This window comes from Rattus rattus, chromosome 5 (genome assembly GCF_011064425.1).
Source record: "Rattus rattus isolate New Zealand chromosome 5, Rrattus_CSIRO_v1, whole genome shotgun sequence".
Lineage (NCBI taxonomy): Eukaryota > Metazoa > Chordata > Mammalia > Rodentia > Muridae > Rattus > Rattus rattus.
The window spans coordinates 135,361,894-135,481,919 of record NC_046158.1 but is presented as its reverse complement, the minus strand read 5'-3'; the positions used below and the strand labels follow the sequence as shown (position 1 = coordinate 135,481,919).

The 120,026-nt window shown below is 48.0% G+C and overlaps 6 protein-coding genes across 7 annotated transcripts; 4 read left to right on the top strand and 2 right to left on the bottom strand.

Moving 5' to 3' along the window:
* The first annotated feature begins 7,118 nt into the window (after positions 1-7,118).
* Rbm12 (RNA binding motif protein 12) lies at positions 7,119-24,488 on the top strand. The gene is made up of 3 exons (XM_032904561.1): positions 7,119-7,260; positions 15,656-15,705; positions 20,619-24,488. Exon 3 carries the CDS (start codon positions 20,641-20,643, stop codon positions 23,737-23,739), a length of 3,099 nt encoding a protein of 1,032 aa, XP_032760452.1. The 5' UTR covers positions 7,119-7,260; positions 15,656-15,705; positions 20,619-20,640; the 3' UTR covers positions 23,740-24,488.
* On the top strand, positions 15,632-47,671 carry Cpne1 (copine 1). The gene is made up of 16 exons (XM_032904562.1): positions 15,632-15,705; positions 39,923-40,048; positions 40,145-40,324; positions 40,439-40,513; positions 40,591-40,662; positions 40,770-40,850; positions 41,000-41,089; positions 41,190-41,276; positions 41,406-41,492; positions 41,609-41,668; positions 41,752-41,885; positions 41,986-42,040; positions 43,118-43,169; positions 46,322-46,455; positions 46,907-47,143; positions 47,297-47,671. Exons 2-16 carry the CDS (start codon positions 39,923-39,925, stop codon positions 47,435-47,437), a joined length of 1,611 nt encoding a protein of 536 aa, XP_032760453.1. The 5' UTR covers positions 15,632-15,705; the 3' UTR covers positions 47,438-47,671.
* A 3,190-nt stretch (positions 47,672-50,861) lies between these two features.
* On the bottom strand, positions 50,862-55,486 carry Spag4 (sperm associated antigen 4). Of its 2 annotated transcripts, none has more exons than XM_032904558.1 (12): positions 55,004-55,486; positions 54,461-54,565; positions 54,066-54,132; positions 53,840-53,901; positions 53,596-53,639; positions 53,396-53,421; positions 53,168-53,276; positions 52,873-52,948; positions 52,663-52,778; positions 51,938-52,105; positions 51,143-51,235; positions 50,862-51,043 (listed from the first exon to the last, which is right to left on the bottom strand). In XM_032904558.1, exons 1-12 carry the CDS (start codon positions 55,311-55,313, stop codon positions 50,885-50,887), a joined length of 1,335 nt encoding a protein of 444 aa, XP_032760449.1. In that variant the 5' UTR covers positions 55,314-55,486; the 3' UTR covers positions 50,862-50,884. The 2 variants fall into 2 exon arrangements, with proteins under 2 accessions (XP_032760449.1, XP_032760450.1); XM_032904559.1 differs by having other exon boundaries at positions 55,023-55,200.
* An 8,869-nt stretch (positions 55,487-64,355) lies between these two features.
* On the top strand, positions 64,356-101,378 carry LOC116900726 (fer-1-like protein 4). The gene is made up of 45 exons (XM_032902432.1): positions 64,356-64,434; positions 64,689-64,744; positions 65,069-65,157; positions 65,239-65,338; positions 67,921-68,012; positions 68,167-68,208; positions 68,796-68,957; positions 69,335-69,395; positions 69,503-69,634; positions 69,946-70,008; positions 70,182-70,266; positions 70,522-70,681; positions 70,792-70,975; positions 71,777-71,963; positions 72,435-72,805; positions 73,070-73,178; positions 73,362-73,539; positions 73,622-73,742; positions 74,040-74,140; positions 79,599-79,686; positions 79,763-79,879; positions 81,437-81,589; positions 82,174-82,327; positions 82,445-82,569; positions 82,907-83,041; positions 83,294-83,467; positions 83,878-83,994; positions 84,084-84,245; positions 88,535-88,733; positions 88,874-88,920; positions 89,006-89,134; positions 89,967-90,009; positions 90,093-90,193; positions 90,270-90,404; positions 90,921-91,037; positions 95,372-95,499; positions 95,652-95,822; positions 96,469-96,623; positions 97,327-97,487; positions 97,982-98,067; positions 99,700-99,798; positions 99,947-100,188; positions 100,547-100,827; positions 100,898-100,998; positions 101,073-101,378. The coding sequence occupies exons 1-45, from the start codon at positions 64,356-64,358 to the stop codon at positions 101,263-101,265; spliced, it is 5,985 nt and encodes a 1,994-aa protein (XP_032758323.1). The 3' UTR covers positions 101,266-101,378.
* Positions 101,379-102,620: 1,242 nt separating this feature from the next.
* Ergic3 (ERGIC and golgi 3) lies at positions 102,621-112,367 on the bottom strand. The gene is made up of 13 exons (XM_032904557.1): positions 112,203-112,367; positions 111,997-112,067; positions 111,792-111,879; positions 111,490-111,609; positions 110,135-110,228; positions 109,335-109,500; positions 109,200-109,257; positions 104,761-104,792; positions 103,995-104,091; positions 103,851-103,915; positions 103,244-103,380; positions 103,072-103,127; positions 102,621-102,838 (listed from the first exon to the last, which is right to left on the bottom strand). Exons 1-13 carry the CDS (start codon positions 112,288-112,290, stop codon positions 102,759-102,761), a joined length of 1,152 nt encoding a protein of 383 aa, XP_032760448.1. The 5' UTR covers positions 112,291-112,367; the 3' UTR covers positions 102,621-102,758.
* A 3,811-nt stretch (positions 112,368-116,178) lies between these two features.
* On the top strand, positions 116,179-117,219 carry C5H20orf173 (chromosome 5 C20orf173 homolog). Its single transcript, XM_032904556.1, has 4 exons — positions 116,179-116,230; positions 116,326-116,633; positions 116,835-116,995; positions 117,066-117,219. Exons 2-4 carry the CDS (start codon positions 116,376-116,378, stop codon positions 117,217-117,219), a joined length of 573 nt encoding a protein of 190 aa, XP_032760447.1. The 5' UTR covers positions 116,179-116,230; positions 116,326-116,375.
* The last annotated feature ends 2,807 nt before the right edge of the window (positions 117,220-120,026 follow it).

Below are 120,026 nucleotides of genomic sequence, written 5' to 3'. Positions count from 1 at the left end.
TCATTGTCGTACCAGGAAATGAGCTTTATAGAGTTGTCATTGAGAGCAATACCAGCCCCAGCATCAAAGGTGGAAGAGTGGGAGTTGCTGTTGAAGTCGCAGGAGACGACTTGGTCCTCAGTGTAGCCCAGGATGCCCTTTAGTGAGCCCTCAGATACCTGCTTCACCGCCTTCTTTTTTTTTTTTTTTTTTTTTTTTTTTTTTTTTTCTTTTTTTTTCGGAGCTGGGGACCGAACCCAGGACCTTGCGCCTGCTAGGCAAGCGCTCCACCGCTGAGCTAAATCCCCAACCCCACTTCACCGCCTTCTTGATGTCATCATACTTGGCAGGTTTCTCCAGGTGGCATGTCAAATCCACAACAGATACATTGGGGGTAGGAACATGGAAGGCCATGCCAGTGAGCTTCCCATTCAGCTCAGGGATGACCTTGCCCATAGCCTTGGCAGCACCAGTGGATGCAGGGATGATGTTCTAGGCTGCCCCACGGCCATGAGGTCACAGCTTTCCAGAGGTGCCATCCACAGTCTTCTGAGTGGCACTGATGGCATGGACTGTGGTCGTGAGCCCTTCCATGATGCCATAGTTGTCATGGATGACCTTGGCCAGGGGGCTAAGCAGTTAGTGGTGCAGTATGCATTGCTGACAATCTTGAGGGAGTTGTCATATTTCTCGTGGTTCACACATATCACAAACGTGGGGGCATCAGCCAAAGGGGCGGAGATGATGACCCTTTTGGCCCCACCCTTCAAGTGAGCCCCAGCCTTCTCCATGGTGGTGAAGACGCCAGTAGACTCCATGACATACTCAGCACCAGCATCACCCCATTTGATGTTAGCGGGATCTCGCTCCTGGAAGGTGGTGATGGGCTTCCCGTTGATGACAAGCTTCCCATTCTCAGCCTTCACTGTGTTGTTGAACTTGCCATGGGTAGAGTCACACTGGAACATGTAGACCATGTAGTAGAGGTCAATGAAGGGGTCGTTGATGGCAACAATGTCCACTTTGCCAAATACAGAGCAGAAGGCAGTCCTGGTAACCAGGCGCCCAGTACGGCCAAATCTGTTCACACTGACCTTCGCCATCTTGTCTATGAGACAAGGCTAGCACTGCACGAGAAGATGCGGCTGTCTCTGGAACAGGGAGGAGAAGATAGCCATTCTGTAAGTTTTTAATCGTCTGAGGGAGAACTGCACCCCAGAACTGTGGAGACTTCCTCCCACCTGCCTTTTGTAGACAACTCAGTTCACTTCCATATCTTTTCATCCAACAATTGAAAGGATTTCCAAGACGCACATTTTTTTTCTGGGTACTGGGATGCACCAGTTAATAGGACCAGGAAGGGCACACTGTCCTCAGTGAGCTTTTATACTAGAGGAGAGATAGAAACTCAGAAATAGACACTTTCATATGTGGGACAGTGCTGTGAAAAATGGGAGTGTTTCAAGGAAATAGTGCCTTACAGGGAACTGTGATGATGGGTGCTCTTGAGGAGCTGTTCAGGGCACGTGTGAAGGAACTGTGGACAGCCACTGCTAGCTGAGCTAGAGAGAAAGGAGCAGAAAGAGCCTGAGATAGAAAACCCAGAAAAGCCAATTGGCTGCATGGCACACGCCTTTAATCCCAGCACAGTGTACTCATATACATAAATAAATTGTTAAAAAAAAAAACAAAAGAAACAACTTTTTATTTTAATATACACTTCATATTTTAAAAAGCTGTTGGCGGATCTCTTTGATTTCATTTTTCAATTATCTTTTTTCTTGCTTTTTCTTACACTATGCACGTGTGTCTGTGCCTGTGAATGCAGGTGCTCCCAGGACCCAGAGGCATTGGCTCCTCTGGAGCTGGCAGTGCCTTGTGAGTTGGTCAATGTGGGTGGGTACTAGAAATCAAACTTATGTTCTCTGGAAGGGCAGCAAGTGCTTTTAGGTGTTCACCCATTTTTAAAAATGTATGTTACAAGGGTTGGGGAATTAGCTCAGTGGTAGAGCGCTTGCCTAGCAAGCGCAAGGCCCTGGGTTTGATCCCCAGCTCCGAAAAAAAGAAAAGAAAAAAAATGTATGTTACAGAGTCATTTCATGTGTGTTAGTGTTCTGTCTGTATATATCTATATATGTGCACCTTGTGTGCACCATGTGCTCTCAGACGTCAGAAGAGAGCTTTGGATCCCCTGCAGTTGGAGTTGGATGGTTGAGAGCCTCCATGATAGTACTGGAAAAGCAACAAGTCCTCTTACTATGGAACCATCTTGCTGTGGTCGGCCCCTAAAAATACAAACAAATTAAACTCTTTAAGGTTAGGCACTCTGAGTTCAGTGCCAACCTAGTCAACATCGCAAATTCCATTTCCGGGATTAAAGGTGTGTACCACCATGTCTGGTCCCGGTTCACTTCCTTTTGAGTGTAGTTGCTTCAGAGATTATTTGCATAGAATTCACCTCATGATTTCATGCTTGCAGCCTTCCACCTTAACGCTAGGGAGGAGGAAATACTCAGCCCCTGCAGCTTGCTGACCAGCCAACAAAGCCAAACTGGCAAGCTCCTTCAGTGAACTTCACTGAGAGACCTTGTATTAAAAAATAAGGTGGAAAAGGACCAAGGACCTGACATTGACTTCTGGCCTCCGAACACATGAACACAACAGATACACACACACTTGCACATATCCTTGCACACACAGCTACATACACAAGAGATGTGGTGGGGTAACTTAGTGGTAAAGACCAGCTGAGGGCTGGAGAGATGGCTCAGCGGTTAAGAGCACCGAATGCTCTTCCAGAGGTCCTGAGTTCAATTCCCAGCAACCACATGGTGGCTCACAACCATCTGTAAAGAGATCTGATTCCCTCTTCTGGCGTATCTGAAGACAGCTACAGTATACTTATATAATATAATAAATGAATAAATCTTTAAAAAAAAAGACCATCTGATACATGCCTAAGCATGCCTGAAATGCTAGGCTGAATCCTTATTTGTTTGTTTGTTTTTTTGTTTTTTTGTTTTTCTTTTTCTTTTTTTTTTCGGAGCTGGGGACCAAACCCAGGGCCTTGTGCTTGCTAGGCAAGTGCTCTACCACTGAGCCAAATCCCCAACCCCTTGTTTTTGTTTTTGTTTTTGTTTTTAATATTTATTTTTTTATTATGTGTACATTGTACAGCTTTCTGCCTGCATGTAGACCTGCAGGCCAGAAGCATCGGATCCCATTACAGATGGTTGTGAGCCACCATGTGGTTGCTGGGAATTGAACTCAAGACCTCTGGAAGAGCAGTCAGTGCTCCTAACCACTGAGCCATCTCTCCAGTCCTGACCTTGTTTTTTTTTTTTGTTTTTTTTTTTTTTTTTTTTTTTTGGAGCTGGGGACCGAACCCAGGGCCTTGCGCTTGCTAGGGCAAGCACTCTACCACTGAGCTAAATCCCCAACCCCGACACACACACTTTTAATCCAGATCTTGAGGCATACCTTTAATCTGGGACACTACCTCATTTCTGTTTGATCTGTATAAGCATACAAGTTCTTAAACAATGAAAGGAAGGCTACATTGGATCATGGCAAAAGGCAATCTCGGCCAATGAATCAATTTCCAGACTTGAGCCAGTTTGCAGTCCCAGAATCCCTTGAATGAACCCTTTGAATGAAGTGGTGGCCAGGCTCCCCTGAGGAGCAACCTTGATAAGATACCTGGCAGTTTTACTGTTAGCCTTTCTCCAGTTCCTCCCCAGAGGGACCTACGGCCTTTTACAAGGGCAACTGTACACTGGGGGAAAGGAAACAGTCAGACTTTCCAGTATCTATTGGTTACTGGTTCTGAACTGACACTGATCCCAAGAGATCCCAAGCATCATTTTTGCCCATCAGTTAAAGTGAGAACTTATGGGGACCAGATGATTAATGGAGTTTTGACTGATGTCTAACTCACGGTAGGTCCAGTAGGTCCCAGAAAACATCCTGCGGGTCATATCCCCAGTTCCAGAATGTATAAATGGGATAGATATACTTAGAAGTTGGCAGAATTCTTACATTGGTCCTCTGACCTGTGGAGTGAGGGCTATTATGGTTGGAAAGGCTAAATGGGAGTTTTTAGAGTTGCTTCTGCCAAAGAAAATAGTGAATCAAAAAACAGTATCGTATTCCTGGAGGAAATGCAGAAATTACTGCCACCATCAAGGACTTGAAAGATGCAGGGGTGGTGGTTTCCACCACACATCTGCCTCTAACTCTCCTATTTGGCCAGTGCAGAAGACAGGTGGATTGTGGAGAATGACGGTTGACTATCGAAAACTAAACCAAGTAGTAACTCCCATTGCAGCTGCTGTGCCAGATGTAGTTTCGTGACTTGAGCAAACTAACACATCTCCCTGTACCTGGTATGCAGCTATTGACCTAGCAAATGCCTTCTTCTCAGTACCTGTCCATCAGGACCACCAGCAGCAATTTGCTTTCAGTTGGCAAGGCCAGCAGTATACATTTACAGTTTTACCTCAAGGATATATTAACTCTCATGCCCTGTGTCATAAACTTAGTTAGAAGGGATCTTGTCTCCTCCACAAAATATCCAATTGGTGTTCTATATTGATGACATTATGCTGCTGGGACCATGTGAGCAGGAGGTTGCAACCACTTTGTACTCATTTGTAACACATATGTGTATCAGAGGATGGAAAATAAATCCAACCAAAAGTCAAGGACCATCTATCTACCTCATTGAAATTCTTAGGAGTCCAGTGGCGTGGGGCACGCGGAGGTAATGTTTCTAAGGTGAAGGATAACTTATTGTACCTGGCCTTTGTCACCACCAAGAAAGAAGTACAAAGTTTAGTAGATCTATTTGGATTCTGGAGATAGCACATTCCTCACTTGGGTGTGCTACTGAGGCTCATATACTAAATGACTCAGAAAGCTACTAGCTTTGTGAGGGGCCTGGGACAGGAGAAGGCTCTTCAACAGGTTCAGGCTGCTATGCAGGCTGCTCTACCACTTGGACCATGTGGTGATTTGTGTATGCTTGGCCCAGGGAATGGCACTATTTGGAGGTGTGGCCTTGTTGTAGTAGGTGTGACCCTGTTGGAAGAAGTGTGTCACTGTCGGGGTTGGGGGAGCTTGAAGCTCCGCCCATGTGGAAATGTCAGTCTTCTGGTTCTCATCAGAACAAGGTGTAGAACACTCAGCTCTTTCTACAGCACCGTGTCTGCCTAGATGCTGCCATGCTTCCTTCCATTATGTTAATGGATTGACTTCTGAAAATGTAAGTTAGCCACAATTAAATGCTGTCCTCATAAGAGTTGCCTTGGTCGTGGTGTCTGTTCACAGCAGGAAAACCCTAATTAATGCAGAAGTTGGTATTTTGCACGGAGTGTTGCTGTGATAGGCCTGATCATGCTTTTGTTGGGAGGAATTGGATTTGGGAAAAGCATGGTTTGGTTTACGTGGTGCTTAATGGGCCATCCTAGCAGTAACATGGAAGACATTGGTGCTGAGGGTGGTAGACCTGGCCCAAGAGGTTTCAGTGGAGAAGAATTTCAATATGTGGCCTAGAGATTGTTCTTGTGATATTTTAGTGAAGAATATGGTGCTTTTTGCCCTTGTCCGAAGAATCTGCCTGAGGCTAAGGTAAAAGAGATTTATATTAATTACATTGACAAAAAAGTCCAACAGAGACTTTGTTCTCTGGGTAAGACTCATGAAGAGGCTTTTGAACAAGCATAGCAAGCTTAGAAAGGAAAAAATATAAAATGTATGGTTAGAGTTATAAAGGAGCACCAGGTAGTGAAATGGGGCTGAATCCTGTGCTCAAGGAGATAAAGAGATTAAGGGAGTGGTGACTTTGCAGCAAGATCCCACCCAGCCTAAGCTTAATGTTTATTCGTTTGCCATTGAACAAAGAATATTAGGCATTATTATTATTATTATTATTATTATTATTATTATTGGGTTATTTATTTCACTTGGACTTTTTAAAAAAGATTTATTTATTTTATTTATATGTTAGTACACTGTAGTTCTCTTCAGACACTTCAGAAGAGAGCATCCCATTACAGATGGTTGTGAGCCACCATGTGGTTTCTGGGAATTGAACTCAGGATCTCTGGAAGAGCAGTCAGTGCTCTTAACCGCTGAGCCATCTCTCTAGCCCTCACTTGGACTTTTAATCTGGAATGGAAGACATAGGCTTTTGATCCCGATCTTAGGGAATAGTGGCTATGATAAGCTTAGACCCAGGAAAGGAGATCTTTTTCTCTCTGTCTCCCCCCAACCTCCCCAATCACCCCCTTCCTCCCGCACAGGCGGCATAGTCTGGGGCAGCCTAGGACTTCAGGTATAATCAGATACCAGGGATTATATGGGCGGCCAGGAGAGATTAAAAGACATTTTCCGGGCTGGAGAGATGGCTCAGCGGTTAAGAGCACCCGACTACTCTTCCAGAGGTCCTGAGTTCAATTCCCAGCAACCACATGGTGGCTCACAACCATCTGTAAAGAGATCCGATGCCCTCTTCTGGTGTATCTGAAGACAGCTACAGTGTACTTATATATAATAAATGAATAAATCTTTAAAAAAAAGACAATTTCCTTTTTATATTTGTTCTTTATATTTATATCTATTTTCATTTTAATTTTATTAATGTCTCTGTGTAAGAGTTTGTGCACATGAGTGAAGATGTCTTCAGAGGCCAGAGGAGGGCGTCAGATTTGAGGCCCGAGTTACTTGAGGTTGTGAGCAATTCAAGACTTCGGGAAGAGCAGTATGAGCTTTTATCCTTTGAGCCTTTTCTCCACCCCAAGGCAAAATATTTTCAATAGCCAAAAACAAAACAAAACAAAACAGGACCTTTTGCTTGGTGGTGCGTTTAATCCTGAAGACAGTTCTGCAGTGTAGGTACACTTTCACGGGGGCTCTAAAAGCCAAAGGAACCTGTACAAAAGCTCTGCAGCGAACCTTGGACAATAGCTTCAGGCCGGACTCTGCAAACAGCAATTAAAAAGCCGGGTTTAGCCAAATACCTGCAACTTCCAAAGTTTCCCCCTCCCCACTCCAAAACCTCAGCGCGCCTGCGTCTCCCACCAGGTGACGTCGGTAGCGGCGCTCCGCCCACTCTGGGAACGCGGAGCGGGCGGGCGGCCATTTTGTGAAGCGGCAGCGGAGGTGTTGGCTGCAGTGGGCTCCGGGAAAGCCGTTCGGGCTGGGGCTGTCGGCCGCAGGGCTGAGGCACTCGCGCGGGGGGTAACTCGGGTCTGGGTTCTGGTGCCGCGCAAGCTCTCCCCGGTAAGACTCCCGCAGCCCCGGAACGGGCGGGGCTGTGCGGGGCTCGAGCCGCCTCCTTGGTGCCTCGGGGCGGGGCCTTCCCAGGCCTCGGAGCCCGCGGCCGCGAGCGCCCTACACAAAGGGTCGCGGCGGGGCCGCGGGAGTCCTGGGGCGCTGTTCACGCTCCGCGGCTTCCGAGGATGCGAGAGGTGGAGTCTGCGTGCCGAAGTGGGAGTGGGGCCTTAGCGGGGACATCCCGGTGGTCCTGAGAGGGGAAGCGGCCAGCACTTGGTGGCCTCGCGGCCTGCGAACTACGGGGTTGGGGGATTGCGGTGTAAACGCCTGCACGCAGAATGGGGAAGACATCGTTGGCTTTAAGCGGGAACGAGGTTTTAACTCACCTCTGCCCCGAAGTGAAGAGGTCCCAGTGGCCTATGACCTGCAAAAGGGGACTACCTAGAGACACACCTAGGGGAAGGAAGGTCTCTTGGGAGGCCGGGAACTGGTCGCCTGAAGGTGCAAGGGGTTGTAGCGAAGTGTTTCCTAGGTCCACCGCTGAGGAGGAGTTTCCTAAGGAGTCTAGGTAATTGGAGCCGCCCTGTAGGTAGGAGAGGGATGAAGTCTTGGAGAATTATAGATAGGATGGCTGGTCCTTGTTTCCCAAATAGGGAAGGGCCATTGTCTGCAGCACCTTTACCGCACCTTTGGGAGTTACAGGGAGGAAGGAGGGTAGATGCCTTAGATAGTTTACTGTCTTGAGGTTGGCGGCGCTACATTGCAGCCGCGTAAAATAGAAGAGAAGGCATTTAAGGATCTACAGGTTAGTATTGCAGTATGGACTAATGTAGCGGGTTGGGGTGCCCGTGAACCAAGCGCGCGTGTGTGTGTTTTATAGTGAAAGTTATAAGGAGTCTCATGTGATCTCTTTAGGGTTAATCCAAGTGCTAAAGATTCATTCATTCTGGTAGATAAAGTAGAGAATTACAGGCTGTGTTGCAGAAGTATTCTGGGTCCTAAAGCCTTCTTGGCTCCTAAATTCAGAGATGACCGAATGTGTGCAGTTGGCAGAAACCATTTTATTGGGTGCTTTTAAGATTTAAGTTGATGCCAATCTATTCTATAACCTGGTGGGGAAATGCTAGGATGGCAGCTGAGCTTTTTGGATAGTTTAAGGTGGAGTTTCTGGAGAGCTTCAGTCTTAGAAACAAAAATTGTCTGGGATCTTGTTAACCCTTGTGTACTGTTAAAGTGTTAAAGAGTGTTTGCAGTTGGAAAAAAAATCCTACAAAAATATTAAGAAATAGATAAATAAGACTGATATACCTGTTTTTGAAACTTGCTGCTTTTAATGAGATGGAGACTTTTGGATTAGTAGAAAGTGGTTGTATAGAATGTTCACATAACTTCGAATATAATTTTTGAAGGAAATGAAATGTTTGTGTTTAGGTGAGTTCACAAGGCTGTGCGTAGTGTGTACTGGGTAGTTTATCAAAACGTGTTACATTTTTATATCATCTTATGCTTGATTAAATGTCGGTCACTGTGGATTGTAATGTATAATTTTATGTTCAGATCTGTGAACATCAAACCGATGTGGTTACTGCTCTAGACTACTAGCAATAGACTTTAGGCTTCTTTTACTTTTTGTGACATGTTGAATGTTTTGATTGACTGAATATTGAAAGTTTGGGACTTCTTGGTACAGTTTTTAGGTATAAAACTTCATTATACTTCTGTTTTATACTGTGGGCCAGATGTTAGACATTATTTCCAGTCGTGAAAGCCCCACCTAAGTTTGCAGAGAGATGCTGCACGGCTTGATTCTTGGAGGTTTGGTTGTTTGTTCCTCATTGACCATAGGATCTTGTAGCTTAGGCTGACATCGAACTCTTAAACTGATGGAGTCACTGGTAACAGTTGGCTTTTGATATTTAGTTTGAATAAGTGATTGTTTTTTCTGAAAATGTTGTTAGTAATTAGTTGCACATTGTATACTAATTTCTAAGTCTCCCCCTAAAATGCATGGTCCACTGGAAAATCTAAAACCTAGCCTACAGTTTTTTTAAGTGTGTGGGTATTTTTCCTGTATTCATGCCTGGTGTCATCAGAGCCAGAAGAGGGTGTCAGATCCCTGCAACTGGAGTTAAAGAAGGTTGTGAGCTGCCATGTGGGTGCTGGGAGTCGACATGAATCCTCTGAATAGCACTGATCTCAACCACTGAGCAGATTCTCCAGCCCTCTATTCTACATATTCTTAATGAATACTCAAAAAAAGAATGCTCACTAAAAATTCTGTTTTAGGCAAAAAAGAAAAACAATTTCACTTGTAGTTCTAGCAGCTTCACTACCAACTACCTGTGTGCCTTTGGTTTGCAGAGTTTTAAGTTTAAAGCCAGCTTTTAATATTGAAAACTAGTGAAAGTAGATGTGATTAGTTAGGCTAGAAGTAATATTTTTATTTTGAAGTATAAATGAATAAAAAGGATATTTTTGTTGGTATCAATGATAACAATATTAAAATTCTTTGGCAGGAGGAACATCTTATTTACAAATGTCTTGATTTGCTGCCTGAGTACTAAATGAGAAGTTAACGTGATATCAGTGTCAGAAAAATGTATTCATAAGGGTAGTCCCAGGATCGGAAGTGTGTTTTACCTGGTGATGGGGACAAATTCAAGGGGATGAAGCTGTGGTTTCATGATTTCTTGGTGATGGGATTACACTGCTGATAACATTGTGCCTATTGTAATAGAGGCTTTGTTGCTTGTCTCTGAGGTGAACATTTAAGGGGTTGTTGGGATTTTTGTTTCTGCTTACCCTGATTCCTGTCAAGTAAAGGTTGATGACTCTACAAAATGAGAGTTTACTTTCTCAGTGTTTACTGCCAGGTAAAGAGTGGAAATGCTGGGGTTTTAGCTTATGCCTTCTCTTTGTGACTAAAAGGTTTGTTGATGGACATTTTACTTGGAAGTTTCAAATAATTGGAATGGCTAGTAAAATAAGTTTATCTTGTTAATATGCAAATACTTAATGTTTGTATCTGATTTCTGCTGTGCTGAAGCAATATCTTTTTTAGGAAATGAAGTGGAAAATATGCTAAATGAGCAAGCTTGTTTTAGGTCTTCTGAATTATATCTGTGGATTAGTGGCCAGTTTTCTCCTTGCTTATATTTTATATGTAGATTAAAATGTTTATAAGACTCTGTTGTAGTCCAGACCAACCTCAAACTCCTACTCTTTGTCCCTCTGCCTCTTTAAGTGCTAGCATTACACATGCAGTGTCTAGCCACAGTACCTATTTTTATTTTTATTTTACATTTATTTATTTATTATGTATACATCATACAGCTTTCTGTCTGCATGTATGCACTTGCAGGCCAGAAGAGGGCACCAGACCTGATTATAGATGGTTGTGAGCCACCATGTGGTTGCTGGGAATTGAACACCGAACCTCTGGAAGAGCAGACAGTGCTCTTAACCACTGAGCCATCTCTCCAGCCCCTATTTTTATTTTTTATTTTCTTTTGAGACAGGGTCTCATTGCCTGCTCCTGGCTATCCTGGAACAAGGCTGGCTTCAAACCCCAGAGATCTACCTGCCCCTGCCTCCATTGCTTTGGACTTAAAGACATACAGCCACATTTGGGTCAATACTTTGTGTTTTTGTTTTTTGAGATAGCGTTTCTCTGGGTAGCCCTCGATGTCCTGGTATTCTGTAGATCAAGCTGGCCTTAAATTCCTCTGCCTCCTTGAGTGCTGGGGTTAAAGGTGTGTAGGCTTCCCCTGTCAACTTTTTTTTTTTTTTAAAGATTTATTTATTATATATAAGTACACAGTAGTTGTCTTCAGACACACCAGAAGAGGGCATGAGATCTTATTACAAGTGGTTGTGAGCCACCATGTGGTTGTTGGGATTTGAACTCAGGACCTCTGGAAGAGCACTTGGTACTCTTAACCACTGAGCCATCTCTCCAGCTTTTTTTTTTTTTTTTAATTCTTTTTATTTATGTGAGTACACTGCAGCTGTCTTCAGACATACACCAGAAGAGTGTATTGGATCCCCTTCTAGATGGTCGTGAGCTACCATGTGGTTGCTGGAAGAGCAGTCAGTGCTCTTAACTGCTGAACCAACTCTCCAGTACCGCATTTTTTTTTTAAATAGAATTTTTTTAGTCATGTCCTTCCAAAGTTTGCCAGAAATTCAGGTGAGCAGGATAGATTTTTTTTTATTTTAAAGATTTTATTTATTTATTTATTTATTTATTTAATGTATGTAGGTAAGGACACTATCACTGTCTTCAGACACATCAGAAGAGGGCATCAGATCTCATTACAGATGGTTGTGAGCCACCATGTGGTTGTGGGAATTGAACTCAGGACCTCTGGAAGAGCAGTCAGTGCTCTTAACCGCTGAGCCATCTCTCCAGCCCCAGCAGGATAGATTTTTAAATTTGGGATCTTGCGTTCAATTAGATTTTAGCTCACATTTTAACACGTAAGAATAAGCAGACTCTAGGAAAACAGTATTGCTTCTGTTAGTTTGTGCTTTGGGGGCTAGAGAAATGTCTCAGCAATTAAGAACACTGATGTCTTCCAAACCACCAGGGTTCAATCCCAGAACTTAAATGGCAGCCCACAGCCATCTGTAACACCAGTTCCAGATGATGTGATACCCTCCTTCTGGCCTCTACCAGTGTTGTGTGCGTGTGATGCACAGATATACAGCATCTAGGCAGAACATCCAAACATAATAATACATAATTTTTTGAGCTAATAAAAAAATTATTGGTCTTTACAGAGTATGATTTGAAACAAAAATGCTGTAGATTTAAGTCTCCATCTGTCTTATTTTGAAGGAAGAACTGTGGTTAAAAACAACGCTGGTCTGTAGCCTTGATGCGCACATCTTTCCTTGGTGTGGGTGCTGATGGTGTTTCTTGTCTGCAGATTGAGTCTGTACTGTAAGTTGAACACGAAAATTAAACTACACGGTGGCCGAGATCAGCTGGGCTTTCAACATTTCTTAATGTAATAAGAATTTTCCTTACTGTTCTTGTTTGGAACCTTGAGTATAATTAAATTTGTCTTTTTTAGTGTCTGAAAGGGAAAAAAGAGTTAGGAAACTCAGTTCTCTAATATGTGGGAGACATGCTCAGGCTCATACCTTGTGTTTTGTTTCTACTTGGTTTTTCTGCTCTCATTATATTACATCCTGGCTAGACTTGAATTCACTATGTAGTCCATTTTGACTTTGAACCCAGTATCTTCCTGCCTCTTGCCTCCTGAAGCAATGAGGTTAGGGGAATATAGTACTACATCCTGCTATGCCAGACCTTTCAAATTAGAATCTCCAATAGGTGCCAGATGTTTAGCACAAAAATTAACTAGAAACTTACCCTGGTTCTTAGCTCCTAGTGCTGACCTTTTATGCAGTTAGAGATAAGTATTGCAATAATTATTTTTGTTACTTTATTTGAAGCAAACTTTCTGTTTTGTATTTCCCTTTGTGACTAGTTATAGAAACTGCTAGATACAGGTTTTGTTTCTGTTTGTTTTGAAACAGTTTCTCTCTGTAGTTGTCTTGGAACTCATTATAGACCCGCTGGCCTCAGACTCAGACCTGCCTGCCTCTGCCTGAGTGCTGGGATTGAAGGTGAGCAGACCACTCCTGGCAAAAAGAATCAAGAGTTTGGTTAGGCTGTGAGATGCTCTGTGGGAGTGAAGGTACTGCCATCAAGCTTGACCATCCTGTGTCAATCTCTAGGACCCACATGGGGAAGGAGAGGACTGAGTCTCCAAGATGTCCTCTGCCTTCCACACACACATATGCTATGCTTCTGTGGCACACAAATATACTAACTAGATAAATGTAATTAAATGGAGAGTTCAGGAAACAGCTGGCTAGGTTGTTCAGAAGGTAAAGGCTCTTGCACATATGAGTCTGGATGACTTGAGCTTGGTCCCTGGATCCCACATAAAGGAAGAAAGAAATTGAACTCCACAGAGTTGTTCTCTTACCTCCACACTGTGCTGAATGGCACATGTGCATAGACATACACATCATATACATGTACACAGTGATAGTTGGTAAAAATTTGTATTAGGATAGATTTGTATATAACATGGCAAGGGATTAATGTGTGCTCTGGCCTTTTAAAAGCTTGGATTTTTGTTGCAAAACTCACTTTTGTGTAATACTTTTAAGATTTTGGAATTTTTGCTTTGTTCATTAGACAAGTTTAGAATAAAACAGGATTTTTTTAAAATTTGTTTTACTTTTTAGTGATAAAAATTATTACTGTGGCTTACTTGATCTCAAAGAATAGTAACAAAGTGAGAATCATTCAGATAAGTAGTTCTGTTACTAATCTAAGTACCAGAGAGTGGCAGGTTTTTTTCTCATTTTCTGAATTTAGAAATGACTGTCTGAGGCAGTGGTTTAATGGGACATGAGGATCCCCAGAATCTATGTAAAGAAGAAGGAAGTGCACATCTGCAAGCCTCGTGTTCCTCTGGGGAGCTGGGTGATAGACACAGAAGCCTGAGACGTTCATGGGCCAGCTGACCTGATGTGCTGCAGCCAAAAAGACAAGAAAGAAGCCTTTCTTAAGGTGGACGATGGCAAGTGTTGAGAGTCCCCTCTGATTTCCCGAAGCTCACAGATTTTTTTTAAGTCACTATTTTTAAAAATGGTAGCACATGCCTGTAATGCCAGCATGGGCTACAATGTGAGCAAGACCTTCCCTCAAAACAGTTCATACCTTTCAGTGGATCATGCTGACACAAACCTGTACCCTATAGCACTTGAGGGATAGAGATAGGAGGGTCAATAAAGGCCAGCCTTAGCTACTTACTGAGTTTGAAGCTAGGTTGGGCTGCCTGAGACTTGTCTCTGAAACAAAAACAAATAAGTTAGTGTATTTGAGCCAGGAGGATCACCTGCCTGATTTAAAAAGTAGAATAGGATGACAATATGACTCTACTTGGTGCCAGTCGTAATGGTCTGAGTTCTAACCCCAGGACCCATGTGGTAGAGGGTGAGAACCAACTTTTCAGAATTGTCTTCGGACCTCCACATGCACATCTGCACATAGTATACTTAGCGTATATAAAGCGTATATACAATAAATTTAAAATATTGAGCTGAGCGTAGAGCTCAGTAGTAGAAGATTTGCTTAAAATGTGTTAGGTTTACATTCAGTCTGGGACTGCTGTATTACTCCCGCCCCCCAAAATGTTAAAAATTAAAAATGCATTTTAAAATGGCCTTTTAAGTATAATTATGGGTCTAGAGAGAGGGCTCAGCAGTTAGAGCATTGGCTCCTCTTCCAGAGGGGCTGAGTTTGTTTCTCAGCACACACATGGTGGCCTAACATTGTCTGTAATAGCAGTCTGAGGAATCTGAAGCTCTCTCTTGGCCTCTGGGCGCCAGGTGTGGACATGGTGCACAGAGATAAATACAGGCAGAAACCTCTACACATAGAGATTACGGTTAAAGGATAAATACGGCTAATTGTTTGGTATATATTTTGCTTGTTAATTGTTAATAACTTAACTAGTTTGGAAAAAAATTACCCTGAAAGATTAGTACCCTGTTACCTGTGTGTGCTTTGGAAAGTATCGTTATATACTAAGACATTTGCTGGAAAAGTACTTTGTTTTTGAGGCAGGGATTTGTTGTTGGCCTAGGTTGGACTTAGAACTTAGTATGTAGCCCAGGCTAGTCCTAGACTTGGTAGTATTTCAGCTTGTGCTTCTGGAGTGCTTGGTTGCAGTTGTGCTTTAGATACTTTGTATTAAACAAGTTCTTTTGGGAGTTAAATTCAGAGAAATTTCCCTTAATGTGTTGAAGACCAGTGGGATTAGTGCTTAAGAGTTTAAACTTGCATTTCAGATGTGTTTTGTGATCTATCATATGGTGCAGAGGTAATCTGTTTGAAAGAGCATTGCAGTGTTGTCTGTGACGGTCCATGTTGATGGCAATTGTCCAGGAATTGTTATTGTGCTTCTTCAGAAGTTTGGTGAGAACTTGTTGATAGTCTTAAGGAATTTTCTGGATTGTGTAAATGTTAAATGATAAAGCAATGACCATTTGAAGCTGAGCTTTAGAACTGTTTTTAAATTTAGGTTTTGGCTATTTTATGGTATATTCTTGATAAAACTACTTGACGTTTTCTTGATAGAATGGTTTTCAGACTTGAAAGCAACATCAAATTAATATGTTTGGAATTTTGGTGTCTCTTTCCTTAAAAAACAAAACAAAACTATACATTCTTATGAAATACTCTGCTGGTTTCAGACTCTTCTTCGTAATGTACAGTTCAGTGTGGCCTCTGCCTGTTGTTTCCTGCATTGATTTTTGCCTCCATTTATTCTCTATTGCAGTCTAAAAGTTGGTTTTAATTGGTTGCCCACAGGATTGACTTGGCCTCTACTTCTTAAGAAAATACATCTCTTGTTTTACAAGGTAAGAGATTTTGAATAGGTTCATTTTTATACAAAATAAAATGCGAGACCTTAAGCAGTATGGAAATAGGTGTAGTAGTAAACTGTGTGCGCGTGTGTATGTGCGTGTGTTTGCTGAGGGATGAGAATGGGATGAATAGTTGTTTCCTGAGAGTCTGTTTCATTTATGTATACATTTATTGCTAGGTAGTAAGCCGGTGCGCCATCCTCCATAGCATTATGATGCATGATAGATTCCAGTGCTTGGCATGGTTACTTGTAGTCCTAAGAAATACAGGGGTAGATGTTAGGGAATAGTTTGTGCAGCACAAACTATTTTAGAGCTTAGCCATTGAATTTAACCTTTTGTTGGAGGGACCAAGCTAGACTCAAGATAGGTTAAGATTTGCTTTCAACTAAGTACTTGGTAGCAGAATAACAGATAGTTCTTTATATTTTTCAGAACCTAATAACTGTTTCTTCTTAAGATGGGTTTAGGGAGTAGATCCTGTACTCTGCTTGATTTATTAATCCTCCAACCCTTTCCTAGTTGGCAATCTTAGGCAGATTATTAATAATTGGGATGTTTTCATTGGGTTCATTGTACCGACTTTGAGTAAATCTCTTAGCAATATGGTTTAGAAAGTTACACGGATGTAATTTAGGCTTGTGTTCTTGGGACCATTTTAAGTTCTTATCTTATTCTTAGTTACAAACTAAAGCATGTTTTCCTTAAGTGTTGAATACCTTGCTTACTTACCTATGATGTTACCCCCATAGAAAGTGATGAAACATTTTTTGAAGTTGACCATAGTGCAATCATGATTTGCACATAAAGATAATTCAGATTCAGTGAGGAATGTGAGTTTGACTCGGTTATTTGGAAATGTGCTGATATACTTCCATATTGCAATGCTAAATAGAAAATAGAGGTCTATTGGTGATGATCTTTATTGTGTTTTTTTTAAATAGTTGTGTGTGTGTGTGTGTGTGTGTGTGTGTGTGTGTGTGTGTGTGTGTGTATTTGTATGAAAAGGCACTTGCAGTGACACACTCGTGGAGGTCATAGGGAGGGTTGCAGAAGCCAGTTGTTTGTTTCTCCCTGGTGGACTTCAGGGATCAAACTCAGGTTACTGGAGCCTTCTTACCAGCCCTCTTGTTGACTCTAAACAGACCATACCTAAAAAAGCTTCACTCACCCACCCCCACCTCCGTTTCTAGTGTTAGTCCATCATTCTTGGTTACATGTGTACATAATTGTAAGAGTATGCTTAACAAGCACAAAGCTCTGGTTCAATCTGCAGTATAACATAAATTGGATATGGGATAGCACATCCCAACTCTAGGAGGTAGGAAGGAAGAGTCTAGATATATAATTTGGCTGTGTTTGATTTATGAAATGTTTTCAGATGTACTAAACAGTGAGATGAGCTTCGTTGTTTTAGGCTGCCAAGAGTAGAGGTACACACATTTTAATTCCAGCACTCAAGAGGCAGAGGCAGAGGCAGGCATGTAGATCTTTGTGAGTCCAGGGCTACATATTAAGAACATATTTCAAAATAAACAAAAGATAAGGGGAATATGTGTTGAGAAACAAAGAAAAAAGAAAACCAAAACAACTATCAACTAAACAATATATTCCTATTTTTTATATAGTAATTATAATATTGTTGATACAATTAGATTTTATTACATTAAATTGGAGTTCATGCAGTATTTGACATTGAAGAATTTCTTCCATTTGTGTAAGTCTTAGAGCTTGAAAAATTATTAAACCCAGATCTCAAGTAATTAAAATTTCCCTGAGCACTCAGAACCAGCTTAATAGGTTTATATTTAAAACTTGATTGATCACATTGGTTTCAAATGATCATTTTTCCAATCCCCAAATTTTGGTTCCCATTCTTTTACAAAAGTTGTAGAAGCAATTGAGATGGTGATGCTGCCAGGTACTACAATGGCAGTAGGAGCAACAAACAAACAAATAAATGGAAATCTTAAAATCAAATTCACACCTGGGAGATGTAATATGAGTGTTCGCGTGTCTTTGTGTGAGTATATGCACATGAATGTAGGTACTTATGCAAACCAGAGGAGTTAGAGCTCCTGGAGCTTGAGTTAGAAAGCAGCTTTAAGCCTTCTGACATGGTGCTTGGAACTGAACTCAGATTCCCTGAAAGAGCAGTTTGAGCTCTTAACTGCTGAGCTATTTCTTCATTTCATGTGGTTGCCCACATGTATGTGTATGTGTGTCTGGCAAGGCCAGAAGAAGGTGTTGGAGCCCCTGGAAGTGGAATAATAATGGGTGGTTGTAAGCCACTACATGGGTGTTGGAAACGTAACCTGGGTCCACTGTAGAAACAAGTGATCATAACCACCGAAACATTGCTCCATTCCCCCTTCTATTTTTGAAACAGTCCTGTGTATCTCAGGCTGGCCTTAAATTGGTTAGGTAGCCAAGTACGACTTTGAACTGATCCTCCTGTAACTAAATTTCCAATGATAGGATTACAAGTATATGCCTCCATGCCCGGTTTATGAGGTGCTAGGATTGAACTCAAAGCCTCATGGATGCCAAGCAAGCACCAACTGCATTTCCAGCCCATGTTGTTACTACTTTTTGTGTTTTGAGACAATATCTCACTGTATAGCTCTACTGGCCTGGAGTTCACTGTAGACCATACTGTCTTCAGACTCAGACATCTGCTCGCCTCTGCCTCCTGGGTGCTAGGATCAAAGATGAGTGTCACCACAGACAGATTTGTCTACTTCTGCCTCCCAAGTGCTGCTGCTGCTATTATCTTCATCATCATTATTTTTTTTAATATATATGAGTATTTTGCTATATATGTATGTGTGTACTGTATGTGCGTTGGTGCCAATAGAGGACAGGAAAGGACATTAGATCTCTTAGAAGTGTTTGTGAGCTGCTATGAGGGTGCTTGGCCTCAAACTGATGCACTCTTAACTGCTCAGTTGTTTTTTTCTAGCTGAACCTTATAATTATTATCATCATCATTATGATTATTTATATGGCGTGTGTGTAGAATTTTCTTCAGTGTATGAGTCCTAGGAATGGAACTCTTCAGCATTTACTAGCAAGTTAAGCCATCTCACTGAGGCCCACTTCCTTTCCCCCTTTTATTTATTTTTTTGAGAAGATTTTGCTATATAAATAGAGATTCAACAGGAGTTAAGTTGGGTTGGAGGCCCTAATAGTGCATTATACATTAATCTGTATACTTTGTGGTCTTGTTCTTGAATTCAAGATCCTCCCCTCAACTTCTCAAATACTGGGGTAATTGGTATTCGCTGCCATTCTGAGCATCTGTGGTATTGGGGATAGATTCTTGAGCCTTATGAGTGCTAGGCAAACATTCTGCCAACTGATCTATATTCCCAAATCCTATTTTGTTCATTTGTTTCTTTGAGACTGAATCTCACTATGAAGCCCTCACTGACCTGGAGCTCTATAGAGCAGAATGGCTACAAACTCAGAGAAATTGGCCTCCTAAGTATTGGAATTAAAGGTTATTCCACCATGCCTGGCTCTAGTTGTCTTTTTTTAAAGCAAGATTTAATAGAGTCATTGGACTAGAGTTTTGATCTAATAGCCATGACGAATAGTGGTGTAATAGGTTCTACTTTAGGGTGATAAATACAGGTTAACTTAGATTTTTTTTTTTTGGTTCTTTTTTTCGGAGCTGGGGACCGAACCCAGGGCCTTGCGCTTCCTAGGCAAGCGCTCTACCACTGAGCTAAATCCCCAACCCCTAGATTTTTTGTAATTCTATTTAGTGTTTCTTTGGAATCTTAGTATGTGTTAACTTTGTTTATAGTAAATCTAGCCCTAGAGAAGTGGAGTGTTTGTGTGTGTGTGTGTGTGTGTGTCTGTCTGTCTGTCTGTGTGTGTGTCTGTCTGTGTGTGTCTGCCTGCATGTTTGTACGTGGTCAAATATGAGTCTGTGTATACAGGCAAAGACTGGAAGAGGATGTCAGGTCGTCTATCATTCATTCTGTGCCTTATTATCTTGAGTACCTTTTAGTATACTTGGAACTAGGCTTCCGCTAGGTTTTCAGACATAGGTAGTCATGCTCGTGTGGATACTGGGAATAGAGCTCATGTTCTTGTGATTGTACTTACAGCAAGTTCTTACCAGAGAATCATCTGTGCAGCCTCATATAGTTCTTTCTTCTTTTTTTTTTTTTTTCCCCCGGAGCTGGGGACCAAACCCAGGGCCTTGCGCTTGCTAGGCAAGTGCTCTACCACTGAGCTAAATTCCCAAGCCCCATATAGTTCTTTCTTTTAATAAAACTATAGAACATAGTGAAAAGTTGCACTATGAAATATGGGATCTGTTATCATTTGAGATTTCTTGTGCTAAGGATTGAATTGGGGACCAGTGTTTGAATGCTAGTCAAACACCACCAGTCTTCATTTGAGATGACCCTACTTTATCATTAGGTATTTGTAATCCAGGAACATTACAGTTTTCTGTTTCTTGTGGCTTTTGAGATTGAGCCTTAAAAGGTATCACTCTGATAACTATGAAGTTATAAAGTTTATGTAAAAGATGCTAAATCAGCTTTAAATACTAATTTTGATGTATCATTTGCATAATTCCCTGTAGATTTTTGCGCATTTACTTTGTCTTACTGGAGGCTTAGTGATCTAAATGATTTTTATTGTGACTTTACTGTCCTTAGTTTTTCCTGGATCTTTTGAATATTAGACTGAACCTCTTCTAACTGTTGCCAAAATGAAAGTCTTTGGAAGTTGAAATTGTTGAGATCTTTGAATTATCTAAATTAAAGACCTTGTGATAGCTTGAGGGAATGTTTGTGGGATAATGTGGTAGCCGGTCGTTCTTGCAACTAAAAACTTGGTATAATAATGAGGAGTCTGACATGGCCGTTGCCTTTTCTCATCTGCAGGTGTGTGTGGTTTCAGCGCAGCATGGCTGTGGTCATCCGTTTGCAAGGTCTCCCAATTGTGGCGGGGACCATGGACATTCGCCACTTCTTCTCTGGATTGACCATCCCCGATGGGGGCGTGCATATTGTAGGGGGTGAACTGGGTGAGGCTTTCATCGTTTTTGCCACTGATGAAGATGCAAGGCTTGGTATGATGCGCACAGGTGGTACAATTAAAGGGTCGAAAGTAACACTGTTGTTGAGTAGTAAAACAGAAATGCAGAATATGATTGAACTGAGTCGTAGGCGTTTTGAAACTGCCAACTTAGATATACCACCAGCAAATGCTAGTAGATCAGGACCGCCACCTAGCTCAGGGATGAGCAGCAGGGTAAACTTGCCAGCAACAGTACCCAGCTTTAATAATCCTTCGCCAAGTGTAGTAACTGCTACCACTTCTGTTCATGAGAGCAACAAAAGCATACAAACGTTTTCCACAGCCAGCGTAGGAACTGCTCCTCCAAGTATGGGGACTTCTTTTGGGAGTCCAACGTTCAGCTCAACCATTCCAAGTACAGCTTCTCCAATGAACACAGTCCCACCACCACCAATTCCTCCAATCCCATCGATGCCATCTTTGCCACCGCTGCCATCCATTCCCCCAATTCCAGTTCCTCCTCCGGTACCAACGTTGCCTCCTGTGCCACCTGTTCCTCCCATTCCCCCAGTCCCTTCTGTGCCACCTATGACCACATTGCCTCCCATATCAGGCATGCCACCCTTGAATCCACCACCTGTGGCACCTCTACCTGCTGGAATGAATGGCTCTGGAGCACCTATAAGTCTGAACAATAATCTGAACCCTGTGTTTCTGGGTCCATTAAATCCTGTTAACCCTATACAGATGAACTCTCAAAGCAGTGTGAAGTCTCTTCCCATCAACCCTGATGATCTATATGTGAGTGTTCATGGAATGCCCTTTTCTGCAATGGAAAATGATGTCAGAGAGTTTTTCCATGGGCTTCGAGTTGATGCAGTGCATTTGTTAAAAGATCATGTAGGGCGAAATAATGGGAATGGATTGGTTAAGTTTCTCTCCCCTCAAGATACATTTGAAGCTTTGAAACGGAACAGAATGCTGATGATTCAACGCTATGTGGAAGTCAGTCCTGCCACAGAGAGACAGTGGGTAGCTGCTGGAGGTCATATCACTTTTAAGCAAAGTATGGGGCCTTCTGGACAAGCCCACCCTCCTCCACAGACACTTCCAAGGTCAAAATCGCCCAGTGGGCAGAAAAGGTCAAGATCAAGATCACCTCATGAGGCTGGTTTTTGTGTTTACTTAAAAGGGCTACCCTTTGAAGCAGAAAACAAACATGTCATTGATTTTTTTAAGAAGTTGGATATTGTGGAAGATAGTATTTATATAGCTTATGGACCCAATGGGAAAGCAACTGGTGAAGGCTTTGTAGAGTTCAGGAATGATGCTGACTATAAGGCTGCTCTCTGTCGTCATAAACAGTACATGGGCAATCGCTTTATTCAAGTTCATCCAATAACTAAGAAAGGTATGCTAGAAAAGATAGATATGATTCGAAAACGACTTCAGAACTTCAGCTATGACCAGAGGGAAATGGTGTTAAATCCGGAGGGGGAAGTCAGTTCTGCCAAAGTCTGTGCCCATATAACAAACATTCCATTCAGCATTACCAAGATGGATGTTCTTCAGTTCCTAGAAGGAATCCCAGTGGATGAGAATGCTGTACATGTTCTTGTTGATAACAATGGGCAAGGTCTAGGGCAAGCATTGGTTCAGTTTAAAACTGAAGACGATGCACATAAATCTGAACACTTACACCGTAAAAAACTGAATGGGAGAGAAGCTTTTGTTCATATAGTTACCCTAGAAGATATGAGAGAGATTGAGAAAAACCCCCCAGCCCAAGGGAAAAAGGGCTTAAAGATACCTGTTCCAGGTAATCCTGCAGTACCAGTGATACCCAGTGCAGGGATGCCCGCTGCTGGGATACCCAATGCTGGGATACCCAGTGCAGGGATACCCAGTGCTGGAATGCCTAGTGCAGGGTTGCCTGCTGCTGGGTTGCCTGCTGCTGGGTTGCCTGGCTCTGGAATGCCTGGCTCTGGAATGCCTGGCTCTGGAATACCCGGTCCCGGAATACCCGGTCCCGGAATACCCGGACCCGGAATACCCGGTCCTGGAATACCCGGTCCTGGAATACCTGGTCCCGGAATACCCGGTCCTGGAATACCTGGTGCCGGAATACCTGGTCCCCCAATGCCTGGTCCCGCAATGCCTGGTCCCGCAATGCCTGGTCCCGCAATGCCTGGTCCTGCAATGCCTGGTCCCGCAATGCCTGGTCCCACAATGCCTGGACCAGCAATACCCGGTCCCGCAATGCCTGGACCAGCAATACCTGGTCCTGGCATCCCCAGTGCAGGAGGAGAAGAGCATGTCTTCTTGACTGTAGGATCAAAGGAGGCCAATAATGGGCCACCATTTAACTTCCCTGGTAATTTTGGTGGGCCCAATGCTTTTGGGCCACCACTCCCCCCTCCAGGATTAGGGGGCGCCTTTGGTGATGTTAGGCCTGTTATGCCTTCGGTTGGAAATAGTGGTTTGCCTGGCCTAGGACTGGAAGTTCCAGGTTTTGGAGGTGCACCAAATAATATAAGTGGGCCATCAGGATTTGGGGGAATTCCTCAGAACTTTGGAAATGGCCCAGGTAGTTTAAATGCTCCTCCTGGTTTTGGAAATGGACCCCCTGGTCTTGGAAGTGTTCCTGGTCATTTAAGTGGGCCTCCAGCCTTTGGGCCTGGGCCTGGGCCTGGCCCGATCCATATTGGGGGTCCTCCTGGCTTTGGAGCCAGCTCTGGAAAACCAGGACCTACAATAATTAAGGTGCAGAACATGCCTTTTACTGTATCTATTGATGAAATTTTAGATTTCTTTTATGGTTATCAAGTAATTCCAGGTTCAGTATGTTTAAAATACAATGAAAAAGGTATGCCTACAGGTGAAGCCATGGTGGCCTTTGAATCTCGGGATGAAGCCACAGCTGCTGTCATTGACTTAAATGATAGGCCTATAGGTTCAAGAAAGGTAAAACTCGTTCTAGGGTAGCCGTTCACATCAGTTCTTTATTGGGTATATCTTTTTTTTTTTTTTTGCTGCGATTAATGCATCCAGATTGTTTTCCTAGTAGTCCAGTTAGAACCTGTGGGTTGTTTCAATTGCAGATAGATTGGTTTCTCTAACACAGAGCATTGGTTGGCTGTTTACAACTCACAGAATACACATTGCAATTTGTTACAGTAAAGCTGTCTGGAGAGAACACAAAAACGATTTTGGCGTACAGTAGAGACCGTTTGTAATACTCGATCATATAAAGCTTATCAAGGAATCTAGATTGGTTTTCTTTTATACCACATGGGATGAAGAAAATAGAGACGTGAGTAGAGCTCGAGGAGGGTGCTCGTGCCAGTGCTGACAAGTAGAAGTTGGCCACTTTTGCAATTTGATTTAAAGTTGGACATGTTTGCTTTGTTATAGGGTCAAAGCTTTGTCTGAAACCTTTATTTTCTTTTAAAATTGAATAAAGTCTCTGTATCTGGATTCATTGTATGTACCTTTATTGCTTCTCGAGGGTTCCTGCTGTACAGGCGGTCCTGCTTCAGTGTTGCCGCTTACGTGCCTAATTGACTCACTTGTAATAAGTACAACTGTTTTGTTAGCTTTAAATTAATTTCTAATATAAAAACTCCACACTTGTGGTTTGTGCTAAATAACCCTGAACTTTGATTTCTAATGTCACACTTAGGATTGTGTGAAATGACTTTTACCATAAATAAACTACGGAGTCCTCTACTGACCTTATTGGGTTTGACCGCCAAGTTTTATTTAGTTTAGTAAGTTAAAATTTGTTCATATTGTTTGGATGACAATGAAAAATCAGAAACCATTTAGTAATCAGTGTTTAGGTGTTTGATTTGAACTTTACTGTGATGGACTAATTTAGCAAATTGTTTTTGTCCCAATTTATGTGAATTTTGGAACAAAGGAATTCTAGGAAAGAACATTCTATCTTGGAATATAAAACTGAAATTGAAAGTGGTAGTTTTGTTAGCAGTATTGTAGAATGAAAAATCCCTCCGGTGGATCATAGGCTGACGTGCGGTTAATTCTGTTCATTTGGAGTCTTTTGGAGTAGTTGTTTGATCATGAGTCTGTTCACAAAAATTCTTTATGCCGAGTCTAAGTGCAGCTGCCAGAAGAGAGACTTGAGGTCACTGTGCACTTTCATAGTCTTTCCTTCTGGCAGTCAGGACACTCAGATGCGCAAGTCTTTGGTTGGCTAAATGTCCTTTCCCTTAAAAGCATTTGGTTTATCACATCTTGTTCACTGACACTTAAGGCTCTTTTTTAAATTTAAAATGCTTGAAAGCTGTTTCACATTTCACATAACATACAGAATTGGAGGTTGATGAATAATAATGGGAAGTAAATAGTATCTTTCACATAATGTAGCTTTGGTTTGAAGCACCAGCATTGAGAAGTCTGCATTTAAGCATTTCTCACATACATTATATATATATTTTACATATATATGTATATATACATGTTTCTATGCATGTATACACACATATACATATGCACACACAAATGTATGTATGTTTATATGTAGTGCCTTTTTTGCGTTCTAAGGGAGTGGTACACTGAAGTGAAGTTTCGTCGTGTAATTTTAGAGTTAAGAGTGGCAACAGTCTCTTGTGTGGAAAGTTTGGAATGCCTGTTCACTACTCTAGTGTTTGAGGAGAGAGAGTATGGGGCTTTTGTTCAGGGATAGGATTGTGCAGACTTTGAGAAGTGGCTGCATTGTGAATCACTTGATAACTCATAAACATAATTTGCCTGACAGATAGCTACTGCCTCAAAAAGCAATATGTTTTTATGTGAGGTTCAGTTTTAGTAATCATTTCTCGTTCCAAAGACATAGTATACACACTTCAGAACTATTTTTGGGCATCTTATTTCAACTGCAGGTTATTTTCTCCATTGGAAACTATCTTTATTTTAGAAAAAAAAAGATTGTTGGAAGGTGAAAATCTTTTATCCTTTCTCACAATTTATTTTGGTTGTATCTTCATACATGCTTATTAAATATTTCATACACTCACTTGCAACCATTGTTATTTCTACATCTTAGATAAATGCTTAAAAAAAAAAACCCTGGTTCTCACTGTTCATTAAATAAAGAAAAATAGTGTTGGTGTAGAAATCAGAGAGAATTGTGTTCTGCATTTCTTTTAATCATAGCAGAGCTTGTGGGATGTAATTAAATGCTCTGCCCTCTGGAACCTGAGCTTGTATGTTTGAGGCAGACCCAATTCCTAAGTATATATTGTTTTATCTTGTTTGGGCATTGAAGTTTCAGGTTTTTTGTTTTAATAACCATGAAAATGTGTTCTATCAAACTATTCATACCTCTTAGACAAATTTTCTCCAGAACTAGACTTGGTATAGATTTGAATTTACGTAATTTTTTCATTTGTATGGTATGGAGGCTTTGTAAAGCTTTGCTCAAAGTGTGTTTGTAAACACTGTCAAGGTATTCTCAACTTCATGTGTAAATTTTATTGTCTTTTTGGTGACTTTGACATTTATGGAAAAGAATATTTTATTTAGGTTTAATTTGTTTCTCCTAAGTTTTTATTAGTGTTTATTTTTCTTTTGGTTTTATAGGATTAGAGAAACCTACAAATGTATTGTATAAATAAGCAAATTTGTAAATTTTTAAAACTCCAGTGCCAGATTTAGCTCATAAGCATAACTTGGAGGTGTTTCTGTGTCTATGCTAGTCTGGATGTACAATTATTAGTGGCTGTGTAGGTTTTGTTTTAATGCAAACAGTGTTAAGTGAAATGTAGTTCCTGACTTGTTATTTTAAGTTGTCAAAGCATTGACAATTAAAGCTGCATTAGGAAATGTCAAACTTACAGAGAGTAATACTCAGTGTAGCTAAGGTCAGTCTTGATCTGCTTGATGAGAATCAAGGAGTGCGTACCTATATGGAAGTAAGCAAGCACACATGGTTCTAGGTGGAAATGCTCACCTGCACAAACATAAGGAAACAAAAGCTAACTCAAATTCCTTTTTGCTCAATTCTGTGATTGATGAAGTGTGTAAAAATAAAATGCACTCAGTTTGAAAGCGCTGGAAAAATGAGTGAAGAACATGTACAATGACTCCTAGTTCGTGTTTTGGGGACGTTTCTGGTGGTGATCACTGAGTACTTTTCCCACTCACACAATTGCCATGTGTAAGTTAATTTACCTCGGCGGTTTTATTGGCAGTTCTGTAGTCCAAAATTTTGAACTCAAGCACAGCCAAAGGGCTGTTGACAGTGACCACAGCTTTGCCAGCACATCCTACTTTGGCATTATTTAGCAATTTTTGTTTATAAAGAAGAAGTCTTGGATACTGTTCAATAAACTTGTCACAAAATAAAGGCTGATGCTCTACTGCTCTAACTGCACAGTACTTCTTTGAGCTGTAATACCACATTCGAGTTCTTGTTTCTAACTCAAGAACATATTGTGTGCCTTTGGAAGTGTGGATTGGTGATCTTTGAGGTAACCATTGTTGCTTATTCTCGTCTTCTAATGCTGAAGTGTGGAAAGAAGAGGATGCCTGGGACGGCAGGGAGACTTGATTCTAGGTCAAATCTGTGGTATCTTCGTTTTCAGAATTTCATTTTATTGTGTGTGCTTTGTTAGCTAATGGCTTCGTTATGTGGATTTGGAAAAACTTGCGGACCAGATACTCCTCCTCACCAGGAGTCTCCAAGGGTCTCAAATACTGGTTGCAGTGGAGAAGGGGAAAGAAATGCTTGGAGTGGTTCTTAATTTCACTCTCTTCCACTTGTGTTTTTATTCCTATTGATGGGCTTGAGGTGGGGAGGAAAAGGTAGCTAAAACAACCGCTGCTTTGTGACATTGGTGTTTTCACATTTGTACAACTTAATGAAATTAGTAAACGAAGTTGCCATAGACTTCTGGTTTTAAAGAATGGGTTAGAGTTGCTAGAATTAGTGGGCCGTTTCTTACAACCAAAGTTCTCGGGAAATGCTTGTAATTTCTATCTTTTTCATGTAAGAGTTTAGCTCGTATTTGAATATCCTATTGCGTGTTAGAGTCTGAGCAGGCAGTCTGCCACTGAGCTGCATGCCCAGCTGTAGAAGAGCTCGGGCTAATTAATACATAATTCCACAGAGCAACTGAGTGATGTTATTGATTGTATTGCCCAGGCTACTTAGAACTGAATTCAAGCATTCTTCCCACCTTGGTTTGTGGAATAACTGGACAACAGACACAAGCTGCGCTGTCTCAGTCTTTTTAAAACTGACCAATGTTGAGTGGGCATTTGTAGAATGATGAAGTGGTATCAGTGCCCCCCCCCAACACACAGACGGGTGGGCTTGAGAGAGGTCACTTCTGCCATTAGATGGTTTCTGCTTTCTAGCATTTTACACAAGAAAGCATCACCGTCCTCCCCAGAGTATATTTTTTTCTTAAGGGGATATAGTAGGACCTAAACTTAAAGCTTTGCCTTTTCATGTAAAAGATGTTATTTTTAGTATAAAATCTGATAGGGCATGAAAGCTTCCTGTACAGTAGTTTGAAAAGTACTGTGGTAGCACATTTGCAGTGGAAACGGTTTGCAGAAAAGCCTTGTGTTCAGCAACATAAGCAGGTTCGTCTCCTGTTAAATGCTAATGCTTAGTATCCTCTGCTGGACTTAATTGTCATGGTTTGAGCTACATTGTATGTCTTTGAGAGTTGCAAGCATCCTTTAGTTAAGTATGGTTCCTTTTCTGGATTAACATGTAACAATAAGCAGCCAATGCAGCATATCATGCTTTCTACATACCATTCCCCTACTGAAGAGTCCAGGAAAAATGACCCTAATGTAAACATTGCAGCTCCAGGTACAGGAGAACACTTCAAAAGCACTGGGGCAGTATATTAGGGGAGATCTCATTAACCAATGGGCTTTGATTTCTTTTTTTTTTTTTTTAAAGATTTATTTACTTATTATATATGAGTACACCGTAGTTGCCTTCAGACACACCAGAAGAGGGCATCGGATCTCTTTACAGGTGGTTGTGAGCCACCATGTGGTTGCTGGGATTTGAACTCAGGACCTCTGGAAGAGCAGTCGGTGCTCTTAACCACTGAGCCATCTCTCCAGCCCCCGGGCTTTGATTTCTGTTGAGCCTCAGGGGCCTTCCCCTAACGAAATGTTAGAGGTTAGGACACGAAACTCAGCAAATAGTTGCAGAGTAGTAGTGAATGAAATAGAGTATTAATATTGGCATCCCCATGTCAGACATCTAGACTCTGGCCTAGAGAACATTATTTTTAAATTCTTTTCAATAATCTGACAACCTCCCATTATGGAAAGAGGAAAAACATAAATACAGATGTTGGCAGTAGCCTGACTCATCCCAGGAAGTCTCTACCAGCTCCTTGGTGTTTCAGCCTCTGCTGCTACCACCAGTTTTCTCCTTTTGCCTTCTCACATGTAAATAAATCTGCTGGAAACCAGGGTGATTAGTGTCAGTGAACTGTAGCCGCCTGACAGGAGAGATCATTTACTTCAGAGGTTTTGATTACAAAGGATAGTTAAATGATTCATAGCAGACAGTAATAAACACATTGTGCTGCCACACACTGGCTGTGCTACATCCTAATTCCAGCACTCTGGATCAGCCTGGGCTACATGGTGCCTTCCAGGCCAGCCAGGGCTACATGGTGCCTTCCAGGCAAGCCAGGGCCACATAGTGAGACCTTGTCTCAAGAGGGAAAAAGAAAGGCGAAAGGAGACAAGCAGTAGTAGTCAAACATACCAGCCTGTGCTGCTGCTGAGTTTCTCATGCTTGCTGAACTCTGAGTTAGGCCTCTGTCCCCTACTCCTCATGGTAGGTTGCAAATGGAGACACTGCGTCTGTAATTCCCTTTGGCCTTGTGATCTGTCTGTGAGACCACCAATGACCCTTGACTATAAACTTGGAGTGGCTGTTTACTGCAGTAGACAGACCACTTTGCTGCTTCGATGGTGGAACTCATCTTTGTTGGTCTTCAGACACTTACGTTTTCATCTAGATACAGCTGACCATAGCTCTATGCCATGCTAACGGTCTTAGGTGCGGAGCTCAACAGGACTTAATGATGGGAAGGCAAATGCCACAGGATGAGTAAAGCCTTCCTGCCAGTTGACGGTCAGGCAGTTAACTCGTGTGAAATCAAGTTTGTGGCTGTACTGTAATTTCCCTGTTGAAGTTTTACTAGTTTGCCAGACAGAACTTTTGGAGGCTAATACTTAAGATCCTCTACATATCCCAGCGAAGTGAGGTACTATACCAGTGAGTAGGGAAAACATGCATTATGAACAAAGGCTCTGGTCCACTGTGCTGCATGCACACTGGAGAGGCAATGGCTTTTGACAATGTTCTTTCCCTGGTGATGCTCAGGAAGGTGGTCTGGTATTTCCTCCCATTCTCCATGTATAGCAAGCACCGGATATGTATCTCATAACGGGGTAGGATGCAAGCAGAAGTGAATACCCTTGAAGCTCGCTGCTGTAAGTCACTTTCTTGGATGAATTTTACCATACATGAGCTACTTGTACGTGTTGTTTAAAAATTATCCCTTTGAAGAAATCCTGTGAGTTTGGAGTCCTGCAAGTCCTCTATTGCAGTTTCAGTGATAAGATTGTGATGGATGTAGACTTCTTTGCATCTGTGTTCAAGGCTAGTTAGTATATGTAGGCCATGAGAGAAGACATATACAGTAGGGGACCATTTTAAGGAGCTACCTGGCTTTAAGACTGGCCTGAACTATAAAATGGGAGCAAGTGACAGAATGGGACAGAATAATTTCTTTTGATTCCATTAGTTCTTGTGACCCATGGCTAAATGTGTCCTTTGGGCTTTGTTCAGTAAAAGAGGATTCACATTATTCAGTTCTAAGTGTCTATGGTTTTGTGACTCCAGTTTTTCCATTTCTTTTGGAAATTGGTATGAGTTTGGCTCTGAAGAGAAATTTAAGTGTGTTTGACTTGGCTGCTTTGGTGACCTCCCCTCCCTATTGAGTGCAGTAAAATAGAAGCCCCACATTGCTACTTGGAAGAGAGATGAGTCACTTTTCTATCATAGCCTGTCCCTATCCTGCCATTTAAGTCCTGTGTCCTACAAGCATAAGGATCAGTGGTGCTACCCCAACACTGAAAGGCACATTTACTTACCCGTGAGGACAGTCAGTATATACTAGGCATCCTGCTAGCCAAGGGACCCTGTTGATCACTTAGTGTGTGTAACCGTAGCCCCTAGAGATGCCTTCACCACTCCCATTTTATTGATAGGGAAATCTAAGCAAAATAAATTAAAAATAACTTGTCTGAGGTCCTATTGGTAGCATTAATTGGATAGAGGTTTTTAAATTCCTTTATGGCCCAGGCTGACCTTGAAAACTGATTTTTCCCCCCTCAGAGTTGGCATTTCAGGTATGAGCTATGAAACTACAAACAATTTCCATGGATGTTCTCATGCTTCATAGGTAGCAAGTGTCTCCTGCTTCTCCCTCATTGAGGGCCATCAGGTGGGGCTGAATTCACTGTATGATCCCCAGTCTATTAGGGAAGAGTCTCCCTCAATGCTCCATGATTTTAGTTCCCCCAGCTAAAATAAACCTGAAGTAACAAGCATTACCCACTAATGTGGTACTGATCAGACTAGGACTTGAGTGGGCAGATGTAGTTTGATATACAGTATGTTCAGAGTCTCTGGTTGGAGAGGAACTTCATATCCAGTTCTCTCTGGCTAGGTTTTCTACTATGGGTCAGGGACAAATGAAATATGTTTGGTTTTGGGAAGATCTTTGGAGATGCTGGAATCAAATGAGTGGCTTTCACATTTTTCTAACCTTTTTTACAAGTTGGGAACCTGCTGCATTTTCCCACTTATGTTCTTATGTGCACACTTTAGGCTTTGAAGTATTGCCAGATTCTGTCTGACTCAGGCTTAGACATGGGTCTAAATAAGTTTCATTGTTTAAAATTGTAATTCATGAGCATACCTTTTATTAGACTTGAGTCATGTGCGAATAAATGTAACTACAGTAAGAACGTGGACTTGGTCATGCTGTAGCAATACCTTTAATAACAGCTCTTGAGAGATTGAGGCAAGGACTACTTGAATAGTAGGCCTCCTGCTTTACAGACTGTCTGAAAAGAAAACAGTTTGGGTCAGAAATGTCTTTGGAAATGCTGATTTAAATCAGAACCCTCAAGTTAGGCGGGGATGCAGGGGTAAGAAGAGCAGCTGCCTTCTCCAGGCCCCTTGCAGAAATGAGAAGGAAGAAAAGTGGTCCTGCTGGTGGGCATGGGCTGCTCCAATTTTATGGGGGGAAGGGCTATTCAGTGGGTGGCTGTGCTTCAATTGGGAGCCTCTGGAGGATTTCCTGATTGGCCTCCAAGACTTGTTCCAGCATCTGTGAGCTGCTCCATTTTGCCAAGGTAGGCAACAGCAGGTGTGAGCATGACTGAGTTGTCTGAAGATGCTGCTACACAGAGACTGACCTACTCATGGCCTCTGCCACTTCTGTACCATGAGTCTGAATAGATAAAGGGGAAGTAGGGGTTGTAGGGTTGCCTGATTAAGCTCTTGAGTATGAAGAGGCTCATGTAATTCATGAGCTTGAAGGACCAATAAGTGAATTTCAGGCCATTTGGCACTGAGCTAGATGCAACTGAACCCAGGAGGGGGGAAAAAACCTGTCCTTGGGTTTATGAAGAGCAGTTAGAGCCTGCTAATGCTGAGAAAAGAACATAAAAAATGAAGGGCACATATTTTCTCTATTACTGAAGAAGGTTCCTATCAACAGCAGTATGCTGGAAACCTCTTCCAGGGAAAGGCAGCATTTAATCTTTCCTCATTCTTAAATATACCAAGGTCACCTGCTCACACAATCCTTTAGATTCCTTTAAGTCTGGTGCGGTACAGTGCTGCTAGCTTTCCTGAAGTTTTTGTTGTATGTAGGTCTGTGGTGTATGCATAGGTCCGTGGTATGTGGCTAGGCATGTGTTGGCAGAGTTTGTGACCCACAATCAATAATTTGGGAGGTAGAGGAAGAAAGATAAGGACCAACTTTGGTGTTCTTGAAAGTTGGAGGGCATTGTGTGCTCTATGAGACCCTGCTACAAAGAGTTTCTCAATAGGCAAGGTGGTTGAGGAACATGGAAAGAGTACAATTGTCCATTGTAGGTAAAATGCGGTGCCTCCAAGGTTGAGTGCTGCTGTGAGGGAACGTGTATGAGGCTTGAAAGGATGGTGATGGCTAGCATGCTGGTAATTCCAGCACAGGCCTAAATACCTCAGACCTTGCACATAGTATTTACATGAATCTTCAGAGCTAATCATATCCCCCTTATAGCCAAGGAATCTGATACAGTTATTTTGCCCAAATTTAATAGGCAGGACACCCCCTGGTACAGTAGCATCTGGTGACGGGGAAGAAGTAGGAGCAGTACTGAGTGCCTTCACTGTCCGTTCTTTTGTGCTCTTCAGAGTAATAGTGAATATAAAAAAGTCATTTTTTTTTCCAGGAGAGATGAGTTTATAATTCAGAAAGCTCTGGGCCAGGCATGAAGACACATGCCTTTAATCCCTGCCCTTGGGAGGCAGAGGTAGGTGAGTCTCTAAGTTTTTGACCAGTCTCTTCCAGATAGCAAGTTCTAGGCCAGCCAGCGCTATGTGGTGAGGTGTCTCAAAAACCAAAGTTCTAAGGACTTAGGAGTCCAGATATTTGAGTTCTCACCTGCATTTTACTTACCATATGGCCACATTCCAAGACCTGCGTCTCCTGTGTGGGGTCACAGATTGTGGTCTAGACAATCACTCAATGCCATTTTATGTATGATATTACAAACTAAAAGTGAGAAGGGGTTTTTCATTTAAGACACATTTTCATTCTGTAAACTTACAGTTAAACCTTCAGTCCTCCTGACTCCACTGGGATTGGAGACGTTGCACTCCATGCCCAGCTGTGAGGCTGCTTTGAGAGACGATATAACTGTGTTCTGACATAGTATGGGGCTTAAAAAGCTCTGAGGTTGGCTTTTGGAGGTGAAGCAAAAAGATAGGAAAATGAAGGGGAGTGAGCCTCCTAATCCCATGTGATCATGAGCAAGACAGAAAAGGTTAGAACTCAACTTCCAGATATTTCCATCTGAAACTGTACTAGTCCCAGGGAGAAAGAAGATAACTGAATATGCCAAAGCTCACCTTTCCCACGGTGGATTAGTCATTTCTGAAGGGCCTTGGCTCATCCTGCAGTTGGTTGAACAGGAAGTATAAGCCAGACCTCTTAAATGAGAAAGCTTGTTTTTCCTTACGGAGTCAAATTACTGTGATAGCCAAGGACTTTAAATGGAAGCCTCATGGTGATAATAGCACTATATGACAGTGAGTCTGGGTAAAGGCTATAGCTAGCGACAGTGCGTGGTGGGCACAGGCTGTAATCTCAGTACTCTGAAGCCTGAGACAAGAAGACAGTGGATTTGAGGTCAACCTAACTAAGCCATCTGGAGAGGTGTCTCAAAACAAGTGGCTGCTTAGGAGAAGTAAGTGCACCAGGTGTTTTCATCAGGGATAAGCTTAGAAGTAGATTTTAAAGAAGGCTTGGAAAATTAATAATTCCACCGGTTATTGGTAACTTAAAGGAAACTTGGCTCAAAAAGTAGAACACTAGCTTTATAGGTAGCCTGACAGTTTTTCAGCTGCAACCCCAGCACTTGAGATGAAGCTGAATTGGTCGTTCAGGCCCGCTAGGGCTGCTCCATGAATCATGTCAGGGTGGAGACTAGGGAGGGAGCTTAGAGGTAGAACACTTAGATCGCATGCACCAGGCTCCAGATCTGATGCTTAGCATCACAGTAAAGGAAACTGCAGGTTCATTTTGTTGTATCCTTGAGTCAGGGTCTTGTGGCTCAAGCTGGCCATGAGCTCCTCTGGCTTCGACTCCCCAAATGCTGGACTTGTAGACCTGGTTCCTAGTGACCAGTGAAACTGCAAATTATCAAGGTGTTTCTTTCCCACACAGTAATGTTCCGATAAGGAAAGGGGGAAATCTGTGAGAAGAAAACAAACCAACAGGAACCTTTTAGCACAGAAAACTGCAACATTTCGACTAGAAGCAGGCCACCTTCATAATATCTCTGAGAGTTGAGCCCTGCATACTACTTTGCACACAGTGGGCCCGCAGGCTGTATGGTTAGACCATGTGAGGCAAAGTCCTACCATGGCATGGTATCTGGCCATCTTACCCTAGAGTTCTGGCCTTCCTCAGTCTTAGGGGAGAGGACACCAGAGATTGGATTTTTATCTTTAATATGCACCTGGATTTCAGGTATCAATCTTTTTCGTTGCTAGTTGATTTTCTGTAAGCATAACTGTCCATTCTATTGGTGAACTCTAGGAACGTTTTGGGCTATAGTGAGTGAAGCTGCCGTGTACATTGTGTAAGAAGCTTGGGCAGGGGGTTGGGGATTTAGCTCAGTGGTACAGCGCTTGCCTAGGAAGCGCAAGGCCCTGGGTTTGGTCCCCAGCCCCGAAAAAAGAACCAAAAAAAAAAAAAAAAAAAAAAAGAAGCTTGGGCAGGATAATGCTTCCGCTTAGACTCTGCTGGGGAACTACACCTGGCTTTGTATGTATTTGGCTTCCTGACAACTCGGCCAGGCGGCTTACCAAGGTGGCACCTTTAGTGCTTTACAAATTCTTAGGATTCTTATATCCTTAGCCAAAATTTGGCCTTGGTGGTCTTATATTTCATTTTATTTTGCCTTTCTCTGGTCAGGTTTGCCGTGGATCGTTTCATTAGCTTATTTCTTACACATGTCTTATGGGGTGTCCTTGAATCTTTTGCCTACTTATTTAAATTGGTTCTCATTGATATAGAATTATAGGAGTCTTGCATTGAAATTTTATGGTTTGGCTTTTGTTTCATTTACTTTGTGTTGAGGGTTGAACGCAGGGCTGTGTGTGTACTAGGCAAACACTCTACATCTTAGCCCTCCAGATTAAAATTTGTCACTGCAGTTGTTAAAGGAGCAAGACAGGGAAGGTTTATTGGTTTGCATTCATTCAAATGAAAAGGGCCTGACGTAATTCATTCCACAAGTTCATCAAATAACTGAGCACCAGCTTCCCACACTGAGTACTAGTACTGCGTGTGCATTTAGAGAAGATTTAGTGCGAGTTCTAAGGAACCACATTTAAGTGGAAGAGGAGGAGGGAGACAGTTGTGATTTCAGTATTAACTCAGTTACTGAGTATTAACTGAGGGTCTATTATAAGTAGGTACCAGAGATACAGACAAACTAGACAGGGTTACTGTTCTTAACATAGCTTGCTATCCGTCAGAGAAGATATGGTACAAACACCCTGAGCTGGATGGACTTGATACCATGGTGTGAATCAGAAGGAACAGCCCAGCGGGAACACACGTGGGTGGCTACATAGCTCCTTACACATGGGTTAGATTTGGTAGACCATTGTAAGAGCTATGGATTGGATTCAATTTTTAAATTTTTAGGATGATATTTAGTGTTGGGGGCATTGAGGAGATACGGAGTTCATGTTAACAATCAGAAGATAATTTCCACTGTGTAAGTCCCAGGGATCAAGCTCTGGTGTGATGGCAGGTAACTGTACCCACTAAGCCATCTTGCCTGCCACAGAACTTAGGGGGTGTTCATTTGGTGGGGAGGGTTAGGGTGTGTGTGTGTATGTGTGTGTGTGTGTTTACTTTTTTGTGCTTGTGTGTATCTGTACGTGAGTCTGCATGTGTCTACAGTGCCTATGGATACCAGAAAAGAAAGAACATTGAATTCCTTGGAGCTGGAGTTGCCTAATGTGGGTGCTGGAAGCTGAACTCTGGTCCCCTGCTACCTCTCCAGCTCTCAGATTGGGGACTTCACACAGAATGTACTGGAAAGCTTTCCCAGGGTTTTAAGCAGAGAAATGACATGATCTGTCTTCATTTAGTTAATAAACACAGAAATGGCCATGTAGTTACCGAAGAGTGACAGGAAAACCACTGCAGTTATCCAAAGGCAATGAGTGAAATCCTACTGGGCAAGGACTCCTAGGGGAACCCTGTCAGACCTGAGCTGTAGGTGACAAGATAGTCACTAGGTAGGATGTTAGTTCTAACATTCTGCCCTTCCTAACTGCAGGAGCTAAGGAAGGGCTTACACTTTCAGCTAGAAAATACAGGTTTAACCACAACGTACCACTACTCACTTCTGTAGAAACTATCCCTTGGGGAGAACAAAGTAGTTTGCTAGAGAGTTTGGTGTTAAATCTGAGGGTGACTGGGCAATTACATAGGATTTTAAATCAGAGACTGGAAATTGGCAAGGTGATGGCGTACTGAGAAGAAACCCATAAGGGCCAGAAATGCTACAACTTGATCATTCCTGAACTTAATAGTCGATGCCTAAATGTGGGGACTAGCGTTGAGTGAGAAGCTGACAAGACCCGCAAGTGTTTAATACTGAGAACAGTGCAGAAGTGTATAGACTGTGATAACCTGGTCATGGTGCGACATAGCTGTAACTCCAGTGCTTAGTAGGGATAGAGGACAGAGGATCCAGAATCTAAGGTCAAATCTTCAATGTGAGGATACAAAGTCTCGAAATACAAAAGGGGCAATATAGAACATTAAGAAATTCTTTCTCATTTCCACAACATCCCTAAAAGCAACATTGACATGCTTCTGTTTCCCCATACTCTGTGTGTGTGTGTGTGTGTGTGTGTGTGTGTGTGTGTTCACATCTGTTGCATATATATTACCTAAGTAGCATGTTTAAAACTGGGTTACACTCTTGCTGACACATGGTTCTACCGTTGAGCCGATGCTCAGTAATTCCTTCCTGTTTGGTAGGGAGCCCAGCCCCACCTAGCTGATGTACCTTTGAGTTGCCTTGGGTCTTGTGGGTCTCTCTGTTGTTTTCAATAGTGAAAAGAGTCACAAACACTGCCCCAGAGAACATGAGGGGATGACTGGCATCAAATTCGGGTTATGATGGAGCAAGAGCTGTGGTCTGTTGAACCGCTAAGGGAACCAGGCATCTGGAAGGTTCCAAGTCTGCGTGCCTCGTGTAGGCTCACCTTAGACCACTGGGTCCGCCAATCACAGTTTACTTGGGGTTGTTGACTGCCTCCAGAGCATGACCTCTCATGCCCAGATGGAACTGGATTCTGGGGAAACAGGAGGATTCCTGGGTAGGAGTGAGAATACACACCATCTGGCTTAGTTGGGTTCAGACTCTCGGATGGAGAGTAGCGAGGTTGTCCTTATTCATTTGTGCAGGGGGCCCAAGTGCTGAGGGTGACTCTAGAAATAATGTGGGTACTGATCTTGGTGGGAGACTAGAACTGAGGATGAAGTTCAGTGACAGACGGTTGCCTGGTGTGCACAAGGCTCTAGGTTCAATTCCAATGCCATAGAGACACCAACCAACAAGAAACTTAGGGACCAGAGTGAGGCAGCGTAGGCTGGAAGGAGAAGGGGTTGACGGGGACCGTGAGGCTGGGAGACAGCCCAGGAGTACTGCTGGGCAGCTGGGCAGCTGAGGCACATCAGCAAGAATCTCTGTACACTGATGTGGATGGTCATGTCGCCTGCAGGTCATTATGGACTGTAGGAGGAACTACATTGTAGCACTCTGGTGACTCATACAAGGTGATGATGTTCCTGACAGAGGAGGCAGGTGGGTTGGAGAGGCTTGTTGCTGTTTGAATTTGGAGACGAGGCCAGTCTGTCTGAGAGTTTGGGCTAGAGATGGCCTTTTGGATTTCGTGTAACATGCATATCTGGATGCTTGTGAGAGAACGGTGCACAGACACATTCTTCATACGGGAGTTTCCATCCTAGTGCTAGAGACTGTAACCAACATATGTGTAGTAAGTTAGATACTGCTGTGAGAGCCACAGTCAGGACTGCCATGTGTCAGTGGTGGGCGCCAGGGTTTGCATTTCAGAGTGGCAGGCAAGACTTAGCTTGTGTAACATGTGATGACGAATGAACTTTACGAGAGAGGAGACAGCCCTGTGGGTGATAAAAACAAGAGTCCCTGATGCTGCAGGCCTTTGTAATAGGAATCCGGTGGGCTTGAGGGATAGTGAAGAAGGCCAGACTGAATGCACAAGGGGACGACAGGAGATGCTGTTAGAAGGACCTGGGAAGTCCAGCCACACATCAGAACACTGTGGCTCCTGCATTTTCTCCAGCTGATGGTCCAGAGTGGGATAGCAGGGAGATTCTGTTGTTTTAATTATTGTCTATGTGTCTGTGGACTAAAGCCGTGAGCCGGAGGCGTCAGATCCCCTGGATCCTGAGCTGTAGGCTGTTGTAAGCCACCCCGCATAGGTGCTGGGATTGTGCTCAGGTCTGCAAGGGCAAACCATTCTCCTAACGGCCGAGCTAGTTCTCAAGCCCTTTTCTTTGTTTTTGAGTTGGGATCTCATGTAACTCAGGCTGGCCCTGAATTCTTGTTCTACCTTTTGTTTCCCCAGAGCTAGAATCACAGGTGTGAGCACAGTGTATTTTCTATTTGGTGTTTTAGGCAGGGTTTCGCTTTGTGGCCATGGGTGCCTTGCATTTTCAGCAGTCCTGCTTCTGCTTCCCGTGTGCTGTGGTTCCCGTGTGCGCCACCATGTCTGACGTGTATTTTGCCATTGGTTGCTATATTAATAGCCTGTTGGGGGCGGGAGGTGGGAAATGGAGGCAGGGATGGCTCAGGTTAGGACACCAGCTAGAAAGACCGTTGCTGTTGCAACATAGGTAGTGGCTTGGACTGACCATGACATGGAAGTGGTGAGGAGCGCGCTGGAGCAGCAGGGTAGAGATTAGAAGACTCAGCGGATGGGGTGGAGCCCCAGCGTTTGGAGGGGATTGTTATCAGCTGTTGGGGAGCAGTGCCTGAAATACAGGCAGTGAGTGATCAGAGTGAGATCGATTACCCTTCTCAGTGGCTAAGGGCTAGAGAGCCCCAGGTCAGGACAGCATTGCTAAGGCCACTTTCAGAGTAAGAATTGATTTGGAGCCAGAGTTTGGTGTCACAACTGTGTCCTGTGCTAGTGAGCTTAGGGGTGTGAAGTGTGTGGCTTTCCCAGGCCTGGGATTACAATTGGTGAAAGACGGTGGAGAGGCCCTGATGCTTGACCCAGCTCTTTTCCCCACAGATGGCCCATTGTGTGACCTTGGTTCAGCTGTCCGTTTCCTGTGACCACCTCATTGACAAGGACATCGGCTCCAAGTCTGACCCACTCTGCGTCCTTTTACAGGATGTGGGAGGGGCCTGGGCTGAGGTGAGATGGATCATAAAGGTTAAGGTCATCAAGGGAGGTAGCATTACGTTTGGGAAGGAAGGTTTGTCACTGATCCTTAGTTACCTGTCGCCATAGCTTTGTCGGACTGAACGTGTTCGCAACTGCTCGAGCCCTGCATTCTCCAAGACTCTGCAGATAGAATATCACTTTGAGACTGTCCAGAAGTTACGCTTTGGAATCTATGACATAGACAACAAGACACCTGAGCTGGGGGATGATGACTTCCTAGGGGGAGCTGAATGCTCCCTAGGCCAGGTAAGTAGTATCAGGGATTCACAGAGTGATCCCCTGGAGCTTGGGTGTCCCTACAAGCGGGACCCAACCCTGCCTGAGATAGATGCCGACAGCTCTCTTACCTCACTTTCCCAGATTGTGTCCAGCCAGACACTGACTCTACCCTTGATGTTGAAGCCTGGGAAACCTGCTGGACGGGGAACCATTACAGTAAGGAATGGACCCTGGGTGGGGAAGCTGTAGGTTTGATAAATAATTCATGAGTTGATACATTCTTCTCTACCTAGGTTTCAGCTCAGGAGTTAAAGGACAGCCGTGTAGTAACCATGGAGGTGGAAGCTAGAAACCTAGATAAGAAGGTATGTCTGGAAGGAGACCTTGAGGGTCCAGGAATTAAGGAGAGAGAGGGCTGATGCCATGGCCGTCTCCCTTAGTCTTATAACACGGGTCTCTTTGGCATTTGCAGGACTTCCTAGGAAAATCTGATCCATTCTTGGAGTTCTTCCGGCAAGGTGATGGGAAGTGGCACCTGGCATATAGAACTGAGGTAACTCCTGGCGTTGGTTGGATTGGCACAGAGAAACTGCAGGGGTTGTGATTAGCAAGTTTGGGAACTAAGAGAAAAAGACTGTTGGTGGGTAGGAGACAGTGAGAACTCTTCATGGGCCCAACCAGAGCTCTCTACTCTCCCCGTAGGTAGTCAAGAACAACCTGAACCCTGCGTGGAAGCGCTTCTCAGTGTCTCTTCAGCATTTCTGTGGTGGGGACCTCAACACACCCATCCAGGTGAAGAGCTTACTCCTTAGTAGACGGATCAAGGGCAGGGGTCATGGGAAGAGACTTTGTCTGTGGTGCATCTCCTTTATACATACACACGCCCTCTCAGGTGCGCTGCTCAGACTATGACAGTGATGGGTCACATGATCTCATCGGTACCTTCCACACTACCTTGGCCCAACTGCAAGCAGTCCCGGTAAGCGTTGACTGTTTATAGTGTTTCGGTGGCCCACAAGGCTGCCACCCAGAGGAGTCTGGAGAGTGTGGCTTAGGTCCTCGGCTAATGCTGTGATGGGTTTCTTTCTTTAATTTCTCCCTCCACCAGGCTGAGTTTGAATGTATCCACCCTGAGAAGCAGCAGAGAAAGAAAAGCTACAAGAACTCTGGAACTGTCTGTGTCAAGACTTGCCGGGTAACATGCTAACTCAGGTGACCCGGGCTCCCCGAGATCCAGGCTCTGAGGTCCGAGCTCTGGGCTTTGTGATGCCTGCCCCATTAGCCCTGTCCTAACCCTGGTTTATTCTGCAGGTAGAGACAGAGTATTCCTTCCTGGACTATGTGATGGGAGGCTGCCAAATTAACTTTACTGTAAGTAAATGGAGTGCCTCCTGGGCCAAGGGAACAGGCCTTAGACTAAACAGACGTCACCTCCATTCTTGCTCTCTTCCCAGGTGGGTGTGGACTTTACTGGCTCCAATGGTGACCCATCCTCACCTGACTCCCTGCACTATCTGAGCCCTACAGGAGTCAATGAGTACCTGACCGCCCTGTGGAGTGTGGGCAGCGTGGTTCAAGACTATGACTCGTGAGTTCTGAGTTTAGGTCACTCCACTCCATACACACTTCAGCTTCTAGACTTGATCCTCCCTCCCACTGCTGCTTTTACAATTCATTGTCCCCCACAGAGACAAGCTGTTTCCAGCATTTGGATTTGGAGCCCAAGTACCCCCTGATTGGCAGGTAAGCATTCATCTTCCTTCCCTCTATTCTCTTTTTCATTATCCGGATCCTAAGTTCAGAGTCTGTGGTAAATTTACTTATTAATTGGCACCCACCAGCTTCAAAGAGAGACACAGGGGCCCATTCTTGCAAGCATGTATACCAGGGCCAAGTAGCTCCTGTTGGGATCCTGGTGTGTTTTGGAATGCCCATGTTTTGATCTTGCAAGTTTTGGAGCTTGAACCCAGGGCCCTCAGCATGCTAAACATGCACTCTGCTGAGCTACACACGAATCCTGAGAGTGCCCTTTATCTTGGCCTGGAAAGGGCTAGAGGTGTCCTACGCAGATATCTCAGTAGTTGAGAGAATTGGCAGGTGCTGCTTTCTAAACAACCGAAGTTCAGTTCCCAGCACCCACAGAGGAAGGTTAGCTACCTCTAACTGCTGCTGTAAAGGGAGCCCAGTGCGTTCTTCCGGTCTCTTTGGGCGTGTATACGCACAGACATCAACATAGGTAAGATTAAAATCTTAGCACGTAGAATAAACCTAACACTCAGGAGGCACAGGCAGACCGATGTCTATGAGTTTGAGCCCAGCCTGGTCTATGTAGTGAGTTCCAGGACAGCCAGAGCTACAGAATGAGACCCTTTCTCAAAACAACAAAGCAGACAGACAGACAGACAAACCTAAGCTCTTTGCTGAGTGCGGTGGCTCATGTCTTTATCTCAGCACTTGGGAAGCAGCAGCAACTGGATCTCTGAGGTCAAGATCAACTTGGTCTACAAAGACCATGTTTGGGGGGTTGTGGAGGCAGAAGGTGCGTGTTGGGGGGGTTGGTAGGTAAAAGGGGTAGGTAAAAGAATCTCATTTTTCCTTTTTCTGGTTTTCTTTGTTGAGGCTGGCTAGGTGTACACCGATCCTCATCCACTCTGTGCTGGGATTGAAAATGTGTGCTGCTCTGCCCAGCCATGTTTGTGTCACTGTGTAACTCAGGCTAGGCTTACACTCAGTCTTCCACACTCTCCAGTCCTGGTCCCTGTGTGCTAACACGAGCGGGCTGCACCCAGCGTGGTTCACTCCTTTTCATCTTGCCCTCAGGTCTCGCATGAGTTTGCCTTGAACTTCAACCCCAGTAACCCGTACTGTGCAGGTAAATCCCTCTCTCTCCAGTGCGCAACACTGAGGAGTGAGCTTTCGTGGGTACGGACCACTGGGAGGGAGGATCCCGCCCCTTTATAGAGAAGAATGGAGGTTAGAGCTAGTGTCGTGAAGATAAATTCATTTAATTACTGAAATGACTTAGTGCAAGTTGCTACCCCTGTGTGCTTTGGTTTCAAAATAAAGCTAAAATTTCCTGGGCCTAGTGGCAAGGCTACTTGGCAGGTTGAGGCAAGAGAATCCAAAGTTCATGGCCTATCGGGGCAACCTGGTCTCAAAATAAAAACAGGGGAGAAGGCTGGGTGGGCGACCCTTGTGCTAAGCATCCAATCCAGAGCCTGCATGGTGAGTAAGCCACACTCACTGAGCCACATCCCCGCAGCGGGCGCTCTGTGCGAGCCGCCCATGCTCCTTTGTAAAGTCGTGGCTTCCTAGACTTTCACACCATGCCAAGGCAAAGTGTAAACTTTGAGCTGATGTCATCTGATCTTACTCTTTATTCTTTCTCATTTGTATATGTGCCTGTCTGTGTGCATGAGAACAGATGCACACAGAGGCCAGAGGTATCAGATCTCCTGGGACTGAAGTCACAGATGGTTGTGAGCCATCTGATAGGAGTGCTGGGAGTCAACCTCAGGTCCTCTGGAACAGTTCAGCCTCTTAGCCACTTTTCCTATCTCCTTTCAGTTTTAGACAAGATCTCACTCTTGCTCAGACTATTCTAGAACTCACTATTTAACCAGAGCTGGCCTTGGACAACAAGTAATCCTTCTTGTCTAAGCCACAGGAATGCTGAGTACAGCTGGTGGGTTACACTGGGAATTTGGCCTTCATTTTAAAACTTTTTTTTTAATAAATATTTTTTCATTTATATTTCCAATGTTATTCCCTTTCCCGATTTCCCATACATAAGCCCCCTTCCCATCCCCCTCCTTTCTTCTATAAGGGTGTTCCCTCCCCCAACCACCCCCCCCAGCGAGCCCCCCCACATTCCCTATACTGGGGATCCAGCCTTGGCAGGACCAAGGGCTTCTCTTTCCATTGGTGGCCAGTAAGACCATCCTCTGCAGCTGGAGCCATGGGTCTGTCCATGTGTAGTCTTTGGGTAGTGGTTTAGTCCCTGGGAGCTCTGGTTGGTTGGCATTGTTATTCTTATGGGGTTGCAAACTCCTTCAGCTCTTTCAGTCCTTTCTCTAATTCCTCTAACAGGGACCCCATTCTCAGTTCAGTGGTTGGCTGTGAGCATCCACCTCTGTGTTTGTCATGCTCTGGCTGAGCCTCTCATTTTAAAACTTTCTTTTCATTTTGTGGTAAAATTATATTTAGATGCCTGTGTAATCCTGGTAGAGAAAGAAAAATTAAGGCTAGCCTAGGCTACATAGAATGAGTGAGTCTCAAAACAAAACATCAGACAGAGAAAGTTAACAGCAATCATAGGAAATTCTAGAATCATTGGAACTGCATGGTCAGGGTATTTGTGTGTGTGGGGAGAGGGAGTTACGTTTTTTAAAATATATATTGCATATGTGTTTGAGCATTATGGCATGACTTTCTGGAAGAGCTCTCTTTCTACCATGTGGTATCCAGGAATGGAACTCAGGTAGTCAGGCTTTGTGGCAATTGCCGTGGCTATAGAGCTGTCACTGGCTCTGATTGTCTTTGTAAGTCCTTTTTCCTGAAGTATTTGGTCCTATCATAGAGAATAAGTCGGCTTCCCTCAGCGTCGTTCCCCATGTCACTCCCATTGCCTCTCACCCTAAATACTTTAGATGTGTTTCCTAATACCAGGACATCCTCTTCTTTTAAATAATTCTATTTTACTGGGGATTGAGTTTATTAGGCCCGTGTGTATACAACGCACTATACTTTACCACAGAGCTATGCCTCAGCCCCTTATTAACTTGTGGTTGGCATAATGATTTTATTACGACTTTTTTTGCATATAGTTTAAGTCAGGTTTTTGTAGCTCATGATAGTCTCACACTGCTGTCCCCAGCTCCCATCTATTGAGGTTGTAGGCCTGTTCTGTCTGCATACACAGATATCACTGCACTCTCTGCTTATTTCACCTCTAGCCTCTCATCATACACCTTGTGGCTGGTCCTCTTGCCCAATAGTACCCCAGTCAACTTCATATCACATGTTCCATTAACTTACCTGTGGGACCCGCTCTTTAAGACCCTTTCTGCCCCCCCCCATAGTCCCCTTTCTGTTACAACCTCCACATACATATGTGTGTGTGCATATATCTATCTATCTATCTATCTATCTATCTATCTATCTATCTATCTATCTATATATATATATACATACACACACACACACACACACAAATTCTGTGTCCTTAGTCTGCCAAATCTATTGTTCCCTTCTTTTTTTTTTTTTTTTTTTTTTTTTTTTTTTTTTTTTTTTTTTTTGGGGTTGGGGCCCAACCCAGGGCCTTTTGGTTTTTTGGGAAGGGGAATTTTTTCCCTTGGTGGTTTTTTTTTTGTTCCCTTCTTTTTTTTTTTTTTTTCCTCTTTTTTTCGGAGCTGGGGACCGAACCCAGGGCCTTGTGCTTGCTAGGCAAGTGCTCTACCACTGAGCTAAATCCCCAACCCCTATTGTTCCCTTCTTGAGACAGTCTTTCTATGTACCCTAGCTCGGATGGCCTAGAACTTTGTGGGCTAGCCTTAAACTTGTGGCCCAGGCCAAGCATGGTGGTTCAGTCTTTTAATCCCAGCATTCGGGAGGTCAAGGCAGGTGGATCTTTGGGGTCAGTTCTCTCCCTCCATCATTACGAGGTCTGTGGATGGAGCTCAGGTCTCTGACCTTGTGAGCAAGCGCCCTCCCTGCTGAGCCATCTCCTGGCCCTGTTTGCTCTGAAAGATTGTCCTGTACACCAGGCTCTCTTGACACTCACAGCCATCTTCTTCAGCTTCCAGAGTACTGAGATAACCAGGCTCAATACTCCCCAGCCAGCAGCTAACTCTAATTCAAGATGTTATTTATAGGAAGTCCTATCTGGTCCACTCCTTAGTTTCAATTTGTTGGGTAGAGTTGTATCCTAAGTGACAGAATGAGATACTCCAAGTTCTAAAATTTCTGGGTCTAACTTACTCCCATGAGGGCTAAGGTCTAACTATTTTCTGCTTGTCTCTGTAGGCATCCAGGGTATCGTAGACGCCTACCGTCAAGCACTTCCCCAAGTTCGTCTCTATGGCCCCACCAACTTTGCACCCATCATCAACCACGTGGCCAGGTTTGCAGCTCAGGCTGCACAACAGAGGACTGCCTCGGTAAGCGCTGTGGGCGGCAGTGGTGCTGAGGAGCATCTCGGCAGTAGGAGCGAGCACCTGGTTGTTGAGAGGGTGGGGAAGACAGTCTACCTCACTGTATGAATGGACTTGTCTGGTTGTTGAGAGGGTGGGGAAGACAGTCTACCTCACTGTATGAATGGACTTGTCTGGTTGTTGAGAGGGTGGGGGAGACAGTCGACCTCACTGTATGAATGGAGGACTTGTCTGGTTGTTGAGAGGGTTGGGAAGACAGTCTACCTCACTGTATGAATGGACTTGTCTGGTTGTTGAGAGGGTGGGGAAGACAGTCTACCTCACTGTATGAATGGACTTGTCTGGTTGTTGAGAGGGTGGGGAAGACAGTCTACCTCACTGTATGAATGGACTTGTCTGGTTGTTGAGAGGGTAGGGAAGACAGTCTACCTCACTGTATGAATGGACTTGTCTTCAGCAATACTTCGTACTGCTGCTCTTGACTGACGGCGCTGTGACCGATGTGGAGGCCACGTGTAAGGCTGTGGTGGAAGCCTCAAAGCTGCCCATGTCGGTGATCATCGTGGGTGTGGGTGGTGCTGACTTTGAGGTCATGGAACAGCTGGATGCTGATGGCGGCCCACTTCGTACACGCTCTGGAGAAGCAGCTGCCCGAGACATAGTGCAGTTTGTGCCTTATCGACGATTTCAGAATGTGAGTGGGGAAGAGTTTGCAGGGTGGTTATGGGGTTGGGGGCCAGTACATAAAGCCTTTTTATCAGTGTCTGGGAAAGGTTGAGTTTTGGGTAAGATGTAGACCCTGGGAAACTTACAGGCCTCACTGAACTTGGCTTTCTTCTCCTGGCAGGCTCCACGGGAGACACTTGCAATGACCGTACTTGCAGAAGTGCCCACTCAGTTGGTTTCCTACTTCAAAGCCCAAGGTTGGGCCCCATTAAAGGCACCCCCAGCCCCAGCCAAGGGCCCTGCACAGGCCCCACAGGTGTAGGTTCCTTGGAAGAGCAGGCTACAATCAATCTTCAGCCTGCACCGTCCTCTGGGCGTGGACCAACCTGCACTCTTTCACTTGATGACTTTATATGTGCTTCTGCTATTGCTGCTCTTTGACCTGCCTGCCTGCCTGCCTGGCACCCTCACATTCAGGAAAGACAGATTAGTAATTGTAAAGATCTATTCATTCCAGTCACATACTTTGAAAAGACAGAGTTTGAATATAAAGCAAGCATGTGGTTGTCCTTTTCTTGGGGCGAGCTAAGCTGGGACCGTGAATGAGATGGAAAGTGCTACCTCATAGGAGATAGCAAAGGTGAGGGGGAGAAAGATGTTTTAGAGCAGGCTAAGGACTGCTCCTTAGACTTCCTATGCTAGCTCTGTCCCTCTGTTTCTTGGGAACATTTGTGTAGCCCAGGCTGGCCTGCAATTTAGCATCCTGCCACAACCTCTTAGACGCTAGAATTGCAGGCATGTACTATCATGCCTGGTTTACAGTCCTGATTTTTCATTTGCTTTTTGACATATGATCTTATATGTCCTAGGCTGGCCCTACATTGTGTAGCCAAGGATAACCTGAATTCCTGCTCTTCCTACTCCAGCTTCCCAAGTGCTAGCATTATAAGCAGGCCTCAAGAGTGCTTCACTTTTAATAGCTCAACAATTTAATAGCTTTTTTATATTAAAGATTTAATAAGCATATTCATTTTGGGAAAACTTTATAGGATACATCCTAACCCACTTTAGAGTCTTTGGACTCAAGGTCCTGGAGTAGCTGGACTACAATTCCCTCAGTGCCTGGATGAGAAAACAGGTGTTGTTTGCAGGGTTATGGGAGGGAGGCTCCTAAATGCAGAATTAAAATTTCCCACAACCTGTGGCTCGATCATGGTAAGGGGACCACATTGTGAATCACAGATCCCAGGAGACAGGTGTTTTAAATTTTGTTTTCTAATCTAATGAAACATTGTTTCAGATATCAGTATTATATAAAAATAGAAAATGGGAACAAAGATTGGTGGCTCATGGTTGTAATCCCAACACTCAGAAGTCTGAGGCAGAAGAATTGCTGTCTGTGTGTTGTGGACTTAAGGTACACTGAGTTTCAGATCAGATAGAACAACTTTAAAAAGCTAGCACATGTGCTGTTTGTATCTGGTTTGCATTTATTTTGGATGCCTTCTCCACCAGAACTTACTGTCTCCTCTCCTTTTCATGGCTGTTATTCTTTTGTAAGAATATACCAGAGTTTAGCAATTCCCTTCCTTAGAGATTCGTTTTATTGTGCTTACACACGCTTTTGAGAAATTGGTTTTTCATGTGGAAACGGTAGACCGCAGGAGATATTTAGAATGTTAGCAGTTATTACAGAGAAGTGTGGTCATCTCATGTTAGCCCGTGCTCACCTTCCTTCCCCAGACCTAGTTTCCATTTTCTTCCATTATTTCACACATTTCCTTGTTTCTCAGTCACCTGTTCTCGAGCTGTTAGCGCTTTTATTCTGATGTTCTTACATGATGAAAATATTTTCCCCTCAGCTGTTACCATTTCATGTTTTTATACTCGATATGCAAATTTATTTTTTATATGCTAATCTTTTAAAAAATGTATCTGTATATGAATAATAATATATACATTCCTCAGTGACTGCTTTGTTTTGTTTGGTGCTGGGGTTGTTCTCGGGCCTAAAGCATGCCGGAGTCATGCTTACCATGTAGAGGACAGCCAGAGCCACAGAAGACCGTTTCAGAAGCATGAAAAGGACACTGCGAGATTGCTCACTCCTGGGTAGTGTTTGCCACATGAGCCTAACCACCTGAATTCTGCTCAGAGGAGCCCTGTGAAGGCAGGAGGAGAGAATTAACTCCACAAAGCTGTCCTTGATGTCCATTCTAGCAATGGTGTGCACAGTCATACATGTATTAGAAGTGTGAGCAGAAGCCAAGCAAGGTGGTTCATGTCTGCAGTCCTAGCACTGCAGTGGCTGAGGCAGGAAGACTACCTTGATCTTTCCTAGCCTAGGCTACATAGTGAGTTCTAGGCCAGCCTAAGAAGGGGGCGGAAAACAAGTATGAAAAATCTTAAAAGATTTTGCTTCTATGGCTAAGCTGCCCTCTGTATATGTGTACTGAAACCTCGACCATGGACTTGTAATGGTTTACTTGTATTTTCTGGGCATTGGTGTTTTGCTTGCTTGCATGTACTGTGTGAGGGCGTCAGATCCCTTGGAACTGGAGTTACAGTGTGAGCTGCCACGTGGGTGCTGGGAATTGTATCCTGGTCCTCTGAAAGAGAAGCCAGTGTTCTTAACCACTGAGTCATCTCTATTTCTTTCATCTTTTCTTGGAGTCAGGGTCCATGTAGTACTGACTCTCCTGGCTTCAACCTCGCAGAAATCCCACCTCTGCCTCCTGAGTGCTAGAAGTACAGGCGTCTCGGCATCACTATGCCAGACTCTAGTTCTGTCTAATTTTTCTCAACATTTTATATGTGTACACGTGTGTGCTCCACTGTATACATGGAGGTCAAAGGACAACCTGTGGGAGTTAGCTATCTGTTAGAAGAGCCCCAGAGATTGTACTCAGGTCATTAAGACTTGGCAGCAAGCCCCTTAATTTGTTTTAGAAAGTTTCAGTTATTTTGTGTAAGTGCCATGGTGTGTGGACGTCAGAGAACAATTTATGGAATTGGTTCTCTTCTCCCACCATGCGGGTCCCAGGGGTTAAGTTCTGATTGTCAGGCTTGGTGGCCTTTCCCTGCTGAGGGAGGCAGGGCATCCCCCCAGCCCAGACCTTAGGTCTTGTTAGATTTTCATGTGTTCAGATGTTTTGCCTTTGTTTATGCACCACATGTATGCCTAGTGCTAGAGAAGGCTCAAGGGAGAATCAAATTCCCTAGAACTGGAGTTACAGGTGGTTGTGAGCCACCATGTGAGTGCTGTGAAGCAAACGCAGGTCCTCTGGAAGAGCAGCCAGTGCTCCTAACCTCTGAGCTACCTGCTCCCGCTCGGTCCCTCCTTTCTATCCTTAAGAACTCTGTACCTAGCAGGAATGGAGGGCATTTCCAGGAACTGGGGGGAAGAAGTGAGCACAGGTATGTGTTCCGCTGCCTGGTGGCTCTCCAGCTGAAGGGGAAGGCCCATGGCCGTGCTTTTGACTGAAGCAAGTTGTCTGCCTGAGCAGTCTCCTCAGTGTTGAGGATCGAGTTGTGTCATTTACAGTGTAGACTGTCCACAGCACCTTCTCTTGCCTACAGTAGACGCTGTAAACCATAACTGCTACTACACGACTCTGGGCTTTTCCAGGCAAAGGGGATGTGTTGAGGGGCGTCTCCCCTCGCACTGCTATACACAGGCAAGCAGGGGCTTTCCCCCAAAAGATGAGCTCCCAGCACCAATGCCCTCTCTTTAGCACAAACATCGATTCTACTCCAACCATCAGCATTTTTAATGGGGTCCCCCTGTGACCCCCGTGGCATTATCCTCTGCCGACTCTGAGATCCGCACACCATGGGCACGGACTCGATATAAGCATGTGAAGCGTGGGTGGCCCCAGTTGCTTAGAATCTGAATCTTCACCTTGGGGAAGGCAGATGGAGGGTCATTCTGGGGAGACAAATGGGTCATGCCAGCAACTGCTGTCAAGATTGTCCTCCTCCCCATCCTGCCCAGTCTTAGCCCTGTCACCCCCAGAGATAAACGCACCTGGAGGTGGAAAGTCTGAATTTCAGATTTCTGCACTTCAAAGATGAATTTTCCCAAGAACACTTCAGTCTCATCATCATCAGCTTGGAGCCCCTGGTGGGTGAAGTGTGTGGAGGAAGAGTGAGGCACAGAGGGAGCGGAGAGGGAACAACTGCTCAGTAGTTATACACGCTCTGGCTCGTGGTAGGTGTGTAGTGTGAAACATAGGCTTCGAGGAACCGGTAATAGCAAGGATGTCCTAGAACCAGTGATGCTAAGCCAAGATGGTTAAGTTGTCAACCTGAGCTACACGGGGCGAGCTTGTCTTAAGCAAACCAACCAGGCTATTAGAAAGTTGTTAGCAGGGCTGGACACAGCTCTCGCAGAGGACCCTGCTTGGATTCCCAGCACCCACACAGTGGCTCACAACTATTCTCAACTCCAGTTCCGCAGTATCCAACACCTGACTTCCTAGGGCACTGGGCATGCATGTGGTGCACATACAGGCAAAAACGTACACTTTAGAAAATACATATCTTTCAAGTTGTGTGACTGAGCTGTAATCACTTGTCTTAGAGCACTACTGTCCCTCTTGGGAATGGGGGAAACAACAGCACTCCACAGGTCTGGCAGTTGCAATGAAATAGTATGTATAGAGTTTGGCGAGGCCATACCTAACATCTGGATGTGGTTACACTCACTTACAAACCTAGAACAGCCGGTGAGGCAGATGGAAGGACGTCCAGTTTACAGATGAGCAAACAAGGACAAACCCCTAATCAGAATTCCCCACCTCCAGGCCTCAGCCCCACTCACAAAGACTTCGAAGTCCCGGGGCGCACTGCTGGCTCCTCCGGTGTGTGCCACAGTGGGTGGAGGGTGCTGCAGGGTGATGTCGCTTAACTGCACATGACCTGGCAGTCGGATCACCACCTGGCCTTGCTCACCTTCAAAAGCCCAGCAATTTCCAGGGAACACATCTGGCTGCAGGGGTTCGGACAAAGCGTCGGAACGTAAGACAAACCCAGAAGAGCAGACAGTATCGGGCAGCCCGAGCTGCACAGCAAGACCTGCCCGAGGACTGCTGCTCTGCCCAGAGCTCTGCCTTCTGCCCTGGTGCCTGCCTAGCCAGAGGAGGCAGTGCTGGCTGCCCAGCACTTACAGTTCTCAGTTTAACGCTGTCCTCAGCCTGGCTGCAGCCCTACCACACTATGCTGACCTCAGCTCCAGTCCTCCCTGCTCCAAGCTGATTTTTTTTTTTTCTTTTCTTTTTTTTCGGAGCTGGGGATCGAACCCAGGGCCTTGCGCCTGCTAGGCAAGCGCTCTACCGCTGAGCTAAATCCCCAACCCCTCCAAGCTGATTCTTTTTTTTTTTTTTTGGTTCTTTTTTTCGGAGCTGGGGACCGAACCCAGGGCCTTGCGCTTCCTAGGTAAGCGCTCTACCACTGAGCTAAATCCCCAGCCCCTCCAAGCTGATTCTTGTTCTAACTCCAGCTCTGTCCCCTTGGGACCATCCCCAAGCACTCTGGCTTCAGGCCCACCTCCAATATGACAGAGGGTGGGCGGGCGTAGTTCCAGAAGCTCAATCGGTTCCAGAAGTAGGCAGTATTCCGGTCCTCGTAGTCACTGGATGTCTTCTCCAGGTCGATGGAGGCTCCTGGAACAGGCACAAGTCACTTTCAGGGGCTCCGACTAGGACCTATCATCAGTGCAGTAGAATGGCTGGCTGTCACCCTCCCTCCAGCTCTTACCCACAGAGCTCAATGCATAGTCAGGCTTGCGCACGAAGTCCTCATTCAGCCTCTGGAACACGAGCTTGGCCACTCTCTGAGAGAGGCAGAGGGCGTACCAGGAGGATTGTGAGCCAGTTTACAGGTAGGCTTGCTTCTCAGTAACTCAACGCTCTGAGGTAGGAACTTAAGGGCCTTGAAAAAGATTCCCCACCCTGGGACCCAGGATGACGTAGTTCCAAAGCAGCCTTCAAGTGAACACAGCTTGGCCCCTGAGCCTCTCAGCTGGGCCCGAGGCCCTGGGCATGGGACTCACCTCGCTGTGGGCTGCACGAACACTGGTCACCTCCTTGTGGAGTTTACTCAGTTCTGCCTGGAGCTGCTGCAGTTGCTGGCCCTGGGAGTGCACGCGGTGGTGGTATTGGCTGTAGTTGGGAGGTAGGTACCATGTGGTTAGCTACCTGTCCCTGTGCATTCCTCTCAAAAAGCACCCACAGGTGCATGGTCAGTGTTGCCCGGTCCCGCCCCAGCCGCCCTCTTTCACCTTAGAGTCAGCATCTCCTTAGGCTCCTGTGGAGGAAGGGATCAATGAGCACCCTTCTCCCCGGGCAGTATTTCCCTACCATTCTTGGTTGGCCTCAGGATTTTGCTCAGTGCTTTTACACTGCCCCCTCCCAGCAGCCCAGGGATCCCCTACACACACAACCTCCACCCCTCCTGGGAACATGGGTCTCCCCAACTCACATTCTCCAAAGGAGGGATCAGGTACAGGAGCCCCCACCAGAGTGCTGGAGAAAGAAAAGGGGGAAAGGTGTCCTCTGATATAAAACAAGGAAGAAAGCGAGGAGTTGGGGTGAAAGCTACGGCTGCAGGAGTACGTGGGAGACCAAGTGGGGGGAGTCACTAGAGTGGGCTGAAGGCCACCGAGGGAGCTGGACTTGGCTGCCAACGTCCAGAGCTGGGGTCCCAGGCAACTGCTGCTCCTCACCTGCCAGAAAAATGCTCAGGAGCGACACAGCGGTGAACAGGAAGCGGATGGAGCAGATTTCCCTGAAGAGCCAAGGTGGAAGCTGATGCCTAGGGGCCCTAATCCACTGAAGCCTCAGGGTCCCAGCCCAGCCCAGTTTCTGGGAACAGGACTCCACCGGATCCGCTCTAGCCTTGGTGGGGCCTAGCCCTGCTGCCCTCCCTTCAGCCCTGCCGCTACCTCTGACCTGTACACACAGACCAGCCCGTCGGCTACCAAGGATAAAAACACGCTGAGCACCTGAAAGAAGAGGCCTAGGGACGGTGACAGGAGAAGTAGGTCAGAGAGGGTGATCCATGAAGGTGAGGTGGTGCAGGTTCAGAAAGGCTCAAGAGAAGCTGGGGTAGGGGTCGGGGGTTGGGGGTGGTGTGGAGGACAAGGCCTGGGACTCACAGGGCAAGGTTAGGTTGGGGAAAGGAGCTGAGGCCAGTTTTCCCACTCGGTCAGGAGAACTGGGGACGGGGAGGGGGTCCGAGAGCAGAGGTCAAAGGGGATCTGGGCTGGATTCTCGGACCCATGCTCGAGCAGAACTGGGGTTCCGAGTGCCGAAGTCAAGGGGGATGAGGTTGGCCTGGCTCATACTCAGGAAGCTCTTGGACACCGGCGGGGGAGGCATCTCCTGCCTCAGATCCAGGATCGGGAGAAGGTTGAGTTGTTCCTCCAAGACTGCAGGAGACCCAGACGGTTCTGCGAGAGCCCAGGGCTCCATTGAGGTTTTGTGCACCACAGGCCCGCTCTTCCCCTCGGGGCCCCGGCGCAGGCTCCCTAGTGCCAAACAGCTGGGCAGCCTCTCAAACAGGCCTTTGGTCCTGCCTCACCCCCAGACCCGGAGCTGGAGAGGCTCAGTCAGTAGAAACCCGCCCCAGTCTGAGTCCCCGTGCGGCCCGACCAGGGTCCAAAGCTTGCCACTCACGCCAGCCCTGCGGCACCTCCTCAGCCATGCCCAGGCACAGGATTTCCTCCGCCCCCTCCCGGGAATGGCCATGACACCGAGCTCGCCCCTCAGGGACACGTGTTGAGCACGACCCCTCAGGCGCCAGGTCGGTTCTGCATCCAGGTCCGCGCCGGGCCCCGCCCCGCGAGCCCGCCCCGCCCTCTCGCCCCCGGGTTCGACCCCGCCCGCACCCGAGGCCCCGCCCCTCACGGTTGCCGCGCCACAGGCGGTCTGCCCATTGTGGCTCCGAGGCGCCAGCTTCGGCCGAGAGCTTCCTGCCCATGTGTCTCCTCCGGGCACTCCTGAGCTTAAGGCGGGCTCACCACAGCTGGAGCCCCGGGCCCTTCTGCCCTCCGGCTCCCCGAGCTCCGGCCCAGCGGACCGGCGCCCATTGCTGTCCCCCGAAGTCGCGCTGTGGGAACTATTGCTGTTCTCGCTGTAGAAGTTGGGTGTGTGATTGTGAGAGGATGCGGCCGAGCCTGGGCGGGGGCTCCGCCGCATCCTGACCTGGGCTACCCCTCAGGGAAGCCGAAGTCGCAGCAGCCAAAGCCCTCGGCCCTCCCTCAGCTGCCTCGCGCCGCCGGGTAGGACCCTGCGTGAGCCCCGGACGGCGCGGCAGACTCAGCCCTGGAGTGTTCGACCCTCCCGCTGCTGTGCTGTTGCCACCGTCACAGAGGAGCTGCGTCACAGAACACCCGTGAAGCCACTCGTGATGCCACTGGGAGCCAAGCAGCCCACCCCCCTTTTCTGATTTTTTTTTTTTTTTTTTTTTTTTGGTTCATGGCTTCTTGTGTGTGAGTGCGTGTGAGTGTGCGCGCGCGCGCGTGTGTGTACTTGTAATACAGTTCCTCATGGTGGGTGACCCCCAACCATAAAATTATTCTCATTGCCATCTCATAACTATAATTTTGTTGGGCTGGAGAGACTTAAGGGCACTGACTGTTCTTCGAGTTCAATTCCCAGCAATCTCATGGTGGCTCACAACCATCTGTAATGGAATCCTATGCTCTCTTCTGGTGTGTCCGAAGAGAGCAACTGTGTACTTAATACATTAAATAAATCTTTTTAAAGAAAATGTTGTTACTGTCATGAATCATAAGTACTTTTGGAGATATTTGCCAAAGGGGGTCACGACCCACAGTTTGAGAACCATTGAACTAGGGCCTGGAAGATTCCATAGTTCCACTTGTCTCTGCTTCCACAGAGCTTTGATTACAGGCATACACCATGGCACCCTTCGTTTATGTGGATTCGGGGATTAACAACCAGGTCGCAGGCTTAGGCAGCAAGCATGAGGTTTATCCCTTACGCCATCTCAACCCCTTCACTTTATTTTGAGTTTCTTACAGGCTTGACTAGAGACCCGACCAATGAGTCCTAGGGATTCTGCTGTCCGTACCTCTTCAGAGATGGGATCACAGTCGCCTGAGCTCTGGCCTATAGCTCGTTACCTATAGTGCTGGGTCCTCAGGCTTCCACAGCAGACATTTATTGATTGTGCCATTGCTCTAGTCTCTGTATTTTAGACAGGAGGTTTTTGCTATGTGTGTCTTGCTTGCCTGGTACTGGATGGTCCCAAGTCAGGACAATACTTTTGACCCAGTCCCGCAAGTGCTGGGACTCCAGGCATTTAAGTACCTTGACTCCTAACCTGTACCTTACTTGAAAAGAGAGCAACCTGGGTTGGTGAGATGGCTCAGTGGTTAAGAGCACTGCCCTGAGGACTGAGTCCAATTCCCAGCATACACATGGAAATTCACAATCATCTGTAACTCCAGTTCCTGAGGATCTGGCGCCCTCTCACAGACTTGCAGGCAGAGCACCAATGCACATAAAAAGAAATAAATCGGGCTGGAGGGATGGCTCAGGGGTTAAGAGCACCGGCTGCTCTTCCAGAGGGTGGGAGTTCAATTCCCAGCAACCACATGGTGGCTCACAACCATCTGTAATGGGATCCGATGCCCTCTTCTGATGTGTCTGAAGACAGCCACAGTGTACTCACATACATAAAACAAATCTTTAAAAAAATAAATAAATCTTTCAAAAAAGCAACCTTGGACCTCCTTGGCCAACAATACAAAGAGAGGTTTTCCATGCTCGGTACTAGAGATTTTGGTAGTTTTTGGCTCTTGAGAGGAATATTATCACCTCTCTCTCTCTCTCTTTCTCTCTCTCTCTCTCTCTCTCTCTCTCTCTCTCACGCACACACACACACACGCATGCACATGCACACACGAATCACACACACACACACACACACACACACACACATATATGACACTTCGTTTGGGGGGGGGCAGGTGATTCAAGACCATGTTTTCTCTGTATAGGTCTGGCTGGCCAGAAACCTGCTATGTAGAGCAGGCTGGCCTTGAGCTCAGAAAGATCCACCTGCTTCTGCTTCCCAAATGCTGGAAAGTATATGTGTTATTAAGTATTAAGTTTCCCTGTGACTTTTTCAAGCTTTGTGAGTGTAATTTCTCCCTTTCCTCCTTCTGTATTACTCTTGTCCCCAAGTTAGAAACCTCTCCAGTTTTTCTCCTTTTCCACATTAGAGAATCCACATCCCATTGTCTCTCTCTAGAGCCCTCCCCCCTTCTACCGTCCTGCTTTGTGGGATTTCATGCTATATACCCAATATAGACTCATTTGTTACTTTTTGTTGCTGCGATAAGACAGCATGGTCAAGGGTACTTACAGAAAATGATTTGGTCTATGGTTCCAGAGAGATAAGAGGCATCATGGCAAGGAGGCGTGATTGACAGCAAACAACAGTACTGCAGCTGGGAGAGCGCACTGAAAGCTCTTACTGTGAACAACAGCCAACACAAAGTTGAACAAACTGGAAATCACTCTTCCAACAAGGCCACACCTCCTAAACCTTCCCAAACAGTGCTACCCACTGGGTACCAATTGTTTAAAACCGGAGAATGGGAACTGGAGAAGGGGAACATTTCTCATTCAAGTCACTGCAGTAAGCTATTGCCCTTGTCCTAGGCTGCCTCCCAGAACTTGAAGGTAAGAACCTATTGCTGGAGACACCATATGCTTAGGTCACAGAACTTGGAGGAATCAAGCTACAACGTTCCCAGAAGCCTCCTCCCCAAGGAGAAGCTCTCATCACAACTACTATACAAGGCAAGGGGGAAGGCAGTCAATAGTTCTATCCAGCTATCCAGCCTATGAACCACAAGAGTGACCGGCCTGGCAAGATGTCCCAGTGGTACAATGTGACATTATTATCCCAAGGGTTACCAGCAGTTGTCTAATTGGACTGAAGACCTGCTCGATAGGAAATTCCTGCCTGGTGTGGTAATCCTGGCCAAGTATCTGTTGCTGAAGTGGCCCTAGACCTTAGAGGAGAATCTACTGTTATCATTTTCATAAATCAATATAATTTCTAAATGTATTCTAAATACTTATCCTTGTGTGCACAGGGAAGTGTAGTTCTCTTCTTCTTCTTCTTCTTCTTCTTCTTCTTCTTCTTCTTCTTCTTCTTCTTCTTCTTCTTCTTCTTTTTCTTCTTCTTTTTCTTTTTTTTCGGAGCTGGGGACCAAACCCAGGGCCTTGTGCTTTCTAGGCAAGCGCTCTACCACTGAGCTAAATCCCCAACCCCGGGAAGTGTAGTTCTCATCCCTCATCAAAGGAGCTTCTTTGGTCAGCACACAAAGGCTACTACAAAGATCCCAGTCTGGCTAAACTGCAGAGAATAAATGACAGTTGTCACCCCCATTTGGCAAGTTTGTGTAGAGGGCCTGAGGTCCTTGTGCTCACAGCTCAGCGCCAAGCAAAGCAGGAATGTACGCAGTGTCGTCTTTCAGAGAAAGGATGTATAACCTGTTTTCCACCCAGGAGGCTGGGAAAGGATGTAGTTTACACCCTGGTGACCTCTTCACTCCATGCGGCCAGACCACACCTGACTCCCGCAGACTCATATTTACCTCAGTCACTCTCCCTAGACCCTACTGAGCGCTGTTTCCCAGTCAATAGACCAATCTTTATGGAAGAGGCGACATGTACTTCCCAGTGACCTTTGCACTATCTGTATGACCAAGAACATACTAGATCTCTCCTCAGACCCTTACCTTGACACACGTAGTCAATCTATAGGGCCCATCTTTATGAAAGAGGTCACACATGTACTTTTCAAGAAGTTTCAATGTAGTCATGACTTAAGCTTTATTGTATGCATGGGATTGAGTTAATTATCACCAGGAGTATTATTTTCCAAAGTTATGCTATACTTAAACACACCTAATATAAACTTCCCTGTATCAGATTCAGATTGAACCAACATTGGCTACTGAGTGGTGTTGAACCAGACTTCCTTCTTGCCTCCTTCGGATCCACGCTGTGCTGGCTCTGATGGTCACAGAGACCTCCATATATGTACTATGCAGCTCCCGATGACTTTGGAAACATTGGGAAGGAGCAGGAAGATGAGACGAGCTAGAGACGCTTCATCCATGCCTTCATAATAACCCAGAGGGGGGATTTCATAAGGCTCCACCTCCAGATGAAGAGCTACTGACCAACAGTGGCCGCTGAGGGAGGGAGCATCAGTCCTCTCCAGAGACAAATGTGCCAATAGGGTCTACTGTAAGCCCATACACGTAAGAGCAACACTAAATGGGATTGGTAGGGTGTGTGAGTGTGCGTGTGTGCGTGTGTGCGTGTGTGTGCGTGTGTGTGTGTTGCAGTAATAATTCCAGAAGAGGTCATGAATTTGAGAGGGAGTAGGTGAACATGGAAGGAGTTGGATGGGGAGGGGTACTAGAAATAATAAAAATAGCACCTATAAATTCCATTTATAAACACCACCTATATAGGCTGGAGAGATGGCTCAGCGGTTAAAAGCACTGACTGCTCTTCCAGAGGTCCTGAGTTCAATTCCCAGCAACCACATGGTGGCTCACAACCATCTGTAATGGGATCCGATGCCCTCTTCTGGTGTGTCTGAAGACAGGGACAGTGTACGCATATGTAGGAAATAAATAAATCTTTAAAAACATAAATACATACATACATACATACATACATACATACATACATACATACATCATGTGTGCTGGAGACTAAACCTGTTGCCTCCCACATGCTAGGCATGTATTCTACAAACTGATTTACATCTCCAGGTCAGCCTGGTGCCAGTATTGAGATGGAAAAACTGACACAAGGAATGACCACGTTCTACAGCTTGAAACGAGACCCAGTTCTTCTGAAGCTCCAGTCTTATGTGAGGGCCGCCCTGAACATGCCTTGTATTCCAGCCAAGCTGAACAAATTTCAAGTCCCAGCACACATGAGTGTCCCTGTCCTAGGACATATTCCTAGTGTCGGAATGATGGTTTCTGGTCCCAGTTTCTATCTTCCAATCCTATTTTGAAGACTTCCTCTTCAGCCAAGTTCTCTGTCCTTCTTCCTCGGTGAGTCCCAGGTTTGACCCTTCCCAACTCTGAAAGCTACTGTGCTGTGTTGGATTTGGTTCTGTTGTCACTGGCATCTAAGTCACTTCTGAGAGGTAGAGAACACATCTGTTTCCCTTCTTGTTGGCTGCATCTCTTTGTTTATGAGAGCACACCCTTGACCCCAGCACTTGCAAGGCAGAAGCAGATGGATCTCTGTGAGGTCAAGGCCAACCTGGTCTACAGAGCTAGTTCCAGGACACTTGTCTTGAGAAACAAAAACGAAAACAAAAAAACAAAACACAAAACAAAATGAAAAAAACCTCGCTGCCCTGACTTTGATTCCCAGAACCCACTTGATGGAAAAAGAGAAGTCACTCCAGAAAAGCTGTCTTCCGATCTCCGTATGTGTGCTGCGACGTGTGCACACACTCTCCAAAACAAACAAGTGCATACGTGTAATCCCAAAATAAAAACTAACCTAGGGGGCTGGAGAAACGTCTTAGGGGTGAGGAGTGCCGCTCTTCCAGAGGACCGAAATTTGGTTCTCAGTGTTCCCATCTGGACAGTTCACAAGTGCTTATAATCCAGCTCCAGGGGTTCTGAGCCCACATACACACATATATAATCAATAAAAATAATGAAAAACTTTAACAACTAGGTAGGACATTTATATGCAGAAAGATGCACACATAGTTAAGTGTTAGCTTAATTCCAAGGTTTGCAGACTCCCCGCAGCCCATTCACAGCTTCACTAGAGTCCTCGTACTGAGTAGAGTCCTCTAGTGAACTGAGCTAAGGATCGCTGGCTTCTGGCTAAGAAGCACTAAGTTCAGCTACTGTACGTAGGCTAGGGATGCATTCAACCACTCCTCAGTTGAGCAAACTAACCCTGGGGGGAGGGGGTTCATCTTTCACCCCATCTATTTATCCAGACTATTTTTGTTGTTGTTTTGAGACTAGGACTCACTTTATAGTTCACGCTGACCTTGAACTAGAGATGCTACTGTCTCAGCCTCCCAACTATTGGGATTACAGCGATACGCCACTCTGCTTAGCCCCAGCCAACGCTTTCAGGGTCCACTGTGTGTGGTACCCTTGGAAGTGGGCCCTGAGAACTCAGAACGAGAAAGGGTAGAGATAGGAGTGTTGGCACATACTTTAATTCTATTACTAGGGAGGCAGGAGCAGGTGGATCTCCATGTTTGAGGCTAGCCTGATCCACACAATGAGTTCCAAGACAGCTGCGACTACACAGAGAACCCCGTCGCGAAAACCAAGGAAAATTATTATCATTGTGTCAACCCGACACAAACTAGGATCCTCTCAGAAGAAGGAACCTCAATTGACAAAATGCCCCAAACAGCTTGGGCTGTAAGCAAGCCTGTGGGGCATTTTCCTAATTAAGGGTTGATTTGGAATCTTCTGTGGGCAGAGCCTTCTCTGGGCAGGTGGTCTGGAGGTATATGAGAAAGTGAGCTGAGACGTAGCCAGAAGTAGCAAGCCAGCACGCAGTGGTCCTCCATGATGCCTGCAAGCCAGCAGCACACGGTGGTCCTCCATGATGTCTGTTTTGGTTCCTGTCTTAGCTTCCCTTGATGATGAACTGTTACCAGTAAGCCAAATAAACCCTTCCCTCCTGTCCTGCCTAGCTATATGTCAATTTGACCCCAGCTAAAGTCATACGATAGTCTTCAACACCGAAAATAAGATCTGGTATAGGGGCTGGAGAGATGGCTCAGCAGTTAGGAACACCGACTGCTCTTCCCGAGGTATTAAGTTCAAATCCCAGCAACCACATGGTGGCTCACAACCATCTGTAATGTGATCCAATGCCCTCTTCTAGTGTGTCTGAAGAGAGCGACAATGTACTCACACACATAAAATAAATACATATTAAAAAAAAAAAAGATCTGGTATAGGCAGGCAAGTCTATAGGTTATCTTTTTAATGAGTGATTGATGATGACAGAGGAAGGAAGGATGCCCCTTGCTAGCAGTCCTACGTTCTATTAAAGGGAAAAAAGAAAGTTCAGGCTGAGCAATCTAGTAAGCAGCACTCCTCCATGGACTTCACATCAGCTCCTGCCTCCAGGTTCCCACCCATTTGTGTTCCTGCCTTGGCTTCCTCTGATGGACTGTGTGTGGCTAAGGACATGGTAGCCAAATTAACCCTTTCCTCCCCAAGTTGCTTTTGGTCAAGGTGTTTCAGAACAGCAGTAGTTAATCTTAACTACGGCAGAAATTGGTTCCTGGGACAGGGATCTTACTGTGGCAGACCTGACCACGTGTTTTTGGAGGACGATAGAAGAACTTTGGAACTTCGGACTAGAAAAGCCATTGGGTGCTCAAAGCTTGGTGAGCAGTTCTGTGGGAGCTTGGAACATAAGAATGTAGAGAGCAGTGCAGTCGTTGGAGGCCTGGCTTGTGACGTTCCAGAGAGAAGCTTGAGAGTTAAGTTAACTCTATCGGGCCTGTTGCATATTTGAATTAAGTCTGTGGTGGCTGGTGAGCTAGTGCTGAATAATTGACTGTGATTAACAAGATACCAAAAGCTTTAATGTGAAAACTTTTCTTTCTTGTGATTATTGACACTGGTCAACCAAAGTTAAGAAATTAGTGATGATTAGGTAGAGTTCAATGTCCCTGGGGTAGTGTTTCCCTAGGGTTAACACATACAAGCTGTTTTCTAGAGGAGCCTACATTGTATCTCATGCTTTCAGCTGAACTTGGTTATTTCTAAGAGTCGCTCAGGTAGTACTGCTTTTGAAGGTATGAAGGTGTGAGAGGTCTGGAAAGATCATGATCAAGATGTAGCCTGAGTAGCAGTTGAAGGCGCAAGATTGAGCGGGTCGTGAAGAGAAGCTGAGGCTTGGCACCATAAAGGAGAGGCTATTGGTGAAAGTGCAGCCTAATTGCCTCAGGAGACCCTGCATTTTGGAGATGTCAGTACCATGGGTTGGCCACCAAAGACAGAAACAGCCATGGTGTAGAGCTGGCCTGAGCCTCTGAGACAAGCTTTGTGTGCTGTGGCAAGGCCTTCCCATTGGAGGAGCCCAGAAGATTGTGAGTGAGTCCATGAAGTCTGCTCTTCCTTTGTTCAGGTCATGATTGTGCCCTTGCTCTCCCTTCTTGGAGTGAGAAAGTATCCATTGTATTTTTGATTTTACAGGACCCCTCAATTAAGAGATTTTGAAACTTTAAAGAGATTTGGGGATTTTATAAAGACTGATGTTTTAGAAGAGACTGAATTTTTAAGTGTTTGAATTTATAAAGACTGTGAGACTTTAACATTTCCAATATGATTCATATTGAGTTATTTATTAATATGAGATATTGGGGATGAACAAAAAAAGTAGAGGTTATTGTTAAATACTGTTGTCTTGGTGTGTCAAGTTAACAAGGGGTCAATTGTTCTGGGTAGTTTTATGTCATCTTGAAACAAGCTGATGTCATCTGAGAGGAGGAACCTCATTTGAAAAAAAAAAAACAATGGGGCATCTTCCTAACTAGTGATTGATAGGTTCTATAAAAAAAAAAAAAAAAAAAAAAAAAAAGGCTGAGAAAAGCCATGAGGAGCAAGCCAGTAAACATAACGCCATTGCCTCTGCCACAGCTCTGCCTTGAGGATTCTGCACTGCATGAATTACTGCTCTTTAATTTGGAACTGTGAGTGAAGTAAGTCCTTTCCTCCCAAGTTGCTTTTGACCATGGTGTTTCATCACAGCAACAGTAACCCTAAGAACACTCTCTAAGTTACTTCCGGTCATGGTGTTTTATCACTGTGATAGAAAGAAAGCCAAGGCACTGCCCTGGAGGCCTCTTAGGCTAGCACAGACAGGACTGAGATCTTGTCTTCTCCATTCCTACCTATCCCAGCTCCCATCCTATTGAGCTTCTTGGCATCCTACAGATGGTACAGGCAGAATTCTGTGCTGACAACAGGGACCTTACCCCCACACCTCTCAGCCAAGATCCTTCTCCAACCATGACCTCCAGGCCTGCCCCCACTCCCACCCCTGTGTGTTTGACTAAAGGGAAGGGATTGCTGAACCTGCTGGGTGAGCCCAGTGAGTCATGGACAACACAGATGGGCAGAAGGGCAAGCAGGCAGCCGGAGAGCCAGTGGCACTGTGACCATGGCTCTGACTGTGTGTGTGAGGCACCTAACAGGGCTGCCGGGCATCCATGACCGACAAGTGAGGCTCTGCTTCCGAGGTGAGACTGCGTGGAGATCTAAGTCTTTTTAGAATTGGGAAGTTCTGCAGTCTTCATTCCTTAGACCTCCAACTTACATCCTGGTCGGCTCTCTCTAACCTCTCTCCCTTCGCCCCAGGTTCTGCTTCTTTTCCATCTTCTACTTCTTCAAGTGTGAGAGGAGAACTAGACAGTGGGGCAAGGGTCGGGGAAGCAAATGATTGACTGTATCTGTGTAGGGGCTGATAAATGACTAGTTTCATTTTTTTGAGCAGGCTTTACTCAGAAAACAAGGAAAATTCACTGTGGCCGAGAAGCAGACGTTGGTGAGGTCAGTAGAACTGGTTCTTTTTTGGATCCATCCTGGGGCAGAAGGGCTCATTCCTGGGTTTGGAAGGTGTGAATCTCAGGTTGGAGAGTTCAGACCTTTTTTGAGATGTCACTCTCAAAACTAGGGGGATTGGTTCTTGATTGGCAATCAGTCCCATATCAGCCTTAGATTGACATCAACTCATGTTGGAGGGATTTGTTCCTTCGATTCGAGATCAGTCCTAGAGGTAGCCTCGTGTTTGAACTGTTGGGGATAGGCTCTGGCTTATGGTGGGAGGGCCAGTCAGTCTGGCACCCGGTATCACGAGCATCTTTCTGTTCCTAGCTGTTCCGTTGGCCCCACTATGGATCTCCACTGGCTGGGGAGAGTCTGTCTGTGCAGGTGGTCAACTGTAGCCGAGTGTTCAGCCCCAGGTGAGGAGAACTGAAGGAAGCCAGATGATGACTTGATGCCATCCGCCTGGCTTAGTCTTTTGCTCCATGCCATTCTCCTAGGCCCCTGGGAACCCTGGTGATTTCTCTGCAGCGGCTGCAAAGCACTGGACATTTGGTGCTGAGGGAAGCCCTGGTGGATGAGAGACTCCAGGTATCCCCGGTAAGTGCCACCAGCCTACCTTCAGCAACCCAGCAATGCCTCCAGTCAGAGGTTCAAATTAACAGAGAGGAAAACCGAAGCTAGATGGGCGGGGGGGGGGGTGCGGGGGCGGGGGGGCGGACCAAACACCCCGCCCAGCTTAGGCTCCGTTGCAGCCCCTGCCTGAGTCCTACATGGGCCAGGAACTGACTCATTTCTGAGTCCCAAGGGTGTGGTGTGTGTACCGTTGCTCCTTGGGTCTGGGTGGGTTCCCTTCTTTTCTTCTGGGAGACAATGGTGAACCTGATAGGGTTTTCCCTGGTATTTCATTTCTATCATATGTATCCTTAGAAGAGGTGGACCTGGCTTCAAATCATAGCTCTGCCACTTGCCATTGGTGTACTCGAGTTATTAGCATCTCTAAGCTGCCTCCTCATTTACATAACGACAAGTCGGACTTCTGCTTGACTTTCTTTTCATTCGCTCATTGGTTAAGTTGAAGGATGATGTTGAGCGATGGGGACTCGGCGGTAAGCAAAACCGGAGAAAGATTTGCTTTGTCGAAGCCCACTAGCTGCATGAGGGGGCCAAACGTTAAGCAAGCATCCACACAAGACAGCGTAAGTTTGCCACCATGAGTGTTACAAAAGAGCCAGTACGCCAGTCGGTGACCCTGATGGGGAGGCCTGAAGATTCTCCCTGAAGAAACTAGGCCTATGTTCAGAACTGAGGGTGATGGGCACTAAGTAGAACGGAGAACGTTCAGACAGAGGAGCCCAAACATGTAAAATCCAGTGTGGGAAGCAGGGGTGCAGAGTAGGTCAGAAACCTAGGATCTGGAACTGGAAAAGCTATTGAAGTGCAGGCCGTGAGGGCCAAGAGCTGTGAAAGAACAGGATCAAGGGGCTGGAGAAATGGCTCAGTGGTTAAGAGTATCAACTGCTCTTCCTGAGGTCCTGAGTTCAAATCTCAGCAACCACATGGTGGTTCACAACCATCTATAATGAGATCCGATGCCTTCTTCTGGTGTCTGAAGATGGCAATAGTGTACTTATATATAATAAATAAACAAATCTTAAAAAAAAAAAAAAGAACAGGATCAGGAGGTGACGCGCACATTGAGATCGAGCCTTGTTGTACAAGTGTTTGTTTTTGTATATTCCATGTCTAGGTTTGATTGTTTTCAAACCTGAGTGTGGGCTCCAGCCTTCCTGAAAGCCGGCCACTCTGCCAGCTGAGCTGTACCCCCAGCCTCGAGTCCTTTTGTCTGTCTCCATTTTGTGTATAGCTGAGTGTGGTAGGTAGCACATGTCTTTAACCATGCCTTTAATCCAGGCAGGGAGGCAGCGAGGCAGAGAGGCAGAGAGAGAGGCAGAGAGGCAGAGAGAGAAGCAGAGAGGGAGAGGCAGAGAGGCAGAGAGAGAGGCAGAGAGACAAAGGCAGAGAGAGAGAGGGGCAGAGAGGCAGAGAGGCAGAGAGACAGAGAGGCAGAGAGAGAGAGAGGCAGAGAGGCAGAGAGAGGCAGAGAGGCAGACAGAGAGGCAGAGAGAGAGGCAGAGAGAGAGAGAGAGGCAGAGAGGCAGAGAGAGAGAGGCAGAGAGAGAGGCAGAGAGAGAGAGAGAGGCAGAGAGAGAGAAAGGCAGAGAGAGAGGCAGAGAGGCAGAGAGAGAGGCAGAGAGAGAGAGAGAGAGGCAGAGAGAGAGAAAGTGGGGGCAGAGGCAGGTGGACCTCTGTAACTTCAAGGCTAGCTAGGGCTACATAGTAAAACCCTTTCTCAAAAAGATTATTTTAAACATTTATTATTTTATTTTTTCTTAAAATTTGTTTATTCTTGTATTTTATGGCCATGTGTGTGCCCTGCCTGCATGGACACCTGCATGCCAGGAGAGGGAATCAATCCCATTACAGAGAGTCATCACGTGGTTGCTGGGAGTTGAACCCGGGTCCTCTGGAAAAGCAGCCAGTGCTCTTAACACCTGAGGCATCTCTCCAGTCCTTTAAACATTTATTTCTTATGTGTCCATGAGCCTTTGTGTGGAAGTTGGAGGACACCTTCTGGGAATTGGTTCTCTTCCTCCGTTGAGTAGTTTCTGGGCATCGAACTCACGTTGTCAGGCTTGGCAGCAAACATCCTCTAAGCTCCTCAGCCTGTTGCCATTCGCTCTGAGGAAGGTCATGAACATCTAAAACATGACATTCTTTAATAATCCAACAAGAAGGTAATAGGATATGTTTGATCATATTCACCCTCAACTCTTCCCGGGTCTCTTCTCCATTTCCCTACCCACCAGACTGAGTTCTCTTAATTTTTTCAGTCCTTGACAAGCGTTCGGTTTGTGTTGTCCAGCTGCTCTTGGGAATAGGGCCTACCTTGGAGTACAGTCAGCCTACCAGGGGTCATGTCATTAAAGAAAGTCACCTCTGCTTCTTCTAGCAGGAATTCAGAAGGTTGTAAATGTTAACATTATTATAATGGGAGAGGAACACACCACTGCAGACGTAAACTGAGAGGCTCTCTCTTTACAGATGGCATGTAAGGTGCTGGTACTCTCTTAGCTCCATGTCAGTTTGAGGGCACCGATGGGTGCTGTGTTTGGTTTCAGATCCAAGTGGAGCTTGACCTAAAGTATCAGCCCCCTGAGGGAGCTGCTGGAACCTGGGCAGAGGAGGACTTTGGGGCACCCATTCGAGACAGGTAATTCTCTAGTAACCTATGCAAGGCCCCCTGTCCCCAGATGAAACTCACCCAGAAGAGAGAGAGGTAGCGTTCATGTCCACCCTGGGTCTGCTGGCTGCTGTGATCTCACCACTCTACAGTCGGGTCTTACCCTCTTTATTTTCCCTCTCAGCTTAGAGTTGATCATCCCCAATGTGGGCTTCCAGGATGTGGAGTAAGTATGTGGGCGTGATAGGGAACAGCCAGGCTCAGTTTTGGGGGGAAGAGCCTGTGACATGATTTAGTTCTAGAGTCTGAGACTCCAGTGATTGAACTATAAGGTCAGAGGTCAATCCTTGCATCAAGACCAGGTTCTGAAATCAGACTGATCTCAGGACTAAGAGTTAGTCCAAAACTGGGTGTGGTGGCGCACAGCTTTAATCCCAGCACCTGGAGGGCAGAGGTGGGCAGATGGCTGTAAGTTTGAGGCCAGTGTGGTTTACAAATTGGCTTCCCAGACAGCCTGGGCTGCACAGTGAAACCCTGTCTCAAAACACCAAACCAGGGGTTGGGGATTTAGCTCAGTGGTAGAGCGCTTGCCTAGCAAGCACAAGGCCTTGGGTTTGGTCCTCAGCTCCAGAAAAAAAAACAAAAACAAAAACAAAAACAAAACAAAACAAAACAAAACAAAAAAGTGTTAGTCCCAGGATAAGTGGGGTCAAGCTTAAAGGTTAAAGGTCAATTCTAAGATAAGCAAAGAACAAGGGATGCCCAGCGCACGTGACAGGTCCTGTGCATGACCTTTGGGGTCTTTCTTCTCAGGCCTGGGGAGGCCCAGCTGGAGCGACGGGCAGTGGCTATGGGCCGCAGGCTAGCCCAAAGCCTAGGGACACAGGATGACGAAGAGAATGAGCTGGAGCTGGACCTGGACCTGGAGGAACCTGACGTGGAGATTTCTGGGGTGGTGTTCAGCCCCCTCAAAAGGTAATGTACTCACACGCTCCTGGTCTCACACCCTGTCGCTGAGTCAGTTTTCCTCACATAAGCCACACCCATCCACACCAGGGTACCGGGAAGGCTACCCTGGAGTCAAAGGTCATTCACTTACAGTACAGACACAGACAAAGTCACTTATAGAGGCTCCCACTAATTTGTAAAGGAATTTGATGAGGACAGGTTGTGTCTGCTGCACTGTTGCCACGGAGCAGGTCTCAACCAGCTCCTGTTCAGAGCTCTAAGAGTGAGTCGAATTCTGCATGTAGTCTATAAGATGGAGGAGATATGGCATGGCACTCTGACTGGCATCTGTGTGTGGGTTGGAGAGGAAGGAAGACCGGAGTTGACCCTATATTTCTTTACAGCCGCGCCCTGGGTTTACCTCGAGGGGATCCCTTCAAAGCGTGCAAAGCCCAGGACTTCCAGGTATGACTCTCAGGCCACATTCTAACCCTCGTGGAATCTCACAGGCCTCTCTCTTTCCCCAGGCAGCTCTGGCTTTTTTCCCTTCCTTTGTTTCATTCCTTACCTAGGTAGGGGTCACAGTGCTTGAGGCCCAGAAACTGGTGGGAGTCAATATTAACCCCTACGTGACTGTTCGCGTGGGGGATCAGCGCCGAGTGACTGCAACACAACGTGGAACCAATTGCCCCTTCTACAATGAGGTGAGGCGCCACCAAGGAAGAGGGCGGGCTTGAGAGAATGGGAGGGGTCCAGAGAGACCTGTCCCTGGAGAGGGCGGGGCCAGGATGCAAAAAACAAAACAAAACAAAAAAAAACGTTGGTTCAGGGTTTTGAGCCAGGATAGGCCAATCATGGGGAGTCGGGGAAGGGGCGGGAAGGGAAGGGAAGAGTGTGTAGCCCTTTTGGGAAAGAGAGCACATTCTCTATGCAAGAATTCCGGGTGAGCTGAATGAGCTTTTCATGGCTAACCTCTTTCTCGCTGCTTTAACCTTTCTCATCCCACCCAACCCAGTACTTCCTGTTCGAATTTCATGAAACTCGGCTTCATCTCCAAGACTTGCTGCTGGAAATAACTGTGAGTGGGAAAGTGGATTCATGTCTGGAAAGGGAGTTGCCCAGCTGGGCATTTGGGTGACTGAGGCAGGAAAGTCACCATGAGTTCAAGGCCCAGCCAGGGCTACAGATTGAGATTCAAAAGGTGGGCAGGACGAACATCCTAGAGCACCAGGATTAACCCTTTCTCCCCAGGCTTTCCACTCGCAGACTCTCCCATTTATGGCCACCAGAATAGGAACCTTCAGGATGGACTTAGGGATGGCCTTGGACCAGCCAGGTATTGAATCCCCTGCTCCCTTATTGAAAGGTATGTGTATGATCAAATTAACTGAGCTCTCGGACTCACCTGCTTTATGCCCAGAGTACTAACTTCAAAGACAGCCATCTCTTGTGAATGCTGACCTTTCTTGTAAGGTGGTTGGTTCTTCTTTCTGTATGAGACACGATGTGTTGCCCCAACCCCAGCCATTGTCCAATGTCCTGAATCTGTGTCCCTTAGATGTCCCCTCACGCCGTCTTCTTCTATCCTTAGATGGCCACTTCCACCAAAAGTGGGCTCCTTTACATGACCCCCGTGACACCCGTGCGGGAACCAAGGGCTTCGTCAAGATCACCTTGTCTGTGAGGGCACGTGGGGACCTTCCCCTTCCACCGCCACCCTCAACCCCAGGGACCAGTGCAGACATAGAGAAGTGAGCTGGGGTATGGTGGGAGTAAAATATTGGATGAAGCTTGACTTTGGGAGAGCAGAGAAGCAGAGGGGCTCAGACTCCAGCTTACTCCTTACATTCGCTCTACCTAGGAATCTACTCCTGCCACGTGGGGTGCAGGCTGAGAGGCCATGGGCAAGGCTGCGAGTCCGAGTGTACCGTGCAGAGGGGCTTCCTACAGTGCGCACGGGGCTGCTGGGCAGTCTAGCCCGTGCCCTGCACGACCAACATGTCCTCCTGGACCCATACGTGCGGGTGAGCTTCCTGGGGCAGCAGGTAAGTCACTCCTATCCCCCATGCTGCAGCTCGAGTCTTTTATAAAGTATTTATCTGTTAACGATAATCATTATTTATTCATTTAGTGACAAGGTAGCCCTGATACTCAGAGATCCGTTTGGTAGGATTACAGGCATGTGCCCCAATGACTGGCTTTTTGTCGTTGTTTGTTTTTCTTTTCTTTTCTTTTTTTTTTTTCCCGGAGCTGGGGACCGAACCCAGGGCCTTGCGGTTGCTAGGCAAGTGTTCTACCACTGAGCTAAATCCCCAACCCCTGTTTGTTTTTCAAGATAGGGTTTCTTTGTGTGTGGCTTCTGCTGTCCTGGAACTCACTTTGTATACCAGGCTGGCTTCAAACTCACAGATCCGCCTGCTTCTGCCTCCCAAGACTATTTTTATTCTTAATCATGGATGCATGAATAACTCTGTGGAGTAGGGAGCACATGAGGACAGGTGTTCATGGAGGCCTGAAGAGGGTGTCAGATCTCCCCTACAGCTGGAGTCATAAGTGTTTGTGGGCTGCTGGATGTGTGGAGGGGAAACCACGCTTGTGGAAGAGTAGAACTCACGCTTGACCTTAACCACTGAGTCATCTCTCCAGCCTTTATTTCTTTTGTGTATGTGTGTGGTGGGCTGAGGGCCACAGCACAAGTGTGGAAGTCAGAGGACAACCAGTAAGAGGAACAAGAGTACAGGACCTAGGGCTCAAACTCAGGCCATCAGGTTGATATCAAGCACCGTCACCTGCTGAGCCATCTTTAAGGACCCTCATTGACCCCTTCCTCCTGACTTGGCCTTCAGGGTGAGACTTCGGTTCGGGGAGAGGAGACAGCGCCCGAGTGGAACGAGCAGTTGAGCTTCGTGGAACTCTTCCCGCCACTAACGCGCAGCCTTCGCCTGCAGCTGCGGGACGACGCACCTCTTGCAGATGTGGCACTCGCTACACACGTGCTAGACCTGAGGCAGATCTCGAACTCGGGTCGTGCAGGTGAGCACCTCTGGTCAGCGTGCGTGGGCCCGTCTGCCGTGGCTCACATCAGCTCTTCAGAGCAAAGTTCATCCTTAGAACAGGTGGCCCAGGGAGGACCATCACCCCACAAAACAAACTGTTCTAGACCAGGCTCCGCCTTCCGACCATGATCCCGCCCTCAGTTTTCCAAACTCTTAAGCACAATGGCCAGTCCAGTCAAGCCTTGCAGGGAAGTGACCACTCTGAAGTATCCACCTACTCCCTCTGACCTTTACCATAACACGAGTATTTCCACCCCAACCTTGCCTCCTCCCTAAAGCCCAGAGAGGTCCTCTGCCCGATACTGTTATCACTTCCTCCCTTCAGAAAGAACCCAACCCTGCCTTCTCTTCCCCACCCTAGTACCTGGAGGATACAAGGCTATACAGTTCAGCACAGTACCCATTTATTCGGTCCTCCCCTTCAAGACCTGCTTTTGTCCCCCTACAGCGGGGTTTAACCCCACTTTCGGTCCAGCCTGGGTGCCCCTCTATGGCTCACTCCCCAGTGGCAGGCTCCGGGATGGTCTTCAAGGTCTCAATGAAGGCCTCGGGGAAGGCATTTGGTTCCGGGGTCGACTTCTGGTAGCTGTGTCCATGGAAGTATCTGAAGGCAGAGTTGAACCTAAATCCTCCCAGACCACACAAGGGTCCGGATTGTCCCGGCTCACTGGAAAGAAGAAAAAGAAGAAGGAGAAGACCAAGCAGGGCCAGACCCCAGCTGGCGCTTTGCAGCCTGCCAACGCCAGCGCGGGCGTGGGTGTGCCCGAGATTCCGAGCGCAATGGAGGTGGACGTGGAAGAGCTGTTGCCTCTGCCTGAGGTAGGGGCTGGGGTCGCCCTCAGCATCAGACATTGTGATGCTGTTTCCAATTGGGGGACTTGGATGAAGAATCCTGTGTATGCGCGCACATGTGCTGTTGTATCTAAACATGGTAGATAGTGAGGGGGTCAGTTCCCTGGGAGGTAAGAAAGGGAGCCTCCTGGACCTTGTTTTTGATGTCTTTCTGTAGGCGCTGTGACCAAGTAGAACAGACAGCTCCTCGGGAGGGTGGGAGCTGACCCCGGCCTTACTTATCTTTCCTAGAATGCTCTGGCACCCTGTGAAGATTTCCTGCTTTTCGGGGTGCTCTTTGAGGCCACCATGATTGACCCTTCCCTGGCCAAGAAACCCATCAGCCTGGAGATTTCCATTGGTGCGTAGCCCGGATGAGCTCAGGAAGCCACGGGATTGAGAACGGTCCCTTGTGTCAGACTTTAGGCCACAGGAAGGGGTGTTCACTTCAAGGAAAGTGGTGGGTTCTGCTCTACTGAGGGAGGGGCTGTAGTGGGACGTACCTGACCTTCAGTCGGATGCTCTGATCCTCAATGGGGCGCAGGTCATGCAGGCCGCCGGGAAGAGCAATTGGGCCCAGGATCAAGGGCTGATGGGGGATCTGAAGGCAGCACACTGGAAGCTCAGCCTCTTCTGGAATCTGAGGACAGAGGGGCAGGACAGGAGGAGCAAGAGTTGCTGGGGACACCTGCTCAGTGGCCTGAACCTGTGGAGGGCAATGGGTAAGTGACCCGGGTCACTTGAGGAGGGGATAAAGAGGTCCTGGAACAATCAAGATGCCCCCAAGCCCCTCTCTTCCCTCAGGCCGTATCTCTGCTTGCCTCTGCGTCACCGAAAGCCCTGCTTACATGTATGGAGCCGCTGGGAGGATTATACTTGGCGCCTGCATAGCAGTAACAGTGTGTGCAAAGTAGCTGAGAGACTGGTGAGGGCAAGATGACACCCAAAGGGAGAGGCCCAGCCACAGGACGCAGGAGACCGAGGCTAATGGAGTGGAGCGGATAACCCTGTAGGGCAGGGAAATGGCGGACAAAGCTCGAAGTTTCTAGGCAAACTGAGGGGAACCAAGTTGTGGGAGCCATAGAGCTATTGATGGAGTAGAGACAGAAGGGGGCTAGAGAATCAGAGCCGGAATCCAACGAGGGGCCATAAGGAGAGTAGTATTCATGGTGGGGTATGGGCCAGGGACTCTCAAGACTGACTTCTCTTGGATCCCACTCAGGACCATGGCCTGCAGGAGGTTGAGAAGATGCAGCGCAGGTCAGCGCTGGGTGCCTGTACACGACTCAAGCAGACTCTGGAAGAGCTAGTGGCTGGCAGCAGGTGAGCTGAGAGTCAACCTGTAGAGCTTCCTACCTGTGGCCAGTTTTAGGATGGGAGAGAGACTCGTGGTGACTGCCACGACCAAGGGTAGTTTAAGCTGTGTTGGTCCAGCACCTGCAGAAAAATGAGGAGAGATGCCTATACAAGGAGATCACAGGATGTTGAACTCCTTGAGGCTTATGGTTTTTAAAGATGTATTTATTCTATTTACATGAGTACACACTCGCTGTCTTCAGACACACCAGAAGAGGGCATCAGATCCCATTACAGATGGCTGTGAGCCACCATGTGGTTGCTGGGATTTGAACTCAGGACCTCTGGAAGAGCAGTCAGTGCTCTTAACCGCTGAGCCATCTCTCCAGCCCTCGAGGCTTATAAGGTTTCTATTTCACAAGGGAAGTAAAACTTTGCTTAGTTAAGGTTTCTACTGCTGCAACAAAACTGGATGATCAAAAAGCTGAAACGGAAAGGGTTCATTGGCTTACACCTTCACACTGCTGTTCATCATTGAAGGACGTCAGGACAGGAACCCAACCACGTCAGGATCCTGGAAGCAGGAGCTACTGCAGAGGCCACGGAGTGCTGCTTACTGGCTTACTGCCCCTGGCTTGCTCAGCTTGCTTCTCTATAGAACCCAGGACCAGCAACCCAGGGATGGCACTACCCACAGTGGGTTGGGCCCTCCTCCACTGGTCACTGATTGAGAAAATGCCTTACAGCTGGATCTCATGGAGGCCTTCCCTCCCTCCTTTCTAGCTTGTGTCAAGTTGCCAAAAACCAACCAGTAAACCTGCCCGTCTCCATCCACTCTGTACCTAGCCAGCTTCGGCATCCACGCGATGGCCCTACGTGCTAATACAGGGAGGATGTCCTGCTTCCTCAGCAGCGCCTCTGTGGTACTGATTTAACCCTTCACCTCCTGCCTAACTAGCTGGCATCTGTCGCTCTTGCATCCTTACCTGATCCTTTCTCGGCCACCACATGAACAAGTCCTAGTCGCTCCCGTCTTTCATCCACACATCCGTGAATTTGACCACCTGCTCCAGACACTCAAGTCTCTGACACTTTTCTCAAGAGCTTCCTCTGTATTCCGCAGACACTGGTGGCACCTGCTAGGTCATTGTGATGGCCATGGTTTCTTCTCTGAGTGGCCGAGGAGAGCCACTGCAGGTCTTGAAATTCTCATGTATAATTTTTGAAAGGATGGGGTGGGAGGAAGGGGGTGTGAGGGAGAAGGCAGGACGACTAACGAAGGCCTTGAAGTGGTTGAGGTGATAGGAGATGAACGGAGCCACGCCGTGGAGGCGGGGTGAATGGGTTCGAGAGCTGTGAATGCGGATCACTTGACAGACTGATTGCCCAGTGTGCACAGATCCCTGGGTTCAGTCTCCAGCATGGCGGTGCATGCTTGTAATCCCAGCACTTGGGAGGTAGAGGCAGGAGGATCACAAGTTCAAGTACAAGGTCAGCCTCAGCTTGAGACCAGTGTGGCATACATGAGATTGTTGTCATTCAATCAATCAATCAATAATCAATCAATAAGCAAGCCTGGGCAATGTTGGCACATGTCTTTAATGCCAACACTTAGGGGGCAGAGGCAAATGGATTTCTATGAGTTCGAGGCCAGCCTGGTCTACAGAATGAGTTCCAGGACAGCCACGAGCTAAACAGAGAAACCCTGCCTCAAAAACCAAACCTAACCAACAGTAAAAAGGCCAGGGAGTGAATTCAAGAGAAAATTTGTAGTTGGATATACAGTGCAGCACAGCGTGGCACAGGATGGCATAGCACGGCGTGGCTAGGTGATAAAAAGGAGGAAAATGTGTGACGTCACAAAGGACCTCCAAGACTATAGATGTGTGTCTGTTGCTTTTCTTATTGCTGTGAAAAGATACCTCTCAAAATACAATTTAAGGAAGGAGGAGCTTTTTTTGGTTTTCAATTTTAGGGTTGCAGTCCATCACAGCAGGGAAAGCACTCCAGCAAGAGCTGGACGCAGACGGTCACACCGCCCCTATAGTCAGGAAGCAGGAAGGACCAACGCTTGGGGCTCAGCGCACTCTCTCTGTTCTTTTCAATGCAGAGCCTCAGCCCGTGAGATGGGGCCATCCACAGTGCTGGTGGATCTTCCCAATTAAATTAACCCAACTAGAAAACCTCTCACAGGGGCTCGTTTCCTTGGCAACCGTAGAACCCGTTCAGGTGTTGGTCAACATTAACCATCCCAGCTTGCCTGGCTGTGCAGACCGTGCTGTTAGCTAAGCTGTGATAAGAAGGTGTGAAGGCAGGAAGGGTGTTGGAAGCTTATTTCTGGAGATGCTAGCTAGCCTCGAAAGTAGACATGGATGGAGTAGGCAGGCAGCAAGATGAACTGAATTCTGAGGATAATTATTTGCAGGAAATGCAAATTTGCATTACGTTGACGAGATTGGACATTTCTGGAGCATGGAGAAAGAGATCTTAAAAATCTGCAGAGACTCAGCCATGACCCCAGGACAGAAGCATCAAAGTCATAGACTCAGGGTGCTCACTTCTCCTTATCTGTGCCAGGGGACACAGGCGAGCCCTCTCCTTCTAGAAACACTGCTGTTGGTGCTGTTGATGTCTACAACACTCCGAGCTTTTTACCCGAATGCCTGCTTGCTCCTTTCGCCACGCCTCTCACCCCCCAACAAGACAGGGCCTCACTTTATAGCTGTGGTGGGTGATGTATGTGGTATAAATTTATAGAAGTTCCCTGCCTGCAGAGACCCATGAAAAGACAAGAATGAAACCTGAGATTCCCATGATTTTTGGACACTGGTGCTGGGCCAGGACCTTTTTTTTTTTTTTTTTTTTTTTGTTCTTTTTTTTTCGAGCTGGGGACCAACCCAGGGCCTTGCGCTTCCTAGGCAAGCGCTCTACCACTGAGCTAAATCCCCAACCCTTTTTTTTTTTTTTTTAAGATTTATTTATTATATACAAGTACACTGTAGCTGTCTTCAGACACACCAGAAGAGGGCATCAGATCTCATTACAGATGGTTGTGAACCACCATGTGGTTGCTGGGAATTGAACTCAGGACCTCTGGAAGAACAGTCAGCACTCTTAACCACTGAGCCCTCTCTCCAGCCCTGGCCAGGACTTTTGTATTCTGACCAAGATCATTTACTTTAGCCATTTTTGAGTACAGCACAACTTTGGGGGAAAGGGTTTTCTGATAACTCAGTCCCAGGTGGACAACAAACTTAAAACCTGTTTACCACTGAGAATTTTTGCAAAGTACATCTGGCTTCTTTCACAAAGATGGGTATTGTTGACTCAGATAGATAACCATAAGGCCTGTGGGCGTGAGTATTGTCCTGGGCTTAAGACAGGACAGCAGTCACTAAGGCTGTTGTAGAGGGCACGTGGCCCACTCATTAGGATGGGTTTCATGGCCTAGAAGCAATGCTCAAGGTTTTAGGGGAAAGGACCTGGGATAAGTAAAACAGAAACTCTGGGAGACATGGGCAGAGCCTCGCTCATCAGGCATCAAATGGCCACCTGGTTGTTAACCACATCCATCCCTGGCCTTCCAGGAGGGGCAGCTAAGCGGCTCATTCCAGGAAAGAGGCTGTGTGCTTGACTTTCCTGGCGTCTCCAGGGCTTCTCTGTGTGCACAAGGATGTTCGCTCTCTACGTAATTTACAGAGGAGCGAAGAGGCTGGTGTGACACAAGGTTGTCCTTGATGGGACAGGTCCATTTGATGAGGGTAGAGGGAATGGATCAGATGTGCAGAGCCTTTTAGTCCATTTTTTTTTCGGAGCTGGGAACCGAACCTAGGGCCTTGCGCTTGCTAGGCAAGTGCTCTACCACTGAGCTAAATCCCCAACCCCCTTTTAGTCCATTTTTAGAGTTTTATATTTTACCCTTAGATAGGCAACTGCAGTGAGCACAATAGATGGGAAAGGGTTGAGAGCCTTCTCGGTTCTTGTGAGAATGTTCTATGCAGCACAGGTGAGAGCAGCAGCCAGTGTGGTGAGGCGGTGTCTGCCATGATCCTGTGTGAGAAAGAAACTTAGACTGGCTGATCCTGGGGGAAGATGGGAGAAGGGGCTGGATGCTGAATGCATGTGTATGCATGCATGTGCTGGACATTAAAGTCAGCCTCAAGTGCGGGAAGCATGCGCTCTGTGGCTGAGTCTTGTACCCATTCTGGTTCTGGATTTTAAAGAAGGAATATAAATTTGGTGAAAGATTCAGGTAATAATTGAAATTTTGACTTCTATGCGGGTTTTCGTTTGTTTGTTTGGTTGGTTTTTGTTTTTGTTTTTCAAGACAGGGTTTCTCTCTATGCAGCCCCAGCTGACCTAGGACTTGCTCTGTAGACCAGGCTAGCCTTAAACTGACAAGCCTCTGGGTCCTGAGTGCTGGGATGAAAGGTGTGCTACCACCAGCCAGCTTGACTTCTAGGTGTTTGAAAACCATTCCTTAATTACATTTAAAAACCTTTTCAGGGGTTGGGGATTTAGCTCAGTGGTAGAGCACTTGCCTAGGAGCGCAAGGCCCTGGGTTCGGTCCCCAGCTCGAAAAAAGAACCAAAAAAAAAAAAAAAAAAAACAAAAAACCTTTTCAATTGTGTGTATACGCATGCATTCGTATACAAGGGGAATGGGGAAGTTAGAAGACAATTCTCAGGAATTGATTCTCCTCTATGTGGGCTCTCTTATCGTTAGGCATCCAGTATCCTTCCTCTGAGGCCGTCTCAGCAGCTCAGTTTTGATGTGCATTGGTTGGAAGTGGTCACTGGGAATCATGCATTTGATTTGGCTGTGTTATATTCCAGCTCTCTGTCTCCGTCTCTGTCTCTCTGTCTCTCTGTCTCTCTGTTTCTCTGTCTGTCTCTGTCTCCATCTCTGTCTCTCTGTCTCTCTGTCTCTCTGTCCTTCTGTCTCTCTCTCTCTCTCTCTCTCTCTCTCTCTCTCTCTCTCTCTCTCTCTCTCTTTCTCTTTGAGACAGAGTCTCACTTTATTGCCTTGGCTGTCTTAGAACTCCCTGTGTAGAGCAGGCTGACCTCAGACCCACAGAGCTCCACCTTCCTCTTCCTCCCAAGTGCTGAGATTAAAGGCATCATGCACCACCTCCCCTGGAAGTCTAGCTATCTTTAGTACAGCAGGCGCAGACTAAAGCAGGCGTTCCTTTCTGATTAATGTGGGTGCCGGACTCTCCCAGAGTACAAACAAGTAGGCCTCGATGCTGTAGGCCTTGGGTGGAGCTGGCATATCTAACTAGCAAGCGGAAGGTAGTCAGGCTGTTGGTCTGCGGACCTGTACCTGAAGTAGCTGGAGCAGGAGATGTTAAATATTGGTGGCTGCTGGGCTTGTTGTATTTGGGCATGGGGCCCTCTGAGGAAGGACTGTCAGAGTCAGGAAGTAGAGGCCTTCCTGAAGGAGGAGGTTTCAGGGTCCTGATCTCACCCTTGACTTCTTTCTGCAGACAATTTTGCCACGGCGCTGAGCGTAGGACGATGACTCGACCCAATGCCCTGGATCGTTGCCGAGCGAAACTCCTGACACACAGCCTGGTACAGGCCAGGGAGGGGAGGAAGCAGGGATGCCTGGCAGAGCCCTTCTACTCATGTTCTCTGCCTGCCCTTCTAGAACCTGATGGCAAGGCAAGGATTGCGGCTTTTACGGAGCCTGAGGCAGAACAACATTCAGAGGACTGTGGCACTGGCGAAGAAGCTCCTGGCAAAGCTGCACTTCCTGGCTCAGGAGGTGATGGCTTTCCTACCAGTTTTCTACTCCACATACCTCACCCCCTAAGTTCTGGACCCTTCCAGAGACCTTTGGGCAGATGTAACTGCTGTCCTTGGCTGCTGCATGCTTCCTTTGGTGTAGTTAAGGATTCCTGGGTTCGGCAGGGATCGGTTTGGAAGGACAGGTGAATGATATGCCTTGGGCATGGCCTCCTTTGACTGGAATGTGTGAGGAGAACTTGTGCACACAACGGACGCTGACAGTCTAGCCATCGTGGTTGGTCCTCCTGAAGCAGCAGCTGTAATTCCAAGCACATTTGGTAGCTAGAGTTTGGTGTGCGAGAGAAGATGGATGCCTGCCTGGCGTGTATGAAAGCCTAGAATTGGGAGGCTCGAGTGGGTGGAAGTCAGCATTGGAAGGAGGAGCAGGATAGGAATGGCATTGAATTAAATCTTAGAGCAAATTTAATAATCTTCCTTCCTCTTTCCCTCTTCCTCTCTCTCCCTCCCTCCCTCACTCACTCTCTCCCTTCCTTTCTTACCTTGCCCATGATAAACATGTGTTTTACCATTGAGTTATAACCCTAGTTTGTCTTAAAATGTTTAATGAAATCCTCCCTTTGTCAAAGGCTATTTCATGACCCTATCTAGTTTCATTGTTGTTGTTGTTGTTGTTCATTTGTTTTTAAATATTATTTATTTAATGTATATGAGTACACCATCGCTGTCTTTAGACACACCAGAAGAGGGCATCGAATCTCATTACAGATGGTTGTGGGCCACCATGTGGTTGCTGGGATTTGAACTCAGGACCTCTGGAAGAGCAGTCAGTGCTCCTAACTGCTGAGCCATCTCTCCAGCCCTGTTTGTTTTTGAGACAGGGTTTCTCTGTGCAGCCTTGGAACTCACTCTGTAGACCAGGCTGACCTTTAATCCAAGTGCTGGGATTAAAGGCATAACTTACGATGCCTGACTTCATCATTTTGTGTGTTTTTTTTTTTTTAAAGGCCTGTTTAGTTTGCCTGCATAGATTCTGTGCCTGCATGCATATTTTTGCACCATGCTCGTGCCTGGTGTCTGTAGTCAGAAGAGGCCTCAGTTCCCCTGGAACTGGAGTTACAGACAGTGAGCCGCCATGTGGGTGCCAAGAACCACACCCAGGTCCTCTGGAGGAGCCGAGAATGCTTTTAAGCACCGAGCCAGCTCTCTGCTCCTAGTTTTGTTCTTACGAGTTACATTATTTTGCCTTTTTGTGTTACTGGGACCTGGACCCTCAGTTGGAGACAAGGAGCCCATGCTTAGCGGTGTTCTGTAAGATGCTAAGAGTCATGGGCATGCATGGCCACCAGTACAACTGTGAACGTGCTCAGCACCACTGACCTTTAGATGTAAAATGACAAGGACAGGATGCTGTACGCCAGGCAAAGACTTCAAGTTGGACTTCGAGTCTGAGATGCCCTATGGTGCATCCAGGAGAGGTCAGGGAGCAGTGGCCAGCGGTTGGCATTTGAAGTATACCTCAGGATCAGGTAGTCTCAGCTCCAACCTCCCTAAGCAACCCTGTCCTCACTCGCAGCCACAGCCACCCCTCCCTGATGTGCTGGTCTGGATGTTCAGTGGCCAGCGCCGTGTGGCCTATGCCCGGGTCCCTGCCCAGGATGTGCTGTTCTCCGTGGTTGAGGAGGAGCGAGGCCAAGACTGTGGGAAGATCCAGAGCCTGCTACTCACAGTGAGCGGGGACTGGGATGGAGGTGCTGGGGAGAGTGGGGTGAGGCTCACAGACAGGGCAGGGCATCAGAGCTGGTGGCCTGTGGTTCCCAACCGGAAACTCCCTGACTGTTTTCAACTGTCCAGAAAGGCGGAAGGGAGTTGTGACCTCTGTCCAGGTCAGCCTGGGAGTGAAGACAAGAACAAACTTGTCTGTCCTGGGCCTACAGTGGTCCTGACATACATACAGGCAAGGTGACGAGGAAGGAGAGTGATCTTTCTTGCAAGCAGAGCTGGTTTCCAGGTAGAAAATTTCCAAATAAGCTGTCTCTGGAAGAGACACCAAGGCAAATTCTTAATGGTGAGAAGCTGTGACCCTTGGGGTAAAGGGCAGAAAATAAAAGGGTGCTGAGGCCGGAGGGGACAAAGAAGAGAAGGCAGGTTATGCATTTAGGCTGTGGATATAGCAGGGGCATTGTAAGGCATGGGGTGGGACGGAGGGCACAAGGAAGGATGCAGAAGTGGGAGCAGGCCTCCTATACTGGGGAACTTGGGTACCAGAGAGATTTGGGGCATGGGGCTCCAGCATTCCTCCTTCCCACACAGGCACCTGGGGCAGCCCCTGGGGAGGTCTGTGCCAAGTTGGAGCTCTTCCTGTGGCTGGGGCTGGGTAAGCAATCGAAGGCTTGCCCGTCTGAGCTGCCCCCAGATCTTCTGCCTGAACCCTCACGTGGGCTGCCCTACAGCCTATACCGGGATGGTGAGTTCGGGGCCAGGGTCAGCCCACCTTGCTCTTGGCCCTAGGCAGGGGTTCATGAGTCATGGAACCACAGTGTCCCTCTGAGAAAACATGACTCCTTCTTTCCCCTCATCTCAGACTTCAGCTACTTCCAGCTGCGGGCTCACCTGTACCAGGCCCGAGGTGTGTTGGCAGCAGATGACAGTGGCCTCTCGGACCCCTTTGCCCGTGTCCTCATTTCTACCCAGTGCAAGACCACACGGGTGAGAGCCAGGCTGGGACAAAGACAGAGGGGAGCAGGGAACAGTCTTGTCCAAGCCCCTACATTCCTCTTCCCTCTGGATTTTCAGGACAGAGTCCTAGATAGGACTCTGGCCTGACTCGGGCCCTGGTGTAGAACAGACAGCCATTGTTTCTTGGGGTTGACTTTAGGGTTAGGACAAGAGAATGGCAGATGGTCATAGAGAGACACCAGAACAGGACAGCCACACCTTTAGTGACAAGCATCTAGTTAAAGCATCATGTGGACTGCCCGCCTGACAGAGGAAAGGGCTCCCTTCTGACATCTGTCTTTGCCCCTTTGTCTTCATGATTCCCAAGGTCCTGGAGCAGACACTGAGCCCGCTGTGGGATGAACTCTTGGTATTTGACCAGCTGATCGTGGACGGGAGGCGGGAGCATTTGCGGGAGGAGCCTCCTCTAGTGGTCATCAATGTCTTTGACCACAATAAGTTCGTAAGTGTGTCCCCTCTTTCACCATCTCCAGCTACCTCTTCCCCACTGTCTTGATGCCTCCCCTTTAGCTTCTGAATATTCTTCCCCTGCCCCTGTATTTTTGGGGTTGGGGGCAGAATACCTTACTATGTAGACCAAGCTAGCCTGGAACACATGGAGGCAACCACCTGTTTCGTAGGTGCTGGGATTAAAGATGTAGCCACCACAACCGGCTGTATCTTTCTTATTTCCTTACTGCTTTGCCTCCCACAGGGCCCTGCTGTGTTCCTGGGCAGGGCATTCGCAGCCCCAAGGGTAAAGTTGATAGAGGACTCCTATCAGCGCCCTGAGCTGCAGTTCTTCCCCCTGAGGAAGGGGCCTCAGGCTGCTGGAGAAGTCATTGCTACCTTTGAACTTATCGAGCTGGATTACAGTGGCCATCTTGAGGTTGGGTACCCCGGGATGACAGGCAGACTGTATCTCCATTCTTATTTACCACGCCATCCTATCTCAGGGTGTCCCAAGGATAACCGTCTAGTCCCTTCCCCAAGAGAATGCTAGCTGCACGGCCTTATTGGATCCTCTGACCCCAGGATTACTGACGGATATATCCACGGTTCATCTTGGCAGCTCTCCACCTGTACTGCTGTTCATCCTGGGCCTATCCCATCCTGAATGCCTCAGGCTCCCATTCCACTTTTCATACACACGTCTGCATCTGCTTTCGGGGACGTCCTTCCCGAGAGTCCAGCCCTGTCTGGTTCCCCTGCACTGGCACGACCCAGAAACCCACAGCCCTTCCCCAAGCCTAGACTTTCCATGGTTTGCTGTGAATTCTGATTTGTTTTTTCTTGTAGCCCTCAGTGCCCAGTGATGTGGAGCCCCAGGATCTGGCCTCACTGGTCCAACCCACCTCTGGACACCTGTCTCTGCCTGCCAGTGTGCGCCCTGTGCTCAGAGAGTTCCGTGTTGAGGTAGCAACAAGCACTGGAGCCTCTTCACTTCCCCCAAGCTGGTGGCCTCCTGTCAGCCATAGCCCTTACCTCCCTCTTCCTGATCTCAGGTGCTGTTCTGGGGCCTGCGAGGACTGGGCCGTGTACACCTGTTTGAAGTGGAAAAGCCTCAGGTTGTTCTAGAAGTGGCTGGGAGACGTGTGGAGTCCGAAGTTCTGGCCAACTACTGCGAGAACCCTAACTTCACAGAGCTCGTCCAGCATGTCACAGTGGTGAGGCGGGCACAGAGCGTGCCCTGTGTGTGACGGTGGTGAGGGCGGGCACAGAGCGTGTCCTGCGTGTGACAGTGGTGAGGGCGGGCACAGAGCGTGTCCTGCGTGTGACAGTGGTGAGGGCGGGCACAGAGCGTGTCCTGCGTGTGACAGTGGTGAGGGCGGGCACAGAGCGTGTCCTGCGTGTGACAGTGGTGAGGGCGGGCACAGAGCGTGTCCTGTGTGTGACAGTGGTGAGGGCGGGCACAGAGCGTGAGGGTGGGCACAGAGCGTGCCCTGCGTGTGACAGTGGTGAGGGCGGGCACAGAGCGTGTCCTGCGTGTGACAGTGGTGAGGGCGGGCACAGAGCGTGTCCTGCGTGTGACGGTGGTGAGGGCGGGCACAGAGCGTGCCCTGCGTGTGACAGTGGTGAGGGCGGGCACAGAGCGTGTCCTGTGTGTCACAGTGGTGAGGGCGGGCACAGAGCGTGTCCTGCGTGTGACAGTGGTGAGGGCGGGCACAGAGCGTGTCCTCTGTGTGACAGTGGTGAGGGCGGGCACAGAGCGTGTCCTGCGTGTGACAGTGGTGAGGGCGGGCACAGAGCGTGTCCTGCGTGAGGCAGGCACAGAGCGTGCCCTGCATGTGACAGCGGTGAGGGCGGACACAGAGCGTGCCCTGCATGTGACAGTGGTGAGGCAGGCACAGAGTGTGACCTCTGTTCCAGTGGCGCCGGCAGGCAGAGATGCGGTCCCCGGCTTGGAAGGTGGTGAGGGGGGGCACAGGGGGGGCCCTGGGTGGGACAGTGGTGAGGGCGGGCACAGAGCGTGTCCTGCGTGTGACGGTGGTGAGGCGGGCACAGAGCGTGCCCTGCATGTGACAGCGGTGAGGGCGGACACAGAGCGTGTCCTGTGTGTCACAGTGGTGAGGGCGGGCACAGAGCGTGTCCTGCGTGTGACAGTGGTGAGGCGGGCACAGAGTGTGTCCTGCGTGTGACGGTGGTGAGGCGGGCACAGAGTGTGTCCTGTGTGTCACAGTGGTGAGGGCGGGCACAGAGCGTGTCCTGCGTGTGACAGTGGTGAGGGCAGGCACAGAGCGTGTCCTGCATGTGACAGTGGTGAGGGCAGGCACAGAGCGTGTCCTGCGTGTGACAGTGGTGAGGGCGGGCACAGAGCGTGTCCTGCGTGTGACGGTGGTGAGGGCCGGCACAGAGCGTGTCCTGCGTGTGACGGTGGTGAGGCAGGCACAGAGCGTGCCCTGCATGTGACAGCGGTGAGGGCGGACACAGAGCGTGTCCTGTGTGTCACAGTGGTGAGGGCGGGCACAGAGCGTGTCCTGCATGTGACAGTGGTGAGGGCGGGCACAGAGCGTGTCCTGCATGTGACAGTGGTGAGGCGGGCACAGAGTGTGTCCTGCGTGTGACGGTGGTGAGGGCGGGCACAGAGCGTGTCCTGTGTGTCACTGTGTGTGACAGTGGTGAGGGCAGGCACAGAGCGTGTCCTGCTTGTGACAGTGGTGAGGGCTGGCACAGAGCGTGTCCTGCGTGTGACAGTGGTGAGGGCAGGCACAGAGCGTGTCCTGTGTGTCACAGTGGTGAGGGCGGGCACAGAGCGTGTCCTGCGTGTGACAGTGGTGAGGGTGGGCACAGAGCGTGTCCTGCGTGTGACAGTGGTGAGGGCGGGCACAGAGCGTGTCCTGTGTGTCACAGTGGTGAGGGCGGGCACAGAGCGTGTCCTGCGTGTGACAGTGGTGAGGGCGGGCACAGAGCGTGTCCTGCGTGTGACGGTGGTGAGGGCGGGCACAGAGCGTGTCCTGTGTGCCATAGTGGTGAGGGCGGGCACAGAGCGTGTCCTGCATGTGACAGTGGTGAGGCGGGCACAGAGTGTGTCCTGTGTGTGACGGTGGTGAGGGCGGGCACAGAGCGTGTCCTGCGTGTGACAGTGGTGAAAAGGCAGTGACTTAGAGCCATGTTACGATGATTCAGGAGCAGCATCCCCATTAAAGGCCAAATACTAAATATTTTAGGCTCTCATCTGCAACTCTTCAACTTTGCTACTTGTACATGAAAACAGCAAAAGACAATGTAGAAACTAATATGGCGGTCTTATAAAACTTTACTTATAAAAACTGCCAGTGGGTGGGACATGAATCTTGGCTGCAGTTCCATGACCTCTGGATTAAGCTCTAGATCAGTGGCATTCTCTTGGTGATATTGAACGAAGGTGTTAGCCAGAGTCCTGAAGAGTAAACGTCAGAGACTCTATCCAGTCTCTGAAACACAGGGGAGGAGAAGAAAAATACACTACAGTGGCTTCAGAGATGGCTCAGCCATTAAGAGCCAGCCCCTACTTCTAGAGGCAGAGAGATCCTCCCCCCTCCTCCATCATCTCCCTCCCCTTTCCCCTCCCTCTTCCCTCCTCTCCCCTTTTCTCCTCCTTCCTTCTCCCCTCCTCTCCTCTACTCCCCACCCCTCTCCTCTCTTCTCCTCCCCTCCCCTCCTCTTCTCCTCTCCTCCCCTTTCCTCTCCCTTCCTCCTGTCCTCCCCTCTTCTCCCTCCCAGCGTTGAGGAGTCAGTTTTCCACCTTACATTTGTTTCAAGGATCAATTCAGGGCCATCAGGCTGGGCAGCCAGTGCTTTACCCACTGAGCAAGCTTGCCGACACTTTCACTTTCACTGTTTCGACAGTACACTGTCACTGTCTTCAGACACACCAGAAGAGGGCATCAGATCCCATTACAGATGGTTGTGAGCCACCATGTGGTTGCTGGGATTTGAACTCAGGACCTCTGGAAGAGCAGTCAGTGCTCTTAACCACTGAGCCATCTCTCCAGCCCCCTTCTCAGTCTATTTTAACTAATGGTGTATGTTCTCTGGCTTTCAATTACTGTTTGCCCAATTATTTCCCAGTTCTTCCAATGTATGTATGCATATCTTTTTAATTTGTTATTTATTTTTATGATACTGAGTGTCGAGCTTTGGGCCTCGACCATGCTATGCTACGCAATCCATCTACAACAAAGTCGCGTCCTCAGACTTCAACCTGTGTTGTCTCTGACTCTGACGACTCTTTCTTCTGGATGTGGTGGTGTTTGCTTTTGATCTCAGCACTTCTAAGGCAGGTGGTTCTCCATGAGTTCAAGGCCTGGGGGTTTCAGGGAAGTTACAGCAATAGGAACCTGAGATAGCCTGTCATGTCACATCCCACGGTCGAGAGAGGGAATCCACGCATACATGCTTACCTGTGCTCAGCATCTCCTTTATGCCTACACAGTCCTTTATACACGCACACTTCTGTAGTCCAGGATGTCCTGCCTAGGGGATGGTGCCTCCCAAGGTACTCTGTGTCTTCCCAATTTGCAATGAACATAATTGGGAAGAGCCCTCTTGCAACCTGATATAGACAATCCCACCCTGAGACTCTCTTCCTAGACACTTCTGGGTTGTAGCCAATTGACAACACATCAAAAATATGATGCTGATTCTTCCCAGCTCACTTCAGATTATTACTCATTTTTGTTTGGTCAAGGTTTTCTGTGTTTTTGTTTTTGTTTTGTTTTGTTTTGAGAGAGGATCTCACTATGTAATTCTGGCTATCCTGGAATCACTATGTAGACCAGGCTGGCCTCAAACTCACAGAGATCCAGGGATTACCTGCCTCTGCCTCCCAAGCTGGGAATAAAGGCGTGCATCACCGTGCCCAGTTACGACTCTTGCTCCTTTCCAGGACAGCAACTTCCAGGCCAGCCAGAGCCATATAGCGTTTTGTTTTTGTCTTTGTTTTTTGGAGACAGGGTTTCTCTATGTAGCGTTGGCTGTCCAGAAACCTGCTCATTCGACCAGGCTGGCTTCGAACTCACAGAGCCACCTGCTTCTGCTTCCTGAGTGCTGGGGTTAAAGACATATGCCACAACTGCTTGCTACATAGCATCTTACTAAAAGCCTTTAAAAACAGACAATAATTTAACCCCTGTTGGGTGCCAGGGATACTTAGGGAAGCCCCTGGTTAAAGTCCATAATATTTTATGGTTTGGATTCTATATTTGCATGGTGAGCATTGTGTTCTACCTAAGAGCAACACTAACCTGTGTTCCTGGGAGCACAAAGTCCCCAGGTGTCAGCCATGTCACCATATTTAGGACAGTCTGTTAGTCCAGGCTGGGTTACTGGGCAGAGTCAGAAGGCCATGATGTCTTATGGGGCTGACAGTATGGCAGCTATGGGCATAGAAACAATTGCTTGTTTCCCCTCCTGCTCCCTGCTCCTTCCTTCCTTCCCCAGAGCTTGGACTCACTTCCTGTTTCCCTGTTTCCAGGACTTGCCAGAACAGCCATATCTGCAGCCCCCGCTGAGCATCCTGGTGATTGAGCGCCGGGCCTTTGGCCGAACCGTTCTTGTGGGTTCCCATATTGTCCCTCACATGCTTAGATTCACACTCCAGGGTCAGGAGGATCCCCGAGAGGAGGAAGGAACAGAGGAGGAGACAAGGGACCTGGTGCCACAAGGGCTTCAAGGTTAGGAATGTTCTCCACAGGGGCCACCAGGTAGAAGCCCCTCTGGACCCTGGTAGAGATGGCTCCAGTGGACCGTCTAATGGGGTCCGGAGTCTGGTCTCTACTGGCCTAATCTCATGGCATCACTTCCCTCCTCGCAGGAGAGAAGTCTCTGGCTGAAGCAGGAATATCCAGACAGCTTCTGAAGGTGATGGGATGTTCCATACACTGAGGAGGGATGTCAGGGTTTACAGTGGTACTGGCTGACAACCACAAGGTCCTCTCTGCCTCAGGCCCCTCTAAAGAAGCTCACCTTAGGGCTCCTGGGTCAAGGCCCTGAGCTGGAGGAAGACATCCCAGATCCGGACGAGATGGACTGGTGGTCCAAGTACTATGCCTCCCTGCAGGAGCTCCAGGGGCAGGTATGAGGAGCAGGACCCAGGGCCAGAACTGGGGGACTAAAGACAAGGAGGGGTCTCATGCGACAGACCTGTGTTCCAGAGCTCTTTGTCCCAGCCATCTTTTCTCTTCAGCGCAATTTTAGAGAATGGACATCAATACTTCGTTGGCCAGTACTCGGTTGTCTAATAAAAATAGAACATGAGCCCATTAAACGCAGCCCTCCAACCCTGTGAGTTCGAGGCCAGCATGGTCTACATAAGCAGTTACAGGCCAGCCAGGGGATGCACACTCTGTAGACCAGGCTGGACTCAAACTCAGGGATCTGCCTGCCTCTGCCTCCCAAGTGCTGGGATAAAAGGCATTTGCTGCCACTGCCCGGATCAATTTTTTTATTTTAATTTTTATTTAAAAAGTAAAAGGTATGGTGGGGTATACTTTTAATCCTAGCACTCAGGAGGCAGAGGCAGGTGGGTCTCTGTAAGTTCGAGGTCAGCCTAGTCTACAAAGCAAATTCCAGGACAGAGAAACTGTAACTTGAAAAGCAAGCAAAAGAGAACAAATGAGATTAATTTTAATAATGTCTTACTAATCTATAAAGCATTGTTTCAAATAGTAATTATCATAATAGTAATAAGCTGTTTTGCATTCTCATAGTAAGTCTGGTGTGTGCTCGAATTCACAGCACCCCTCAGTGCAGACTAACCTCATATCAAGGACTCGGCAACCATATGTGGGTGGTGAACCAGACAATAAAGGAAACTTCTGAAAAAGGAGTGGCTGTGTGGCTGGAAAGGGGGTGGGCCATGGCGGGGCGTGGCCAGGAGGGCTTTCTGACCTGCCTTTCGATTTCAGTCCAGCTCCGATGATGACGAGATGGACGACGCCGGAGATCCAGGTGAGAGTCCTGGCCTTTTGCTCTTCTTCCTTTTGTCCACCCACCCCCATAGTTCTCACCCGGGGCAACTTTGCTGTTTCCAGATGGGACGCACCTCATTTCTGGGGAGAGAGAAGCCCAGGAGCAGGGGGAGACTGATATCAAAGTCTCTGTGCCTCGGAAGAAAGCAATCGCCACCCTGAAGGTGACGGGGTGTTGGGAGGAAGGGAGTCCCAGGGATCTGGGGTACAGAGTTGTTACCGAAGCCCCTCGCCTTTCAGATCTACCACAGCTCCCTAGAGGATGAGTTTAACCACTTTGAAGACTGGCTGAGTGTGTTCCCCCTGTACAGAGGACAAGGCGGCCAGGACGGGGATGGAGAGGAAGCATCTGGACACTTTGTGGGCAAGTTCAAGGTATATGTGGGGGAAGAAAGGGAGACAGAAAAGGACCAGTAAAGCTTTCTCTTTTTTTAAGATTTATTTGTTTATTGTATGTATGTGAGTACACTGTTGCTCTCTTCAGACACACCAGAAGAGGGCATCGGATCCCATTACAAATGGTTGTGAGCCACCATGTGGTTGCTGTGAACTCAGGACCTCTGGAAGAGCAGTCAGTGCTCTAACCGCTGAGCCATCTCTCCAGCCCCCTAGTAAAGCTTTCTTACATGCTGGAGAGATGCTCAGAGGTCACTCTGGCTGCTCTTGCAAAGGCCCTAGATTGCATTTTCAGCACCATAGTGTGGTTCCCAACCACCCTTAAATCTAATCCCAGGGGATCTGATGCCCTCCTCTGACCTCTGGAACCACACCCACCCATCATCACAGACATGCAAGGAAAACACACAAAACAAAATAAGTAAATCTAATTAACTGATTTTTCAGAACTTACCTTTCTTCTTACCAAGCCTTCTTCTGTCTCCTCCACCTCAGGGCTCCTTCCTAATTTACCCTGAGTCAGAGGCCAAATCCTTCTCTGAGCCTCAGATCTCCAGGGGGATCCCCCAGAACCGGCCCATCAAGCTTCTGGTCAGAGTGTATATAGTGAAGGTGAGTAGTGGTTAGTTCATCCCCATGGCAGCAAAGACAATAGTGTGAAGTCTACAGAACAAAGGCTCTCAAAGTGTCCTCAGAGATCACAGAGGCTCCTTCCTTCAGGATTTAGGTAGAAAACCTGGGTGTGGTTAGATTTCCCCTCCCTCACAAAGTCCTGGTATCAGGACTTATTCACATTCTGGTCTTGGGTGTGGGAAGCCGAAGACTGGAGTGCTGAATCAGCAGTTCCAGAACACCCCAAAGTTCCTCCCATTGCTATGTCTGACATGCGGGACTAGTGGGATCCCAGAATTTCCTTAAACCAGAATTTCCTTAAAGGAGTCTTGGGGAGCAACAGGGAAAGTTGTTTTGCTGGTTGCTGTGTCCCCACTCCCCTGTCTCAGTCACCAGAGCAGACATTATGTTTCAGTCTGACTTAGGGATCTAAGACATCATTGGAGGAGACATTCTGTCACCACCTGTCCCCCCTAGGGAGCTCCTGGGTAGTAGAACTCGTCCTTATCGTCCCTTTTAGCAACAGGGCAGACTGGATCATCTGAGATAAATTACTTTGTAATACACCTAGACGTGCTAGATAAAATTCTTTTTAATGAACACAGAGTTCTAAAGAACCCAACCCAACCCAACCAACCCACCCAACCCAACCCAACCAACCCACCCAACCCCAACCAAACCCAACCAACCCACCCAACCCAAACCCACCCAACCCAACCAAACCCAACCCACCACCCAACCCAACCCAACCCAACCCAACCCAAACCCAACCAAACCCAACCCAACCCAACCCAACCAAACCAAACCCAACCAAACCAAACCAAGCCCAACCCAACCAAACCAAACCAAACCCAACCCAACCAAACCAAACCAAACCAAACCCAACCCAACCCAACCAAACCCAAACCAACCAAACCAAACCAAACCCAACCCAACCCAACCCAAACCAACCCAACCCAACCAAACCAAACCAAACCCAACCCAACCCAACCCAACCAAACCCAACCCAACCAACCAAAACCAAACCCAAACAACCAACCCAACCCAACCAACCAACCCACCCAACCCAACCCAACCAACCCACCCAACCCACCCAACAAACTCAACCCAACCAACCCAAACCAACCCAGCCAACTCCACCAACTCAACCCAACCAACCCAAACCAACCCAATGCAGTCAACCCAACCAACCCAACCAACTCAACCCACCCGACTCAACCAACCCAAACCAAACAACCCAACACAACCCAACCTAGCCAACTTTACCAACTCAACCAACTCAACCCAAACCAACCCAACCCACCTAACCCAACCCAACCAACCCAACCCAACAAAACCAACCCAAACCACCCACCCCACCACACACACAAAAAAACCCCAAACCCAACCCCCGAACCATAACTAGGTATGGTCATGTAGATCAGCAATCTCAGCATTTGTGGAAGCAGAAGAATCAAAATACCAAAGCAGGGCCTGAGTGGTAGCTCGGCAGTTAAGAGCACTGGCTGCTCCTCAAAGGACCTGGGTAGGATTCCCGGCACCCACGAGGCAGCTCACTAACTAGCATCTGTAACTCCAGTTCTGGGGAATCTGACACTCTCTCCTGGCCACTGTCTGAGGCATTCACCTGGTGGGTACTTAGACATGCAGGCAGGCAAAATACCCACACACATAAAACAAAACGGAAGTGAAACAAAAACCCTCACCAAACCAAAGAGGCCACCTAACCAAAGCCAAGTGAGCAAGCAAAGAAACAAAAGCCACACGCGCTAGTTGTGTCCTCTCATGTCTACAATCCCAGAAGCAGTGGGGGCAAGAGGATCAGAAACTCAAGGCCAGCCTCAGCTACATGCTAAGCTTTAGGCTAGCCTGCTCCACCAGAGACCTTGCCTCATAAAACAGAAACGCACAAACCAGCAAACAAAACCAAGCAAGAGATTGTTCAAAGTGACCGTAAAGCCAGACTCAGTTTCCACAGGGTTAAAAACAAATGAGGGCTCACAACACAGAATTATAGACTATGTAAGAAAACAGTATCAGGGAAAAATGACAAGGACAATTAGACAGCATACTGTTCCGGATGTTAGAACTGTAAGTCATCAGACTGAAAATAGCGGCTTACGTTGTGTTTTTGTAAGCAGAGAGAGCTCAGCTGTCAGAAGTGACCTGAGAAGATGGCGGGGTTGTAAAGGGTTTGCTGTATCAGCATGAGGACTTCAGTTTGATCCCATAACTCACTGAGGGGAAAGAAAAATCCCAAACGTGATGTTTTACACTTGTAACCTTAGCACTGAGGTGGGCCCCTGGCCAGTCAGTTGAGGTTCATTGCTGATTTCAGGCCAATGCACACACACACACACACACACACACACACACACACACACACACACACACACAGAGAAATGACCCAGGACGGCAGGAAGTTAACTTAGTAGGAAAAGTGTTTTCCTCAGAAGCACAAAGACCTGGGTTTGATCCCAAGAACCCATGCAAAACCAAGCCAGACTGTGCCACATACTTGTAATCCTGGAGGTAGAGACAGGTGGCTCAGTGGGCACTCACTCTAGCTTACGTGGCCACTTCCGGTCCGGTGGGAAATGCTGCCTCAACAAACAGAAGTGTAGACACTGAGGAACAGCCCCTGAGGAGGTGCTTTGACCCTGCATGCATATACACACGTGTCCTCATGAACACACAAAAGCAACTCAAGAGCTGGGCCTGCCAGCACAGACCTGTGATCCCAGCTACTCAGGAGGCCGGGGTAGACAGAGTGGAAATTTAAGACCCTGAGGACTGGAGCCGTAACTCAGAGTTACAATGCTTTCTCCGCATACAGAGTCCTGGATTTCATCCCCAGAATCACACACTCCATGTGCACATGCCTGGACTCCTAGCACTCAGGAGGTGAGGGCAAAGGGGTCAGGAGTTCAAGGTCATCCTCAGCCACAAAGCAAGTTTGAGGGCACCCTGGGCTATGTGAGCCCTTGTCTCAAGCTTGAATAGGGGCTGTGAGATGGCTTGGTAGGAAAAGTGCTTGCTGTCTAAGCAAGCCTCTGGATCCCTAGTGCCCGTGTGAAAGGTTGGGGTGGGCTAAAGTGGTGAGTTCCAAGTTCAGTGAGAGACCATATCTTAAAAAATGCGAGAGGGACTGAGGAAGACCCCAGTGTTGATGTTAGGCCCTCACAGGCATGCACACATTCATGAAGGCACATACGCCATACTACATACACACAGAAAGACTTAGGAGGTGGCTGACGACTTAGCTGGGGGTGGTGGAAAATTTGTCTACCAAAAAGGAGGTCCTGGGTTCGACCACCAATTCTGAAAAAGGCTGGCAGAACGGTTGGGAAAAATGCCCCAGGGGTTGGGGATTTGGCTCAGTGGTAGAGCGCTTGCCTAGCAAGCACAAGGCCCTGGGTTCAGTCCCCAGCTCCGAAAAAAAGAAAAAGAAAAAAAAATGCCCCACATATTTCTAAAAATGAAAAGTCACTGTAAAGACAAGTGTCCAGGCATATAAGAATGGCAAAAGAGAATATTATAGAACAGTTTAAAATGAGTGAGGATGTGCTCTGTGTCCATAAACCAAGTAATTTCCAGGAGCTTGCATAATGTGAAAATAGGAAAGTGCAAAGGACTGTGGGTAGTGTATTTTTTTTTCTTTTTTTTTCCGGAGCTGGGGACCGAACCCAGGGCCTTGTGCTTGCTAGGCAAGCGCTCTACCACTGAGCTAAATCCCCAACCCCTTGTATTCTTTACATATGTGAGAAACACTGATCCTCATTTCATAATAAAAGTCCTGGAGACTCAGTGTAACAAAAGCAGGACAGATTTATTTTCAATGCAGAAGCCAGAGGCCGACCTGGACGAAAGGCAGAAAAGACCGGTATACTAGTTTGGTACAAAATAGTAAGTTTTAGATTTCCCACTGCCCAACCCCCAAGCAAATTCTTCAGAGAAGTCTGACCTTCCTAGTGTTTAGTATTGTCCCCTCTCCTAACCTCAGCCTATGGGCTCATCCTGTAGCTGAGCTGTTAACATAAGAAAGGCACCAATTGCTATAGACCCGTGGCCTTGTGTCTCCAGTTTACCTGCCATTCTCCAATGGGTTCTAAACACACCTACTGCAAATGGGCTGTAGGGATTTATTTCTTACAAGGTAATGAAGAAGAGCAGGGGCTGTGACGTGGCAGATGACAGAGTCCTTGGCTAGCATGGAGGAAGCCCTTGGTGTGACCTCCAGCACCTCCTAGAATCCCAACGTTAGGTCAACAAGGGTTTGGGCTTCCAGGATGTTTTACCTCCTGACTCCACTGGGTTTGGACTCCACTCTCTAGGCTACCAACCTGGCTCCTGCAGACCCCAATGGCAAGGCAGACCCCTATGTGGTGGTGAGCGCCGGCAAGGAGCAGCAGGACACTAAGGAGCGCTATATCCCCAAGCAACTGAATCCCATCTTTGGAGAGTGAGCTGGGCCCTGGGCTTGGGAACGGGGGTGTGTGAGCCCTGGCTCCATGGCTTCTTACCTGGGCAGCTGTGGTGAGGGCTGGACACTGCCACCCCAGGTCTCCTTGGAGGGCATGGAGCTGTCCTTAGCCACTTTTCCTTCCTGGCCAGGGTCCTGGAACTGAGTGTCTCTCTCCCAGCTGAGCCAGAGCTGACTGTGGCCATATTTGACCATGACCTCGTGGGTTCTGATGACCTCATCGGGGAGACCCACATTGACCTGGAAAACAGATTCTATAGCCACCACAGAGCCAACTGTGGGCTGGCCTCCCAGTATGATGTGTGAGTCCAGCAGGGCCCTAAGAAGCCATTCCCAAAACAAACACACGCAAAGCCCACAATCCCACTGAAAATGTTTTACTCTTATATTTTGAATGTGCTGTGTTTGTGGAGTACACTCGTGTGAGAGTATGGGCACAAGTGTTCCGTAACGTGACATGAATGTCTGAGGACAGACTTGGGTGTTGAACTCCTTCCGTCCTGTTTTGAGGCAGGGTCTCCTCACTGTTGTGTGCCAGGTTACCTGGCTCCTAAGACGCCAGTCTCCTGTCTCCACCTCCATCTCTCATAGGAGTGCTGGGATTACAGACACTTGCACTGTGTATAGATCTTTATGTGGGCTCTGGGGATTTGAATTCAGGGCCTCACCGTGAATGTCGCAAGCCCTTTGATACATCTGCAAATAGATACAGCTCCCAGTCCTCACAGCCCCATTGCTGTCTCCAAAACGGGAGCTTCTCTCACTCCCTAGCAAGACATCCTGGTTCAGTGTCCAGGACTTGAGCTTGGGTCCTAGGGTTTCGGTACTAAGTCATTTGTCCTCTTTGATCTCATTCCCTCCTCAGTGTCTTTGTGTCACACACAGCCCTAGCGGATACATTGTTCCACACACAGCCCTAGCGGATACATTGTTCCCTTCTGCCCACAGGAATGGGTACAATGCCTGGCGAGATGCATTCCGGCCTTCACAGATCCTGGCTGGGTTGTGCCAGCGCTGTGGCCTTCCTGTCCCTGAATACCGAGCTGGGGCTGTCAAAGTGGGCAGCAGAGTCTTTCTGACACCATCTGAGGCCCTGCCTCCAGGTACCAGACCCCGTCTGTTGGACAGGCCACAGCAGGTCCGAGGGAGGCAGAGCGAGACACAGGACACACCAGGTGTCAGGCTCCTATGCCCAGGGGAGCCCACTGGTTGCAGTAGGCACAGGGATGTCTGTGAGTTTGGCTGAGTGAGGACAAGATTCCTGGATGTTGGGAGAAAGTGATCTCAGGCAGACCCCTCAGAGCACAGGATCCAGACTTATCCAGTCTGTGGATATGGAACTCACACTTCACAGGGCTGGTAGGGTACTCTCTAAACAGGGTTTGATCAGAGGCGATGGCTGGCTCTCCACAGTCTTCAGTCGGTAGTTATAGCAGGAACCCACCCCCCACCCCCCAACCCCTGCTTTTTGTAAATGACAGACTTGCTCTCCCAGGCCATAGGCTTTTGGGTTTTTTTTTTTTTTTTTTTTTTTTTTTTTTTGGTGGAGGGCAGCTGTCGAGGAGGTCTCTATGTAGTCCTGGCTGTCCTGGAACTCTCACTATGTAGACTAAGTTGTCCTTAAACTCATGGACATCCTCCTGCCTCTGCTGGGATTAAAGGTGTGAGCCACCATGCCCGGCACAGGCCACAGACTTTATCTAGTACAGTAACGCTCTCAGCGGAGAAGTGCTGAGGAGGACGGGGTGGGGAGGGGTAGCAGAGGAGGGATGTTGTGAATCCGAGCCCATACCCCCTTTGTTTCAGATGGCCGGGATCCCAAGGGGGCAAATGAGGCTTCTGAAGAGGCCCAAGCGTTGCTGGTGTTGAGGCGCTGGCAGGAGATGCCAGGACTTGGGATCCAACTGGTACCTGAGCATGTGGAAACGCGGCCTCTGTACCATCCCCGCAGCCCAGGGCTGCTGCAGGTGAAGGGACCTCAGCGCCCTGAAGACCTACCAAGACTCCCACCTGACTGTGGCCCCTTTCCCCAAGTCCTCTGCCCACACACGGACCACCAGGACCACGGATCCTGGTGTCAGTCAGCAGCCCGCCCAGCCTTGGAGTCTTGAACCTGTCATGGACTGTATACACCATCCCTGACTCTGGCCCTACAAGATCCCCCAACCCTGAGCCCACAGGGTTCAGACCCAGGGCTCCATCCTAGTTATCTGGGCCTTGAAAAAGCCATATACTACTCGATTTCAATTTTCTTACGATGGAACCTTATCCTGGACCCAAACTTTGCCTTGACCTTGGGACCCTCACTTCAGACTCTACCTTTACCCTAATACCCTAAATCTACCCAGTAACTCCTGCCCCCGACCCTCCTCTCTTCCCCACGGGAGACAGGCAACCCCTGGATTCTCTGCAGAAAAGGAGTTCTCTACCAAGATCCTGCATTCTGATTTTGTGTTCTTAGGGATCCCTGCACATGTGGATTGACATCTTCCCCAGTGATGTGCCTGCCCCACCCCCAGTTGACATCAAGCCTCGGCAGCCAATCAGGTAAGAGGATTTGGGTCCCTCTATTCTCTGAAAATCTGAGCCCCCATTGAATGAGGCCAAGACTTCTGACTGAGGCTTGTGGGTAGTTGAGCTTCATAACCTTCCCTTCCCCATAAGCCACGAGCATTGTGTCTGTATAGTGTCCAGATGTCCTTCAGTAAACCCTGCTCCTGCCCGGGCTAGCACAAATGCAGCTCTGTGAGGTTGTCTCTTCTACCTCTGGGCTCTGCTATTCTTGGTGTAACTCTTAGGGAGCCTTTTTTAAAATGTGCATTGGTCTTCTGTCTGCATGTACGTCTGTGTATTGTAAGCATGCTTGTGGCCTGCAGAGGTCGGAAGAGGAATGGTACCCAATCTCCCAAGCCACAGAAGACTATAAGCCGCACTGTGGATGCTGGGAATTGAACCTGAGTCCTTTAGAAGAGCAGAAAGTGCTCTTAATCACTGAGCCATCTCTTTAGCCCCTCAGAGAGCCTTTTGCAGCCCAGGGACAGGGTAGCTTCTGAGAATGTTGACTCATCTCTTACTAACCAGGCCTCCTGAGTGGGAATAAATGCTTTTAGAGCCAAAGCCCAAAGCCACTTCCCACGGGACTGCTGCTGGTGATAGATGCTGCTCTAACACTGTGGGTAAGGGCTCTGGTACCACGGATTGGCCAGTTCTGTGTGGTCCTCCCAGGCCTGGAGTCCAGTAGATGCCTGTCCCATCAGATCCACATTGATTGACATTGTGGTTGGGTAGAGTCAGAGGGAAAATGGGTGTGGTAGTGAATCCTTGTACTCAAAAGTAAGAGACAGGAAGATCAGGAGTTCAAAGGCCAGTCTCAGTTTCATAGAGAGATCAAGGATAGCCTGGGCTACATGAGACCCTGTCTCAACCAAGCAAAATCAGAGAGGATTAAAAAGGGAAGGGAAGAGACAACCAGGCAACCCTCTGACAACCATGATGCCATGCTGGGGAAACCAGAATGTTCTGGCTCTCCTCTGTTCTCATCCCTTCCCTCTCTGCCTGTCTTTCCTCACATTTTTCTATACCCAGAACTGGGGTTATACGTCACGTGACTTGCTATACTACTCAACAAGTGTAAAGGACCTCATTGTACTGGCTTGGCTCAGAGCACTCCTGGTGCTACAATTGTAGTGGGAAGTGGTCAGTGACACCTGACTCAGCTCCCTTCTGTTCCCACGTCCCCCTCTTTTCTTGTCTTTTGAGTCAAGCTCTCACGTAGCCCCAGCTGGCCCCAAACCAGGGATGCATCCGTGGATGGCCTAACTCTCTTAATCCTCCTGCCTCCATGGCTCCATTGCTGGGATTCGTAGGTGTGGATCACCACACCTTGCTGTAGTGCTACAGTACAGTAGCCCAGGGCCTCTCCACACTCAACTGAACAAAAGTCAAAGTTTTTCAGCTCCTGTGGTTTGGGGACAGCGTCTTATGCAGCCTCAGGGATGAACTCTAAACCTCTGGGGTCGGGGGTGGGGACTGATATTACAGGACTATGTGCCACCATCCCTGTTTAAGAGTTGCTGGGCAGTCAAACCGGGGACTGTGGTGTGTTGGTCCAGCAGCATTCTGCCCACTGAGCTATACTCCCACGACCCTTCTTAACACTCTGAAACCATTCATCCTCAGCTACGAGCTCAGAGTTGTCATCTGGAACACAGACGACGTGGTTCTGGATGATGTGAACCCACTCACTGGGGAGATGTCAAGTGACATCTATGTGAAAAGGTAGGTCTACAGGCCAGGATGGCCAGGGCTGCCCTACAAGAAACTGCAAATGGGGAGCCTGTGTTCACATCCTCTGTGCTGCCAGCTAAGTTCTGGTTGTGGTCCTGGTCCTGATACCCACCTTGCCCTGGGCTGCTCCTTCCTTTAGCTGGGTGAAGGGTCTAGAGCACGACAGACAGGAGACAGATGTGCACTTCAACTCCCTGACCGGAGAGGGCAACTTCAACTGGCGCTTTGTGTTCCGCTTTGACTACCTGCCCACGGAGCGGGAGGTGAGCGTCCGGCGCAAGCCTGGACCCTTCGCCCTGGAGGAGGCCGAGTTCCGGCAGCCAGCTGTGCTGGTCCTGCAGGTCTGGGACTACGACCGAGTCTCTGCCAACGACTTTCTTGGTACTTAGCTTTCCTAAGCTCAAGCCCACACTTGATCTGTCCATGTTCTCCCTGCGCCAACCTTTGCCTCTTTGTCCCTTGGTTCAAACGCTAACTCAACTTTGGATCCTGTTGATTTCAGACCTGAGGCTTTAACCTAATCAGTGTTCAGGGAGTATGACTAATAACCTCTTTTTCACCAAGGCTCTGCTTCAGACCCACAGACCGTCCTGAAGTCACTCCCTCTGTAACCTTTGACAGGCAGTCTGATTCTAGACCTCTATAGCTATGGCCTGACCACTGTCCTCCCTCTGGGGTCTTTGCAACCCTGGGTGCTGCCTCTTCAACTGGCCCTAACCTCCTGAGTTCTGCTCTCCAGGGTCCCTGGAGCTGCAGCTACCAGACATGGTGAGGGGGGCCCGGGACCCTGAGCACTGTACTGTTCGTCTAGCCCTCGATGGGGCAGGGCCGAGGTGCAATCTGTTTCGCTGCCGGCGGTTGCGGGGCTGGTGGCCCGTGGTGAAGACGAAGGACATGGAAGATGTGGAGCGGGAGGCCAGAGAGGCTCAGGCTGGCAAGAAAAGGAAGAGGAAGAGGAGGAAGGGTCGGCCCGAGGACCTGGAGTTCACAGACACAGGGGGCAACGTCTACATCCTCACAGTGCGTAGCGCATAATGACCAAGGCCTGCCTCAGGCTGGCCTGTCCGCTGACTGCCCCATTTCCTTCTAGGGGAAGGTCGAGGCGGAGTTTGAACTGCTAACCTTGGAGGAGGCAGAGAAGCGGCCGGTTGGGAGGGGGCGAAAGGAGCCAGAGCCTCTGGAGAAGCCCAAGTAAGTCCCTGAGCTGTGGGAGGGGCGTTCACTGGCAGGGGCCTCCTGCTCACTGTGACCCCCTTCCCCAACAGTCGCCCCAAAACCTCCTTCAACTGGTTTGTGAACCCCCTCAAGACTTTTGTCTTCTTCATCTTGCGCCGGTACTGGCGGATCCTGGTGCTGCTGCTGCTGCTGGCGCTAATCACCATCTTCCTGCTCCTCGTCTTCTACACCATCCCTGGACAGATCAGCGAGGTCATCTTCAGCCCCATCAACAAACACTAACTCAAGTGACCAGGGACACACCTCAGGGTCTTTCAAACCTGCTCTGGAAGTCCCTCCTACCAATGCAACCTGGAAGGGTTCCGTCCTTGGGTTCAGTAAACTTTCTCAGAGGCCACGGGCTGTTTTTTATAGGTGGTACAGGATAAATGCTCCCAGGCAGCACCAGAGGCTGGGGATGGAGGACTGCAAAGTCCGAATGGACTACGTTATCTGCGCACGCACAAACACACACACACATGCATAAACACACACGCATGCACACACAAACACACACACGCACACACACACACCCCTGTCAGTCTTTCAGTCCCTGCCAGTGGCTGGGTCCCTCCTTCATCTGCATGCACACACAAACACACACACACACATGCACACACACACACACATGCACACACACACACACAATGCACACACACACACACACATGCACACACACACACACGCACGCATGCACGCACGCACGCACTTGTCAGCCTTTCAGTCCCTGCCAGTGGCTCTGCCCTCTGTGATGTCTAAGCACTTTGCTTCGTTAGCTTTCACCAAGCCCGAGAGTGTGAGCTTCCTAAGAGTATGGGGCAGACCAAACCACAGAAGCCAAGGATGGGCCCAGCACCAGACGGACCCCAGGCTAACAAGGGAGGGAGTCATCACCACTGACTTGTGGGGACACTGGACATGGCTCTCAGGTGGCCATCACCTGGACCTCAGGCATAGTGCCATCCGGTGATCTTGCTGTCACCACTGCACTTGGCTTCCCTGCCATGGTCTTAGGCTCTGGTCACCTGGCTGCTGCCCTGGCTCCGGGGTGTGGACTGCTGAGGCCTCTGGGCCCTGATTCTCCACACACAGATGAGGGTTGTGGTGAGGAGCTGTGGTCTGTGCTGGCTGGGCTCTAACATGCCACAGGCTTCCTCCCCCTTGCGTTTTCAGCTTTGCTTCCATTCAGGAGTCGGCAAAGGTCTATGTGTTCTCTATGCAGAGACACGATGGGGCCTGGCAGTGAGCAGAACCACAGCACTGAGGCCAGGCTGTGGGAAGCAGCCTCTGCTTTAGCTGTCTGTCAGGGCAGAAGTGACCAATTCTACCCTGGGCCCAGAGCTCTGTGAGAGAGGCACTGAAGTCATCTATCCACCAGCTGTGGTGGCTCCAAGATATTCACCCTAGAAAGTTCTATCTGTTCACAGCAGAGGGACTATGGACACGGCTGTGAAGCAGGTACCAGTCTGGTGTAAGCAAAGCCACACTAAATAGGGGTGCACATGGGCTGTCAGTCACGAGGGATTTCGATATGTGACCAAGAGGGGGCCGTTCCTAGGTCCCAGCCAGATCCCAAGAATCACACTGAGACCAATAACTCCTATCACAATTCATATTTATCACCCTGGGCTGGGCTGACTGAGGACAAGAGGAGGATGGGTAGGTGACAGGCTGGAGGATAAAATCACAGGGGAAGAGAGGGCGGACGACGACGACGACGACGGGAAGGAAGAGAACTAGGTTGTCTTCCCCAGGTCAATTTTCTTCTGGATGGCCCGAGCCGAGTGGTAGATGAGTGAGTCAATGAGCCCAGCCACTGAGAGAGAGATGGTGACTAGCAGTGGCCCCTGGGGACCCTTGGTGTCACCTAACTGACCAGCTGGCATTTTCCTTGGTCCTTAAGGCATTCCTCTTCCCCAACCAAAGCCTGGGCCCTGCTGAGGATGCCACTGAGCAGTGGGCACCTGCCTGGTCTGTGCACGCCCTCCAATCTGCAGCACAGGGAGCCTGGGCACCCGTTCCCCGCAGAAGTGCCCTGGGATCTCTTACCTGTAAACATGCCTCCAATGATGGCGCACACACCCGTCAGGAAGTGCGTGAAGGACCTGCAGAGGCAACCGGAGGGCTCAGCAGGCACCTGCTCTCGTTGGCAATGGCAGGCCCGGCAGGCCCCCGCTCTCATAGGCCCTGAGCCTTGACTACTGCCACTCCATACCCTCACCTGTGTTTCTCTGTCAGCTTCACCATCATTGGTGAGAGCTCATACAGCACAAAGACCCCCGGCAGGCCCTGATCACCCAGTAGGCCATTGGCAACCTTCTCGTGCCTGGTCACAGAGAACTGGTTTGTCCTCAGCACCTGTGGTAGGAAGAGCCCCAGGGGCAGAGAGGCTCAGAGCCTGGCTTGGGGTGTTCTGAGCCCTGCCCCTTATGAGGCTGTGACTGTATGAGGGGACAGATGAGGATCCCATGTTGGTAACTAGCACTGTAAGAGCTCCTGTGGACCCCTGCCTGGACACCTCACTGGCCAGCTAGCCCTACTAGTCAGCACCTTACAGCTGGCCTGCCCTAGCTCCATCTACTTTTGCTAGAGGTCCAGGGGTGAGAAAAAAATCCTTGCAGTGGCACCGTACGTCTGGGACTTTCTTCCTTGCCCCTCAGCCCTGTTAAAGCACTCCACAGACTGGCTGCTCCAGACCAGAACAAGTCCAAGGGATGCCTGGCCTGGCTAACCCCGCCCAGAATGGACAATGGGAGTCACTGAGCGCCCGAGGGATGTCTGGAGGCAGTGTGGGAAGCAGGAAGACCACGAGGTGTTCCCTAACTCACCTCCCCGTCCACTTTCATGTACACTGTGGGCACCACCTTCACAAAGTACTGGAACATCATGGAGGCTGTGTGGAGAGGCAAGCACAGGGCATGGGTGCCAGGCAGGGTTTTGATGGGAGAAGGGGCTACCTCCCAGGATGGTACCTTGCGGTGCAGTGACGTTGGTGTGGTCCAGGGGGTTCACAATGCCAGGATAGTCCTCCCCGAATGACAAGTGCTTGATGTAGTGGGTCATGTTGATCTGCAAGCGATATCGGTGGCTGAGGCCGGACAGTGCACAACCCAACCGCCCAAACTACCCAGAGTAGCAGAGGGTGCCTGAGTCTGTCAGGGAAGCCAGAAAGGGAGGGATGAAGGGAAGACCCCTGTGTGGGAGAGGCTTTAATGGAAGGAGTGGTTGTACCAAGCCATCTCCTGTTTTCATTAGGGACTCCCTTCTCAGTCCACAGGTTCCTGGGGCTCCAGGGATAAGGTACAACTTCAAAGAGTCATGGAGTGCACAGTACACACTGGCCCTGCCTGGACCCCCTCAAGGGACGAAGGCCTAAGCAGAAGCCCCTAGTTGCCAGCTTTTTGAGGGATGCCTAGAAATACAAATCTGACCACGTCATGCCCTCGTCTCTACAAAGAGCGGAATCCTCAGAGTGGCTGCCAAGCCCCATGTGCTCTGGCCCTGCCAACTGTCAGCCGTGGCCATCTACACCCACCTGGGGGCTTCCTGGAAATGTCACATTCCCTCCTAGCTTTGCTCTGAGGTTCCTTCTCAAGGATGCACTCCACAACCCTGTCTCTGCCCTGAGTCTGGAGCACCAGCCGAACAATGGAGAGGGTTTTCTCTGCTCCCCATGCCAGACATGAGTAGCCCAGTCTCCACGCCACCCAACCTCCATGGTTCCCACCTGGTACGTACATTGTCAAGGCCAAAGCTCTGTAAGTCATGAACTAGGAGAGAAGAGAAAGTGTCATTAGGTCGGCAGGACCAGGCTCCGGGCTGCTCTTGAATCTCTTCTCAGGCTGTCCTCCTCCCCTGTGGGGTATGATGCACCCAGCTCTTCTCAGACCCCTAGTGACCCTCGCCCTGACACCTCTGGCCTTGCTTAAGGACAGCTGGCCAGGGCCTGCCCTGGACCTGGGTGAGAGGTCATTTCGTCACACTGGGGTGGGCAAGAACACATATCTTTCTTCCCTGACAGAGGAACTCTAGGCAACCGACTCCAGGCGGGACTTTTAGCTCAGGAAACAAAATCTACTGACTGGTTGATCACTAACAAGAGTTAATGGCAAATCACTGGACCCCAGCGGGGATGGGTGGGTGGGGGTGGGGCAGAGACTCTGGTGATGCTGCCTTCAAAATTCCCCAAGGGGATCTCAAGGGGATCTTGAAGCAACAATTTCATCCCATCTTCTAATCCCAACTGCCCTGCTGTGAGGAACCCCACCTCAAAGACACATCCCAGACCCATCCAAACCTTCCCCATCCCAGGAGGGCAGGCTGCCTCAGAAGTGGGGCTTGGCCTCCCTGGGGGCAGGGCCACTTACTCTCCACAGCATGGACTGCAGCATGGGGGAAGGAGAGAGGAGGAAGAGAACAGAGATTCAGAGCTTCACAGTGAGATCTATGGAGCAAGACCATGGGAGGAGGGAGGACTGACACTCCTGCCTCAGCCCAAGGGTCTAGCCCCAGCTAAAAGGCCTCTTCCGGAACCAAAGAGGCACAGAAGACAGCATAAGCAGAAAAAAATAGCCAGTCTAAGAAGAACCAAAGACCCTGAGCCCTAAAACCCTCTCCCAGCTGCACGACCCAGACGAAGTGCAGAGGGCTGTCCTAAGGGCCAGGAGGATCTAAGAGAGGCAATACCTGGTCAACTTACAAGATCTTATACCACCCCGTATCATGCGCCCTGCGATCAACAAGGATTTAAGAAACATACGCTGAGGAGCTCTGGCCACAGGCACTGGAGCTCTCATGTGAGCATCGCTGTACTCAGAGTCAGTTCCCTGGGGTTCATGACTCTGAGGGTGGACCTAAGAGGAGGTGCAGACATGCCACTGTGATGCCAGCCCCACCTCCTGAGTGTCTGTGACACCTCGAGACGAGTTTTATACAGTGACAGGGTATCTTCCTATAGTCTCAGCAAGTCCATTTTACTCCTCAAGAGTCAAGGGATGCAGGATCCCAGAGCTCTGTAGGGTCCCCTAGGCCCCTTACCTGCTTCCCCTGCCTTTCCCCCAGTGCAGGCACAGACCACCTGAAAGACCTAGAGGGCTACTGTACAGGACAGGACCCCATACACGCTCACCTTAGCCACTGAGAGCGGTGCAGGCCCTGATCATTCCCTGCACTCCTACCTGGCAGCCACCTAGTGTGTCCTAACTCCCACGTCCACACCCCACCAGGAAGAAAGACTCCTGTCTTCAGCCTCTACCTAAGCCCTTCACTCTTCCGTGTCACCCACGGGCACCAGCTCTAGCTATCCCCTCAATTACAGTGTGGTCGGTCTCCCATATGTATCCCTGCTTTGGTCAAGACAGAAACCATTCTAGCTCCTTACTGCCATTATCAGATCACTGTTCCCTGATCTACTCTCAGTCCTCAGCTCTGGTGCACCCCTACTTGTGTAATCACAAAATACTTCTAGGCACCCCCAGAACTCTCCATCCTTGGTGACAGCTGAGTCACAGCTCCTGTCATGTACCGGAGCCTTCCAACATCCTGTCCCCACATTTCCTTGGCAGCCCACTCCCTGTTCTTCTCTCCCAACCCATACCTCCAGCTGTTGGTCATTCCCTAATCTGACATTAGCAGTAGCTACACCCCTTTTAGTTTTAACCACAAGTACCCCATGCTCTGGCTGCTAGCCTGCTAACTTCCTCCTGTTCCTTCCTGCCCACTAGTACCCCAAATCCAACATCCTCTTCCACCACACAGAAGGCCTACAGCAGTCTGTTGCCTCAGTTTCCTCAGTAGCTACCAGTCCTACCAGTCCCAAGTGCTCACTTCTTTCCATGGTCCCCCTCTGTGATCGCCTCTTCATGAACTCTTGACTCCCATCTGGGCAGCATGGAGCATCCCCAAACCCTAGAGGATCCTGTGGTGGTCTCCACAGATCCTATCCACTGTCCCAGAAACCAGAGGTGCCCACTGTGGCCTCTCTCTCAAGCCTCTACCACTTCCATCCCCTTCTCCTCAGCCTTTAGCTAACAACCTTGCTTCCTGCACCAGAGCGGCAGCTAGAGGCGACCCTGCATGTGCCTTCTTGCCTGCCGCAGCTGGTCTGTCGTCATGTTTAGGCACTAGACTTTCTTTTCTGGACCCGCCTGCCACACTGTCAGCCTCACTTTTGCTGTGTTACAGTGACTTCCCCAAGCCCAGCACACGCACAACCCTGCACGTGAGCCTTCTGAGGTCTGTGCACCAGTCCCTGGACACTCCTCCCTTCCCTCTCGGTCTCGCCCTCCAACATCATCTAAACTTGGACAATGGCACTGATGACGTCTGTCCACGGCTTCAATTTCAAACACCTGTACCCTTAACACAATCTTAGAACTCGCTCCCACATGGCCTGGTGAGAGCCATGTTCTGTCAGGGCCACCGATGCCCCTAATGCATCCTCCGCTCCCCTGGCTCATCAGCCATCCTTGGCCTCCTCTAATGCTCGAGGCCTGGAGGCACTGAGCCCTCTGAGTTCCCCTCTTCTCTGACGTCAGCTGCAGCTCTAATGTGTGGGCGGTTCAACTTCTGTGTCTCCGGGCAGTTTCTCCTCCCAACACCTGGTAAACACTTGGTAACCACAGAACCCAGGAAATGGAAATCCTATTGGTCTGAAGGTGTCAGAAGCTGAATTCTATACCCACACCTATAAACAACCTCCCAGCCGACCTTCCTTAGGTCTTCTGACCTTCCCACTACTCAGGCATAAACTCTGCAGCTGTCCTGAACTTCTTTGGCTTCTCTGTCACATTCATCAGTGTCTTCTCAGTTCTACATTTAACGTACCCAGAACCCACTGCTTCTCCACCAACACTCTGATCCATGCTCCACCATCTCTGCTGGTCACTGCGACCTCCTTCACTGCACTCTTACACACTGCCCTGCCCTCCTCCAGCCTTCTACACACCGTCAGGTACTTTTTTGGTGGGAGCCTCACTTGCAGCACTGGCTGGTCTAGAACTCATGGAGACCCTCCTTCTTCTGCCTTCTGAGTGTTGGGTCAAAGGTTTGAGCCATCATGCTTGATCTTATTGGCAAGGTGAAGTCGGCTTCTCACACAGCACAGGAGCCTGGGCCCAGATGCCCTGTGTAGCTGTCCTCCCTCAGCTTGTGGTCAACCATGCTCTTCTGTGTTCCAGACACCCTGTCTTACCGTCACTGGGACGTGCCAAGCACAGGCAGGCCCTCAGCATCTATAGTCACTGCCCTCACCTGCTACACTGTCTAGGCATCAACACTGCCGGCCACCCCACTTTATTCAGGTCTTTGCATAATGTAATCCCATAGCCTTTCCCTAACCACCTTAACTAAAACAGCGACAGTGTCCCCCACCATCTTTATCCTGCCTGGCTTTGGTCTACATTGTTGTACTGTTATCTATTTATTTAGAGCCAGGGTTATGGCTAACCATAACCTGTAGACCATGCTGGTCTTTGGCTTGGTTCACATTACTTAACAATAGAGGATATATCATGTACTTATCTTCCTATTTCTTTTCCTTTCGTATGTGCGTGCGTGCGAGTGTGTGTGTGCGTGTGCGTGTGCATGTGTAGGGTGTTGAGGCAGGGTCTCGTGTAGCTATGGCTAGTCTCAAACGTGCTACGTGAGGATGACCTGGAACTGATCCTTCTCTCTCCACCTTCCAAGTGCCGGGATTATAGAGGTGTGGACCACCCCAGCTGTCTGTCTGAACATCCCGAGTGCAGGGACTTTACTGACTGCGCATCTTCATATCTAGACTAACAAACACATGGCGCTCAGTAGGTGATTACTAATGCCTAGTGAATGAATACATAAACACAGCTAAGGCCCAAATCTGAGTTCCAATCCAGCTTTGCTCGCCCAAAGCTTCACAGACACAGCACTGACTTTGGGCTGGGGAGGGATGGTTAGCACTCAACAAAGCAGCACTTAAACCAGGCTCTGTGCAATAACCCTAACTCCTACACCACACAGACGGGATCAAGCCTTCATGCACGACTGACCGAGCCATATCCCTGTCCTATACTCTTTACAACTGTGCTCAACTGCTCTCCTACTCTGGTTCCAAGTGAAAAGAATACTGGTCTAAGAAAGGACACACCAACCTTCGAGGGGATCCCAGAGCTAAGCGCCCCCGGCTGACCCTGATCACTCACCGTGCACATGGGACTGCTGGAAGCTCTTCCCAGGGGCAAAGTGGAAGTTCCCAGCCACCTGGGGGAGACATTTCTTCTCATTCTCCACCCACTGCAGGGCTCGCCCAGCTGTCTCACCTCCATCCCTCCTGGTACCTTGTTGACCTCCAAGAAGCCGTACACCTGGCAGCCCTCGTTCTTCTGCTCCTGCATCTTCTGGCTGAAGCCCTCCCGTCGACACTGCTCAATAGTGTCTGGGTTCTTGAAGGCCCAGCCTCGGCGGCGATACGCTTCCCGCACATCTTCACAACTGTTACAGCACCTGTCGGGAAGGCACGAAGGGCTGAGAGCCCAGCCACAGCGCCCTGGGGAGTAACACCAAAGCTACTCTGCCCACTGCAGAAGGTAGTAAATGTCCTTAATGCCAATTAACTGTACACATAAAAGCACATATAACGGCGAATTTTACGCTACGTGTAGCATTATTATAATTTCTCCCCCTTCTTTCTAAGAGTAGATCTCTCTAGACCTGTTGCGTCAGTCTCTCAAGGGCTGGGGCTGGGAAATCACACAGTGGTTAGCACAAACTGGAGGCTTACTAATGTCGCTTTGGCCTTGTACGTCAGGGCTTTACATGCAACATACACTTGATCCTTATGTGACTTTGGCAAGAAGGGTGTCATTATCATCCCTTATTAATACACAGATAAGTGACGTGACTCGGACTGAAGACAGGACTGGATGACTCTCTAGACAGAAGAGCAAGAGCCATTCCACCTTACCCACAGGGGTGCAGCTGTCAGGGGGCCTGCTTACTAACTGTCATCGCTTGCATCGGGATCATTAATGACAAAACTCTCAGGTCTAACTCCCCATGCAACAGTCTGGACAAGGCTGAGGCTGGCGAACCACAGAGCCTGGTGAAAACCCGCTTCGTGCCCGAGGGCATGGCTCACTTGATATCTTCTGATTCCGCACCATAGCAGCTCTCACAGCGATTGGGGTCCAGGGAGTCTGGGTCAAACACTGTCACCTCGACTTTCCCAAGCTCTAAGGGCAGGGCAGAGGCAAAAGTTCATCATGAAGCAGACACAGGGACATCCACAGCCACAGCTCCCTCCCTCCCACAGGAGTCCCTGGGAAAAACCGAAGCTAAGGTCTGTACAACTATGACAGTCAGATGTTAAGCCCTTCACACAGACTCAGTATTAATTAGAAAACAGCATAAATACTAAGTATCAGCTGGTACATGTAACTTCACGTTGTCTGATCTCATCCCCAGAAGACCCCGAAACTGGGTCTGAGCTGGAGTCGTGGCATACACCCTCCGTCCCAGCACTGGGGAGACAGAGGTAGGAGGATCTGTGAGTTCCATGCCTGGTCTACAGAGTGGGTTCTAGGTCAGCCAGAGCCACATAGTGAGATGGGCTGAGGGTAACAGACTGCAACTATGGGAAAGGAATTGCAAGTGAGTAGCACTCCATACCAGGTCTTTTATAAAGGTTACATATGGGTTATGTCACTGACCATGCCTTACTGATCCTCAGCTCGGGATGAGGCTACTGTTGGTAAAATATCATGTTCTGATACTTTAGAACGCACTTAATACACCTAAGATACGGAACAGTAGAGCTTAATGTACACTGCCTTAAACGTGCTCAGAATACTTACATAGCCGAGAGACCGCTGGGCAGGGCCATCTGCTGTGACTCTTTCCTAACGAAGGACTGGGGATCTCTAATAACCTACTGATACCTCTACTGAAAGCGAAGACCTGGACGATGGTCCGGGCATGCTTTTAAACCATCGCAAAGTCAAAGCACCGTGAGCTGACATCTGTCTGCCCTGCATCCAACCCTTCAGCTTACGCGTGGGTTGCTACTGCTTACCACCAGTTTATAGCTAATGCTCTCAAACCGCCAACAATGCCAGATCCAAATCCAGGCAATTCTACTTGAGAACTTAAACTCTTCTGCACTGCAGTGGGGAAAAGTACTCTAGCCAATGAGTTGGGCAAGTGAACACCTGACCGCTTTTTCCTAAGGAAGACCCATGCTCAAGCTTGAGAAATGTAACCAAGTAAAGCATTTTGCTCTTACCCACTGAGCCACCTCTCCAGCCCCTAAGGTCTTCTACTCCATGAAGCATGGATTCAACTGACTCTTGACTTTTAGTCAAGCTGTAGAACCCTAGGCAAGCCACCTGACTTCTGTCTGATGTGTCACTGGGCCTGCAACAGCCCGCTTCTGGAAGGCAGGGCAACAATGTCCAGCTCTAGGGTTGGAGGCCTGTCCCCTCCTCCCTTGGTTACCATGCCGTTCAGCCTCTGAGCTCACGGGGATGCCATCCTTGTCCAGTCGTTTCTTGAACAGGTTGTGCTCCACATCCAGCTGCTGCTCCCCGGCCACATCCATGGCATCGATGCTCAAGTCTGTTAAGAGAAGCAAACTAAGCTATGACTCCAGGGCCCTGGAGAGCAGAGCTGTGATGGGAAAGATGTATCTCGAGGAAGAACTGGATTGGGGAATGAGGATGACCTGGCAACTACTCCAGGATCTAAGGCCAGAGGTGTACATCCAGGGGTTCAACTCCCACTCACAATCAGGTACTCACAGGCACAAGGCATGTGTGGGAAAAGAACATCGATGTTGATCTTCAGTTTATCCCCCCGAGACTTGTCCACGTAGAGCTCAGGATGCACCTAGAGCGTGACTACCTCAGTCAGATTAGCCCTACTCCTCTCCTCCCCTCTCCCACCTTTAAGGGTCCTACCCTTAGAACGTCAAGCCCCGCCCACGTTCCAGGCCACGCCCCTCACCTCGGTGGTGAGATAATACTGCAACTCAGACAGGAACAGCAGGAGCATGAGAAGGCCACTCACGATGGTCACTGCGGAGCGAGAGCGAGATTTGGCATGGCCTGCATCCCACCCCTCAGCCCCTAGCAGGCCAGGGAGAGTCCGGGAGCCCGGGCCAAAAGCGAGGACAGCTCCCTCCTTGCAACCCTGCCCGCGCCAAGACCTACCCGTGGCGCCCCCGCAGGTCTTGACCCGGAAGTCCTCCAGAGTCTTAGGGTAGGCATCGAACTGCTTCAGCTTCCCCAGCGCCTCCATGGGGACCGGCCGGAAAGGGGACACCAGCCGGCCCGCCCCTCCAGCCTCCCGCTTCCGGCCCGAAGTCGGGGTCACGCCCCTCGCTGTCTTGCGCAGGCGTAGCAGTGCGTAAGTGGGGCTCCACCCCTCACTTGCCTTCTCAAAGGCTATCAAGCCTGCGAACATTGTCACGCCCCCTGGCGCAGATTGGGCGGTGCTCCAAGGGGGGTGGGCCGGGAGCACAGAGGGCGGTGCTTGAGTGCGGAGTGACAGCAGCTGTGGTAAGCGCTTCTCCTCGGACCTTTGGATCTCTTTGGACAGCGCTTCCAATATGACCCTGACGTAGGGTCACGGCATTGATTAGTATTGGCTCCAAACCGGGTTGGGCACACAGCTTTAATCTCAGCACTTAAATGCAAGTCTGTGAGTTCGAGTTCAGCCTGGGTTACAAAGAGTTTCCAAGACAACAAGGGCTTTAAAAAAAAGAAACCCTGTCCAAAAAAACAAAATAAAAAAGAAAAAAAAAAAAAAAAAAAAAAAAAAAAAAAAAAAAAAAAAGGAATCCGTTCCAAGTAAATAATTGGTTCCCTCATCAGAAAATCCAAAAGTGACTCTGAGGTGCTTCCAATGGGGTTAAGGCATGAGAATCTCTGCAGGGGGAAGTGGGTATTAACTGGCTGGTGAATTGGCTCAGCGGATGAAGGCACTTGCTGCCGATTTTGAGTTCTATACCCCGGACCTTTATGGTGGAAGAAAACTGATTCTTGCAAAATGACCTCTGACCTCCATATGAGTGCCATACTGTGCCCATAGCCACACTCACAAATACGTAAATATATTCTATAAATCATTTTTAAAAGAGTGGGGATTAATTTTAATTTTTTTTCAAGCTCAAACTGATCAATAGTGGAACCCAGTTCTGGACTTCAAGGTACCCTGGGTTTTTAACTCAAAAAGCTTCCCTGTGCTAATCCCAGTGTGGGTCAATAAAACTTGCAGGGTTCGCTGACTCCACCCCTCCAGGCCAAAGCTGTAGAGATTCAGCAAACCCTTATTTGCTTTCTGCTGTAACCCACTGGCTCTAGATGGCTTAATATAGCTCAATAATTTTGAGCTATATTAACAAAATGCTCAATAATTTTGTTTTGAGATAGTCTCTCTATGCTGCCCTGGCTGACCGGGAACTCCTAGACTCCTGCCCCAGCCTATTAGCATCTCATGGTAGGCTTTTGTCTTGAAGATTTAATATTTATATTTATATTTATCTACATGCATTTATGTGTACCAGGTGATAGTGCAGGGCACTGGATCCCCTAAATCTGGACTTATGGGCAGTTGTGAGTCACCAAGTGTGGGTGCTGGGAACTGAACCAGGGTCCTCTGAAACAGCAGCGAGTACTTAACCATGCTGAGCTCTTTCCCCAGCCCTGAGGTATTGATGGAGAGATCTTGCTTTAGGTAATAAATCCACTTTAGGAATCTAGTTTCTGCTGTTGAATGACTATATACCCATAATATTGAATGTTTTCTCTTCAGCTTAAAGAATTTTTAAGATTTTATTTTGTACTTTATTTTAGACAGGGTCTCACTATATAGCTTGGGCTGGCCTTGAATTCACAGAGATCTGTTTGCCTCTCCCTCTCAGGAGCTGAGATTAAAGGAATGTGCCACCACACCAAGACCTTAAATGCTTTTATTAGGATATGCTATTACCCACATAATGGGTTTATGACATCTTCATACGAATTCATAATGCATTTCATCACACATACACACAGGCCCAGTTAGTTACCCCCCTTCTGCCCCCTTCTTCTCCCATTAACCCCTTTCACTTTCTACGTTCATCTTTTGTGTGTGTGTGCGCGCTCATGTGACTCACCACTTACAGAAATTTCTCTGCTTCTCCAATCAACCATTATTTGTGTAGAAATCCTCAGGTGCTGACTGGCCCTGCTCATGGAGATTTGGGGCAGATAACCTCAACTGCTATGAGTTCAGTAGTGCAAACACAGGTTGTGCCTGGAATCCAGAATTCCACACCGCTCCCCCTGCATCACCCCATCTCTGGAAATGTTCCCTGAACCTTGGTGGGGGTTATGTCTGGATATTCAACAACCATTTCTTTCCTTTTTTTAAAAAAAAGATTTATTTAGTATATATAAGTACACTGTAGCTGTCTTCAGACACACCAGAAGAGGGCATCGGATCTCATTACAGATGATCGTGAGCCACCATGTGGTTGCTGGGACTTGAACTCGGGATCTCTGGAAGAGCAGTCAGTGCTCTTGACTGCTCTCAAGCCCGAGGTTTTGTATTAAAAACTATTTGGCCTTAAAACCTTAGAACTTAAAAGTATTTGATCTTAGAACTATTGATCACTAGAACCTGCATTGCAAAAAGATGGGTACAGGGGCTTGAGAGATGACCCAATAGTAAAGAGTTTGGCTGCTCTTTCACAGGACCCAAGGATCAGTCCCCAGAACCCACATGGTGGCCCTCAACCATCAGTAACTCCAGAATCTGAACCCTCTTCTGGCCTTTATGGGCACTGCGTGCACATGGTGCACATGTATGCATACAGGCAACGCATCCATACTTCCCAGCTTTTGTGGGAGCTCTGTATGGGGAGCCTGGTAGCTGATCCACAATGGTGTCCCAGCACCAGAATGGCAGCCACCAGCTCCCCGGAACCTTCATGCAGAGGAATGTAAACAAGCGGCAGACCTTGACGGGTCAAGACAGATGTCTTCAAGCTGCAGGATCAAATCCACGTCATCAGCCCGTGTGGCAAGGGCTTGTACAACCAAGTACTGACCCTCGTAACTGCTCTTAAGTTAATTATCATTCCTGGGATCTGGGAGTCACCTTGGCTGGCCTGGAACTGGTAGCCGGACTGGTCTCACATTCACAGGGATCTAGCTGCTGTCTCCCGAGTGCTGGGGTTAAAGGGCACACCACCATGTCAGGCTGGAAACTGGTTTTAGTAAATAGAGATGAACTTATCATTCTTGTCTCAAGATGAATTACACGGTTTTGTTTTTGTTTTTTACCAAGACAGGATTTCTATGTGTAGCCCTGGCTGTTCTGGAACTTGTTCTGTAGATCAGACTGGCCTTGAAATTATGGGATCCACCTGCCTCTGCCTCCCAAGTGCTGGAATTAAAGGCATGTGCCACCACCGCCCATCTGTTTCTGTTTTATATGTATTTACACATACATATCAAATCTGGGTCTTGTTTCATTACTCATGTGAAAAATAACTACATTCTAGTGGAAATCAGGTTTAGCCTAGTGGTTTTGAAGGGGGAGTTGTTAGGGTTTCCCGCTTTTGTTTTTATCTGGCTGTTTGGAGCAAATGAAAACGCTCCGCAGGGTTAGTGAGGTAACTCGGTGACTGAGCCAGACAATTCCTAGAACCTACATGGTTCTATGACCACCACACACACGAACCATGACGTGTATACCTACACACATATGCACAGACACTCTAAATACGTAAATGTGATACAACTTAGAAAGCTTTCTCTAGTTGCTTCCTTTGTCAGGGAGGTGGTTTTGATACCATAGTATGTGTATATATTAGGGGCTCTCTAAAGGAGAGAGTAAGAATTCTGGAGGCTCACAGTGAGGCCATGGCTGTGGGGGATGGTGGGGTCATTGACTGACAGAACCATCTCGGAAGGCCTGGCTCGTGGGGGAAAACTCAGGTTCAGGTCAGCAATCTCAGTCACCTAATTCAAGAGAGACGAAGACACTGTGTACCCCTGGGCTCTCACTTTCAGCACTAAAGAGCCTGGTGATTGTCCCCTGCAGGGGACAGGACAGTGTTCAAATGTGGACTCTGATATAACGAGTGGAGCTGACAGCCAGTCTTTCCTTCTGCAGAGAGAACCTCAGGACAAAACCTGTGCTGTGTCCGTGCTAACACCTTCACCAGGCTCAGTCAGGATCCTCCCTGGGGGTGAGGGAATGGACAGGAGGGAAGGCTGGGGTGCTGTGGAGTCCAGCATAAGGGGACGTTCATGCTGTCTGTGGCCTCAGCCTGTGTTCTTTCAGGTGGAGAAGCCAGTCTGTTGCCTACCACATGAGCCATCGTCTGGGCAGACATGGAACACTGCTGGGTCGTCGTCTTGGGGCTTGTCTTGTGGCTGATGCCTCCCTGCTTGGATCTGACACATGAACTGGAACCCCAGCAGGAATGGACATACATGGTACCACACCAATGTTACTGGTTGTGCTTCAAATTTGGGGAGTGTGGCTGCCATTCAAAAACCCCCAACTGCTCCACCTGCCACCACACAGCTGGAGAAGCATGTTACCAGAAGACCATGGGGGACTTGAGGACAAAAGCTCTCTGGTGGTTGGTCAGTGGTTAGCACCTGACCCTGTGCTATTGGTTTCACTCCCCAAGCTCAGTGCATCTCCCATCCTCTGGCCCAAACCCTTTCTCTTGGCTGCTCTATGAGCCTCTCCCCTTCCCAACCTTGGCCCCCTGATCTCTCCTCCTGTTTCCCAGAACTAAGGCTGGTGCCAGAACTCCCACCTCGTCTCTGTGCTGTTACCAGGGCGTGAACTCAGTGAGTGAGCATGAGACAGTGTGGAAGAAGCCATCAGAAGTGACTCCCAATCCCCTCCTGCACCATTTTGATTTCCACTGTGTGTCCTGTGCCATGTTGAGGAGTCCTGGCCTCAGCAATATCAACCAATTATTCTACATGGCTTTCAGGTGGGTACCGGGAAGACAGTAGGGTCCAGGTCAGGCTTGTCTCAAGTTCAGTTTCTGCCTTGGTTTCCAGGATGAATCAGGCCTCCAGACACAGCTCCGAGACAGGGATGAGGAACCAAATCACAGGACCCTTCATCTGTCCCAGGAATGCCAGTCACCAGGGTTCCTGGGGGCAGCACTGGTTACTGCAGCTTGCAGATCTGGTACCCCAAGTGACGCGGTAATGGAGCTGTGCTAGACAGTCTCAGCATGGGGGAACAGGGAGCTTTCCCTGGGGAGATGGGAGGGATTCTGAGGAGTATGGCTGCCTCGCTGAGGGCACCTGAGGGATTTTCTCAGGTCTCAGGAGCTTTCTAGAGTTTCACCATCTCCAATTCTTTTGCAGATTTTGGAAGACGTCTGATTCCCTAGAGGTACAAGATAGTAAAGATGAGGTAAGAAGGATGTGGCTCTGTTCTGCTCTGGGTAAGAACTCAGGCTAGCCCAGGTACACCTATAACATGGGCTGGGTAGCCAGGGTGAGTGGGTAACCTGCGTGAGTCCTGTGATTCTGGTCTGCACGGTCAGCATGGACTCACTGCATAGTCGACATCTTCAGCACAGAGGCCAAAGTCGTGTGTCTGCACTCTGCTCCCTGCCTTCCTCCTGCCCTTTGTGTTTATGCCTGCATGTGTGCATGTGTGCATGTGCATCATGTTTATGTGTGTTGCCTCAGAGGTCAGAAGAGGGGCTGGATCCCTTGAATATGGAATTACAATGGTTCTGAGCCATCACGTGGTGTAGAGAACCAAACACAGGTTCTCTGCAGGAGTGACAAAAGCTCCTAACCAATGAGCATCTCTCTAGCCGCTCTCTCTCTTCTCTCCTCCCCATCCCCCCACCCAGGGCATAACAGGGATCAGCTAGGTTGATGCTCTTTTTGAGGTCCAGGGTAAGTCTGAAAGTGTTTATCACACTGAGTCTGTCTTCCCTAGGGAAGTGGAGCTCTGTTCCTCTTCCAGCTCTAGAAACAGCCTGTCACTAGATGATGAAAGAGGGAACTTGGGCTAAGGGACAGGATTCAGCCTGCTGACATGCACATCCTCGCTCATATGCTAGGCCGCCCTCTCTGGAATTGGATCAGAACATCAAAGAAAGAAGTTCTATTACTAACAGAGTGATAGAACAAAGGCCCTCAGAAAGATCTGTCCACATGGAAGTTGCTTGTCAGCTAAGATGGGCAGACAGGGCCACCATTCACAAGTGACAACGAACTGAATGCTGGATTTTTGCTATCACAACAGCCATGTAACTGTGAAGACATTCATGGGTAAAGATAAAATGGTGTGACATCAGTCTGCTTCTGAATAAAATCTTGGTCTGCTACTCTCTGCAAACATAATATCTGGGAGGAAGTGTCAGGTCTCAGGGACAGTCTCTCCCCCATCCATCTTTCTATCTATCCATTCATCCATCCATCTATTTATCTAGTTATCATCTGTTTGTTTTTCTTGGGCAGAACTTTACAATGTAGCTCCAGGCTGACCTTGAACTCATGCTGTTCCTGTTTCAGCCTTCTGAGGACTGGCATTACAGGTGTGCACTGCCTTGCCCAGTATTATATAGCATTTTCCTACAAGACAAAAACCTTTCATTTTGGAAGAAATCTTAAGACCTAGAAGGTTCTAAGGGGAGGCAAAAATTCTCTCTTACAGGGAAGATTCCCGAGTAACAAATCAAAAGCTTCAGGAAGTTCCAGAAACTGAGTAAATTCACTAGACCCTTCACTCTATTAGTACACATAAACTATGAGGCCTACAGAGTCACTCCCAGACAAGCCCAGCTGCCTGGCAGGAAGCAGACCAACTGAATTGCCTTGAAAAGACTCTACAACTTGTGCAGCTGCCCACAAGTTGTACAGTGAGCAACAAGTTTGCAGCATTTGTGAGTGTCACCCTTTTTTTTGGGGGGGGGTGCTTTGGTTATGTAGCTGTCTTTGCATCATTTTTGTTCTTCCTATTAAGTACACCAATCAAATGCATTTGTTCAGTTCCACTGAATAGCATGGCCAACCTCATTAAGTTAGTGTCATTGTTTTCAGAGGGGGCTCCAGTACAGGGAACCAGAAAAAAAAAATGGCATGAAAAGATGAAACTGGAATTCTAATATCTGCAATATATGTACACATGCTTGTGTGTGTGAAGAACTTAATTGTCAAAACCACAAAGTTCAAGAGTAGCAAGAATGAGCATAGCATGCTCAGATCAAGCACAGAGCACTGGGAACCATACTGTTTGGGGGGCTGGTGACATGGCTTGGTGGCAGAACTCCTAGGTAGCATCACTGACACCTGGGGTTCTATCCCCTACACTGAAGGAACTGCTCTTAGGCTTTGAGGAAGTCACCAACAATGGTCTCAGGCCTGGGAGCTCTAGTCTATATCCACTAGGCCTTTTCTGTAAATGACAGTCTGCTGATTGGCTTGATACATGATTGGACTTGGGGGCCAGTCACTTCCAGTTGATGTGCTCAGCGAGGGACATAAGAATAATTGGGCAGACAACTATATGTTATGGGGAACAAAGCCAGATGGATTTCTCAAATCAAGGCTTTGACTTTCGGCAAAGGTCAAAGGACTTGATTTAAAGAAAGTCTGGTGCTCTATAGTACCTGTTACTCTGTATTAATTGTCTCCGAGGCTTACTGCCTGTCTGCAAACCTAGGCCCAGTCCTGGCAGCTCCCAGCCTAGAATGTTTTCAGCCTCTGAGACTTACTGTCGAATAAGTTCACCTTTTCTAATTCTTTCTGAACTCTGGCTGGCTGGTCAACTCAGCCAGCTGTTCTGGTTCAAAACTCCTCTCCACACTGATTCAAACAGGCTTCTCCTAAATTGCTCTGCCTGGCCATAAACTATCTCTAGCAATATGTTCTAATCTGGCTCTGTCTCTACCTATGTCTAGTCTAGCTTGTTCTCTCTTCAACCTATCTATGAAACTCAGTACGACTGCCTCCTCCCTCCCTCCCTCTCTCTCTGCACCGCCACTTTCTCTC

What these genes read in the sequence shown, in the direction of transcription:
- Ergic3 (XM_032904557.1), bottom strand. Translation starts at nt 112,290, where the DNA reads ATGGAGGCGCTGGGGAAGCTGAAGCAGTTCGATGCCTACCCTAAGACT. An exon ending in AGTATTATCTCACCACCGAG is followed by an intron (nt 111,880 to 111,996) that starts GTGAGGGGCGTG and finishes GTCACGCTCTAG; the next exon opens with GTGCATCCTGAGCTCTACGT. An exon ending in ACATGAAAGTGGACGGGGAG is followed by an intron (nt 103,381 to 103,850) that starts GTGAGTTAGGGA and finishes TTCCTACCACAG; the next exon opens with GTGCTGAGGACAAACCAGTT.
- Rbm12 (XM_032904561.1), top strand. Translation starts at nt 20,641, where the DNA reads ATGGCTGTGGTCATCCGTTTGCAAGGTCTCCCAATTGTGGCGGGGACC.
- C5H20orf173 (XM_032904556.1), top strand. Translation starts at nt 116,376, where the DNA reads ATGGAACACTGCTGGGTCGTCGTCTTGGGGCTTGTCTTGTGGCTGATG. An exon ending in CAAAAGCTCTCTGGTGGTTG is followed by an intron (nt 116,634 to 116,834) that starts GTCAGTGGTTAG and finishes TGCTGTTACCAG; the next exon opens with GGCGTGAACTCAGTGAGTGA. An exon ending in TTATTCTACATGGCTTTCAG is followed by an intron (nt 116,996 to 117,065) that starts GTGGGTACCGGG and finishes CTTGGTTTCCAG; the next exon opens with GATGAATCAGGCCTCCAGAC.
- LOC116900726 (XM_032902432.1), top strand. Translation starts at nt 64,356, where the DNA reads ATGGCTCTGACTGTGTGTGTGAGGCACCTAACAGGGCTGCCGGGCATC. An exon ending in TCTTTGACCACAATAAGTTC is followed by an intron (nt 83,042 to 83,293) that starts GTAAGTGTGTCC and finishes TGCCTCCCACAG; the next exon opens with GGCCCTGCTGTGTTCCTGGG. An exon ending in ATCTGAGGCCCTGCCTCCAG is followed by an intron (nt 96,624 to 97,326) that starts GTACCAGACCCC and finishes CCTTTGTTTCAG; the next exon opens with ATGGCCGGGATCCCAAGGGG.
- Cpne1 (XM_032904562.1), top strand. Translation starts at nt 39,923, where the DNA reads ATGGCCCATTGTGTGACCTTGGTTCAGCTGTCCGTTTCCTGTGACCAC. An exon ending in CCCAACTGCAAGCAGTCCCG is followed by an intron (nt 41,277 to 41,405) that starts GTAAGCGTTGAC and finishes TCCCTCCACCAG; the next exon opens with GCTGAGTTTGAATGTATCCA. An exon ending in AAGTACCCCCTGATTGGCAG is followed by an intron (nt 42,041 to 43,117) that starts GTAAGCATTCAT and finishes TCTTGCCCTCAG; the next exon opens with GTCTCGCATGAGTTTGCCTT.
- Spag4 (XM_032904558.1), bottom strand. Translation starts at nt 55,313, where the DNA reads ATGCGGCGGAGCCCCCGCCCAGGCTCGGCCGCATCCTCTCACAATCAC. An exon ending in CGTGAGGGGCGGGGCCTCGG is followed by an intron (nt 54,566 to 55,003) that starts GTGCGGGCGGGG and finishes GGGCTCTCGCAG; the next exon opens with AACCGTCTGGGTCTCCTGCA. An exon ending in CTATGCATTGAGCTCTGTGG is followed by an intron (nt 52,779 to 52,872) that starts GTAAGAGCTGGA and finishes TGCCTGTTCCAG; the next exon opens with GAGCCTCCATCGACCTGGAG.